General features: G+C 36.1%; 12 pseudogenes; 1 reads left to right on the top strand and 11 right to left on the bottom strand.

Annotated features, from left to right (window-relative positions):
• Window positions 1-860, bottom strand: part of LOC149771742 (MAP kinase-interacting serine/threonine-protein kinase 1 pseudogene) — a 1,353-nt pseudogene extending 493 nt beyond the window's left edge.
• A 6,332-nt stretch (window positions 861-7,192) lies between these two features.
• On the bottom strand, window positions 7,193-8,701 carry LOC149771743 (MAP kinase-interacting serine/threonine-protein kinase 1 pseudogene; annotated as a pseudogene).
• Window positions 8,702-14,877: 6,176 nt separating this feature from the next.
• LOC149771744 (MAP kinase-interacting serine/threonine-protein kinase 1 pseudogene) lies at window positions 14,878-16,230 on the bottom strand (annotated as a pseudogene).
• A 6,332-nt stretch (window positions 16,231-22,562) lies between these two features.
• LOC149771745 (MAP kinase-interacting serine/threonine-protein kinase 1 pseudogene) lies at window positions 22,563-23,915 on the bottom strand (annotated as a pseudogene).
• A 6,330-nt stretch (window positions 23,916-30,245) lies between these two features.
• On the bottom strand, window positions 30,246-31,754 carry LOC149771746 (MAP kinase-interacting serine/threonine-protein kinase 1 pseudogene; annotated as a pseudogene).
• Window positions 31,755-37,930: 6,176 nt separating this feature from the next.
• LOC149771747 (MAP kinase-interacting serine/threonine-protein kinase 1 pseudogene) lies at window positions 37,931-39,439 on the bottom strand (annotated as a pseudogene).
• A 6,167-nt stretch (window positions 39,440-45,606) lies between these two features.
• On the bottom strand, window positions 45,607-47,114 carry LOC149771748 (MAP kinase-interacting serine/threonine-protein kinase 1 pseudogene; annotated as a pseudogene).
• A 6,174-nt stretch (window positions 47,115-53,288) lies between these two features.
• On the bottom strand, window positions 53,289-54,804 carry LOC149771749 (MAP kinase-interacting serine/threonine-protein kinase 1 pseudogene; annotated as a pseudogene).
• A 6,150-nt stretch (window positions 54,805-60,954) lies between these two features.
• Window positions 60,955-61,923, bottom strand: LOC149771750 (MAP kinase-interacting serine/threonine-protein kinase 1 pseudogene; annotated as a pseudogene).
• A 6,693-nt stretch (window positions 61,924-68,616) lies between these two features.
• On the bottom strand, window positions 68,617-69,585 carry LOC149771751 (MAP kinase-interacting serine/threonine-protein kinase 1 pseudogene; annotated as a pseudogene).
• Window positions 69,586-76,343: 6,758 nt separating this feature from the next.
• LOC149771752 (MAP kinase-interacting serine/threonine-protein kinase 1 pseudogene) lies at window positions 76,344-77,312 on the bottom strand (annotated as a pseudogene).
• A 39,913-nt stretch (window positions 77,313-117,225) lies between these two features.
• Window positions 117,226-118,587, top strand: LOC149771753 (MAP kinase-interacting serine/threonine-protein kinase 1 pseudogene; annotated as a pseudogene).
• Window positions 118,588-144,179: the final 25,592 nt, after the last annotated feature.

Genomic DNA, 144,179 nt, shown 5'->3' on the forward strand with positions numbered 1-144,179 from the left:
CTGCTGAAAAGCATGTCCTGGCAGTCCCGACACATCACATCACTGTTCCACCCACAACCACCTCCACAGTCGCCATAAAATGGATGGTAACCGCACAGCGTGATGTACATGATTATTCCCAGGCTCCAGAGATCACATTTCTTGTCATAGGATAAGGATTCACCAAGCCAAACTTCAACAACTTCAGGAGCCATATAATCTGCTGTGCCGACTGGCGTCAGGAGATCTGGCGTGGTACACATATCCTTCTGGCTTTCAACAGGCACACCACTTGCCAAGTCAAAATCACATATTCGTATCGGGAATATTTCTTTCTTTTCACACAATATGTTTTCTAGCTTTAGATCCCTGTGGACTATTCCTTTATTGTGGAGGAAATCCAAGGCTCGTGTGATGCATTTCACTATTAAACTGGCTTCTGTCTCAGTCAGATGACCCCTTCTCTCAATATTGTCAAACAAGGTTCCTCCCAACATCTTGTCAAAGACCAAATAAAATCGACCTTCTTCTTCAAAGTATTCATAAAGCTGTAAGATGTTCTCCTGACCTTGACATAAGTTGTATATTTCTATTTCTTTGAAGACTTTGCTGCTGGATCGGATCGTGTTGTTTTTAATGATCTTTACAGCATATTCTTTGCTGTTGGAAATATTTATAAATGTCTGCACTGAATCAATAGCACCATTTCCTAAGATTTCTCCTGTTGGTCTGTACAAATCATGAAATTTTGTAACAGGAATATCAGCTGCCCTTTTTGTCTTCTTTCGGAGTCTTGGTGTATTACGATTTAAACTTGCGTTTTTTTCTGCATCCCGTAAATTATGGCTTTCCATGTCCCTAAAATCGTTATCCATCTCCATATTCAGTCTGTTTAAAGTACCGTAATGTCAGCACCTTTTATATATGTGATCGGTTGGTGACAATTAGCTTCCTGATTGGTTCGTGTCATCCTGTCGATGCGACTAAAATTCAACAGTATTCAGATAAATCCCCTACTGACACTGAGTAAGCACTTAATTAGGCACTCACGGAAGTTCCTCTGGCCTCGCTGTGATGATTGATTCACACCTTGGAATGGAAGAATACATATCACAGTTATAAAGTGGAAACAATTACTAGAACAAACGAAAACAAGAAATTTGTTTAACAAGCTTTTAGTTGATATTTATTTCTTTACAGTGCTATCACGAATAGTCATTTGCCAAAAACATAATTGATCGATGTTTTCTTATTTTATGAGAAAATATTTTCATAAAGAAATTCTTTTAAATCTTATATTTCTGTTAGTAACATGTACCATCTATCATTGATTCAACATAGATGATCGCCTGGCTAGTCTATGCAATGAAATAATGTTTCTGTCTAATATTCAATTTCAAAAATACTTCTAAAATCTCTTTCTTTCTCTCTCTTTGTCAAATTCAAAACAACTTTTAACAAGCTTTTTGGTTGTACAAAATCCGAAAACATCGCAGTCTTTAAGTTATATATGAAGATGTTTATTTTCCTTCAATAAATATTATTGAAAGTAGACTATAGTTATTTTCAAATGGCATCGTTAATGGTAACCGATGTGGTATCTAAAATGCATTTCTGCAAACAACTTGAAAAATGGTTCAAGATAATTGATATGCACGGGCTTCCATAAATTTATAACGTCCTTTTTTTCTTCTTGTAACCATTGCAAATTCAAGGCTTTCATACTTAAGTATTGTCGGGACTCCAGCAGCGTCCATGGGTTGTCTTTCACTGAATAATACTATGTATCTAGCTTATAGTCATACGATTTTTATTTTAATAATAAACAAAAACTTATTCAAGATAAATTAAAACTTTTTATACAAGTATATGAGAACAAACAATTTCACATGCGCTTGATATAATTTCGATGATCGTATGAATTAGAGGTCTTTCTTTTTTATTTAACGCTCCCATTAACCCTGTTTCGTCAGACAAAGCACGCGGTCCAAAGATGATCAATTTGTTTCATGGTATGAGAAAAACTATATAAATGAAGTACTCTTGTGCACCTTAAAACATATCTAATCGTTTGGCTTTCATCATTGATGTTACATAATCAACTAAAACTTTATTTATATATATTGCTGTCATTAATCTCATTTGTAATTTAGAGGTTATTTTGCGTCAATGCCCAAAAATGTATCCCTTATTGCACCAGTAATTCTATAACGGTCAGTTGCTGTTTGCGGACAACGCAGTATTGTGTGGATTTAGAATCAGTGTATTGACCATACAAATGGCAAGGCGGAATCATACGTATACTATGTTTTTTAAAGGCCATCTCGCCAGTGATCCAAACGTCATGTAGGTGAATAAACATCACGCTTTGTTAAAAGCAGACGAGATAGCTTCCCATCTCTTCCGTATTCCATCCCAATATAGATTCCGATTACTAGTCTCCGATTGTGCTTACATAGGTATCGGTACAAATAAATGTATACGGCCTCCCAGGTATACTGGGTATTATCTGTAAAGTGCCTTATTCTAAAGGGGTTCGTTACAGTGAAAATTAGGAGTATTCGTCCATGAATCAAAGGATGACGCTTCTAACCTGTAACAATATAACACAAGGGAAGACACGAGTCCCCACCGCTCGGTAGGTCCGACTCTGTTAGTTTATCCTAATAGCGTCTGCTAATCTCCAACGTAAGCCATTCGTAATCAAGAAGAGTTCATTTTTCACGATTGACCGAAAGGTAAGATCCGAAAAACTGCGCACTCGATGTTGTTCGGATCTTACCTTTCGTTCACTGGTGAAATCCAAGACTATTCGAATGCAAACGGCACTGCCTGCCATTAGTTGTCCAAACGTCAAAATCGGCGAACAATTATTGAATTTTCTCCAAGATGTCTCATACTGAACGAAGTGTGCCGAGCAGTTTTGAAAATTGAACTATTCTTGATTACCACTGGCTGAAGGTGGAAATTAGCAGACGCAATTAAGATAAACTAGCATGGTTGGAACTACCGATAGGTGCGAACTCGTGTCTTTTTCTTGTATTATATTGTTACAGGATTGAACATTCATACCCTGATTCAATGACGGATACTCCTAAGTTTTCTTCGTAACGAACAACTGTGCCTTATTCTACTTAAAATATATATTGTGTGTTTGTGATGCAAATAGCATAGTCCCAGTCCCACTTCATTTTGCGGTTTATATAAGAAGATCCCGTTGGATATAACGTATTCTACGGATCCATATAAACAGAATAATTTATATTTCAATCTCAATTCATAAAATAATCCTGGTCTCAGTTTTGGTTAAGACCCTACAAAAATATTATATCAACGACAACTACAAAGTCACCTTCTTGAACCCAAAATAACCAAATTATATGACTTAAACTCCCCCAATATTTCAACAACAAGAAACACCTGCAAAATAAATTCCTATACACCATCACTAGATATGTGTGTTTTAAAATCATACACGACATTTTACCTGTAAAACACATTTTTTAAAAATATTCCCTAATTCAAGTTATGCACTTTTTTTTGCGGTGGGACTGAAATCACTGACCATTTAATTTTCGAATGCAATTTAATACTCGCTTTACAACAGCTCATAATTAAATGGCTGAAAAAAACTCTCGAAACTCCTTCGGTACTTTTTACATTCCTTAAATTTGGTCTTATCCTAAGTTTCTTCTATGGGGCCTTGTTTCCGGAACCTGAAATCGCGGACTTGTGGCTTTTATTATGCGCTGGATACAAATATGCTATATGGATTAAATGTATCCATGCATATTATCATAAAGAAGTGGTAACCAGTAACACCTTGCTATTCTTCTTTCTCTCTTGCCTAAAATGTAGAATCAGAGCTGACATTTCCAGACTTAACCTTCTTCACTTTATTGACAAATGGTGTCTAGCTGGGTTATTATGTTCTCTTTAAATTTGTTAAATAGTAAGTGGCATAAGTCTAGAATAATACTCACTACTTACCTTTTTCTTTAAATATATCCAATTATGTATCCTTTTCTAATCTCCTGATTCTTTAGTACACCGTCTTTTTGCCTGCATGTTTCAACCCACGTTTACCGGTCAACACGTTAATTCAAGAATACCCCAAGCCGCACGTGTTAACACTATCTTTCTTTTCGCACGAGCTTTTTCTGTACTTTACCTTGTCTATCCTTTTAACATGACCTTTCACGCTTATACAATTTTGTATACACTTTGTATTTCAATCAATACTATATCTCTAAATTTAAAACTTGAATAGTAATTTCATTTGTTTTAAATTCTATGTAAAGTTATTATGTTAATTGATAAGTAGACGTAAAATAATTTATTATTATAAATTCCTCGCCTATACGTTAGCTAGAAACTTACGTATTATGTAAAATTAGTATAAGCGTTTTACAACGTATGTATGAGCAGTAAGTGTGTGTGTGTGTGTGTGTGTAAGTATGTGTGTGTATATGAGGGTACGGGTGAGCGGATATGTCTAATATGGGTGCATATAGGAGTATCTGTGTCACTTGCACATTTCAACATGTACATATTAAATAAGGATTTCATGAAAAGAAAAGAATGTTTATCATTGGTTCTATCAAATCTATTTTTGTGTTACATAATCAATTTGGCAATAAATGTAGGTCTTATAGGCTTGTAAGAATTCCATTAGGTTTAGAGAACCTATGACCAAATTTCTATCTGTTCCTCAACTTTCTTTAATATTTGGTTGTAATTAAGTTCGTCTAAATTCTTTCCATAAAATATTCCTAAAGCCTTCACTTGTTGTTTGATTCAATTTGGGGGAGCTCCTGGGTCATTTGCCCGCCAATTTCCAATTAATTGCTATTATTTTCAATATTCTTATATAATGTTTCAATTGCAATAACATATAGTAAAATTGACAGTGGAAAATTTGTGTGTTGAGGGCTCTCAACCTCCTCACTCTCGCTCACTATTATTTTAGACTCGATGAGCGGATTTGTTTTATGCTAGAAACTTGGTTCTTCCATAAATAAATATGGGGTGGTAGGTTTTTGTGTTTCGTTTGCTTTGTTGTTTTCCTTTTTTACCCTTTGCCCCCTTCTTCTCACGTGCACTCGTATTTGTATAACTAGTCCATTATGTGGACGTGGATTGAGAAGTTTTAGGACCGTTTGAGCTTCCAACCTCAATTTCGCACTGCATACCCAGTATGACCTGGTTCGATGTTGCGGCATTTCAGTGGGGTGGGTTTCCTGAGATCTGTTCCATCTCTCCCCCAGGATCTGGAACCCTCTGACGATCATAGGCCATTTCATCAATCATTACTGAGTTTTGAGGCATGTTTTCTTGTTGTTGTACCGGTTATGGACAATCCGTTGGTGGAAGGCCCGTGGTACCACACCTGCTACAGTTACGAAACTGATGGCATCATCTATACCATGATTTGATACCAAATCCCATAATGTATGTAAAAAGAGGCACCCTCCTGGCGTCCTCCGACATGTACAGCAGCCTAACTCATGTAAATACTGAAGGAAAGCCCCAGACGGTGGTCATTCCTTTCCTTCAAAACTTTTACTCCAAACTTTTGTTCTACTTTGAGCCTTAACTCTCAGTTTGGGACCCCTTTATGAAAAGTGTAATGTCCTTAAAGCAGCGGAGCTTGTGAGAATTACCAATTACAGGTGGTTTCTATATCTCACCCGTAGCACTGCATGCAAACATTGTTGTGTGGAAAGACAAACTATACTTAAATATATGTATGCAATGATAATTATCTGCCGAAAATCATTTGAGTGAATCTGATTTTTAGAAAACTTCTTTGTCGGTCTGCATCCTCAAAGCATCAAAAGCGATATCATGTCTGTTTAATAAAGCTCTGATAGTTTAGTTTTTAAAAGAACAAGTAAACAATATTCTGTTCATCATGTCTACAAAAGAATAGCATCAATCACAAGTAGATAATCAGCACATAAGCACGGTATTTAGTAAATGGCTCACCAATAAACATGTAATTATTTATTCAATGTAATTAGCCATAACAGTTAGTTCCTTTGAATCGTGCAAACATTTCAGATTATCCTATTGTCAGACTTAATCCATGTCGCCGCTTGTGTCAAGTGTTGTTTTAAGCACGTATGCCTTGGGGACATTTTCCGAATCCTTATTTCACAGCTCAAACCACAACACTACCAATTAAACGGAACAAATCTGTTTAAGCGTGAGTCAGAAATTTAGTAGCTACATATATTTCCCAAGTATCAAATGAGTTTCGATTTATTGGGTATGTTAAAACTAAAAATTGAAATTTGGGGTAGAAATTTGTACATGTGTACATAGCTGAGTTGTTTCGTTTCTTCTAATATAATTTTTCTGATAGATAGATAGACAGAGAGAGAGATTATTGAAAATTACAAATCACATCTAATACAAAATTTAATTTCACAAAGGAAAACAATATTTCATAGAAATGGGACTTTTTATTAAAAAATGCAATTTTCCAAATATCTATTTGTTATAACTTACAAGTGTCCGATAAATGAGAATGAAATATAATTGCGAAATACACTGAAGAAAAAATCAAGATGCTAGTATGAATTTAGTTAATGAAGAAATATTAGAAATCAAACTGAGTAAGATTTACATATTAACACCTGGTGATATACTGGCACTTTAGATATAAAATATCACTATTTTGACACGTCATTTTAAGCATCAGAGAACATTTTACATTCCACCAACCTCATTCATGAATAACAGCACAATTATAAAATCAAAGCACTCGTTGATTATTAACACAAATACTGAATAATCTCTCCTTTCAAAGACATTCAGAACCATGAATTGGTATTAACGATCATATAAAATTCAGTCGTATTTTATTACAACAATCAGCATTTTACAGAATAAAAGTCAATTACATTTTAGCAACAATTCAACGAAAGTGATATATGCACATATATACTCCGGACAATTTGTTTCATCTACATTATAAGAGATGAAAACTCTTTAGGTTGTATAATCCCACCCACCCACTCTTAAAATGTACTCTTCGAAACAAGACAATCTGGATTGATGAAAATCAGAACAAATCCTAAACTTTTCATCAAAGGCAGCATATTTTGAACAAACAGTCCTTATCGTAAACTTGATGTAGCAAAGTTAGTCACGTGTTTGTAATTATTTTCAAAATAAAAGTTATTCAGATGAAAATATCACTAAATAACTATTCGTCCTGTGAATGACTGATGCCCGGCAGTGTACAGCCACTATCGAATTCTGTTGAACGAACATTGGTTCCGGCCACCAAACTTGACCGATGTTTTGTCAAGCTGGAAGCAGATGGGGACAATTTCAATGGTGGTACTACAAATTCTTCAGAATTGATTTCATCGTTTTCTTTTCCCTCATTTTCGTCATTATAAGCATAACTTGGCGGCTTGTGAATAATTAGATGCTGCTGCAGCATGCGGTTGATTGAAATAGCAGTCTCAGCAAATGGCTCCAAATCCTTGGTACTGCTATTCCTAGAAAGCATTGTTGGTGCAGCAAGAGCAGTAGCAGCCGGTGGGCAAGATACCCAGGGGTGGTTCAAGACCTGCTCGGTAGAATAACGCTTGCGTGGATCTCGCACCAGCAAGTGACGAATGAGGTCTTTGGCACTGTCTGAGATTACACTCCAATCGTTTTCTGGAAACTCATAATCATCATTTTTGATGCTGCTGAAAAGCATGTCCTGGCAGTCCCGACACATCACATCACTGTTCCACCCACAACCACCTCCACAGTCGCCATAAAATGGATGGTAACCGCACAGCGTGATGTACATGATTATTCCCAGGCTCCAGAGATCACATTTCTTGTCATAGGATAAGGATTCACCAAGCCAAACTTCAACAACTTCAGGAGCCATATAATCTGCTGTGCCGACTGGCGTCAGGAGATCTGGCGTGGTACACATATCCTTCTGGCTTTCAACAGGCACACCACTTGCCAAGTCAAAATCACATATTCGTATCGGGAATATTTCTTTCTTTTCACACAATATGTTTTCTAGCTTTAGATCCCTGTGGACTATTCCTTTATTGTGGAGGAAATCCAAGGCTCGTGTGATGCATTTCACTATTAAACTGGCTTCTGTCTCAGTCAGATGACCCCTTCTCTCAATATTGTCAAACAAGGTTCCTCCCAACATCTTGTCAAAGACCAAATAAAATCGACCTTCTTCTTCAAAGTATTCATAAAGCTGTAAGATGTTCTCCTGACCTTGACATAAGTTGTATATTTCTATTTCTTTGAAGACTTTGCTGCTGGATCGGATCGTGTTGTTTTTAATGATCTTTACAGCATATTCTTTGCTGTTGGAAATATTTATAAATGTCTGCACTGAATCAATAGCACCATTTCCTAAGATTTCTCCTGTTGGTCTGTACAAATCATGAAATTTTGTAACAGGAATATCAGCTGCCCTTTTTGTCTTCTTTCGGAGTCTTGGTGTATTACGATTTAAACTTGCGTTTTTTTCTGCATCCCGTAAATTATGGCTTTCCATGTCCCTAAAATCGTTATCCATCTCCATATTCAGTCTGTTTAAAGTACCGTAATGTCAGCACCTTTTATATATGTGATCGGTTGGTGACAATTAGCTTCCTGATTGGCTCGTGTCATCCTGTCGATGCGACTAAAATTCAACAGTATTCAGATAAATCCCCTACTGACACTGAGTAAGCACTTAATTAGGCACTCACGGAAGTTCCTCTGGCCTCGCTGTGATGATTGATTCACACCTTGGAATGGAAGAGTACATATCACAGTTATAAAGTGGAAACAATTACTAGAACAAACGAAAACAAGAAATTTGTTTAACAAGCTTTTAGTTGATATTTATTTCTTTACAGTGCTATCACGAATAGTCATTTGCCAAAAACATAATTGATCGATGTTTTCTTATTTTATGAGAAAATATTTTCATAAAGAAATTCTTTTAAATCTTATATTTCTGTTAGTAACATGTACCATCTATCATTGATTCAACATAGATGATCGCCTGGCTAGTCTATGCAATGAAATAATGTTTCTGTCTAATATTCAATTTCAAAAATACTTCTAAAATCTCTTTCTTTCTCTCTCTTTGTCAAATTCAAAACAACTTTTAACAAGCCTTTTGGTTGTACAAAATCCGAACACATCGCAGTCTTTAAGTTATATATGAAGATGTTTATTTTCCTTCAATAAATAGTATTGAAAGTAGACTATAGTTATTTTCAAATGGCATCGCTAATGGTAACCGATGTGGTATCTAAAATGCATTTCTGCAAACAACTTGAAAAATGGTTCAAGATAATTGATATGCACGGGCTTCCATAAATTTATAACGTCCTTTTTTCTTCCTTGTAACCATTGCAAACTCAAGGCTTTCATACAAAAGTATTGTCGGGACTCCAGCAGCGTCCAGGGGTTGTCTTTCACTGAATAATACTATGTATCTAGCTTATAGTCATACGATTTTTATTTTAATAATAAACAAAAACTTATTCAAGATAAATTAAAACTTTTTATACAAGTATATGAGAACAAACAATTTCACATGCGCTTGATATAATTTCGATGATCGTATGAATTAGAGGTCTTTCTTTTTTATTTAACGCTCCCATTAACCCTGTTTCGTCAGACAAAGCACGCGGTCCAAAGATGATCAATTTGTTTCATGGTATGAGAAAAAATATATAAATGAAGTACTCTTGTGCACCTTAAAACATATCTAATCGTTTGGCTTTCATCATTGATGTTACATAATCAACTAAAACTTTATTTATATATATTGCTGTCATTAATCTCATTTGTAATTTAGAGGTTATTTTGCGTCAATGCCCAAAAATGTATCCCTTATTGCACCAGTAATTCTATAACGGTCAGTTGCTGTTTGCGGACAACGCAGTATTGTGTGGATTTAGAATCAGTGTATTGACCATACAAATGGCAAGGCGGAATAATACGTATACTATGTTTTTAAAGGCCATCTCGCCAGTGATCCAAACGTCATGTAGGTGAATAAACATCACGCTTTGTTAAAAGCAGACGAGATAGCTTCCCATCTCTTCCGTATTCCATCCCAATATAGATTCCGATTACTAGTCTCCGATTGTGCTTACATAGGTATCGGTACAAATAAATGTATACGGCCTCCCAGGTATACTGGGTATTATCTGTAAAGTGCCTTATTCTAAAGGGGTTCGTTACAGTGAAAATTAGGAGTATTCGTCCATGAATCAAAGGATGACGCTTCTAACCTGTAACAATATAACACAAGGGAAGACACGAGTCCCCACCGCTCGGTAGGTCCGACTCTGTTAGTTTATCCTAATAGCGTCTGCTAATCTCCAACGTAAGCCATTCGTAATCAAGAAGAGTTCATTTTTCACGATTGACCGAAAGGTAAGATCCGAAAAACTGCGCACTCGATGTTGTTCGGATCTTACCTTTCGTTCACTGGTGAAATCCAAGACTATTCGAATGCAAACGGCACTGCCTGCCATTAGTTGTCCAAACGTCAAAATCGGCGAACAATTATTGAATTTTCTCCAAGATGTCTCATACTGAACGAAGTGTGCCGAGCAGTTTTGAAAATTGAACTATTCTTGATTACCACTGGCTGAAGGTGGAAATTAGCAGACGCAATTAAGATAAACTAGCATGGTTGGAACTACCGATAGGTGCGAACTCGTGTCTTTTTCTTGTATTATATTGCTACAGGATTGAACATTCATACCCTGATTCAATGACGGATACTCCTAAGTTTTCTTCGTAACGAACAACTGTGCCTTATTCTACTTAAAATATATATTGTGTGTTTGTGATGCAAATAGCATAGTCCCAGTCCCACTTCATTTTGCGGTTTATATAAGAAGATCCCGTTGGATATAACGTATTCTACGGATCCATATAAACAGAATAATTTATATTTCAATCTCAATTCATAAAATAATCCTGGTCTCAGTTTTGGTTAAGACCCTACAAAAATATTATATCAACGACAACTACAAAGTCACCTTCTTGAACCCAAAATAACCAAATTATATGACTTAAACTCCCCCAATATTTCAACAACAAGAAACACCTGCAAAATAAATTCCTATACACCATCACTAGATATGTGTGTTTTAAAATCATACACGACATTTTACCTGTAAAACACATTTTTTTAAAATATTCCCTAATTCAAGTTATGCACTTTTTTTTGCGGTGGGACTGAAATCACTGACCATTTAATTTTCGAATGCAATTTAATACTCACTTTACAACAGCTCATAATTAAATGGCTGAAAAAAACTCTCGAAACTCCTTCGGTACTTTTTACATTCCTTAAATTTGGTCTTATCCTAAGTTTCTTCTATGGGGCCTTGTTTCCGGAACCTGAAATCGCGGACTTGTGGCTTTTATTATGCGCTGGATACAAATATGCTATATGGATTAAATGTATCCATGCATATTATCATAAAGAAGTGGTAACCAGTAACACCTTGCTATTCTTCTTTCTCTCTTGCCTAAAATGTAGAATCAGAGCTGACATTTCCAGACTTAACCTTCTTCACTTTATTGACAAATGGTGTCTAGCTGGGTTATTATGTTCTCTTTAAATTTGTTAAATAGTAAGTGGCATAAGTCTAGAATAATACTCACTACTTACCTTTTTCTTTAAATATATCCAATTATGTATCCTTTTCTAATCTCCTGATTCTTTAGTACACCGTCTTTTTGCCTGCATGTTTCAACCCACGTTTACCGGTCAACACGTTAATTCAAGAATACCCCAAGCCGCACGTGTTAACACTATCTCTTCTTTTCGCACGAGCTTTTTCTGTACTTTACCTTGTCTATCCTTTTAACATGACCTTTCACGCTTATACAATTTTGTATACACTTTGTATTTCAATCAATACTATATCTCTAAATTTAAAACTTGAATAGTAATTTCATTTGTTTTAAATTCTATGTAAAGTTATTATGTTAATTGATAAGTAGACGTAAAATAATTTATTATTATAAATTCCTCGCCTATACGTTAGCTAGAAACTTACGTATTATGTAAAATTAGTATAAGCGTTTTACAACGTATGTATGAGCAGTAAGTGTGTGTGTGTGTGTGTGTGTAAGTATGTGTGTGTATATGAGGGTACGGGTGAGCGGATATGTCTAATATGGGTGCATATAGGAGTATCTGTGTCACTTGCACATTTCAACATGTACATATTAAATAAGGATTTCATGAAAAGAAAAGAATGTTTATCATTGGTTCTATCAAATCTATTTTTGTGTTACATAATCAATTTGGCAATAAATGTAGGTCTTATAGGCTTGTAAGAATTCCATTAGGTTTAGAGAACCTATGACCAAATTTCTATCTGTTCCTCAACTTTCTTTAATATTTGGTTGTAATTAAGTTCGTCTAAATTCTTTCCATAAAATATTCCTAAAGCTTTCACTTGTTGTTTGATTCAATTTGGGGGAGCTCCTGGGTCATTTGCCCGCCAATTTCCAATTAATTGCTATTATTTTCAATATTCTTATATAATGTTTCAATTGCAATAACATATAGTAAAATTGACAGAGGAAAATTTGTGTGTTGAGGGCTCTCAACCTCCTCACTCTCGCTCACTATCATTTTAGACTCGATGAGCGGATTTGTTTTATGCTAGAAACTTGGTTCTTCCATAAATAAATATGGGGTGGTAGGTTTTTGTGTTTCGTTTGCTTTGTTGTTTTCCTTTTTTACCCTTTGCCCCCTTCTTCTCACGTGCACTCGTATTTGTATAACTAGTCCATTATGTGGACGTGGATTGAGAAGTTTTAGGACCGTTTGAGCTTCCAACCTCAATTTCGCACTGCATACCCAGTATGACCTGGTTCGATGTTGCGGCATTTCAGTGGGGTGGGTTTCCTGAGATCTGTTCCATCTCTCCCCCAGGATCTGGAACCCTCTGACGATCATAGGCCATTTCATCAATCATTACTGAGTTTTGAGGCATGTTTTCTTGTTGTTGTACCGGTTATGGACAATCCGTTGGTGGAAGGCCCGTGGTACCACACCTGCTACAGTTACGAAACTGATGGCATCATCTATACCATGATTTGATACCAAATCCCATAATGTATGTAAAAAGAGGCACCCTCCTGGCGTCCTCCGACATGTACAGCAGCCTAACTCATGTAAATACTGAAGGAAAGCCCCAGACGGTGGTCATTCCTTTCCTTCAAAACTTTTACTCCAAACTTTTGTTCTACTTTGAGCCTTAACTCTCAGTTTGGGACCCCTTTATGAAAAGTGTAATGTCCTTAAAGCAGCGGAGCTTGTGAGAATTACCAATTACAGGTGGTTTCTATATCTCACCCGTAGCACTGCATGCAAACATTGTTGTGTGGAAAGACAAACTATACTTAAATATATGTATGCAATGATAATTATCTGCCGAAAATCATTTGAGTGAATCTGATTTTTAGAAAACTTCTTTGTCGGTCTGCATCCTCAAAGCATCAAAAGCGATATCATGTCTGTTTAATAAAGCTCTGATAGTTTAGTTTTTAAAAGAACAAGTAAACAATATTCTGTTCATCATGTCTACAAAAGAATAGCATCAATCACAAGTAGATAATCAGCACATAAGCACGGTATTTAGTAAATGGCTCACCAATAAACATGTAATTATTTATTCAATGTAATTAGCCATAACAGTTAGTTCCTTTGAATCGTGCAAACATTTCAGATTATCCTATTGTCAGACTTAATCCATGTCGCCGCTTGTGTCAAGTGTTGTTTTAAGCACGTATGCCTTGGGGACATTTTCCGAATCCTTATTTCACAGCTCAAACCACAACACTACCAATTAAACGGAACAAATCTGTTTAAGCGTGAGTCAGAAATTTAGTAGCTACATATATTTCCCAAGTATCAAATGAGTTTCGATTTATTGGGTATGTTAAAACTAAAAATTGAAATTTGGGGTAGAAATTTGTACATGTGTACATAGCTGAGTTGTTTCGTTTCTTCTAATATAATTTTTCTGATAGATAGATAGACAGAGAGAGAGATTATTGAAAATTACAAATCACATCTAATACAAAATTTAATTTCACAAAGGAAAACAATATTTCATAGAAATGGGACTTTTTATTAAAAAATGCAATTTTCCAAATATCTATTTGTTATAACTTACAAGTGTCCGATAAATGAGAATGAAATATAATTGCGAAATACACTGAAGAAAAAATCAAGATGCTAGTATGAATTTAGTTAATGAAGAAATATTAGAAATCAAACTGAGTAAGATTTACATATTAACACCTGGTGATATACTGGCACTTTAGATATAAAATATCACTATTTTGACACGTCATTTTAAGCATCAGAGAACATTTTACATTCCACCAACCTCATTCATGAATAACAGCACAATTATAAAATCAAAGCACTCGTTGATTATTAACACAAATACTGAATAATCTCTCCTTTCAAAGACATTCAGAACCATGAATTGGTATTAACGATCATATAAAATTCAGTCGTATTTTATTACAACAATCAGCATTTTACAGAATAAAAGTCAATTACATTTTAGCAACAATTCAACGAAAGTGATATATGCACATATATACTCCGGACAATTTGTTTCATCTACATTATAAGAGATGAAAACTCTTTAGGTTGTATAATCCCACCCACCCACTCTTAAAATGTACTCTTCGAAACAAGACAATCTGGATTGATGAAAATCAGAACAAATCCTAAACTTTTCATCAAAGGCAGCATATTTTGAACAAACAGTCCTTATCGTAAACTTGATGTAGCAAAGTTAGTCACGTGTTTGTAATTATTTTCAAAATAAAAGTTATTCAGATGAAAATATCACTAAATAACTATTCGTCCTGTGAATGACTGATGCCCGGCAGTGTACAGCCACTATCGAATTCTGTTGAACGAACATTGGTTCCGGCCACCAAACTTGACCGATGTTTTGTCAAGCTGGAAGCAGATGGGGACAATTTCAATGGTGGTACTACAATTTCTTCAGAATTGATTTCATCGTTTTCTTTTCCCTCATTTTCGTCATTATAAGCATAACTTGGCGGCTTGTGAATAATTAGATGCTGCTGCAGCATGCGGTTGATTGAAATAGCAGTCTCAGCAAATGGCTCCAAATCCTTGGTACTGCTATTCCTAGAAAGCATTGTTGGTGCAGCAAGAGCAGTAGCAGCCGGTGGGCAAGATACCCAGGGGTGGTTCAAGACCTGCTCGGTAGAATAACGCTTGCGTGGATCTCGCACCAGCAAGTGACGAATGAGGTCTTTGGCACTGTCTGAGATTACACTCCAATCGTTTTCTGGAAACTCATAATCATCATTTTTGATGCTGCTGAAAAGCATGTCCTGGCAGTCCCGACACATCACATCACTGTTCCACCCACAACCACCTCCACAGTCGCCATAAAATGGATGGTAACCGCACAGCGTGATGTACATGATTATTCCCAGGCTCCAGAGATCACATTTCTTGTCATAGGATAAGGATTCACCAAGCCAAACTTCAACAACTTCAGGAGCCATATAATCTGCTGTGCCGACTGGCGTCAGGAGATCTGGCGTGGTACACATATCCTTCTGGCTTTCAACAGGCACACCACTTGCCAAGTCAAAATCACATATTCGTATTGGGAATATTTCTTTCTTTTCACACAATATGTTTTCTAGCTTTAGATCCCTGTGGACTATTCCTTTATTGTGGAGGAAATCCAAGGCTCGTGTGATGCATTTCACTATTAAACTGGCTTCTGTCTCAGTCAGATGACCCCTTCTCTCAATATTGTCAAACAAGGTTCCTCCCAACATCTTGTCAAAGACCAAATAAAATCGACCTTCTTCTTCAAAGTATTCATAAAGCTGTAAGATGTTCTCCTGACCTTGACATAAGTTGTATATTTCTATTTCTTTGAAGACTTTGCTGCTGGATCGGATCGTGTTGTTTTTAATGATCTTTACAGCATATTCTTTGCTGTTGGAAATATTTATAAATGTCTGCACTGAATCAATAGCACCATTTCCTAAGATTTCTCCTGTTGGTCTGTACAAATCATGAAATTTTGTAACAGGAATATCAGCTGCCCTTTTTGTCTTCTTTCGGAGTCTTGGTGTATTACGATTTAAACTTGCGTTTTTTTCTGCATCCCGTAAATTATGGCTTTCCATGTCCCTAAAATCGTTATCCATCTCCATATTCAGTCTGTTTAAAGTACCGTAATGTCAGCACCTTTTATATATGTGATCGGTTGGTGACAATTAGCTTCCTGATTGGTTCGTGTCATCCTGTCGATGCGACTAAAATTCAACAGTATTCAGATAAATCCCCTACTGACACTGAGTAAGCACTTAATTAGGCACTCACGGAAGTTCCTCTGGCCTCGCTGTGATGATTGATTCACACCTTGGAATGGAAGAATACATATCACAGTTATAAAGTGGAAACAATTACTAGAACAAACGAAAACAAGAAATTTGTTTAACAAGCTTTTAGTTGATATTTATTTCTTTACAGTGCTATCACGAATAGTCATTTGCCAAAAACATAATTGATCGATGTTTTCTTATTTTATGAGAAAATATTTTCATAAAGAAATTCTTTTAAATCTTATATTTCTGTTAGTAACATGTACCATCTATCATTGATTCAACATAGATGATCGCCTGGCTAGTCTATGCAATGAAATAATGTTTCTGTCTAATATTCAATTTCAAAAATACTTCTAAAATCTCTTTCTTTCTCTCTCTTTGTCAAATTCAAAACAACTTTTAACAAGCTTTTTGGTTGTACAAAATCCGAAAACATCGCAGTCTTTAAGTTATATATGAAGATGTTTATTTTCCTTCAATAAATATTATTGAAAGTAGACTATAGTTATTTTCAAATGGCATCGTTAATGGTAACCGATGTGGTATCTAAAATGCATTTCTGCAAACAACTTGAAAAATGGTTCAAGATAATTGATATGCACGGGCTTCCATAAATTTATAACGTCCTTTTTTTCTTCTTGTAACCATTGCAAATTCAAGGCTTTCATACTTAAGTATTGTCGGGACTCCAGCAGCGTCCATGGGTTGTCTTTCACTGAATAATACTATGTATCTAGCTTATAGTCATACGATTTTTATTTTAATAATAAACAAAAACTTATTCAAGATAAATTAAAACTTTTTATACAAGTATATGAGAACAAACAATTTCACATGCGCTTGATATAATTTCGATGATCGTATGAATTAGAGGTCTTTCTTTTTTATTTAACGCTCCCATTAACCCTGTTTCGTCAGACAAAGCACGCGGTCCAAAGATGATCAATTTGTTTCATGGTATGAGAAAAACTATATAAATGAAGTACTCTTGTGCACCTTAAAACATATCTAATCGTTTGGCTTTCATCATTGATGTTACATAATCAACTAAAACTTTATTTATATATATTGCTGTCATTAATCTCATTTGTAATTTAGAGGTTATTTTGCGTCAATGCCCAAAAATGTATCCCTTATTGCACCAGTAATTCTATAACGGTCAGTTGCTGTTTGCGGACAACGCAGTATTGTGTGGATTTAGAATCAGTGTATTGACCATACAAATGGCAAGGCGGAATCATACGTATACTATGTTTTTTAAAGGCCATCTCGCCAGTGATCCAAACGTCATGTAGGTGAATAAACATCACGCTTTGTTAAAAGCAGACGAGATAGCTTCCCATCTCTTCCGTATTCCATCCCAATATAGATTCCGATTACTAGTCTCCGATTGTGCTTACATAGGTATCGGTACAAATAAATGTATACGGCCTCCCAGGTATACTGGGTATTATCTGTAAAGTGCCTTATTCTAAAGGGGTTCGTTACAGTGAAAATTAGGAGTATTCGTCCATGAATCAAAGGATGACGCTTCTAACCTGTAACAATATAACACAAGGGAAGACACGAGTCCCCACCGCTCGGTAGGTCCGACTCTGTTAGTTTATCCTAATAGCGTCTGCTAATCTCCAACGTAAGCCATTCGTAATCAAGAAGAGTTCATTTTTCACGATTGACCGAAAGGTAAGATCCGAAAAACTGCGCACTCGATGTTGTTCGGATCTTACCTTTCGTTCACTGGTGAAATCCAAGACTATTCGAATGCAAACGGCACTGCCTGCCATTAGTTGTCCAAACGTCAAAATCGGCGAACAATTATTGAATTTTCTCCAAGATGTCTCATACTGAACGAAGTGTGCCGAGCAGTTTTGAAAATTGAACTATTCTTGATTACCACTGGCTGAAGGTGGAAATTAGCAGACGCAATTAAGATAAACTAGCATGGTTGGAACTACCGATAGGTGCGAACTCGTGTCTTTTTCTTGTATTATATTGTTACAGGATTGAACATTCATACCCTGATTCAATGACGGATACTCCTAAGTTTTCTTCGTAACGAACAACTGTGCCTTATTCTACTTAAAATATATATTGTGTGTTTGTGATGCAAATAGCATAGTCCCAGTCCCACTTCATTTTGCGGTTTATATAAGAAGATCCCGTTGGATATAACGTATTCTACGGATCCATATAAACAGAATAATTTATATTTCAATCTCAATTCATAAAATAATCCTGGTCTCAGTTTTGGTTAAGACCCTACAAAAATATTATATCAACGACAACTACAAAGTCACCTTCTTGAACCCAAAATAACCAAATTATATGACTTAAACTCCCCCAATATTTCAACAACAAGAAACACCTGCAAAATAAATTCCTATACACCATCACTAGATATGTGTGTTTTAAAATCATACACGACATTTTACCTGTAAAACACATTTTTTAAAAATATTCCCTAATTCAAGTTATGCACTTTTTTTTGCGGTGGGACTGAAATCACTGACCATTTAATTTTCGAATGCAATTTAATACTCGCTTTACAACAGCTCATAATTAAATGGCTGAAAAAAACTCTCGAAACTCCTTCGGTACTTTTTACATTCCTTAAATTTGGTCTTATCCTAAGTTTCTTCTATGGGGCCTTGTTTCCGGAACCTGAAATCGCGGACTTGTGGCTTTTATTATGCGCTGGATACAAATATGCTATATGGATTAAATGTATCCATGCATATTATCATAAAGAAGTGGTAACCAGTAACACCTTGCTATTCTTCTTTCTCTCTTGCCTAAAATGTAGAATCAGAGCTGACATTTCCAGACTTAACCTTCTTCACTTTATTGACAAATGGTGTCTAGCTGGGTTATTATGTTCTCTTTAAATTTGTTAAATAGTAAGTGGCATAAGTCTAGAATAATACTCACTACTTACCTTTTTCTTTAAATATATCCAATTATGTATCCTTTTCTAATCTCCTGATTCTTTAGTACACCGTCTTTTTGCCTGCATGTTTCAACCCACGTTTACCGGTCAACACGTTAATTCAAGAATACCCCAAGCCGCACGTGTTAACACTATCTTTCTTTTCGCACGAGCTTTTTCTGTACTTTACCTTGTCTATCCTTTTAACATGACCTTTCACGCTTATACAATTTTGTATACACTTTGTATTTCAATCAATACTATATCTCTAAATTTAAAACTTGAATAGTAATTTCATTTGTTTTAAATTCTATGTAAAGTTATTATGTTAATTGATAAGTAGACGTAAAATAATTTATTATTATAAATTCCTCGCCTATACGTTAGCTAGAAACTTACGTATTATGTAAAATTAGTATAAGCGTTTTACAACGTATGTATGAGCAGTAAGTGTGTGTGTGTGTGTGTGTGTAAGTATGTGTGTGTATATGAGGGTACGGGTGAGCGGATATGTCTAATATGGGTGCATATAGGAGTATCTGTGTCACTTGCACATTTCAACATGTACATATTAAATAAGGATTTCATGAAAAGAAAAGAATGTTTATCATTGGTTCTATCAAATCTATTTTTGTGTTACATAATCAATTTGGCAATAAATGTAGGTCTTATAGGCTTGTAAGAATTCCATTAGGTTTAGAGAACCTATGACCAAATTTCTATCTGTTCCTCAACTTTCTTTAATATTTGGTTGTAATTAAGTTCGTCTAAATTCTTTCCATAAAATATTCCTAAAGCCTTCACTTGTTGTTTGATTCAATTTGGGGGAGCTCCTGGGTCATTTGCCCGCCAATTTCCAATTAATTGCTATTATTTTCAATATTCTTATATAATGTTTCAATTGCAATAACATATAGTAAAATTGACAGTGGAAAATTTGTGTGTTGAGGGCTCTCAACCTCCTCACTCTCGCTCACTATTATTTTAGACTCGATGAGCGGATTTGTTTTATGCTAGAAACTTGGTTCTTCCATAAATAAATATGGGGTGGTAGGTTTTTGTGTTTCGTTTGCTTTGTTGTTTTCCTTTTTTACCCTTTGCCCCCTTCTTCTCACGTGCACTCGTATTTGTATAACTAGTCCATTATGTGGACGTGGATTGAGAAGTTTTAGGACCGTTTGAGCTTCCAACCTCAATTTCGCACTGCATACCCAGTATGACCTGGTTCGATGTTGCGGCATTTCAGTGGGGTGGGTTTCCTGAGATCTGTTCCATCTCTCCCCCAGGATCTGGAACCCTCTGACGATCATAGGCCATTTCATCAATCATTACTGAGTTTTGAGGCATGTTTTCTTGTTGTTGTACCGGTTATGGACAATCCGTTGGTGGAAGGCCCGTGGTACCACACCTGCTACAGTTACGAAACTGATGGCATCATCTATACCATGATTTGATACCAAATCCCATAATGTATGTAAAAAGAGGCACCCTCCTGGCGTCCTCCGACATGTACAGCAGCCTAACTCATGTAAATACTGAAGGAAAGCCCCAGACGGTGGTCATTCCTTTCCTTCAAAACTTTTACTCCAAACTTTTGTTCTACTTTGAGCCTTAACTCTCAGTTTGGGACCCCTTTATGAAAAGTGTAATGTCCTTAAAGCAGCGGAGCTTGTGAGAATTACCAATTACAGGTGGTTTCTATATCTCACCCGTAGCACTGCATGCAAACATTGTTGTGTGGAAAGACAAACTATACTTAAATATATGTATGCAATGATAATTATCTGCCGAAAATCATTTGAGTGAATCTGATTTTTAGAAAACTTCTTTGTCGGTCTGCATCCTCAAAGCATCAAAAGCGATATCATGTCTGTTTAATAAAGCTCTGATAGTTTAGTTTTTAAAAGAACAAGTAAACAATATTCTGTTCATCATGTCTACAAAAGAATAGCATCAATCACAAGTAGATAATCAGCACATAAGCACGGTATTTAGTAAATGGCTCACCAATAAACATGTAATTATTTATTCAATGTAATTAGCCATAACAGTTAGTTCCTTTGAATCGTGCAAACATTTCAGATTATCCTATTGTCAGACTTAATCCATGTCGCCGCTTGTGTCAAGTGTTGTTTTAAGCACGTATGCCTTGGGGACATTTTCCGAATCCTTATTTCACAGCTCAAACCACAACACTACCAATTAAACGGAACAAATCTGTTTAAGCGTGAGTCAGAAATTTAGTAGCTACATATATTTCCCAAGTATCAAATGAGTTTCGATTTATTGGGTATGTTAAAACTAAAAATTGAAATTTGGGGTAGAAATTTGTACATGTGTACATAGCTGAGTTGTTTCGTTTCTTCTAATATAATTTTTCTGATAGATAGATAGACAGAGAGAGAGATTATTGAAAATTACAAATCACATCTAATACAAAATTTAATTTCACAAAGGAAAACAATATTTCATAGAAATGGGACTTTTTATTAAAAAATGCAATTTTCCAAATATCTATTTGTTATAACTTACAAGTGTCCGATAAATGAGAATGAAATATAATTGCGAAATACACTGAAGAAAAAATCAAGATGCTAGTATGAATTTAGTTAATGAAGAAATATTAGAAATCAAACTGAGTAAGATTTACATATTAACACCTGGTGATATACTGGCACTTTAGATATAAAATATCACTATTTTGACACGTCATTTTAAGCATCAGAGAACATTTTACATTCCACCAACCTCATTCATGAATAACAGCACAATTATAAAATCAAAGCACTCGTTGATTATTAACACAAATACTGAATAATCTCTCCTTTCAAAGACATTCAGAACCATGAATTGGTATTAACGATCATATAAAATTCAGTCGTATTTTATTACAACAATCAGCATTTTACAGAATAAAAGTCAATTACATTTTAGCAACAATTCAACGAAAGTGATATATGCACATATATACTCCGGACAATTTGTTTCATCTACATTATAAGAGATGAAAACTCTTTAGGTTGTATAATCCCACCCACCCACTCTTAAAATGTACTCTTCGAAACAAGACAATCTGGATTGATGAAAATCAGAACAAATCCTAAACTTTTCATCAAAGGCAGCATATTTTGAACAAACAGTCCTTATCGTAAACTTGATGTAGCAAAGTTAGTCACGTGTTTGTAATTATTTTCAAAATAAAAGTTATTCAGATGAAAATATCACTAAATAACTATTCGTCCTGTGAATGACTGATGCCCGGCAGTGTACAGCCACTATCGAATTCTGTTGAACGAACATTGGTTCCGGCCACCAAACTTGACCGATGTTTTGTCAAGCTGGAAGCAGATGGGGACAATTTCAATGGTGGTACTACAATTTCTTCAGAATTGATTTCATCGTTTTCTTTTCCCTCATTTTCGTCATTATAAGCATAACTTGGCGGCTTGTGAATAATTAGATGCTGCTGCAGCATGCGGTTGATTGAAATAGCAGTCTCAGCAAATGGCTCCAAATCCTTGGTACTGCTATTCCTAGAAAGCATTGTTGGTGCAGCAAGAGCAGTAGCAGCCGGTGGGCAAGATACCCAGGGGTGGTTCAAGACCTGCTCGGTAGAATAACGCTTGCGTGGATCTCGCACCAGCAAGTGACGAATGAGGTCTTTGGCACTGTCTGAGATTACACTCCAATCGTTTTCTGGAAACTCATAATCATCATTTTTGATGCTGCTGAAAAGCATGTCCTGGCAGTCCCGACACATCACATCACTGTTCCACCCACAACCACCTCCACAGTCGCCATAAAATGGATGGTAACCGCACAGCGTGATGTACATGATTATTCCCAGGCTCCAGAGATCACATTTCTTGTCATAGGATAAGGATTCACCAAGCCAAACTTCAACAACTTCAGGAGCCATATAATCTGCTGTGCCGACTGGCGTCAGGAGATCTGGCGTGGTACACATATCCTTCTGGCTTTCAACAGGCACACCACTTGCCAAGTCAAAATCACATATTCGTATTGGGAATATTTCTTTCTTTTCACACAATATGTTTTCTAGCTTTAGATCCCTGTGGACTATTCCTTTATTGTGGAGGAAATCCAAGGCTCGTGTGATGCATTTCACTATTAAACTGGCTTCTGTCTCAGTCAGATGACCCCTTCTCTCAATATTGTCAAACAAGGTTCCTCCCAACATCTTGTCAAAGACCAAATAAAATCGACCTTCTTCTTCAAAGTATTCATAAAGCTGTAAGATGTTCTCCTGACCTTGACATAAGTTGTATATTTCTATTTCTTTGAAGACTTTGCTGCTGGATCGGATCGTGTTGTTTTTAATGATCTTTACAGCATATTCTTTGCTGTTGGAAATATTTATAAATGTCTGCACTGAATCAATAGCACCATTTCCTAAGATTTCTCCTGTTGGTCTGTACAAATCATGAAATTTTGTAACAGGAATATCAGCTGCCCTTTTTGTCTTCTTTCGGAGTCTTGGTGTATTACGATTTAAACTTGCGTTTTTTTCTGCATCCCGTAAATTATGGCTTTCCATGTCCCTAAAATCGTTATCCATCTCCATATTCAGTCTGTTTAAAGTACCGTAATGTCAGCACCTTTTATATATGTGATCGGTTGGTGACAATTAGCTTCCTGATTGGTTCGTGTCATCCTGTCGATGCGACTAAAATTCAACAGTATTCAGATAAATCCCCTACTGACACTGAGTAAGCACTTAATTAGGCACTCACGGAAGTTCCTCTGGCCTCGCTGTGATGATTGATTCACACCTTGGAATGGAAGAATACATATCACAGTTATAAAGTGGAAACAATTACTAGAACAAACGAAAACAAGAAATTTGTTTAACAAGCTTTTAGTTGATATTTATTTCTTTACAGTGCTATCACGAATAGTCATTTGCCAAAAACATAATTGATCGATGTTTTCTTATTTTATGAGAAAATATTTTCATAAAGAAATTCTTTTAAATCTTATATTTCTGTTAGTAACATGTACCATCTATCATTGATTCAACATAGATGATCGCCTGGCTAGTCTATGCAATGAAATAATGTTTCTGTCTAATATTCAATTTCAAAAATACTTCTAAAATCTCTTTCTTTCTCTCTCTTTGTCAAATTCAAAACAACTTTTAACAAGCTTTTTGGTTGTACAAAATCCGAAAACATCGCAGTCTTTAAGTTATATATGAAGATGTTTATTTTCCTTCAATAAATATTATTGAAAGTAGACTATAGTTATTTTCAAATGGCATCGTTAATGGTAACCGATGTGGTATCTAAAATGCATTTCTGCAAACAACTTGAAAAATGGTTCAAGATAATTGATATGCACGGGCTTCCATAAATTTATAACGTCCTTTTTTTCTTCTTGTAACCATTGCAAATTCAAGGCTTTCATACTTAAGTATTGTCGGGACTCCAGCAGCGTCCATGGGTTGTCTTTCACTGAATAATACTATGTATCTAGCTTATAGTCATACGATTTTTATTTTAATAATAAACAAAAACTTATTCAAGATAAATTAAAACTTTTTATACAAGTATATGAGAACAAACAATTTCACATGCGCTTGATATAATTTCGATGATCGTATGAATTAGAGGTCTTTCTTTTTTATTTAACGCTCCCATTAACCCTGTTTCGTCAGACAAAGCACGCGGTCCAAAGATGATCAATTTGTTTCATGGTATGAGAAAAACTATATAAATGAAGTACTCTTGTGCACCTTAAAACATATCTAATCGTTTGGCTTTCATCATTGATGTTACATAATCAACTAAAACTTTATTTATATATATTGCTGTCATTAATCTCATTTGTAATTTAGAGGTTATTTTGCGTCAATGCCCAAAAATGTATCCCTTATTGCACCAGTAATTCTATAACGGTCAGTTGCTGTTTGCGGACAACGCAGTATTGTGTGGATTTAGAATCAGTGTATTGACCATACAAATGGCAAGGCGGAATCATACGTATACTATGTTTTTTAAAGGCCATCTCGCCAGTGATCCAAACGTCATGTAGGTGAATAAACATCACGCTTTGTTAAAAGCAGACGAGATAGCTTCCCATCTCTTCCGTATTCCATCCCAATATAGATTCCGATTACTAGTCTCCGATTGTGCTTACATAGGTATCGGTACAAATAAATGTATACGGCCTCCCAGGTATACTGGGTATTATCTGTAAAGTGCCTTATTCTAAAGGGGTTCGTTACAGTGAAAATTAGGAGTATTCGTCCATGAATCAAAGGATGACGCTTCTAACCTGTAACAATATAACACAAGGGAAGACACGAGTCCCCACCGCTCGGTAGGTCCGACTCTGTTAGTTTATCCTAATAGCGTCTGCTAATCTCCAACGTAAGCCATTCGTAATCAAGAAGAGTTCATTTTTCACGATTGACCGAAAGGTAAGATCCGAAAAACTGCGCACTCGATGTTGTTCGGATCTTACCTTTCGTTCACTGGTGAAATCCAAGACTATTCGAATGCAAACGGCACTGCCTGCCATTAGTTGTCCAAACGTCAAAATCGGCGAACAATTATTGAATTTTCTCCAAGATGTCTCATACTGAACGAAGTGTGCCGAGCAGTTTTGAAAATTGAACTATTCTTGATTACCACTGGCTGAAGGTGGAAATTAGCAGACGCAATTAAGATAAACTAGCATGGTTGGAACTACCGATAGGTGCGAACTCGTGTCTTTTTCTTGTATTATATTGTTACAGGATTGAACATTCATACCCTGATTCAATGACGGATACTCCTAAGTTTTCTTCGTAACGAACAACTGTGCCTTATTCTACTTAAAATATATATTGTGTGTTTGTGATGCAAATAGCATAGTCCCAGTCCCACTTCATTTTGCGGTTTATATAAGAAGATCCCGTTGGATATAACGTATTCTACGGATCCATATAAACAGAATAATTTATATTTCAATCTCAATTCATAAAATAATCCTGGTCTCAGTTTTGGTTAAGACCCTACAAAAATATTATATCAACGACAACTACAAAGTCACCTTCTTGAACCCAAAATAACCAAATTATATGACTTAAACTCCCCCAATATTTCAACAACAAGAAACACCTGCAAAATAAATTCCTATACACCATCACTAGATATGTGTGTTTTAAAATCATACACGACATTTTACCTGTAAAACACATTTTTTAAAAATATTCCCTAATTCAAGTTATGCACTTTTTTTTGCGGTGGGACTGAAATCACTGACCATTTAATTTTCGAATGCAATTTAATACTCGCTTTACAACAGCTCATAATTAAATGGCTGAAAAAAACTCTCGAAACTCCTTCGGTACTTTTTACATTCCTTAAATTTGGTCTTATCCTAAGTTTCTTCTATGGGGCCTTGTTTCCGGAACCTGAAATCGCGGACTTGTGGCTTTTATTATGCGCTGGATACAAATATGCTATATGGATTAAATGTATCCATGCATATTATCATAAAGAAGTGGTAACCAGTAACACCTTGCTATTCTTCTTTCTCTCTTGCCTAAAATGTAGAATCAGAGCTGACATTTCCAGACTTAACCTTCTTCACTTTATTGACAAATGGTGTCTAGCTGGGTTATTATGTTCTCTTTAAATTTGTTAAATAGTAAGTGGCATAAGTCTAGAATAATACTCACTACTTACCTTTTTCTTTAAATATATCCAATTATGTATCCTTTTCTAATCTCCTGATTCTTTAGTACACCGTCTTTTTGCCTGCATGTTTCAACCCACGTTTACCGGTCAACACGTTAATTCAAGAATACCCCAAGCCGCACGTGTTAACACTATCTTTCTTTTCGCACGAGCTTTTTCTGTACTTTACCTTGTCTATCCTTTTAACATGACCTTTCACGCTTATACAATTTTGTATACACTTTGTATTTCAATCAATACTATATCTCTAAATTTAAAACTTGAATAGTAATTTCATTTGTTTTAAATTCTATGTAAAGTTATTATGTTAATTGATAAGTAGACGTAAAATAATTTATTATTATAAATTCCTCGCCTATACGTTAGCTAGAAACTTACGTATTATGTAAAATTAGTATAAGCGTTTTACAACGTATGTATGAGCAGTAAGTGTGTGTGTGTGTGTGTGTAAGTATGTGTGTGTATATGAGGGTACGGGTGAGCGGATATGTCTAATATGGGTGCATATAGGAGTATCTGTGTCACTTGCACATTTCAACATGTACATATTAAATAAGGATTTCATGAAAAGAAAAGAATGTTTATCATTGGTTCTATCAAATCTATTTTTGTGTTACATAATCAATTTGGCAATAAATGTAGGTCTTATAGGCTTGTAAGAATTCCATTAGGTTTAGAGAACCTATGACCAAATTTCTATCTGTTCCTCAACTTTCTTTAATATTTGGTTGTAATTAAGTTCGTCTAAATTCTTTCCATAAAATATTCCTAAAGCCTTCACTTGTTGTTTGATTCAATTTGGGGGAGCTCCTGGGTCATTTGCCCGCCAATTTCCAATTAATTGCTATTATTTTCAATATTCTTATATAATGTTTCAATTGCAATAACATATAGTAAAATTGACAGTGGAAAATTTGTGTGTTGAGGGCTCTCAACCTCCTCACTCTCGCTCACTATTATTTTAGACTCGATGAGCGGATTTGTTTTATGCTAGAAACTTGGTTCTTCCATAAATAAATATGGGGTGGTAGGTTTTTGTGTTTCGTTTGCTTTGTTGTTTTCCTTTTTTACCCTTTGCCCCCTTCTTCTCACGTGCACTCGTATTTGTATAACTAGTCCATTATGTGGACGTGGATTGAGAAGTTTTAGGACCGTTTGAGCTTCCAACCTCAATTTCGCACTGCATACCCAGTATGACCTGGTTCGATGTTGCGGCATTTCAGTGGGGTGGGTTTCCTGAGATCTGTTCCATCTCTCCCCCAGGATCTGGAACCCTCTGACGATCATAGGCCATTTCATCAATCATTACTGAGTTTTGAGGCATGTTTTCTTGTTGTTGTACCGGTTATGGACAATCCGTTGGTGGAAGGCCCGTGGTACCACACCTGCTACAGTTACGAAACTGATGGCATCATCTATACCATGATTTGATACCAAATCCCATAATGTATGTAAAAAGAGGCACCCTCCTGGCGTCCTCCGACATGTACAGCAGCCTAACTCATGTAAATACTGAAGGAAAGCCCCAGACGGTGGTCATTCCTTTCCTTCAAAACTTTTACTCCAAACTTTTGTTCTACTTTGAGCCTTAACTCTCAGTTTGGGACCCCTTTATGAAAAGTGTAATGTCCTTAAAGCAGCGGAGCTTGTGAGAATTACCAATTACAGGTGGTTTCTATATCTCACCCGTAGCACTGCATGCAAACATTGTTGTGTGGAAAGACAAACTATACTTAAATATATGTATGCAATGATAATTATCTGCCGAAAATCATTTGAGTGAATCTGATTTTTAGAAAACTTCTTTGTCGGTCTGCATCCTCAAAGCATCAAAAGCGATATCATGTCTGTTTAATAAAGCTCTGATAGTTTAGTTTTTAAAAGAACAAGTAAACAATATTCTGTTCATCATGTCTACAAAAGAATAGCATCAATCACAAGTAGATAATCAGCACATAAGCACGGTATTTAGTAAATGGCTCACCAATAAACATGTAATTATTTATTCAATGTAATTAGCCATAACAGTTAGTTCCTTTGAATCGTGCAAACATTTCAGATTATCCTATTGTCAGACTTAATCCATGTCGCCGCTTGTGTCAAGTGTTGTTTTAAGCACGTATGCCTTGGGGACATTTTCCGAATCCTTATTTCACAGCTCAAACCACAACACTACCAATTAAACGGAACAAATCTGTTTAAGCGTGAGTCAGAAATTTAGTAGCTACATATATTTCCCAAGTATCAAATGAGTTTCGATTTATTGGGTATGTTAAAACTAAAAATTGAAATTTGGGGTAGAAATTTGTACATGTGTACATAGCTGAGTTGTTTCGTTTCTTCTAATATAATTTTTCTGATAGATAGATAGACAGAGAGAGAGATTATTGAAAATTACAAATCACATCTAATACAAAATTTAATTTCACAAAGGAAAACAATATTTCATAGAAATGGGACTTTTTATTAAAAAATGCAATTTTCCAAATATCTATTTGTTATAACTTACAAGTGTCCGATAAATGAGAATGAAATATAATTGCGAAATACACTGAAGAAAAAATCAAGATGCTAGTATGAATTTAGTTAATGAAGAAATATTAGAAATCAAACTGAGTAAGATTTACATATTAACACCTGGTGATATACTGGCACTTTAGATATAAAATATCACTATTTTGACACGTCATTTTAAGCATCAGAGAACATTTTACATTCCACCAACCTCATTCATGAATAACAGCACAATTATAAAATCAAAGCACTCGTTGATTATTAACACAAATACTGAATAATCTCTCCTTTCAAAGACATTCAGAACCATGAATTGGTATTAACGATCATATAAAATTCAGTCGTATTTTATTACAACAATCAGCATTTTACAGAATAAAAGTCAATTACATTTTAGCAACAATTCAACGAAAGTGATATATGCACATATATACTCCGGACAATTTGTTTCATCTACATTATAAGAGATGAAAACTCTTTAGGTTGTATAATCCCACCCACCCACTCTTAAAATGTACTCTTTGAAACAAGACAATCTGGATTGATGAAAATCAGAACAAATCCTAAACTTTTCATCAAAGGCAGCATATTTTGAACAAACAGTCCTTATCGTAAACTTGATGTAGCAAAGTTAGTCACGTGTTTGTAATTATTTTCAAAATAAAAGTTATTCAGATGAAAATATCACTAAATAACTATTCGTCCTGTGAATGACTGATGCCCGGCAGTGTACAGCCACTATCGAATTCTGTTGAACGAACATTGGTTCCGGCCACCAAACTTGACCGATGTTTTGTCAAGCTGGAAGCAGATGGGGACAATTTCAATGGTGGTACTACAATTTCTTCAGAATTGATTTCATCGTTTTCTTTTCCCTCATTTTCGTCATTATAAGCATAACTTGGCGGCTTGTGAATAATTAGATGCTGCTGCAGCATGCGGTTGATTGAAATAGCAGTCTCAGCAAATGGCTCCAAATCCTTGGTACTGCTATTCCTAGAAAGCATTGTTGGTGCAGCAAGAGCAGTAGCAGCCGGTGGGCAAGATACCCAGGGGTGGTTCAAGACCTGCTCGGTAGAATAACGCTTGCGTGGATCTCGCACCAGCAAGTGACGAATGAGGTCTTTGGCACTGTCTGAGATTACACTCCAATCGTTTTCTGGAAACTCATAATCATCATTTTTGATGCTGCTGAAAAGCATGTCCTGGCAGTCCCGACACATCACATCACTGTTCCACCCACAACCACCTCCACAGTCGCCATAAAATGGATGGTAACCGCACAGCGTGATGTACATGATTATTCCCAGGCTCCAGAGATCACATTTCTTGTCATAGGATAAGGATTCACCAAGCCAAACTTCAACAACTTCAGGAGCCATATAATCTGCTGTGCCGACTGGCGTCAGGAGATCTGGCGTGGTACACATATCCTTCTGGCTTTCAACAGGCACACCACTTGCCAAGTCAAAATCACATATTCGTATCGGGAATATTTCTTTCTTTTCACACAATATGTTTTCTAGCTTTAGATCCCTGTGGACTATTCCTTTATTGTGGAGGAAATCCAAGGCTCGTGTGATGCATTTCACTATTAAACTGGCTTCTGTCTCAGTCAGATGACCCCTTCTCTCAATATTGTCAAACAAGGTTCCTCCCAACATCTTGTCAAAGACCAAATAAAATCGACCTTCTTCTTCAAAGTATTCATAAAGCTGTAAGATGTTCTCCTGACCTTGACATAAGTTGTATATTTCTATTTCTTTGAAGACTTTGCTGCTGGATCGGATCGTGTTGTTTTTAATGATCTTTACAGCATATTCTTTGCTGTTGGAAATATTTATAAATGTCTGCACTGAATCAATAGCACCATTTCCTAAGATTTCTCCTGTTGGTCTGTACAAATCATGAAATTTTGTAACAGGAATATCAGCTGCCCTTTTTGTCTTCTTTCGGAGTCTTGGTGTATTACGATTTAAACTTGCGTTTTTTTCTGCATCCCGTAAATTATGGCTTTCCATGTCCCTAAAATCGTTATCCATCTCCATATTCAGTCTGTTTAAAGTACCGTAATGTCAGCACCTTTTATATATGTGATCGGTTGGTGACAATTAGCTTCCTGATTGGCTCGTGTCATCCTGTCGATGCGACTAAAATTCAACAGTATTCAGATAAATCCCCTACTGACACTGAGTAAGCACTTAATTAGGCACTCACGGAAGTTCCTCTGGCCTCGCTGTGATGATTGATTCACACCTTGGAATGGAAGAGTACATATCACAGTTATAAAGTGGAAACAATTACTAGAACAAACGAAAACAAGAAATTTGTTTAACAAGCTTTTAGTTGATATTTATTTCTTTACAGTGCTATCACGAATAGTCATTTGCCAAAAACATAATTGATCGATGTTTTCTTATTTTATGAGAAAATATTTTCATAAAGAAATTCTTTTAAATCTTATATTTCTGTTAGTAACATGTACCATCTATCATTGATTCAACATAGATGATCGCCTGGCTAGTCTATGCAATGAAATAATGTTTCTGTCTAATATTCAATTTCAAAAATACTTCTAAAATCTCTTTCTTTCTCTCTCTTTGTCAAATTCAAAACAACTTTTAACAAGCCTTTTGGTTGTACAAAATCCGAACACATCGCAGTCTTTAAGTTATATATGAAGATGTTTATTTTCCTTCAATAAATAGTATTGAAAGTAGACTATAGTTATTTTCAAATGGCATCGCTAATGGTAACCGATGTGGTATCTAAAATGCATTTCTGCAAACAACTTGAAAAATGGTTCAAGATAATTGATATGCACGGGCTTCCATAAATTTATAACGTCCTTTTTTCTTCCTTGTAACCATTGCAAACTCAAGGCTTTCATACAAAAGTATTGTCGGGACTCCAGCAGCGTCCAGGGGTTGTCTTTCACTGAATAATACTATGTATCTAGCTTATAGTCATACGATTTTTATTTTAATAATAAACAAAAACTTATTCAAGATAAATTAAAACTTTTTATACAAGTATATGAGAACAAACAATTTCACATGCGCTTGATATAATTTCGATGATCGTATGAATTAGAGGTCTTTCTTTTTTATTTAACGCTCCCATTAACCCTGTTTCGTCAGACAAAGCACGCGGTCCAAAGATGATCAATTTGTTTCATGGTATGAGAAAAAATATATAAATGAAGTACTCTTGTGCACCTTAAAACATATCTAATCGTTTGGCTTTCATCATTGATGTTACATAATCAACTAAAACTTTATTTATATATATTGCTGTCATTAATCTCATTTGTAATTTAGAGGTTATTTTGCGTCAATGCCCAAAAATGTATCCCTTATTGCACCAGTAATTCTATAACGGTCAGTTGCTGTTTGCGGACAACGCAGTATTGTGTGGATTTAGAATCAGTGTATTGACCATACAAATGGCAAGGCGGAATAATACGTATACTATGTTTTTAAAGGCCATCTCGCCAGTGATCCAAACGTCATGTAGGTGAATAAACATCACGCTTTGTTAAAAGCAGACGAGATAGCTTCCCATCTCTTCCGTATTCCATCCCAATATAGATTCCGATTACTAGTCTCCGATTGTGCTTACATAGGTATCGGTACAAATAAATGTATACGGCCTCCCAGGTATACTGGGTATTATCTGTAAAGTGCCTTATTCTAAAGGGGTTCGTTACAGTGAAAATTAGGAGTGTTCGTCCATGAATCAAAGGATGACGCTTCTAACCTGTAACAATATAACACAAGGGAAGACACGAGTCCCCACCGCTCGGTAGGTCCGACTCTGTTAGTTTATCCTAATAGCGTCTGCTAATCTCCAACGTAAGCCAGTCGTAATCAAGAAGAGTTCATTTTTCACGATTGACCGAAAGGTAAGATCCGAAAAACTGCGCACTCGATGTTGTTCGGATCTTACCTTTCGTTCACTGGTGAAATCCAAGACTATTCGAATGCAAACGGCACTGCCTGCCATTAGTTGTCCAAACGTCAAAATCGGCGAACAATTATTGAATTTTCTCCAAGATGTCTCATACTGAACGAAGTGTGCCGAGCAGTTTTGAAAATTGAACTATTCTTGATTACCACTGGCTGAAGGTGGAAATTAGCAGACGCAATTAAGATAAACTAGCATGGTTGGAACTACCGATAGGTGCGAACTCGTGTCTTTTTCTTGTATTATATTGCTACAGGATTGAACATTCATACCCTGATTCAATGACGGATACTCCTAAGTTTTCTTCGTAACGAACAACTGTGCCTTATTCTACTTAAAATATATATTGTGTGTTTGTGATGCAAATAGCATAGTCCCAGTCCCACTTCATTTTGCGGTTTATATAAGAAGATCCCGTTGGATATAACGTATTCTACGGATCCATATAAACAGAATAATTTATATTTCAATCTCAATTCATAAAATAATCCTGGTCTCAGTTTTGGTTAAGACCCTACAAAAATATTATATCAACGACAACTACAAAGTCACCTTCTTGAACCCAAAATAACCAAATTATATGACTTAAACTCCCCCAATATTTCAACAACAAGAAACACCTGCAAAATAAATTCCTATACACCATCACTAGATATGTGTGTTTTAAAATCATACACGACATTTTACCTGTAAAACACATTTTTTAAAAATATTCCCTAATTCAAGTTATGCACTTTTTTTTGCGGTGGGACTGAAATCACTGACCATTTAATTTTCGAATGCAATTTAATACTCACTTTACAACAGCTCATAATTAAATGGCTGAAAAAAACTCTCGAAACTCCTTCGGTACTTTTTACATTCCTTAAATTTGGTCTTATCCTAAGTTTCTTCTATGGGGCCTTGTTTCCGGAACCTGAAATCGCGGACTTGTGGCTTTTATTATGCGCTGGATACAAATATGCTATATGGATTAAATGTATCCATGCATATTATCATAAAGAAGTGGTAACCAGTAACACCTTGCTATTCTTCTTTCTCTCTTGCCTAAAATGTAGAATCAGAGCTGACATTTCCAGACTTAACCTTCTTCACTTTATTGACAAATGGTGTCTAGCTGGGTTATTATGTTCTCTTTAAATTTGTTAAATAGTAAGTGGCATAAGTCTAGAATAATACTCACTACTTACCTTTTTCTTTAAATATATCCAATTATGTATCCTTTTCTAATCTCCTGATTCTTTAGTACACCGTCTTTTTGCCTGCATGTTTCAACCCACGTTTACCGGTCAACACGTTAATTCAAGAATACCCCAAGCCGCACGTGTTAACACTATCTCTTCTTTTCGCACGAGCTTTTTCTGTACTTTACCTTGTCTATCCTTTTAACATGACCTTTCACGCTTATACAATTTTGTATACACTTTGTATTTCAATCAATACTATATCTCTAAATTTAAAACTTGAATAGTAATTTCATTTGTTTTAAATTCTATGTAAAGTTATTATGTTAATTGATAAGTAGACGTAAAATAATTTATTATTATAAATTCCTCGCCTATACGTTAGCTAGAAACTTACGTATTATGTAAAATTAGTATAAGCGTTTTACAACGTATGTATGAGCAGTAAGTGTGTGTGTGTGTGTGTGTGTAAGTATGTGTGTGTATATGAGGGTACGGGTGAGCGGATATGTCTAATATGGGTGCATATAGGAGTATCTGTGTCACTTGCACATTTCAACATGTACATATTAAATAAGGATTTCATGAAAAGAAAAGAATGTTTATCATTGGTTCTATCAAATCTATTTTTGTGTTACATAATCAATTTGGCAATAAATGTAGGTCTTATAGGCTTGTAAGAATTCCATTAGGTTTAGAGAACCTATGACCAAATTTCTATCTGTTCCTCAACTTTCTTTAATATTTGGTTGTAATTAAGTTCGTCTAAATTCTTTCCATAAAATATTCCTAAAGCTTTCACTTGTTGTTTGATTCAATTTGGGGGAGCTCCTGGGTCATTTGCCCGCCAATTTCCAATTAATTGCTATTATTTTCAATATTCTTATATAATGTTTCAATTGCAATAACATATAGTAAAATTGACAGAGGAAAATTTGTGTGTTGAGGGCTCTCAACCTCCTCACTCTCGCTCACTATCATTTTAGACTCGATGAGCGGATTTGTTTTATGCTAGAAACTTGGTTCTTCCATAAATAAATATGGGGTGGTAGGTTTTTGTGTTTCGTTTGCTTTGTTGTTTTCCTTTTTTACCCTTTGCCCCCTTCTTCTCACGTGCACTCGTATTTGTATAACTAGTCCATTATGTGGACGTGGATTGAGAAGTTTTAGGACCGTTTGAGCTTCCAACCTCAATTTCGCACTGCATACCCAGTATGACCTGGTTCGATGTTGCGGCATTTCAGTGGGGTGGGTTTCCTGAGATCTGTTCCATCTCTCCCCCAGGATCTGGAACCCTCTGACGATCATAGGCCATTTCATCAATCATTACTGAGTTTTGAGGCATGTTTTCTTGTTGTTGTACCGGTTATGGACAATCCGTTGGTGGAAGGCCCGTGGTACCACACCTGCTACAGTTACGAAACTGATGGCATCATCTATACCATGATTTGATACCAAATCCCATAATGTATGTAAAAAGAGGCACCCTCCTGGCGTCCTCCGACATGTACAGCAGCCTAACTCATGTAAATACTGAAGGAAAGCCCCAGACGGTGGTCATTCCTTTCCTTCAAAACTTTTACTCCAAACTTTTGTTCTACTTTGAGCCTTAACTCTCAGTTTGGGACCCCTTTATGAAAAGTGTAATGTCCTTAAAGCAGCGGAGCTTGTGAGAATTACCAATTACAGGTGGTTTCTATATCTCACCCGTAGCACTGCATGCAAACATTGTTGTGTGGAAAGACAAACTATACTTAAATATATGTATGCAATGATAATTATCTGCCGAAAATCATTTGAGTGAATCTGATTTTTAGAAAACTTCTTTGTCGGTCTGCATCCTCAAAGCATCAAAAGCGATATCATGTCTGTTTAATAAAGCTCTGATAGTTTAGTTTTTAAAAGAACAAGTAAACAATATTCTGTTCATCATGTCTACAAAAGAATAGCATCAATCACAAGTAGATAATCAGCACATAAGCACGGTATTTAGTAAATGGCTCACCAATAAACATGTAATTATTTATTCAATGTAATTAGCCATAACAGTTAGTTCCTTTGAATCGTGCAAACATTTCAGATTATCCTATTGTCAGACTTAATCCATGTCGCCGCTTGTGTCAAGTGTTGTTTTAAGCACGTATGCCTTGGGGACATTTTCCGAATCCTTATTTCACAGCTCAAACCACAACACTACCAATTAAACGGAACAAATCTGTTTAAGCGTGAGTCAGAAATTTAGTAGCTACATATATTTCCCAAGTATCAAATGAGTTTCGATTTATTGGGTATGTTAAAACTAAAAATTGAAATTTGGGGTAGAAATTTGTACATGTGTACATAGCTGAGTTGTTTCGTTTCTTCTAATATAATTTTTCTGATAGATAGATAGACAGAGAGAGAGATTATTGAAAATTACAAATCACATCTAATACAAAATTTAATTTCACAAAGGAAAACAATATTTCATAGAAATGGGACTTTTTATTAAAAAATGCAATTTTCCAAATATCTATTTGTTATAACTTACAAGTGTCCGATAAATGAGAATGAAATATAATTGCGAAATACACTGAAGAAAAAATCAAGATGCTAGTATGAATTTAGTTAATGAAGAAATATTAGAAATCAAACTGAGTAAGATTTACATATTAACACCTGGTGATATACTGGCACTTTAGATATAAAATATCACTATTTTGACACGTCATTTTAAGCATCAGAGAACATTTTACATTCCACCAACCTCATTCATGAATAACAGCACAATTATAAAATCAAAGCACTCGTTGATTATTAACACAAATACTGAATAATCTCTCCTTTCAAAGACATTCAGAACCATGAATTGGTATTAACGATCATATAAAATTCAGTCGTATTTTATTACAACAATCAGCATTTTACAGAATAAAAGTCAATTACATTTTAGCAACAATTCAACGAAAGTGATATATGCACATATATACTCCGGACAATTTGTTTCATCTACATTATAAGAGATGAAAACTCTTTAGGTTGTATAATCCCACCCACCCACTCTTAAAATGTACTCTTCGAAACAAGACAATCTGGATTGATGAAAATCAGAACAAATCCTAAACTTTTCATCAAAGGCAGCATATTTTGAACAAACAGTCCTTATCGTAAACTTGATGTAGCAAAGTTAGTCACGTGTTTGTAATTATTTTCAAAATAAAAGTTATTCAGATGAAAATATCACTAAATAACTATTCGTCCTGTGAATGACTGATGCCCGGCAGTGTACAGCCACTATCGAATTCTGTTGAACGAACATTGGTTCCGGCCACCAAACTTGACCGATGTTTTGTCAAGCTGGAAGCAGATGGGGACAATTTCAATGGTGGTACTACAATTTCTTCAGAATTGATTTCATCGTTTTCTTTTCCCTCATTTTCGTCATTATAAGCATAACTTGGCGGCTTGTGAATAATTAGATGCTGCTGCAGCATGCGGTTGATTGAAATAGCAGTCTCAGCAAATGGCTCCAAATCCTTGGTACTGCTATTCCTAGAAAGCATTGTTGGTGCAGCAAGAGCAGTAGCAGCCGGTGGGCAAGATACCCAGGGGTGGTTCAAGACCTGCTCGGTAGAATAACGCTTGCGTGGATCTCGCACCAGCAAGTGACGAATGAGGTCTTTGGCACTGTCTGAGATTACACTCCAATCGTTTTCTGGAAACTCATAATCATCATTTTTGATGCTGCTGAAAAGCATGTCCTGGCAGTCCCGACACATCACATCACTGTTCCACCCACAACCACCTCCACAGTCGCCATAAAATGGATGGTAACCGCACAGCGTGATGTACATGATTATTCCCAGGCTCCAGAGATCACATTTCTTGTCATAGGATAAGGATTCACCAAGCCAAACTTCAACAACTTCAGGAGCCATATAATCTGCTGTGCCGACTGGCGTCAGGAGATCTGGCGTGGTACACATATCCTTCTGGCTTTCAACAGGCACACCACTTGCCAAGTCAAAATCACATATTCGTATTGGGAATATTTCTTTCTTTTCACACAATATGTTTTCTAGCTTTAGATCCCTGTGGACTATTCCTTTATTGTGGAGGAAATCCAAGGCTCGTGTGATGCATTTCACTATTAAACTGGCTTCTGTCTCAGTCAGATGACCCCTTCTCTCAATATTGTCAAACAAGGTTCCTCCCAACATCTTGTCAAAGACCAAATAAAATCGACCTTCTTCTTCAAAGTATTCATAAAGCTGTAAGATGTTCTCCTGACCTTGACATAAGTTGTATATTTCTATTTCTTTGAAGACTTTGCTGCTGGATCGGATCGTGTTGTTTTTAATGATCTTTACAGCATATTCTTTGCTGTTGGAAATATTTATAAATGTCTGCACTGAATCAATAGCACCATTTCCTAAGATTTCTCCTGTTGGTCTGTACAAATCATGAAATTTTGTAACAGGAATATCAGCTGCCCTTTTTGTCTTCTTTCGGAGTCTTGGTGTATTACGATTTAAACTTGCGTTTTTTTCTGCATCCCGTAAATTATGGCTTTCCATGTCCCTAAAATCGTTATCCATCTCCATATTCAGTCTGTTTAAAGTACCGTAATGTCAGCACCTTTTATATATGTGATCGGTTGGTGACAATTAGCTTCCTGATTGGCTCGTGTCATCCTGTCGATGCGACTAAAATTCAACAGTATTCAGATAAATCCCCTACTGACACTGAGTAAGCACTTAATTAGGCACTCACGGAAGTTCCTCTGGCCTCGCTGTGATGATTGATTCACACCTTGGAATGGAAGAGTACATATCACAGTTATAAAGTGGAAACAATTACTAGAACAAACGAAAACAAGAAATTTGTTTAACAAGCTTTTAGTTGATATTTATTTCTTTACAGTGCTATCACGAATAGTCATTTGCCAAAAACATAATTGATCGATGTTTTCTTATTTTATGAGAAAATATTTTCATAAAGAAATTCTTTTAAATCTTATATTTCTGTTAGTAACATGTACCATCTATCATTGATTCAACATAGATGATCGCCTGGCTAGTCTATGCAATGAAATAATGTTTCTGTCTAATATTCAATTTCAAAAATACTTCTAAAATCTCTTTCTTTCTCTCTCTTTGTCAAATTCAAAACAACTTTTAACAAGCCTTTTGGTTGTACAAAATCCGAAAACATCGCAGTCTTTAAGTTATATATGAAGATGTTTATTTTCCTTCAATAAATAGTATTGAAAGTAGACTATAGTTATTTTCAAATGGCATCGCTAATGGTAACCGATGTGGTATCTAAAATGCATTTCTGCAAACAACTTGAAAAATGGTTCAAGATAATTGATATGCACGGGCTTCCATAAATTTATAACGTCCTTTTTTCTTCCTTGTAACCATTGCAAACTCAAGGCTTTCATACAAAAGTATTGTCGGGACTCCAGCAGCGTCCAGGGGTTGTCTTTCACTGAATAATACTATGTATCTAGCTTATAGTCATACGATTTTTATTTTAATAATAAACAAAAACTTATTCAAGATAAATTAAAACTTTTTATACAAGTATATGAGAACAAACAATTTCACATGCGCTTGATATAATTTCGATGATCGTATGAATTAGAGGTCTTTCTTTTTTATTTAACGCTCCCATTAACCCTGTTTCGTCAGACAAAGCACGCGGTCCAAAGATGATCAATTTGTTTCATGGTATGAGAAAAAATATATAAATGAAGTACTCTTGTGCACCTTAAAACATATCTAATCGTTTGGCTTTCATCATTGATGTTACATAATCAACTAAAACTTTATTTATATATATTGCTGTCATTAATCTCATTTGTAATTTAGAGGTTATTTTGCGTCAATGCCCAAAAATGTATCCCTTATTGCACCAGTAATTCTATAACGGTCAGTTGCTGTTTGCGGACAACGCAGTATTGTGTGGATTTAGAATCAGTGTATTGACCATACAAATGGCAAGGCGGAATAATACGTATACTATGTTTTTAAAGGCCATCTCGCCAGTGATCCAAACGTCATGTAGGTGAATAAACATCACGCTTTGTTAAAAGCAGACGAGATAGCTTCCCATCTCTTCCGTATTCCATCCCAATATAGATTCCGATTACTAGTCTCCGATTGTGCTTACATAGGTATCGGTACAAATAAATGTATACGGCCTCCCAGGTATACTGGGTATTATCTGTAAAGTGCCTTATTCTAAAGGGGTTCGTTACAGTGAAAATTAGGAGTATTCGTCCATGAATCAAAGGATGACGCTTCTAACCTGTAACAATATAACACAAGGGAAGACACGAGTCCCCACCGCTCGGTAGGTCCGACTCTGTTAGTTTATCCTAATAGCGTCTGCTAATCTCCAACGTAAGCCAGTCGTAATCAAGAAGAGTTCATTTTTCACGATTGACCGAAAGGTAAGATCCGAAAAACTGCGCACTCGATGTTGTTCGGATCTTACCTTTCGTTCACTGGTGAAATCCAAGACTATTCGAATGCAAACGGCACTGCCTGCCATTAGTTGTCCAAACGTCAAAATCGGCGAACAATTATTGAATTTTCTCCAAGATGTCTCATACTGAACGAAGTGTGCCGAGCAGTTTTGAAAATTGAACTATTCTTGATTACCACTGGCTGAAGGTGGAAATTAGCAGACGCAATTAAGATAAACTAGCATGGTTGGAACTACCGATAGGTGCGAACTCGTGTCTTTTTCTTGTATTATATTGTTACAGGATTGAACATTCATACCCTGATTCAATGACGGATACTCCTAAGTTTTCTTCGTAACGAACAACTGTGCCTTATTCTACTTAAAATATATATTGTGTGTTTGTGATGCAAATAGCATAGTCCCAGTCCCACTTCATTTTGCGGTTTATATAAGAAGATCCCGTTGGATATAACGTATTCTACGGATCCATATAAACATTATAATTTATATTTCAATCTCAATTCATAAAATAATCCTGGTCTCAGTTTTGGTTAAGACCCTACAAAAATATTATATCAACGACAACTACAAAGTCACCTTCTTGAACCCAAAATAACCAAATTATATGACTTAAACTCCCCCAATATTTCAACAACAAAAAACACCTGCAAAATAAATTCCTATACACCATCACTAGATATGTGTGTTTTAAAATCATACACGACATTTTACCTGTAAAACACATATTTTTTAAAAATATTCCCTAATTCAAGTTATGCACTTTTTTTTGCGGTGGGACTGAAATCACTGACCATTTAATTTTCGAATGCAATTTAATACTCGCTTTACAACAGCTCATAATTAAATGGCTGAAAAAAACTCTCGAAACTCCTTCGGTACTTTTTACATTCCTTAAATTTGGTCTTATCCTAAGTTTCTTCTATGGGGCCTTGTTTCCGGAACCTGAAATCGCGGACTTGTGGCTTTTATTATGCGCTGGATACAAATATGCTATATGGATTAAATGTATCCATGCATATTATCATAAAGAAGTGGTAACCAGTAACACCTTGCTATTCTTCTTTCTCTCTTGCCTAAAATGTAGAATCAGAGCTGACATTTCCAGACTTAACCTTCTTCACTTTATTGACAAATGGTGTCTAGCTGGGTTATTATGTTCTCTTTAAATTTGTTAAATAGTAAGTGGCATAAGTCTAGAATAATACTCACTACTTACCTTTTTCTTTAAATATATCCAATTATGTATCCTTTTCTAATCTCCTGATTCTTTAGTACACCGTCTTTTTGCCTGCATGTTTCAACCCACGTTTACCGGTCAACACGTTAATTCAAGAATACCCCAAGCCGCACGTGTTAACACTATCTCTTCTTTTCGCACGAGCTTTTTCTGTACTTTACCTTGTCTATCCTTTTAACATGACCTTTCACGCTTATACAATTTTGTATACACTTTGTATTTCAATCAATACTATATCTCTAAATTTAAAACTTGAATAGTAATTTCATTTGTTTTAAATTCTATGTAAAGTTATTATGTTAATTGATAAGTAGACGTAAAATAATTTATTATTATAAATTCCTCGCCTATACGTTAGCTAGAAACTTACGTATTATGTAAAATTAGTATCAGCGTTTTACAACGTATGTATGAGCAGTAAGTGTGTGTGTGTGTGTGTAAGTATGTGTGTGTATATGAGGGTACGGGTGAGCGGATATGTCTAATATGGGTGCATATAGGAGTATCTGTGTCACTTGCACATTTCAACATGTACATATTAAATAAGGATTTCATGAAAAGAAAAGAATGTTTATCATTGGTTCTATCAAATCTATTTTTGTGTTACATAATCAATTTGGCAATAAATGTAGGTCTTATAGGCTTGTAAGAATTCCATTAGGTTTAGAGAACCTATGACCAAATTTCTATCTGTTCCTCAACTTTCTTTAATATTTGGTTGTAATTAAGTTCGTCTAAATTCTTTCCATAAAATATTCCTAAAGCCTTCACTTGTTGTTTGATTCAATTTGGGGGAGCTCCTGGGTCATTTGCCCGCCAATTTCCAATTAATTGCTATTATTTTCAATATTCTTATATAATGTTTCAATTGCAATAACATATAGTAAAATTGACAGTGGAAAATTTGTGTGTTGAGGGCTCTCAACCTCCTCACTCTCGCTCACTATCATTTTAGACTCGATGAGCGGATTTGTTTTATGCTAGAAACTTGGTTCTTCCATAAATAAATATGGGGTGGTAGGTTTTTGTGTTTCGTTTGCTTTGTTGTTTTCCTTTTTTACCCTTTGCCCCCTTCTTCTCACGTGCACTCGTATTTGTATAACTAGTCCATTATGTGGACGTGGATTGAGAAGTTTTAGGGCCGTTTGAGCTTCCAACCTCAATTTCGCACTGCATACCCAGTATGCCCTGGTTCGATGTTGCGGCATTTCAGTGGGGTGGGTTTCCTGAGATCTGTTCCATCTCTCCCCCAGGATCTGGAACCCTCTGACGATCATAGGCCATTTCATCAATCATTACTGAGTTTTGAGGCATGTTTTCTTGTTGTTGTACCGGTTATGGACAATCCGTTGGTGGAAGGCCCGTGGTACCACACCTGCTACAGTTACGAAACTGATGGCATCATCTATACCATGATTTGATACCAAATCCCATAATGTATGTAAAAAGAGGCACCCTCCTGGCGTCCTCGGACATGTACAGCAGCCTAACTCATGTAAATACTGAAGGAAAGCCCCAGACGGTGGTCATTCCTTTCCTGCAAAACTTTTACTCCAAACTTTTGTTCTACTTTGAACCTTAACTCTCAGTTTGGGACCCCTTTATGAAAAGTGTAATGTCCTTAAAGCAGCGGAGCTTGTGAGAATTACCAATTACAGGTGGTTTCTATATCTCACCCGTAGCACTGCATGCAAACATTGTTGTGTGGAAAGACAAACTATACTTAAATATATGTATGCAATGATAATTATCTGCCGAAGATCATTTGAGTGAATCTGATTTTTAGAAAACTTCTTTGTCGGTCTGCATCCTCAAAGCATCAAAAGCGATATCATGTCTGTTTAATAAAGCTCTGATAGTTTAGTTTTTAAAAGAACAAGTAAACAATATTCTGTTCATCATGTCTACAAAAGAATAGCATCAATCACAAATAGATAATCAGCACATAAGCAAATGGCTCACCAATAAACATGTAATTATTTATTCAATGTAATTAGCCATAACAGTTAGTTCCTTTGAATCGTGCAAACATTTCAGATTATCCTATTGTCAGACTTAATCCATGTCGCCGCTTGTGTCAAGTGTTGTTTTAAGCACGTATGCCTTGGGGACATTTTCCGAATCCTTATTTCACAGCTCAAACCACAACACTACCAATTAAACGGAACAAATCTGTTTAAGCGTGAGTCAGAAATTTAGTAGCTACATATATTTCCCAAGTATCAAATGAGTTTTGATTTATTGGGTATGTTAAAACTAAAAATTGAAATTTGGGGTAGAAATTTGTACATGTGTACATAGCTGAGTTGTTTCGTTTCTTCTAATATAATTTTTCTGATAGATAGATAGACAGAGAGAGAGAGAGATTATTGAAAATTACAAATCACATCTAATACAAAATTTAATTTCACAAAGGAAAACAATATTTCATAGAAATGGGACTTTTTATTAAAAAATGCAATTCTCCAATATATCTATTTGTTATAACTTACAAGTGTCCGATAAATGAGAATGAAATATAATTGCGAAATACACTGAAGAAAAAATCAAGATGCTAGTATGAATTTAGTTAATGAAGAAATATTAGAAATCAAACTGAGTAAGATTTACATATTAACACCTGGTGATATACTGGCACTTTAGATATAAAATATCACTATTTTGACACGTCATTTTAAGCATCAGAGAACATTTTACATTCCACCAACCTCATTCATGAATAACAGCACAATTATAAAATCAAAGCACTCGTTGATTATTAACACAAATACTGAATAATCTCTCCTTTCAAAGACATTCAGAACCATGAATTGGTATTAACGATCATATAAAATTCAGTCGTATTTTATTACAACAATCAGCATTTTACAGAATAAAAGTCAATTACATTTTAGCAACAATTCAACGAAAGTGATATATGCACATATATACTCCGGACAATTTGCTTTATCTACATTATAAGAGATGAAAACTCTTTAGGTTGTTTAATCCCACCCACCCACTCTTAAAATGTACTCTTCGAAACAAGACAATCTGGATTGATGAAAATCAGAACAAATCCTAAACTTTGCATCAAAGGCAGCATATTTTGAACAATCAATCCTTATAGCAAACTTGATGTAGCAAAGTTAGTCACGTGTTTGTAATTATTTTCAAAATAAAAGTTATTCAGATGAAAATATCACTAAATAACTATTCGTCCTGTGAATGACTGATGCCCGACAGTGTACAGCCACTATCGAATTCTGTTGAACGAACATTGGTTCCGGCCACCAAACTTGACCGATGTTTTGTCAAGCTGGAAGCAGATGGGGACAATTTCAATGGTGGTACTACAATTTCTTCAGAATTGATTTCATCGTTTTCTTTTCCCTCATTTTCGTCATTATAAGCATAACTTGGCAGCTTGTGAATAATTAGATGCTGCTGCAGCATGCGGTTGATTGAAATAGCAGTCTCAGCAAATGGCTCCAAATCCTTGGTACTGCTATTCCTAGAAAGCATTGTTGGTGCAGCAAGAGCAGTAGCAGCCGGTGGGCAAGATACCCAGGGGTGGTTCAAGACCTGCTCGGTAGAATAACGCTTGCGTGGATCTCGCACCAGCAAGTGACGAATGAGGTCTTTGGCACTGTCTGAGATTACACTCCAATCGTTTTCTGGAAACTCATAATCATCATTTTTGATGCTGCTGAAAACATGTCCTGGCAGTCCCGACACATCACATCACTGTTCCACCCACAACCACCTCCACAGTCGCCATAAAATGGATGGTAACCGCACAGCGTGATGTACATGATTATTCCCAGGCTCCAGAGATCACATTTCTTGTCATAGGATAAGGATTCACCAAGCCAAACTTCAACAACTTCAGGAGCCATATAATCTGCTGTGCCGACTGGCGTCAGGAGATCTGGCGTGGTACACATATCCTTCTGGCTTTCAACAGGCACACCACTTGCCAAGTCAAAATCACATATTCGTATTGGGAATATTTCTTTCTTTTCACACAATATGTTTTCTAGCTTTAGATCCCTGTGGACTATTCCTTTATTGTGGAGGAAATCCAAGGCTCGTGTGATGCATTTCACTATTAAACTGGCTTCTGTCTCAGTCAGATGACCCCTTCTCTCAATATTGTCAAACAAGGTTCCTCCCAACATCTTGTCAAAGACCAAATAAAATCGACCTTCTTCTTCAAAGTATTCATAAAGCTGTAAGATGTTCTCCTGACCTTGACATAAGTTGTATATTTCTATTTCTTTGAAGACTTTGCTGCTGGATCGGATCGTGTTGTTTTTAATGATCTTTACAGCATATTCTTTGCTGTTGGAAATATTTATAAATGTCTGCACTGAATCAATAGCACCATTTCCTAAGATTTCTCCTGTTGGTCTGTACAAATCATGAAATTTTGTAACAGGAATATCAGCTGCCCTTTTTGTCTTCTTTCGGAGTCTTGGTGTATTACGATTTAAACTTGCGTTTTTTTCTGCATCCCGTAAATTATGGCTTTCCATGTCCCTAAAATCGTTATCCATCTCCATATTCAGTCTGTTTAAAGTACCGTAATGTCAGCACCTTTTATATATGTGATCGGTTGGTGACAATTAGCTTCCTGATTGGCTCGTGTCATCCTGTCGATGCGACTAAAATTCAACAGTATTCAGATAAATCCCCTACTGACACTGAGTAAGCACTTAATTAGGCACTCACGGAAGTTCCTCTGGCCTCGCTGTGATGATTGATTCACACCTTGGAATGGAAGAGTACATATCACAGTTATAAAGTGGAAACAATTACTAGAACAAACGAAAACAAGAAATTTGTTTAACAAGCTTTTAGTTGATATTTATTTCTTTACAGTGCTATCACGAATAGTCATTTGCCAAAAACATAATTGATCGATGTTTTCTTATTTTATGAGAAAATATTTTCATAAAGAAATTCTTTTAAATCTTATATTTCTGTTAGTAACATGTACCATCTATCATTGATTCAACATAGATGATCGCCTGGCTAGTCTATGCAATGAAATAATGTTTCTGTCTAATATTCAATTTCAAAAATACTTCTAAAATCTCTTTCTTTCTCTCTCTTTGTCAAATTCAAAACAACTTTTAACAAGCTTTTTGGTTGTACAAAATCCGAAAACATCGCAGTCTTTAAGTTATATATGAAGATGTTTATTTTCCTTCAATAAATAGTATTGAAAGTAGACTATAGTTATTTTCAAATGGCATCGCTAATGGTAACCGATGTGGTATCTAAAATGCATTTCTGCAAACAACTTCAAAAATGGTTCAAGGTAATTCATATGCACGGGCTTCCATAAATTTATAACGTCCTTTTTCTTTCCTTGTAACCATTGCAAACTCAAGGCTTTCATACTAAAGTATTGTCGGGACTCCAGCAGCGTCCAGGGGTTGTCTTTCACTGAATAATACTATGTATCTAGCTTATAGTCATACGATTTTTATTTTAATAATAAACAAAAACTTATTCAAGATAAATTAAAACTTTTTATACAAGTATATGAGAACAAACAATTTCACATGCGCTTGATATAATTTCGATGATCGTATGAATTAGAGGTCTTTCTTTTTTATTTAACGCTCCCATTAACCCTGTTTCGTCAGACAAAGCACGCGGTCCAAAGATGATCAATTTGTTTCATGGTATGAGAAAAACTATATAAATGAAGTACTCTTGTGCACCTTAAAACATATCTAATCGTTTGGCTTTCATCATTGATGTTACATAATCAACTAAAACTTTATTTATATATATTGCTGTCATTAATCTCATTTGTAATTTAGAGGTTATTTTGCGTCAATGCCCAAAAATGTATCCCTTATTGCACCAGTAATTCTATAACGGTCAGTTGCTGTTTGCGGACAACGCAGTATTGTGTGGATTTAGAATCAGTGTATTGACCATACAAATGGCAAGGCGGAATCATACGTATACTATGTTTTTTAAAGGCCATCTCGCCAGTGATCCAAACGTCATGTAGGTGAATAAACATCACGCTTTGTTAAAAGCAGACGAGATAGCTTCCCATCTCTTCCGTATTCCATCCCAATATAGATTCCGATTACTAGTCTCCGATTGTGCTTACATAGGTATCGGTACAAATAAATGTATACGGCCTCCCAGGTATACTGGGTATTATCTGTAAAGTGCCTTATTCTAAAGGGGTTCGTTACAGTGAAAATTAGGAGTATTCGTCCATGAATCAAAGGATGACGCTTCTAACCTGTAACAATATAACACAAGGGAAGACACGAGTCCCCACCGCTCGGTAGGTCCGACTCTGTTAGTTTATCCTAATAGCGTCTGCTAATCTCCAACGTAAGCCAGTCGTAATCAAGAAGAGTTCATTTTTCACGATTGACCGAAAGGTAAGATCCGAAAAACTGCGCACTCGATGTTGTTCGGATCTTACCTTTCGTTCACTGGTGAAATCCAAGACTATTCGAATGCAAACGGTACTGCCTGCCATTAGTTGTCCAAACGTCAAAATCGGCGAACAATTATTGAATTTTCTCCAAGATGTCTCATACTGAACGAAGTGTGCCGAGCAGTTTTGAAAATTGAACTATTCTTGATTACCACTGGCTGAAGGTGGAAATTAGCAGACGCAATTAAGATAAACTAGCATGGTTGGAACTACCGATAGGTGCGAACTCGTGTCTTTTTCTTGTATTATATTGTTCCAGGATTGAACATTCATACCCTGATTCAATGACGGATACTCCTAAGTTTTCTTCGTAACGAACAACTGTGCCTTATTCTACTTAAAATATATATTGTGTGTTTGTGATGCAAATAGCATAGTCCCAGTCCCACTTCATTTTGCGGTTTATATAAGAAGATCCCGTTGGATATAACGTATTCTACGGATCCATATAAACAGAATAATTTATATTTCAATCTCAATTCATAAAATAATCCTGGTCTCAGTTTTGGTTAAGACCCTACAAAAATATTATATCAACGACAACTACAAAGTCACCTTCTTGAACCCAAAATAACCAAATTATATGACTTAAACTCCCCCAATATTTCAACAACAAAAAACACCTGCAAAATAAATTCCTATACACCATCACTAGATATGTGTGTTTTAAAATCATACACGACATTTTACCTGTAAAACACATATTTTTTAAAAATATTCCCTAATTCAAGTTATGCACTTTTTTTTGCGGTGGGACTGAAATCACTGACCATTTAATTTTCGAATGCAATTTAATACTCGCTTTACAACAGCTCATAATTAAATGGCTGAAAAAAACTCTCGAAACTCCTTCGGTACTTTTTACATTCCTTAAATTTGGTCTTATCCTAAGTTTCTTCTATGGGGCCTTGTTTCCGGAACCTGAAATCGCGGACTTGTGGCTTTTATTATGCGCTGGATACAAATATGCTATATGGATTAAATGTATCCATGCATATTATCATAAAGAAGTGGTAACCAGTAACACCTTGCTATTCTTCTTTCTCTCTTGCCTAAAATGTAGAATCAGAGCTGACATTTCCAGACTTAACCTTCTTCACTTTATTGACAAATGGTGTCTAGCTGGGTTATTATGTTCTCTTTAAATTTGTTAAATAGTAAGTGGCATAAGTCTAGAATAATACTCACTACTTACCTTTTTCTTTAAATATATCCAATTATGTATCCTTTTCTAATCTCCTGATTCTTTAGTACACCGTCTTTTTGCCTGCATGTTTCAACCCACGTTTACCGGTCAACACGTTAATTCAAGAATACCCCAAGCCGCACGTGTTAACACTATCTCTTCTTTTCGCACGAGCTTTTTCTGTACTTTACCTTGTCTATCCTTTTAACATGACCTTTCACGCTTATACAATTTTGTATACACTTTGTATTTCAATCAATACTATATCTCTAAATTTAAAACTTGAATAGTAATTTCATTTGTTTTAAATTCTATGTAAAGTTATTATGTTAATTGATAAGTAGACGTAAAATAATTTATTATTTATAAATTCCTCGCCTATACGTTAGCTAGAAACTTACGTATTATGTAAAATTAGTATCAGCGTTTTACAACGTATGTATGAGCAGTAAGTGTGTGTGTGTGTGTAAGTATGTGTGTGTATATGAGGGTACGGGTGAGCGGATATGTCTAATATGGGTGCATATAGGAGTATCTGTGTCACTTGCACATTTCAACATGTACATATTAAATAAGGATTTCATGAAAAGAAAAGAATGTTTATCATTGGTTCTATCAAATCTATTTTTGTGTTACATAATCAATTTGGCAATAAATGTAGGTCTTATAGGCTTGTAAGAATTCCATTAGGTTTAGAGAACCTATGACCAAATTTCTATCTGTTCCTCAACTTTCTTTAATATTTGGTTGTAATTAAGTTCGTCTAAATTCTTTCCATAAAATATTCCTAAAGCCTTCACTTGTTGTTTGATTCAATTTGGGGGAGCTCCTGGGTCATTTGCCCGCCAATTTCCAATTAATTGCTATTATTTTCAATATTCTTATATAATGTTTCAATTGCAATAACATATAGTAAAATTGACAGTGGAAAATTTGTGTGTTGAGGGCTCTCAACCTCCTCACTCTCGCTCACTATCATTTTAGACTCGATGAGCGGATTTGTTTTATGCTAGAAACTTGGTTCTTCCATAAATAAATATGGGGTGGTAGGTTTTTGTGTTTCGTTTGCTTTGTTGTTTTCCTTTTTTACCCTTTGCCCCCTTCTTCTCACGTGCACTCGTATTTGTATAACTAGTCCATTATGTGGACGTGGATTGAGAAGTTTTAGGACCGTTTGAGCTTCCAACCTCAATTTCGCACTGCATACCCAGTATGACCTGGTTCGATGTTGCGGCATTTCAGTGGGGTGGGTTTCCTGAGATCTGTTCCATCTCTCCCCCAGGATCTGGAACCCTCTGACGATCATAGGCCATTTCATCAATCATTACTGAGTTTTGAGGCATGTTTTCTTGTTGTTGTACCGGTTATGGACAATCCGTTGGTGGAAGGCCCGTGGTACCACACCTGCTACAGTTACGAAACTGATGGCATCATCTATACCATGATTTGATACCAAATCCCATAATGTATGTAAAAAGAGGCACCCTCCTGGCGTCCTCCGACATGTACAGCAGCCTAACTCATGTAAATACTGAAGGAAAGCCCCAGACGGTGGTCATTCCTTTCCTTCAAAACTTTTACTCCAAACTTTTGTTCTACTTTGAGCCTTAACTCTCAGTTTGGGACCCCTTTATGAAAAGTGTAATGTCCTTAAAGCAGCGGAGCTTGTGAGAATTACCAATTACAGGTGGTTTCTATATCTCACCCGTAGCACTGCATGCAAACATTGTTGTGTGGAAAGACAAACTATACTTAAATATATGTATGCAATGATAATTATCTGCCGAAAATCATTTGAGTGAATCTGATTTTTAGAAAACTTCTTTGTCGGTCTGCATCCTCAAAGCATCAAAAGCGATATCATGTCTGTTTAATAAAGCTCTGATAGTTTAGTTTTTAAAAGAACAAGTAAACAATATTCTGTTCATCATGTCTACAAAAGAATAGCATCAATCACAAGTAGATAATCAGCACATAAGCACGGTATTTAGTAAATGGCTCACCAATAAACATGTAATTATTTATTCAATGTAATTAGCCATAACAGTTAGTTCCTTTGAATCGTGCAAACATTTCAGATTATCCTATTGTCAGACTTAATCCATGTCGCCGCTTGTGTCAAGTGTTGTTTTAAGCACGTATGCCTTGGGGACATTTTCCGAATCCTTATTTCACAGCTCAAACCACAACACTACCAATTAAACGGAACAAATCTGTTTAAGCGTGAGTCAGAAATTTAGTAGCTACATATATTTCCCAAGTATCAAATGAGTTTCGATTTATTGGGTATGTTAAAACTAAAAATTGAAATTTGGGGTAGAAATTTGTACATGTGTACATAGCTGAGTTGTTTCGTTTCTTCTAATATAATTTTTCTGATAGATAGATAGACAGAGAGAGAGATTATTGAAAATTACAAATCACATCTAATACAAAATTTAATTTCACAAAGGAAAACAATATTTCATAGAAATGGGACTTTTTATTAAAAAATGCAATTTTCCAAATATCTATTTGTTATAACTTACAAGTGTCCGATAAATGAGAATGAAATATAATTGCGAAATACACTGAAGAAAAAATCAAGATGCTAGTATGAATTTAGTTAATGAAGAAATATTAGAAATCAAACTGAGTAAGATTTACATATTAACACCTGGTGATATACTGGCACTTTAGATATAAAATATCACTATTTTGACACGTCATTTTAAGCATCAGAGAACATTTTACATTCCACCAACCTCATTCATGAATAACAGCACAATTATAAAATCAAAGCACTCGTTGATTATTAACACAAATACTGAATAATCTCTCCTTTCAAAGACATTCAGAACCATGAATTGGTATTAACGATCATATAAAATTCAGTCGTATTTTATTACAACAATCAGCATTTTACAGAATAAAAGTCAATTACATTTTAGCAACAATTCAACGAAAGTGATATATGCACATATATACTCCGGACAATTTGTTTCATCTACATTATAAGAGATGAAAACTCTTTAGGTTGTATAATCCCACCCACCCACTCTTAAAATGTACTCTTCGAAACAAGACAATCTGGATTGATGAAAATCAGAACAAATCCTAAACTTTTCATCAAAGGCAGCATATTTTGAACAAACAGTCCTTATCGTAAACTTGATGTAGCAAAGTTAGTCACGTGTTTGTAATTATTTTCAAAATAAAAGTTATTCAGATGAAAATATCACTAAATAACTATTCGTCCTGTGAATGACTGATGCCCGGCAGTGTACAGCCACTATCGAATTCTGTTGAACGAACATTGGTTCCGGCCACCAAACTTGACCGATGTTTTGTCAAGCTGGAAGCAGATGGGGACAATTTCAATGGTGGTACTACAATTTCTTCAGAATTGATTTCATCGTTTTCTTTTCCCTCATTTTCGTCATTATAAGCATAACTTGGCGGCTTGTGAATAATTAGATGCTGCTGCAGCATGCGGTTGATTGAAATAGCAGTCTCAGCAAATGGCTCCAAATCCTTGGTACTGCTATTCCTAGAAAGCATTGTTGGTGCAGCAAGAGCAGTAGCAGCCGGTGGGCAAGATACCCAGGGGTGGTTCAAGACCTGCTCGGTAGAATAACGCTTGCGTGGATCTCGCACCAGCAAGTGACGAATGAGGTCTTTGGCACTGTCTGAGATTACACTCCAATCGTTTTCTGGAAACTCATAATCATCATTTTTGATGCTGCTGAAAAGCATGTCCTGGCAGTCCCGACACATCACATCACTGTTCCACCCACAACCACCTCCACAGTCGCCATAAAATGGATGGTAACCGCACAGCGTGATGTACATGATTATTCCCAGGCTCCAGAGATCACATTTCTTGTCATAGGATAAGGATTCACCAAGCCAAACTTCAACAACTTCAGGAGCCATATAATCTGCTGTGCCGACTGGCGTCAGGAGATCTGGCGTGGTACACATATCCTTCTGGCTTTCAACAGGCACACCACTTGCCAAGTCAAAATCACATATTCGTATTGGGAATATTTCTTTCTTTTCACACAATATGTTTTCTAGCTTTAGATCCCTGTGGACTATTCCTTTATTGTGGAGGAAATCCAAGGCTCGTGTGATGCATTTCACTATTAAACTGGCTTCTGTCTCAGTCAGATGACCCCTTCTCTCAATATTGTCAAACAAGGTTCCTCCCAACATCTTGTCAAAGACCAAATAAAATCGACCTTCTTCTTCAAAGTATTCATAAAGCTGTAAGATGTTCTCCTGACCTTGACATAAGTTGTATATTTCTATTTCTTTGAAGACTTTGCTGCTGGATCGGATCGTGTTGTTTTTAATGATCTTTACAGCATATTCTTTGCTGTTGGAAATATTTATAAATGTCTGCACTGATTCAATAGCACCATTTCCTAAGATTTCTCCTGTTGGTCTGTACAAATCATGAAATTTTGTAACAGGAATATCAGCTGCCCTTTTTGTCTTCTTTCGGAGTCTTGGTGTATTACGATTTAAACTTGCGTTTTTTTCTGCATCCCGTAAATTATGGCTTTCCATGTCCCTAAAATCGTTATCCATCTCCATATTCAGTCTGTTTAAAGTACCGTAATGTCAGCACCTTTTATATATGTGATCGGTTGGTGACAATTAGCTTCCTGATTGGCTCGTGTCATCCTGTCGATGCGACTAAAATTCAACAGTATTCAGATAAATCCCCTACTGACACTGAGTAAGCACTTAATTAGGCACTCACGGAAGTTCCTCTGGCCTCGCTGTGATGATTGATTCACACCTTGGAATGGAAGAGTACATATCACAGTTATAAAGTGGAAACAATTACTAGAACAAACGAAAACAAGAAATTTGTTTAACAAGCTTTTAGTTGATATTTATTTCTTTACAGTGCTATCACGAATAGTCATTTGCCAAAAACATAATTGATCGATGTTTTCTTATTTTATGAGAAAATATTTTCATAAAGAAATTCTTTTAAATCTTATATTTCTGTTAGTAACATGTACCATCTATCATTGATTCAACATAGATGATCGCCTGGCTAGTCTATGCAATGAAATAATGTTTCTGTCTAATATTCAATTTCAAAAATACTTCTAAAATCTCTTTCTTTCTCTCTCTTTGTCAAATTCAAAACAACTTTTAACAAGCTTTTTGGTTGTACAAAATCCGAAAACATCGCAGTCTTTAAGTTATATATGAAGATGTTTATTTTCCTTCAATAAATAGTATTGAAAGTAGACTATAGTTATTTTCAAATGGCATCGCTAATGGTAACCGATGTGGTATCTAAAATGCATTTCTGCAAACAACTTGAAAAATGGTTCAAGATAATTGATATGCACGGGCTTCCATAAATTTATAACGTCCTTTTTTCTTCCTTGTAACCATTGCAAACTCAAGGCTTTCATACTAAAGTATTGTCGGGACTCCAGCAGCGTCCAGGAGTTGTCTTTCACTGAATAATACTATGTATCTAGCTTATAGTCATACGATTTTTATTTTAATAATAAACAAAAACTTATTCAAGATAAATTAAAACTTTTTATACAAGTATATGAGAACAAACAATTTCACATGCGCTTGATATAATTTCGATGATCGTATGAATTAGAGGTCTTTCTTTTTTATTTAACGCTCCCATTAACCCTGTTTCGTCAGACAAAGCACGCGGTCCAAAGATGATCAATTTGTTTCATGGTATGAGAAAAACTATATAAATGAAGTACTCTTGTGCACCTTAAAACATATCTAATCGTTTGGCTTTCATCATTGATGTTACATAATCAACTAAAACTTTATTTATATATATTGCTGTCATTAATCTCATTTGTAATTTAGAGGTTATTTTGCGTCAATGCCCAAAAATGTATCCCTTATTGCACCAGTAATTCTATAACGGTCAGTTGCTGTTTGCGGACAACGCAGTATTGTGTGGATTTAGAATCAGTGTATTGACCATACAAATGGCAAGGCGGAATCATACGTATACTATGTTTTTTAAAGGCCATCTCGCCAGTGATCCAAACGTCATGTAGGTGAATAAACATCACGCTTTGTTAAAAGCAGACGAGATAGCTTCCCATCTCTTCCGTATTCCATCCCAATATAGATTCCGATTACTAGTCTCCGATTGTGCTTACATAGGTATCGGTACAAATAAATGTATACGGCCTCCCAGGTATACTGGGTATTATCTGTAAAGTGCCTTATTCTAAAGGGGTTCGTTACAGTGAAAATTAGGAGTATTCGTCCATGAATCAAAGGATGACGCTTCTAACCTGTAACAATATAACACAAGGGAAGACACGAGTCCCCACCGCTCGGTAGGTCCGACTCTGTTAGTTTATCCTAATAGCGTCTGCTAATCTCCAACGTAAGCCAGTCGTAATCAAGAAGAGTTCATTTTTCACGATTGACCGAAAGGTAAGATCCGAAAAACTGCGCACTCGATGTTGTTCGGATCTTACCTTTCGTTCACTGGTGAAATCCAAGACTATTCGAATGCAAACGGTACTGCCTGCCATTAGTTGTCCAAACGTCAAAATCGGCGAACAATTATTGAATTTTCTCCAAGATGTCTCATACTGAACGAAGTGTGCCGAGCAGTTTTGAAAATTGAACTATTCTTGATTACCACTGGCTGAAGGTGGAAATTAGCAGACGCAATTAAGATAAACTAGCATGGTTGGAACTACCGATAGGTGCGAACTCGTGTCTTTTTCTTGTATTATATTGTTCCAGGATTGAACATTCATACCCTGATTCAATGACGGATACTCCTAAGTTTTCTTCGTAACGAACAACTGTGCCTTATTCTACTTAAAATATATATTGTGTGTTTGTGATGCAAATAGCATAGTCCCAGTCCCACTTCATTTTGCGGTTTATATAAGAAGATCCCGTTGGATATAACGTATTCTACGGATCCATATAAACAGAATAATTTATATTTCAATCTCAATTCATAAAATAATCCTGGTCTCAGTTTTGGTTAAGACCCTACAAAAATATTATATCAACGACAACTACAAAGTCACCTTCTTGAACCCAAAATAACCAAATTATATGACTTAAACTCCCCCAATATTTCAACAACAAAAAACACCTGCAAAATAAATTCCTATACACCATCACTAGATATGTGTGTTTTAAAATCATACACGACATTTTACCTGTAAAACACATATTTTTTAAAAATATTCCCTAATTCAAGTTATGCACTTTTTTTTGCGGTGGGACTGAAATCACTGACCATTTAATTTTCGAATGCAATTTAATACTCGCTTTACAACAGCTCATAATTAAATGGCTGAAAAACACTCTCGAAACTCCTTCGGTACTTTTTACATTCCTTAAATTTGGTCTTATCCTAAGTTTTTTCTATGGGGCCTTGTTTCCGGAACCTGAAATCGCGGACTTGTGGCTTTTATTATGCGCTGGATACAAATATGCTATATGGATTAAATGTATCCATGCATATTATCATAAAGAAGTGGTAACCAGTAACACCTTGCTATTCTTCTTTCTCTCTTGCCTAAAATGTAGAATCAGAGCTGACATTTCCAGACTTAACCTTCTTCACTTTATTGACAAATGGTGTCTAGCTGGGTTATTATGTTCTCTTTAAATTTGTTAAATAGTAAGTGGCATAAGTCTAGAATAATACTCACTACTTACCTTTTTCTTTAAATATATCCAATTATGTATCCTTCTCTAATCTCCTGATTCTTTAGTACACCGTCTTTTTGCCTGCATGTTTCAACCCACGTTTACCGGTCAACACGTTAATTCAAGAATACCCCAAGCCGCACGTGTTAACACTATCTCTTCTTTTCGCACGAGCTTTTTCTGTACTTTACCTTGTCTATCCTTTTAACATGACCTTTGTATACACTTTGTATTTCAATCAATACTATATCTCTAAATTTAAAACTTGAATAGTAATTTCATTTGTTTTAAATTCTATGTAAAGTTATTATGTTAATTGATAAGTAGACGTAAAATAATTTATTATTATAAATTCCTCGCCTATACGTTAGCTAGAAACTTACGTATTATGTAAAATTAGTATCAGCGTTTTACAACGTATGTGTGAGCAGTAAGTGTGTGTGTGTGTGTAAGTATGTGTGTGTATATGAGGGTACGCGTGAGCGGATATGTCTAATATGGATGCATATAAGGGTATCTGTGTCACTTTCACATTTCAACATGTACATATTAAATAAGGATTTCATGAAAAGAAAAGAATGTTTATCATTGGTTCTATCAAATCTATTTTTGTGTTACATAATCAATTTGGCAATAAATGTAGGTCTTATAGGCTTGTAAGAATTCCATTAGGTTTAGAGAACCTATGACCAAATTTCTATCTGTTCCTCAACTTTCTTTAATATTTGGTTGTAATTAAGTTCGTCTAAATTCTTTCCATAAAATATTCCTAAAGCCTTCACTTGTTGTTTGATTCAATTTGGGGGAGCTCCTGGGTCATTTGCCCGCCAATTTCCAATTAATTGCTATTATTTTCAATATTCTTATATAATGTTTCAATTGCAATAACATATAGTAAAATTGACAGTGGAAAATTTGTGTGTTGAGGGCTCTCAACCTCCTCACTCTCGCTCACTATTATTTTAGACACGATGAGCGGATTTGTTTTATGCTAGAAACTTGGTTCTTCCATAAATAAATATGGGGTGGTAGGTTTTTGTGTTTCGTTTGCTTTGTTGTTTTCCTTTTTTACCCTTTGCCCCCTTCTTCTCACGTGCACTCGTATTTGTATAACTAGTCCATTATGTGGACGTGGATTGAGAAGTTTTAGGACCGTTTGAGCTTCCAACCTCAATTTCGCACTGCATACCCAGTATGACCTGGTTCGATGTTGCGGCATTTCAGTGGGGTGGGTTTCCTGAGATCTGTTCCATCTCTCCCCCAGGATCTGGAACCCTCTGACGATCATAGGCCATTTCATCAATCATTACTGAGTTTTGAGGCATGTTTTCTTGTTGTTGTACCGGTTATGGACAATCCGTTGGTGGGAGGCCCGTGGTACCACACCTGCTACAGTTACGAAACTGATGGCATCATCTATACCATAATTTGATACCAAATCCCATAATGTATGTAAAAAGAGGCACCCTCCTGGCCTCCTCCGACATGTACAGCAGCCTAACTCATGTAAATACTGAAGGAAAGCCCCAGACGGTGGTCATTCCTTTCCTTCAAAACTTTTACTCCAAACTTTTGTTCTACTTTGAGCCTTAACTCTCAGTTTGGGACCCCTTTATGAAAAGTGTAATGTCCTTAAAGCAGCGGAGCTTGTGAGAATTACCAATTACAGGTGGTTTCTATATCTCACCCGTAGCACTGCATGCAAACATTGTTGTGTGGAAAGACAAACTATACTTAAATATATGTATGCAATGATAATTATCTGCCGAAAATCATTTGAGTGAATCTGATTTTTAGAAAACTTCTTTGTCGGTCTGCATCCTCAAAGCATCAAAAGCGATATCATGTCTGTTTAATAAAGCTCTGATAGTTTAGTTTTTAAAAGAACAAGTAAACAATATTCTGTTCATCATGTCTACAAAAGAATAGCATCAATCACAAGTAGATAATCAGCACATAAGCACGGTATTTAGTAAATGGCTCACCAATAAACATGTAATTATTTATTCAATGTAATTAGCCATAACAGTTAGTTCCTTTGAATCGTGCAAACATTTCAGATTATCCTATTGTCAGACTTAATCCATGTCGCCGCTTGTGTCAAGTGTTGTTTTAAGCACGTATGCCTTGGGGACATTTTCCGAATCCTTATTTCACAGCTCAAACCACAACACTACCAATTAAACGGAACAAATCTGTTTAAGCGTGAGTCAGAAATTTAGTAGCTACATATATTTCCCAAGTATCAAATGAGTTTCGATTTATTGGGTATGTTAAAACTAAAAATTGAAATTTGGGGTAGAAATTTGTACATGTGTACATAGCTGAGTTGTTTCGTTTCTTCTAATATAATTTTTCTGATAGATAGATAGACAGAGAGAGAGATTATTGAAAATTACAAATCACATCTAATACAAAATTTAATTTCACAAAGGAAAACAATATTTCATAGAAATGGGACTTTTTATTAAAAAATGCAATTCTCCAATATATCTATTTGTTATAACTTACAAGTGTCCGATAAATGAGAATGAAATATAATTGCGAAATACACTGAAGAAAAAATCAAGATGCTAGTATGAATTTAGTTAATGAAGAAATATTAGAAATCAAACTGAGTAAGATTTACATATTAACACCTGGTGATATACTGGCACTTTAGATATAAAATATCACTATTTTGACACGTCATTTTAAGCATCAGAGAACATTTTACATTCCACCAACCTCATTCATGAATAACAGCACAATTATAAAATCAAAGCACTCGTTGATTATTAACACAAATACTGAATAATCTCTCCTTTCAAAGACATTCAGAACCATGAATTGGTATTAACGATCATATAAAATTCAGTCGTATTTTATTACAACAATCAGCATTTTACAGAATAAAAGTCAATTACATTTTAGCAACAATTCAACGAAAGTGATATATGCACATATATACTCCGGACAATTTGTTTCATCTACATTATAAGAGATGAAAACTCTTTAGGTTGTATAATCCCACCCACCCACTCTTAAAATGTACTCTTCGAAACAAGACAATCTGGATTGATGAAAATCAGAACAAATCCTAAACTTTTCATCAAAGGCAGCATATTTTGAACAAACAGTCCTTATCGTAAACTTGATGTAGCAAAGTTAGTCACGTGTTTGTAATTATTTTCAAAATAAAAGTTACTCAGATGAAAATATCACTAAATAACTATTCGTCCTGTGAATGACTGATGCCCGGCAGTGTACAGCCACTATCGAATTCTGTTGAACGAACATTGGTTCCGGCCACCAAACTTGACCGATGTTTTGTCAAGCTGGAAGCAGATGGGGACAATTTCAATGGTGGTACTACAATTTCTTCAGAATTGATTTCATCGTTTTCTTTTCCCTCATTTTCGTCATTATAAGCATAACTTGGCGGCTTGTGAATAATTAGATGCTGCTGCAGCATGCGGTTGATTGAAATAGCAGTCTCAGCAAATGGCTCCAAATCCTTGGTACTGCTATTCCTAGAAAGCATTGTTGGTGCAGCAAGAGAAGTAGCAGCCGGTGGGCAAGATACCCAGGGGTGGTTCAAGACCTGCTCGGTAGAATAACGCTTGCGTGGATCTCGCACCAGCAAGTGACGAATGAGGTCTTTGGCACTGTCTGAGATTACACTCCAATCGTTTTCTGGAAACTCATAATCATCATTTTTGATGCTGCTGAAAAGCATGTCCTGGCAGTCCCGACACATCACATCACTGTTCCACCCACAACCACCTCCACAGTCGCCATAAAATGGATGGTAACCGCACAGCGTGATGTACATGATTATTCCCAGGCTCCAGAGATCACATTTCTTGTCATAGGATAAGGATTCACCAAGCCAAACTTCAACAACTTCAGGAGCCATATAATCTGCTGTGCCGACTGGCGTCAGGAGATCTGGCGTGGTACACATATCCTTCTGGCTTTCAACAGGCACACCACTTGCCAAGTCAAAATCACATATTCGTATTGGGAATATTTCTTTCTTTTCACACAATATGTTTTCTAGCTTTAGATCCCTGTGGACTATTCCTTTATTGTGGAGGAAATCCAAGGCTCGTGTGATGCATTTCACTATTAAACTGGCTTCTGTCTCAGTCAGATGACCCCTTCTCTCAATATTGTCAAACAAGGTTCCTCCCAACATCTTGTCAAAGACCAAATAAAATCGACCTTCTTCTTCAAAGTATTCATAAAGCTGTAAGATGTTCTCCTGACCTTGACATAAGTTGTATATTTCTATTTCTTTGAAGACTTTGCTGCTGGATCGGATCGTGTTGTTTTTAATGATCTTTACAGCATATTCTTTGCTGTTGGAAATATTTATAAATGTCTGCACTGAATCAATAGCACCATTTCCTAAGATTTCTCCTGTTGGTCTGTACAAATCATGAAATTTTGTAACAGGAATATCAGCTGCCCTTTTTTCTTTCGGAGTCTTGGTGTATTACGATATAAACTTGCGTTTTTTTCTGCATCCCGTAAATTATGGCTTTCCATGTCCCTAAAATCGTTATCCATCTCCATATTCAGTCTGTTTAAAGTACCGTAATGTCAGCACCTTTTATATATGTGATCGGTTGGTGACAATTAGCTTCCTGATTGGCTCGTGTCATCCTGTCGATGCGACTAAAATTCAACAGTATTCAGATAAATCCCCTACTGACACTGAGTAAGCACTTAATTAGGCACTCACGGAAGTTCCTCTGGCCTCGCTGTGATGATTGATTCACACTTTGGAATGGAAGAGTACATATCACAGTTATAAAGTGGAAACAATTACTAGAACAAACGAAAACAAGAAATTTGTTTAACAAGCTTTTAGTTGATATTTATTTCTTTACAGTGCTATCACGAATAGTCATTTGCCAAAAACATAATTGATCGATGTTTTCTTATTTTATGAGAAAATATTTTCATAAAGAAATTCTTTTAAATCTTATATTTCTGTTAGTAACATGTACCATCTATCATTGATTCAATATAGATGATCGCCTGGCTAGTCTATGCAATGAAATAATGTTTCTGTCTAATATTCAATTTCAAAAATACTTCTAAAATCTCTTTCTTTCTCTCTCTTTGTCAAATTCAAAACAACTTTTAACAAGCTTTTTGGTTGTACAAAATCCGAAAACATCGCAGTCTTTAAGTTATATATGAAGATGTTTATTTTCCTTCAATAAATAGTATTGAAAGTAGACTATAGTTATTTTCAAATGGCATCGCTAATGGTAACCGATGTGGTATCTAAAATGCATTTCTGCAAACAACTTGAAAAATGGTTCAAGATAATTGATATGCACGGGCTTCCATAAATTTATAACGTCCTTTTTTCTTCCTTGTAACCATTGCAAACTCAAGGCTTTCATACTAAAGTATTGTCGGGACTCCAGCAGCGTCCAGGAGTTGTCTTTCACTGAATAATACTATGTATCTAGCTTATAGTCATACGATTTTTATTTTAATAATAAACAAAAACTTATTCAAGATAAATTAAAACTTTTTATACAAGTATATGAGAACAAACAATTTCACATGCGCTTGATATAATTTCGATGATCGTATGAATTAGAGGTCTTTCTTTTTTATTTAACGCTCCCATTAACCCTGTTTCGTCAGACAAAGCACGCGGTCCAAAGATGATCAATTTGTTTCATGGTATGAGAAAAACTATATAAATGAAGTACTCTTGTGCACCTTAAAACATATCTAATCGTTTGGCTTTCATCATTGATGTTACATAATCAACTAAAACTTTATTTATATATATTGCTGTCATTAATCTCATTTGTAATTTAGAGGTTATTTTGCGTCAATGCCCAAAAATGTATCCCTTATTGCACCAGTAATTCTATAACGGTCAGTTGCTGTTTGCGGACAACGCAGTATTGTGTGGATTTAGAATCAGTGTATTGACCATACAAATGGCAAGGCGGAATCATACGTATACTATGTTTTTTAAAGGCCATCTCGCCAGTGATCCAAACGTCATGTAGGTGAATAAACATCACGCTTTGTTAAAAGCAGACGAGATAGCTTCCCATCTCTTCCGTATTCCATCCCAATATAGATTCCGATTACTAGTCTCCGATTGTGCTTACATAGGTATCGGTACAAATAAATGTATACGGCCTCCCAGGTATACTGGGTATTATCTGTAAAGTGCCTTATTCTAAAGGGGTTCGTTACAGTGAAAATTAGGAGTATTCGTCCATGAATCAAAGGATGACGCTTCTAACCTGTAACAATATAACACAAGGGAAGACACGAGTCCCCACCGCTCGGTAGGTCCGACTCTGTTAGTTTATCCTAATAGCGTCTGCTAATCTCCAACGTAAGCCAGTCGTAATCAAGAAGAGTTCATTTTTCACGATTGACCGAAAGGTAAGATCCGAAAAACTGCGCACTCGATGTTGTTCGGATCTTACCTTTCGTTCACTGGTGAAATCCAAGACTATTCGAATGCAAACGGTACTGCCTGCCATTAGTTGTCCAAACGTCAAAATCGGCGAACAATTATTGAATTTTCTCCAAGATGTCTCATACTGAACGAAGTGTGCCGAGCAGTTTTGAAAATTGAACTATTCTTGATTACCACTGGCTGAAGGTGGAAATTAGCAGACGCAATTAAGATAAACTAGCATGGTTGGAACTACCGATAGGTGCGAACTCGTGTCTTTTTCTTGTATTATATTGTTCCAGGATTGAACATTCATACCCTGATTCAATGACGGATACTCCTAAGTTTTCTTCGTAACGAACAACTGTGCCTTATTCTACTTAAAATATATATTGTGTGTTTGTGATGCAAATAGCATAGTCCCAGTCCCACTTCATTTTGCGGTTTATATAAGAAGATCCCGTTGGATATAACGTATTCTACGGATCCATATAAACAGAATAATTTATATTTCAATCTCAATTCATAAAATAATCCTGGTCTCAGTTTTGGTTAAGACCCTACAAAAATATTATATCAACGACAACTACAAAGTCACCTTCTTGAACCCAAAATAACCAAATTATATGACTTAAACTCCCCCAATATTTCAACAACAAAAAACACCTGCAAAATAAATTCCTATACACCATCACTAGATATGTGTGTTTTAAAATCATACACGACATTTTACCTGTAAAACACATATTTTTTAAAAATATTCCCTAATTCAAGTTATGCACTTTTTTTTGCGGTGGGACTGAAATCACTGACCATTTAATTTTCGAATGCAATTTAATACTCGCTTTACAACAGCTCATAATTAAATGGCTGAAAAACACTCTCGAAACTCCTTCGGTACTTTTTACATTCCTTAAATTTGGTCTTATCCTAAGTTTTTTCTATGGGGCCTTGTTTCCGGAACCTGAAATCGCGGACTTGTGGCTTTTATTATGCGCTGGATACAAATATGCTATATGGATTAAATGTATCCATGCATATTATCATAAAGAAGTGGTAACCAGTAACACCTTGCTATTCTTCTTTCTCTCTTGCCTAAAATGTAGAATCAGAGCTGACATTTCCAGACTTAACCTTCTTCACTTTATTGACAAATGGTGTCTAGCTGGGTTATTATGTTCTCTTTAAATTTGTTAAATAGTAAGTGGCATAAGTCTAGAATAATACTCACTACTTACCTTTTTCTTTAAATATATCCAATTATGTATCCTTCTCTAATCTCCTGATTCTTTAGTACACCGTCTTTTTGCCTGCATGTTTCAACCCACGTTTACCGGTCAACACGTTAATTCAAGAATACCCCAAGCCGCACGTGTTAACACTATCTCTTCTTTTCGCACGAGCTTTTTCTGTACTTTACCTTGTCTATCCTTTTAACATGACCTTTGTATACACTTTGTATTTCAATCAATACTATATCTCTAAATTTAAAACTTGAATAGTAATTTCATTTGTTTTAAATTCTATGTAAAGTTATTATGTTAATTGATAAGTAGACGTAAAATAATTTATTATTATAAATTCCTCGCCTATACGTTAGCTAGAAACTTACGTATTATGTAAAATTAGTATCAGCGTTTTACAACGTATGTGTGAGCAGTAAGTGTGTGTGTGTGTGTAAGTATGTGTGTGTATATGAGGGTACGCGTGAGCGGATATGTCTAATATGGATGCATATAAGGGTATCTGTGTCACTTTCACATTTCAACATGTACATATTAAATAAGGATTTCATGAAAAGAAAAGAATGTTTATCATTGGTTCTATCAAATCTATTTTTGTGTTACATAATCAATTTGGCAATAAATGTAGGTCTTATAGGCTTGTAAGAATTCCATTAGGTTTAGAGAACCTATGACCAAATTTCTATCTGTTCCTCAACTTTCTTTAATATTTGGTTGTAATTAAGTTCGTCTAAATTCTTTCCATAAAATATTCCTAAAGCCTTCACTTGTTGTTTGATTCAATTTGGGGGAGCTCCTGGGTCATTTGCCCGCCAATTTCCAATTAATTGCTATTATTTTCAATATTCTTATATAATGTTTCAATTGCAATAACATATAGTAAAATTGACAGTGGAAAATTTGTGTGTTGAGGGCTCTCAACCTCCTCACTCTCGCTCACTATTATTTTAGACACGATGAGCGGATTTGTTTTATGCTAGAAACTTGGTTCTTCCATAAATAAATATGGGGTGGTAGGTTTTTGTGTTTCGTTTGCTTTGTTGTTTTCCTTTTTTACCCTTTGCCCCCTTCTTCTCACGTGCACTCGTATTTGTATAACTAGTCCATTATGTGGACGTGGATTGAGAAGTTTTAGGACCGTTTGAGCTTCCAACCTCAATTTCGCACTGCATACCCAGTATGACCTGGTTCGATGTTGCGGCATTTCAGTGGGGTGGGTTTCCTGAGATCTGTTCCATCTCTCCCCCAGGATCTGGAACCCTCTGACGATCATAGGCCATTTCATCAATCATTACTGAGTTTTGAGGCATGTTTTCTTGTTGTTGTACCGGTTATGGACAATCCGTTGGTGGGAGGCCCGTGGTACCACACCTGCTACAGTTACGAAACTGATGGCATCATCTATACCATAATTTGATACCAAATCCCATAATGTATGTAAAAAGAGGCACCCTCCTGGCCTCCTCCGACATGTACAGCAGCCTAACTCATGTAAATACTGAAGGAAAGCCCCAGACGGTGGTCATTCCTTTCCTTCAAAACTTTTACTCCAAACTTTTGTTCTACTTTGAGCCTTAACTCTCAGTTTGGGACCCCTTTATGAAAAGTGTAATGTCCTTAAAGCAGCGGAGCTTGTGAGAATTACCAATTACAGGTGGTTTCTATATCTCACCCGTAGCACTGCATGCAAACATTGTTGTGTGGAAAGACAAACTATACTTAAATATATGTATGCAATGATAATTATCTGCCGAAAATCATTTGAGTGAATCTGATTTTTAGAAAACTTCTTTGTCGGTCTGCATCCTCAAAGCATCAAAAGCGATATCATGTCTGTTTAATAAAGCTCTGATAGTTTAGTTTTTAAAAGAACAAGTAAACAATATTCTGTTCATCATGTCTACAAAAGAATAGCATCAATCACAAGTAGATAATCAGCACATAAGCACGGTATTTAGTAAATGGCTCACCAATAAACATGTAATTATTTATTCAATGTAATTAGCCATAACAGTTAGTTCCTTTGAATCGTGCAAACATTTCAGATTATCCTATTGTCAGACTTAATCCATGTCGCCGCTTGTGTCAAGTGTTGTTTTAAGCACGTATGCCTTGGGGACATTTTCCGAATCCTTATTTCACAGCTCAAACCACAACACTACCAATTAAACGGAACAAATCTGTTTAAGCGTGAGTCAGAAATTTAGTAGCTACATATATTTCCCAAGTATCAAATGAGTTTCGATTTATTGGGTATGTTAAAACTAAAAATTGAAATTTGGGGTAGAAATTTGTACATGTGTACATAGCTGAGTTGTTTCGTTTCTTCTAATATAATTTTTCTGATAGATAGATAGACAGAGAGAGAGATTATTGAAAATTACAAATCACATCTAATACAAAATTTAATTTCACAAAGGAAAACAATATTTCATAGAAATGGGACTTTTTATTAAAAAATGCAATTCTCCAATATATCTATTTGTTATAACTTACAAGTGTCCGATAAATGAGAATGAAATATAATTGCGAAATACACTGAAGAAAAAATCAAGATGCTAGTATGAATTTAGTTAATGAAGAAATATTAGAAATCAAACTGAGTAAGATTTACATATTAACACCTGGTGATATACTGGCACTTTAGATATAAAATATCACTATTTTGACACGTCATTTTAAGCATCAGAGAACATTTTACATTCCACCAACCTCATTCATGAATAACAGCACAATTATAAAATCAAAGCACTCGTTGATTATTAACACAAATACTGAATAATCTCTCCTTTCAAAGACATTCAGAACCATGAATTGGTATTAACGATCATATAAAATTCAGTCGTATTTTATTACAACAATCAGCATTTTACAGAATAAAAGTCAATTACATTTTAGCAACAATTCAACGAAAGTGATATATGCACATATATACTCCGGACAATTTGTTTCATCTACATTATAAGAGATGAAAACTCTTTAGGTTGTATAATCCCACCCACCCACTCTTAAAATGTACTCTTCGAAACAAGACAATCTGGATTGATGAAAATCAGAACAAATCCTAAACTTTTCATCAAAGGCAGCATATTTTGAACAAACAGTCCTTATCGTAAACTTGATGTAGCAAAGTTAGTCACGTGTTTGTAATTATTTTCAAAATAAAAGTTACTCAGATGAAAATATCACTAAATAACTATTCGTCCTGTGAATGACTGATGCCCGGCAGTGTACAGCCACTATCGAATTCTGTTGAACGAACATTGGTTCCGGCCACCAAACTTGACCGATGTTTTGTCAAGCTGGAAGCAGATGGGGACAATTTCAATGGTGGTACTACAATTTCTTCAGAATTGATTTCATCGTTTTCTTTTCCCTCATTTTCGTCATTATAAGCATAACTTGGCGGCTTGTGAATAATTAGATGCTGCTGCAGCATGCGGTTGATTGAAATAGCAGTCTCAGCAAATGGCTCCAAATCCTTGGTACTGCTATTCCTAGAAAGCATTGTTGGTGCAGCAAGAGAAGTAGCAGCCGGTGGGCAAGATACCCAGGGGTGGTTCAAGACCTGCTCGGTAGAATAACGCTTGCGTGGATCTCGCACCAGCAAGTGACGAATGAGGTCTTTGGCACTGTCTGAGATTACACTCCAATCGTTTTCTGGAAACTCATAATCATCATTTTTGATGCTGCTGAAAAGCATGTCCTGGCAGTCCCGACACATCACATCACTGTTCCACCCACAACCACCTCCACAGTCGCCATAAAATGGATGGTAACCGCACAGCGTGATGTACATGATTATTCCCAGGCTCCAGAGATCACATTTCTTGTCATAGGATAAGGATTCACCAAGCCAAACTTCAACAACTTCAGGAGCCATATAATCTGCTGTGCCGACTGGCGTCAGGAGATCTGGCGTGGTACACATATCCTTCTGGCTTTCAACAGGCACACCACTTGCCAAGTCAAAATCACATATTCGTATTGGGAATATTTCTTTCTTTTCACACAATATGTTTTCTAGCTTTAGATCCCTGTGGACTATTCCTTTATTGTGGAGGAAATCCAAGGCTCGTGTGATGCATTTCACTATTAAACTGGCTTCTGTCTCAGTCAGATGACCCCTTCTCTCAATATTGTCAAACAAGGTTCCTCCCAACATCTTGTCAAAGACCAAATAAAATCGACCTTCTTCTTCAAAGTATTCATAAAGCTGTAAGATGTTCTCCTGACCTTGACATAAGTTGTATATTTCTATTTCTTTGAAGACTTTGCTGCTGGATCGGATCGTGTTGTTTTTAATGATCTTTACAGCATATTCTTTGCTGTTGGAAATATTTATAAATGTCTGCACTGAATCAATAGCACCATTTCCTAAGATTTCTCCTGTTGGTCTGTACAAATCATGAAATTTTGTAACAGGAATATCAGCTGCCCTTTTTTCTTTCGGAGTCTTGGTGTATTACGATATAAACTTGCGTTTTTTTCTGCATCCCGTAAATTATGGCTTTCCATGTCCCTAAAATCGTTATCCATCTCCATATTCAGTCTGTTTAAAGTACCGTAATGTCAGCACCTTTTATATATGTGATCGGTTGGTGACAATTAGCTTCCTGATTGGCTCGTGTCATCCTGTCGATGCGACTAAAATTCAACAGTATTCAGATAAATCCCCTACTGACACTGAGTAAGCACTTAATTAGGCACTCACGGAAGTTCCTCTGGCCTCGCTGTGATGATTGATTCACACTTTGGAATGGAAGAGTACATATCACAGTTATAAAGTGGAAACAATTACTAGAACAAACGAAAACAAGAAATTTGTTTAACAAGCTTTTAGTTGATATTTATTTCTTTACAGTGCTATCACGAATAGTCATTTGCCAAAAACATAATTGATCGATGTTTTCTTATTTTATGAGAAAATATTTTCATAAAGAAATTCTTTTAAATCTTATATTTCTGTTAGTAACATGTACCATCTATCATTGATTCAATATAGATGATCGCCTGGCTAGTCTATGCAATGAAATAATGTTTCTGTCTAATATTCAATTTCAAAAATACTTCTAAAATCTCTTTCTTTCTCTCTCTTTGTCAAATTCAAAACAACTTTTAACAAGCTTTTTGGTTGTACAAAATCCGAAAACATCGCAGTCTTTAAGTTATATATGAAGATGTTTATTTTCCTTCAATAAATAGTATTGAAAGTAGACTATAGTTATTTTCAAATGGCATCGCTAATGGTAACCGATGTGGTATCTAAAATGCATTTCTGCAAACAACTTGAAAAATGGTTCAAGATAATTGATATGCACGGGCTTCCATAAATTTATAACGTCCTTTTTTCTTCCTTGTAACCATTGCAAACTCAAGGCTTTCATACTAAAGTATTGTCGGGACTCCAGCAGCGTCCAGGAGTTGTCTTTCACTGAATAATACTATGTATCTAGCTTATAGTCATACGATTTTTATTTTAATAATAAACAAAAACTTATTCAAGATAAATTAAAACTTTTTATACAAGTATATGAGAACAAACAATTTCACATGCGCTTGATATAATTTCGATGATCGTATGAATTAGAGGTCTTTCTTTTTTATTTAACGCTCCCATTAACCCTGTTTCGTCAGACAAAGCACGCGGTCCAAAGATGATCAATTTGTTTCATGGTATGAGAAAAAATATATAAATGAAGTACTCTTGTGCACCTTAAAACATATCTAATCGTTTGGCTTTCATCATTGATGTTACATAATCAACTAAAACTTTATTTATATATATTGATGTCATTAATCTCATTTGTAATTTAGAGGTTATTTTGCGTCAATGCCCAAAAATGTATCCCTTATTGCACCAGTAATTCTATAACGGTCAGTTGCTGTTTGCGGACAACGCAGTATTGTGTGGATTTAGAATCAGTGTATTGACCATACAAATGGCAAGGCGGAATCATACGTATACTATGTTTTTTAAAGGCCATCTCGCCAGTGATCCAAACGTCATGTAGGTGAATAAACATCACGCTTTGTTAAAAGCAGACGAGATAGCTTCCCATCTCTTCCGTATTCCATCCCAATATAGATTCCGATTACTAGTCTCCGATTGTGCTTACATAGGTATCGGTACAAATAAATGTATACGGCCTCCCAGGTATACTGGGTATTATCTGTAAAGTGCCTTATTCTAAAGGGATTGGTTACAGTGAAAATTAGGAGTATTCGTCCATGAATCAAAGGATGACACTTCTAACCTGTAACAATATAACACAAGGGAAGACACGAGTCCCCACCGCTCGGTAGGTCCGACTCTGTTAGTTTATCCTAATAGCGTCTGCTAATCTCCAACGTAAGCCATTCGTAATCAAGAAGAGTTCATTTTTCACGATTGACCGAAAGGTAAGATCCGAAAAACTGCGCACTCGATGTTGTTCGGATCTTACCTTTCGTTCACTGGTGAAATCCAAGACTATTCGAATGCAAACGGCACTGCCTGCCATTAGTTGTCCAAACGTCAAAATCGGCGAACAATTATTGAATTTTCTCCAAGATGTCTCATACTGAACGAAGTGTGCCGAGCAGTTTTGAAAATTGAACTATTCTTGATTACCACTGGCTGAAGGTGGAAATTAGCAGACGCAATTAAGATAAACTAGCATGGTTGGAACTACCGATAGGTGCGAACTCGTGTCTTTTTCTTGTATTATATTGTTCCAGGATTGAACATTCATACCCTGATTCAATGACGGATACTCCTAAGTTTTCTTCGTAACGAACAACTGTGCCTTATTCTACTTAAAATATATATTGTGTGTTTGTGATGCAAATAGCATAGTCCCAGTCCCACTTCATTTTGCGGTTTATATAAGAAGATCCCGTTGGATATAACGTATTCTACGGATCCATATAAACAGAATAATTTATATTTCAATCTCAATTCATAAAATAATCCTGGTCTCAGTTTTGGTTAAGACCCTACAAAAATATTATATCAACGACAACTACAAAGTCACCTTCTTGAACCCAAAATAACCAAATTATATGACTTAAACTCCCCCAATATTTCAACAACAAAAAACACCTGCAAAATAAATTCCTATACACCATCACTAGATATGTGTGTTTTAAAATCATACACGACATTTTACCTGTAAAACACATATTTTTTACAAATATTCCCTAGTTCAAGTTAAGCACTTTTTTGCGGTGGGACTGAAATTACTGACCATTTAATTTTCGAATGCAAATTAATACTCGCGTTACAACAGCTCATAATTAAATGGCTGAAAAAAACTCTCGAAACTCCTTCGGTACTTTTTGCATTCCTTAAATTTGGTCTTATCCTAAGTTTCTTCGTATGGGGCCTTGTTTCCGGAACCTGAAATCGCGGACTTGTGGCTTTTATTATGCGCTGGATACAAATATGCTAAATGGATTAAATGTATCCATGCATATGATCATAAAGAAGTGGTAACCAGTAACACCTTGCTATTCTTCTTTCTCTCTCGCCTAAAATGTAGAATCAGAGCTGACATTTCCAGACTTAACCTTCTTCACTTTATTGACAAATGGTGTCTAGCTGGGTTATTATGTTCTCTTTAAATTTGTTAAATAGTAAGTGGTATAAGTCTAGAATAATACTCACTACTTACCTTTTTCTTTAAATATATCCAATTATGTATCCTTCTCTAATCTCCTGATTCTTTAGTACACCGTCTTTTTGCCTGCATGTTTCAACCCACGTTTACCGGTCAACACGTTAATTCAAGAATACCCCAAGCCGCACGTGTTAACACTATCTCTTCTTTTCGCACGAGCTTTTTCTGTACTTTACCTTGTCTATCCTTTTAACATGACCTTTCACGCTTATACAATTTTGTATACACTTTGTATTTCAATCAATACTATATCTCTAAATTTAAAACTTGAATAGTAATTTCATTTGTTTTAAATTCTATGTAAAGTTATTATGTTAATTGATAAGTAGACGTAAAATAATTTATTATTATAAATTCCTCGCCTATACGTTAGCTAGAAACTTACGTATTATGTAAAATTAGTATCAGCGTTTTACAACGTATGTATGAGCAGTAAGTGTGTGTGTGTGTGTGTAAGCATGTGTGTGTATATGAGGGTACGGGTGAGCGGATATGTCTAATATGGGTGCATATAGGAGTATCTGTGTCACTTGCACATTTCAACATGTACATATTAAATAAGGATTTCATGAAAAGAAAAGAATGTTTATCATTGGTTCTATCAAATCTATTTTTGTGTTACATAATCAATTTGGCAATAAATGTAGGTCTTATAGGCTTGTAAGAATTCCATTAGGTTTAGAGAACCTATGACCAAATTTCTATCTGTTCCTCAACTTTCTTTAATATTTGGTTGTAATTAAGTTCGTCTAAATTCTTTCCATAAAATATTCCTAAAGCCTTCACTTGTTGTTTGATTCAATTTGGGGGAGCTCCTGGGTCATTTGCCCGCCAATTTCCAATTAATTGCTATTATTTTCAATATTCTTATATAATGTTTCAATTGCAATAACATATAGTAAAATTGACAGTGGAAAATTTGTGTGTTGAGGGCTCTCAACCTCCTCACTCTCGTTCACTATTATTTTAGACTCGATGAGCGGATTTGTTTTATGCTAGAAACTTGGTTCTTCCATAAATAAATATGGGGTGGTAGGTTTTTGTGTTTCGTTTGCTTTGTTGTTTTCCTTTTTTACCCTTTGCCCCCTTCTTCTCACGTGCACTCGTATTTGTATAACTAGTCCATTATGTGGACGTGGATTGAGAAGTTTTAGGACCGTTTGAGCTTCCAACCTCAATTTCGCACTGCATACCCAGTATGACCTGGTTCGATGTTGCGGCATTTCAGTGGGGTGGGTTTCCTGAGATCTGTTCCATCTCTCCCCCAGGATCTGGAACCCTCTGACGATCATAGGCCATTTCATCAATCATTACTGAGTTTTGAGGCATGTTTTCTTGTTGTTGTACCGGTTATGGACAATCCGTTGGTGGGAGGCCCGTGGTACCACACCTGCTACAGTTACGAAACTGATGGCATCATCTATACCATGATTTGATACCAAATCCCATAATGTATGTAAAAAGAGGCACCCTCCTGGCGTCCTCCGACATGTACAGCAGCCTAACTCATGTAAATACTGAAGGAAAGCCCCAGACGGTGGTCATCCTTTCCTTCAAAACTTTTGCTCCAAACTTTTGTTCTACTTTGAGCCTTAACTCTCAGTTTGGGATCTCTAAGGGAAGACCAGAAAAGTGAATTTCAGTTAGTTTTCCCCAAGACCCCTTTATGAAAAGTGTAATGTCCTCAAAGCAGCGGAGCTTGTGAGAATTACCAATTACAGGTGGTTTCTATATCTCACCCGTAGCACTGCATGCAAACATTGTTGTGTGGAAAGACAAACTATACTTAAATATATGTATGCAATGATAATTATCTGCCGAAAATCATTTGAGTGAATCTGAGTTTTAGAAAACTTCTTTGTCGTCTGCATCCTCAAAGCATCAAAAGCGATATCATGTCTGTTTAATAAAGCTCTGATAGTTTAGTTTTTAAAAGAACAAGTAAACAATATTCTGTTCATCATGTCTGCAAAAGAATAGCATCAATCACAAGTAGATAATCAGCACATAAGCACGGTATTTAGTAAATGGCTCACCAATAAACATGTAATTATTTATTCAATGTAATTAGCCATAACAGTTAGTTCCTTTGAATCGTGCAAACATTTCAGATTATCCTATTGTCAGACTTAATCCATGTCGCCGCTTGTGTCAAGTGTTGTTTTAAGCACGTATGCCTTGGGGACATTTTCCGAATCCTTATTTCACAGCTCAAACCACAACACTACCAATTAAACGGAACAAATCTGTTTAAGCGTGAGTCAGAAATTTAGTAGCTACATATATTTCCCAAGTATCAAATGAGTTTCGATTTATTGGGTATGTTAAAACTAAAAATTGAAATTTGGGGTAGAAATTTGTACATGTGTACATAGCTGAGTTGTTTCGTTTCTTCTAATATAATTTTTCTGATAGATAGATAGACAGAGAGAGAGATTATTGAAAATTACAAATCACATCTAATACAAAATTTAATTTCACAAAGGAAAACAATATTTCATAGAAATGGGACTTTTTATTAAAAAATGCAATTCTCCAATATATCTATTTGTTATAACTTACAAGTGTCCGATAAATGAGAATGAAATATAATTGCGAAATACACTGAAGAAAAAATCAAGATGCTAGTATGAATTTAGTTAATGAAGAAATATTAGAAATCAAACTGAGTAAGATTTACATATTAACACCTGGTGATATACTGGCACTTTAGATATAAAATATCACTATTTTGACACGTCATTTTAAGCATCAGAGAACATTTTACATTCCACCAACCTCATTCATGAATAACAGCACAATTATAAAATCAAAGCACTCGTTGATTATTAACACAAATACTGAATAATCTCTCCTTTCAAAGACATTCAGAACCATGAATTGGTATTAACGATCATATAAAATTCAGTCGTATTTTATTACAACAATCAGCATTTCACAGAATAAAAGTCAATTACAGTTTAGCAACAATTCAACGAAAGTGATATATGCACATATATACTCCGGACAATTTGTTTCATCTACATTATAAGAGATGAAAACTCTTTAGGTTGTATAATCCCACCCACCCACTCTTAAAATGTACTCTTCGAAACAAGACAATCTGGATTGATGAAAATCAGAACAAATCCTAAACTTTTCATCAAAGGCAGCATATTTTGAACAAACAGTCCTTATCGTAAACTTGATGTAGCAAAGTTAGTCACGTGTTTGTAATTATTTTCAAAATAAAAGTTATTCAGATGAAAATATCACTAAATAACTATTCGTCCTGTGAATGACTGATGCCCGGCAGTGTACAGCCACTATCGAATTCTGTTGAACGAACATTGGTTCCGGGCACCAAACTTGACTGATGTTTTGTCAAGCTGGAAGCAGATGGGGACAATTTCAATGGTGGTACTACAATTTCTTCAAAATTGATTTCATCGTTTTCATTTCCCTCATTTTCGTCATTATAAGGATAACTTGGCGGCTTGTGAATAATTAGATGCTGCTGCAGCATGCGGTTGATTGAAATAGCAGTCTCAGCAAATGGCTCCAAATCCTTGGTACTGCTATTCCTAGAAAGCATTGTTGGTGTAGCAAGAGAAGTAGCAGCCGGTGGGCAAGATACCCAGGGGTGGTTCAAGACCTGCTCGGTAGAATAACGCTTGCGTGGATCTCGCACCAGCAAGTGACGAATGAGGTCTTTGGCACTGTCTGAGATTACACTCCAATCGTTTTCTGGAAACTCATAATCATCATTTTTGATGCTGCTGAAAAGCATGTCCTGGCAGTCCCGACACATCACATCACTGTTCCACCCACAACCACCTCCACAGTCGCCATAAAATGGATGGTAACCGCACAGCATGATGTACATGATTATTCCCAGGCTCCAGAGATCACATTTCTTGTCATAGGATAAGGATTCACCAAGCCAAACTTCAACAACTTCAGGAGCCATATAATCTGCTGTGCCGACTGGCGTCAGGAGATCTGGCGTGGAACACATATCCTTCTGACTTTCAACAGGCACACCACTTGCCAAGTCAAAATCACATATTCGTATTGGGAATATTTCTTTCTTTTCACACAATATGTTTTCTAGCTTTAGATCCCTGTGGACTATTCCTTTATTGTGGAGGAAATCCAAGGCTCGTGTGATGCATTTCACTATTAAACTGGCTTCTGTCTCAGTCAGATGACCCCTTCTCTCAATATTGTCAAACAAGGTTCCTCCCAACATCTTGTCAAAGACCAAATAAAATCGACCTTCTTCTTCAAAGTATTCATAAAGCTGTAAGATGTTCTCCTGACCTTGACATAAGTTGTATATTTCTATTTCTTTGAAGACTTTGCTGCTGGATCGGATCGTGTTGTTTTTAATGATCTTTACAGCATATTCTTTGCTGTTGGAAATATTTATAAATGTCTGCACTGAATCAATAGTACCATTTCCTAAGATTTCTCCTGTTGGTCTGTACAAATCATGAAATTTTGTAACAGGAATATCAGCTGCCCTTTTTGTCTTCTTTAGGAGTCTTGGTGTATTACGATTTAAACTTGCGTTTTTCTCTGCATCCCGTAAATTATGGCTTTCCATGTCCCTAAAATCGTTATCCATCTCTATATTCAGTCCGTTTAAAGTACCGTAATGTCAGCACCTTTTATATATGTGATCGGTTGGTGACAATTAGCTTCCTGATTGGCTCGTGTCATCCTATCGATACGACTAAAATTCAACAGTATTCAAAATAAATCCCCTACTGACACTGAGTAAGCACTTAATTAGGCACTCACAGAAGTTCCTCTGGCCTCGCTGTGATGATTGATTCACACCTTGGAATGGAAGAGTACATATCACAGTTATAAAGTGGAAACAATTACTAGAACAAACGAAAACAAGAAATTTGTTTAACAAGCTTTTAGTTGATATTTATTTCTTTACAGTGCTATCACGAATAGTCATTTGCCAAAAACATAATTGATCGATGTTTTCTTATTTTATGAGAAAATATTTTCATAAAGAAATTCTTTTAAATCTTATATTTCTGTTAGTAACATGTACCATCTATCATTGATTCAACATAGATGATCGCCTGGCTAGTCTATGCAATGAAATAATGTTTCTGTCTAATATTCAATTTCAAAAATACTTCTAAAATCTCTTTCTTTCTCTCTCTTTGTCAAATTCAAAACAACTTTTAACAAGCTTTTTGGTTGTACAAAATCCGAAAACATCGCAGTCTTTAAGTTATATATGAAGATGTTTTTTTTACTTCAATAAATATTATTGAAAGTAGACTATAGTTATTTTCAAATGGCATCGTTAATGGTAACCGATGTGGTATCTAAAATGCATTTCTGCAAACAACTTGAAAAATGGTTCAAGATAATTGATATGCACGGGCTTCCATAAATTTATAACGTCCTTTTTTCTTCCTTGTAACCATTGCAAACTCAAGGCTTTCATACTTAAGTATTGTCGGGACTTCAGCAGTGTCCAGGAGTTGTCTTTCACTGAATAATACTATGTATCTAGCTTATAGACATACGATTTTTATTTTAATAATAAACAAAAACTTATTCAAGATAAATTAAAACCTTTTATACAAGTATATGAGAACAAACAATTTCACATGCGCTTGATATAATTTCGATGATCGTATGAATTAGAGGTCTTTCTTTTTTATTTAACGCTCCCATTAACCCTGTTTCGTCAGACAAAGCACGCTTCCAAAGATGATCAATTTGTTTTAGGGTATGATAAATCTATATAAATGAAGTACTCTTGTGCACCTTAAAACAAATCTAATTGTTTGGCTTTCATTATTGATGTTACATGATCAACTAAAACTTTATTTATATATATTGCTGTCATTAATCTCATTTGTAATTTAGAGGCTATTTTGCGTCAATGCCCAAAAATGTATCCCTTATTGCACCAGTAATTCTATAACGGTCAGTTGCTGTTTGCGGACAACGCAGTATTGTGAGGGTTTAGAATCAGTGTATTGACCATACAAATGGCAAGGCGGAATCATACGTATACTATGTTTTTTAAAGGCCATCTCGCCAGTGATCCAAACGTCATGTAGGTGAATAAACATCACGCTTTGATAAAAGCAGACGAGATAGCTTCCCTTCTCTTCCGTATTCCATCCCAATATAGATTCCGATTACTAGTCTCCGATTGTGCTTATATAGGTATCGGTACAAATAAATGTATACGGCCTCCCAGGTATACTGGGTATTATCTGTAAGGTGCCTTATTCTAAAGGGGTTCGTTACAGTGAAAATTAGGAGTATTCGTTCATGAATCAAAGGATGACGCTTCTAACCTGTAACAATATAATACAAGGGAAGACACGAGTCCCCACCGCTCGGTAGGTCCGACTCTGTTAGTTTATCCTAATAGCGTCTGCTAATCTCCAACGTAAGCCACTCGTAATCAAGAAGAGTTCATTTTTCACGATTGACCGAAAGGTAAGATCCGAAAAACTGCGCACTCGATGTTGTTCGGATCTTACCTTTCGTTCAATGGTGAAATCCAAGACTATTCGATTGCAAACGGCACTGCCTGCCATTAGTTGTCCAAACGTTAAAATCGGCGAACAATTATTGCATTTTCTCCAAGATGTCTCATACTGAACGAAGTGTGTCGAGCAGTTTTGAAAATTGAACTATTCTTGATTACCACTGGCTGAAGGTGGAAATTAGCAGACGCAATTAGGATAAACTAGCATGGTTGGAACTACCGATGGGTGCGAACTCGTGTCTTTTTCTTGTATTATATTGTTACAGGATTGAACATTCATACCCTGATTCAATGACGGATACTCCTAAGTTTTTTCGTAACGAACAACTGTGCCTTATTCTACTTAAAATATATATTGTGTGTTTGTTATGCAAATAGCATAGTCCCAGTCCCACTTCATTTTGCGTTTTATTTAAGAAGATCCCGTTGGATATAATGTATTCTACGGATCCATATAAACAGAATAATTTATATTTCAATCTCAATTCATAAAATAATCCTGGTCTCGGTTTTGGTTAAGACCCTACAAAAATATTATATCAACGACAACTACAAAGTCACCTTCTTGAACCCAAAATAACCAAATTAATTGACTTAAACTCCCCCAATATTTCAACAACAAGAAACACCTGCAAAATAAATTCCTATACACCATCACTAGATATGTGTGTTTTAAAATCATACACGTCATTTTACCTGTAAAACACATATTTTTTAAAAATATTCCCTAATTAAAGTTATGCACTTTTTTTTGCGGTGGGACTGAAATCACTGACCATTTAATTTTCGAATGCAAATTAATACTCGCTTTACAACAGCTCATAATTAAATGGCTGAAAAAACTCTCGAAACTCCTTCGGTACTTTTTACATTCCTTAAATTTGGTCTTATCCTAAGTTTCTTCTATGGGGAGCAGAAGGGGGGGCGAATCCGACATTTTGTCCAATCGTCATTTGGCTTAATTAGTACTTTCTGCACTCAGCGGATCCAGTATCGTCAGCGCCTGGGAAAAAAAAAACGACGTCGTCGTCGAGGGGATCGTCCGGACGTCATTTGGTTTAATTAATACCCTCTGCGCGCCGATCCCAGCGTCGTCAGCGTCCGGTAAGCACAGCGACGACCGCGTCGATGTCATCGCCCCCCCTGCTGCTAAGTGGTTATTTACAACTAACCGAATATTTGGTCAAGTCCGATACGATATCGTGTCCGAGGATCATGTAAATTTATCGTTACAAATCCATGTGGGGTCGACTGAGCATGACTAAAAAAGTTTCGAAAACCATTAAAGTCCATGTCACCGCCGCACTATGTTTGCCAAATATTTCGTAGCGTGTGTGTATCAACGCCGTTGAATACAGCAAGAATATTACAGTTGTCTCTGATTACTTTTGGAATCTGAGTATACCGTTGAGTGACATATATCACGTCAGTGTTTTTATGCCTGCCTCTGGAAAATATCCTAGCTGGGTTTTTTTGATTGTCTAACATAACATCATCGTACACGACTAGATTGTTAACGTCGCCATCAATATCATCAATACCTGGTGCATCATTGATATCTGTAATAAACTCGATGACATTTTTTTTAGCGATCGCTGATGCATTCTCGTTGAAATCTTTCAACACCTCGTAGCATCGTTGATCATCTACGCTAGGAGCAACCAAATACAACTTATCCCACTTCATCCATCTCATTATTAAATTGAGTAACAATTGCGTCTTGCCGGATCCAGATGGTCCGATGATAATCATCCGGATCGAGTTTGGTAACGCTGCAACATGCTTAACTGGTTCTCTTGTTTTAGTCGCTGAAAAGTCAATTATATTCATGTCTCTATACATAAATTATGGATCTATATTGTGTAAAGTGTAGAGTACGTACTGGCACAAATGATATGACAACCGCTACAACAAAAAATAACAGATCGGCGCTTACTGGCAAGTGTGCACAATGCGGTACAAAGAAATTTAGATTTATTTCTATTAAACATGGGGATGTTTTAAAAAAAAGCGAGGAGGTGATATTGCAGCCAAGTTATCAAAACTCCCCGGAACCCCGTGGGCAAAGTATCCAGGAGAAAAACACCTCCCAGGATATAGCTACTGTGGCCCCGGAACGCGATTAGATATCAGACTCGATGATCAAAATCAGCCCAAACCCGGTGAGTATCCAATAAACGCTATCGATAAGGCGTGTCATGCTCATGATGTTGCTTACTACAAAAGTAGCGATCTGCAACAGCGTCATATCGCGGACGTAAAATTAATTCACGCGTTAAATGCTATTCCTGATAAATCCGTCAAAGAAAAATTGGCCTCATGGTTGGTAAAATCGGCTATGAAAGGTAAATTAATGATTGGAAGCGGAGCTTCTCGCGCTGGTAATTGAAAACGCTAGCGTTTATAATAACAACATGGAATCCATCTATTATTCTCCGAGAGGATACTGGAAGGGGAAGGCCGCAATTGGTAAGCTTGCATGCGCTGCAAAAGTAACGAGGGCCACTGCGGCTAATTGGTTATCCAAACAGGCTATATGGCAAATCTATCTACCACCGCCTAAACAAATCAACTTCTCGCGCTTTGATGTCAGCGTACCTAATGAAGTTCATCAGGCTGATATACTATTTCTGCCGCATGACAACGGTTACAAATACGCGCTAACCGTAGTTGATGTTGCGAGTCGATACAAACAAGCGGAGCCGTTGAAAACAAAGTCAGCAACTGAAGTAGCCGCTGCGTTTGAAAGAATTTATCGAAAAGGTCCTCTGCGCTGGCCAAATCTATTACAAGTTGATCCCGGTAGTGAATTTCGCGGCGCTGTTCTATCAACGCTGAAACATCATAGCGTCGCGATACGACGAGGTCATACTGCGCTACATCGTGATCAGGCAATTGTTGAACGATTCAATCGGACTGTCGCTGAACGGTTATTTGGATATCAATACGCGAAGGAATTTATCCAAGAAAAACGATTTCGTGAATGGGTCAAAAGGTTGCCAGGCGTAATTGCAGCGTTAAATAACGAGATTACCCGAGCAATCAACATGAAGCCCAGCGACGCGATTAAATACGAGTATATACCCGGAAGATCAAAAATAGATAGCGTTTCCAAGCCGATTCTCGGCGATGTCACCGTGAGATATCTGTATGAACCAGGAGAGCTTGAAGGCGGTAAAAAAAGAGCTACTGATCCTATTTGGAGTGTTACCACACATAACATATCAACGATAACACGATCAACTGGTAGACCACCGATCTATAGACTGGATTCAACTGCTCCTCAGCGCGGGTTTACACGCGAGCAACTACAAGTGATACCTGACGATACTCAATTACCCCCGCGTGGTCTTAACTAGCGCCGTTGCGTCTATTGCACTCAAGACATGTCAACCTCACATTGTTTTTGACATGACCGAGACTGTTATCAATCCTGTCCACGGTAAATTGGCGAGTGTCTTTATCCGAATAACGCCAACTCATTATACAATTGCAACTCGCGCAGTGATTGTTCTGTTGTTGTCGTAACGCAATTATTAATTCGGCATCAATATCAAAACGCCGCTGTTTTTTTTTTATCCTGTTGGCGGTAACCCGAGAGTTTTCTATCAATGACGCTTGCATCGATGGTGACTCCGTCACTGACTCCGTCACTGACTGCGTCAACAACAATTCTTCGAAGCTGATTTATCCTCCGTACTCGGGACACCGCAAGATAGACTAGATTCGACCATTCGATGCGATTATCAACCATCCAAACAATTGTGTCCGTGATGGTTAGTCCCTGCGAGGAATGTATTGTTGTTGCGTATCCTAGCGTCCACGGGGATTTATCAGCACGTAGCGCGTCCTCGACGACGCTGATATCGACGAGCACGATATCATTCAGCACGAGAATTTGTTTTTTTGTCCCCGACGCTGTCGGGCCCGGGATTTCAACTTCAATGTTCTGCCGCCGTGTATCCGCGGGTCTATAACATAACGGCACTGGACGCGTTGGAAACCTTTCCTTATGCAACGTAAACAACCTCCGCTGAAGTGTGTCCCTGACTATCTTTCTACTCGCTACAATCAAATCGTTTGGTCCCCATGTTTCCCAGAATTCATTTAACGGCGTTTCCGGAATCACCTCGCGGATTATTTCACATTGAATTCTATCCGGCTGTAATCTGATTAATTTTTTAACCCCGCGCAGTTGTTCATCAAGTGCCCGGTAATCAGTATCGGTTTCTTCATAATAGTCCACGAACCCGCTCAACCAATCATGTGGACCCTCGCCGACAAATGGTGGTGGTTGGCCATGGTCGCCACACATGATCACCGCTGTATTCGCGAGCAGCAACCAATCAAGAAACATTTGTAAAGTATCTAACGAAACAGTACATATTTCGTCCCAGATGATAACTTCAGGAATAAATTTTTCACCCATTCGATCAGGAGTCCACTCACCGCCGCTGTATCGAAAAAAGCTGTGATAAGTAACGGCGTCAACATTTCGTTGTTTTATCTCTCGCGATAGTCTATGGGTCGGTGTAAGCACGATTATACTTGCCCGCGTTCGAAATAATTCAATTGCCCGAGTCGTCTTTCCCGACCCGCCACAGCCGCTTAAATAAACCGTCTTGTGTCTACAAATTGGATCAGAACACGGTGGTGCATCAGACCATTCTGACAATTTATCGCCGCGTAGGTAATTGTTCTCAACGGCGACATCTGCTGACGGGGAATAATCGCGTCGTATTTCATTTTTAATTCTCCATGTACCCCAACTCTCGTCTGGACTAGTAAACTCGGCTACGTTTTCCTTATACGCTACGTCAACATAAAACGAATCAACGGCTACTCTAAACGCGGTGTCGGGGAATCTATTTATCATCGAGAATAAATTGATAGCGGCGTAACCCAGCATAGACGCCCTCAAATGCGGGTATGCCGGGCTGTCTCCTTCGCTGTAGGTAACAACTGTACCCAACCTTGTTCCATTGGACAAGAAAGCTGTTTCGCAGTTCACGTATCTATTTTTCGCCACTGCGTCCTTGATTACGAAATCATATTCTGCGTCATCTATAATCAGCCGTGAGCAATATCGTTTGTAGTCGCAGTTTTTTCCACCTTGTGTGAACTTACCAATTATTCTTCTACCGAGATCTTTTGCCTCGTGGTTTCGTTGGTTAAATATTCTCCTGGACCATTCGACGATATATTCCTCGTCGGCATCAATGTTTTTTCTGGACTCGTCAATTATGCTATCTAGACGCTCCGGTTCTGGTAACCAGACTTCAGTCTGCGCCCGGTATGATATAATCGCGTCACTGACAATCAACGAAATTAGCATTTTACAATCAATCATATACCGTAGCAGCGCTATTGGCAACCACTTCTTTTCAGCCATGTGTCTACCGATCCAAATATAGCAACAGCGATGAAGTCCTGCCGCGAACTCAAATGATACTATGCGAGCGAATCCGGTTAAATCAAAATCAGGCAGTGGTCCATTAATAGCAACACGAGTCATTTCATGTCTGGGGTGTCCAAATCGTCTAAAGTACTCAGCGGCGGATCCATACCCGAGAAAACTCGCTGGATAACAGGCAACCATATCAACGGAAATCATAGCGTCGCGGCTGTATTCAGTGTTCCATAGTCCACCGTGATAGTATTCCAAACAACTGGATTGTACATCCGGTAGAAATTCCTTGCGCGTTGGACTCCACGCATTTTTCCTCGCTGCAACATGAGCCGCAACCGATGGAATCGTAAAACAATTTGTTAGCAGTTGTTCATCATGCTCTTCAAATTCCATGGCGGTTTTTTTCATCCTGTTGTGAAATGCTTCAGTGCGATATAATTCACCGTTTGGTCTTACAAACTGATCAAAAGTATCAGCGCTGCGAAGTAACCACACTGATACAGGGTCGTTTTCACACAAACAAGCAATAGCATCAAATAGTTTCCTCTCCGCGAGAAAACTATCCTGTATAAATTCTTCGGGTATATACTTTACTGTTCTATCCCGTGGAAATATTGTGATCGCGGGCGTCCATGCGTGTTCGTTATGATCAATAATTTTGATTGGGGCTCCATTTGATTTGTACTTTGATTCGTATAATACTTCACCGGTTATCGTTGTAACGGTTATTGGAAATCTCAGCGATGTTTGTAATCTCGCTATGTCGCTGATGGTTGCTCCACGCTCTTTTACGGTTAGTTCCCACTGGTTGATTTTGCTACGTCGTAAATCAGTCAATTTGTTTCCTCGACATCCATTTGTAAAATGCTCTATTACTCGTTCTGCTACACAATTTATCCCCGTTGACTGTTTCATTGGTTTCAGTTTTCGGATATCAGGTTTCTTATTTAACGGGTATATTCCATAAACAACTGCTGTTTCAGGATACGCTCGTTCATAGTATGGTCTGTCAATTCCGGTTAACAGCCCCGGCTTGGAGTCGCGGCTAACAATGACTGTTTTCTTGTCGCTGAGAACTGGTTCAAATTTATCACGTATGATCCAATCACCTGATTCCACCCGGACAATGAATTTTACTCTAAAGAAATACTTGCTGGAGCCAAGTTGTGATATTATCGTTGCTGCGCGGTTGTCGTTCATGGTAGCATCAACAACGCCATCAATTCGAAATGTTGACCAACTATGAGATGCGCCATCACGCTTGAATTCATTGATACAATCGCGTATTTTACTCAACAGGGTTCTATCGTTTATTAATGCTTTTGGTGCGTCCTTGAGGACTCTATCGAGATTGAACTTAATATTTTTCCGGGGCTTAATTGCTGCTAATCTCTCGAACTCATCCATATAATTAAAACAAGTATTTAAATGAAAGAATATAGTATAATGAATCACTGCAAATGGTTGATGATTGGGTCGACAACCCCGTGCAATAAATCATGTAGAGGTGAATTCTGCGGGTACCATTTACAAAGCGTTCGTAATGGTTCTCTTGGCCCCCTCCCGTGCTTGGTTTGTCACGTCGGTGTAAGAGGAAAATCACAGTTGTGTATTAATTGTGGCGGAAAGCGATACAGGGAACTAAAACGCTATTATGACAAGCGAATTAAAAACGCCGTCATTGACCCTACCGCCGACTTCGTCATCAAAACCCCCCAAGACTACGTTGAAAGATTCATAATTAAACCAAATAATAAATTAGACAAATAGTATTATTATATAAATGGACCAAGAATTTCAGCCGCATCCTGTGCTCGTCAATTACGAGGCGTCTCGCGACGGCATTGTTAGAAATCGTAGACTGAAGAAGCCGGTTGGTACCGTAAATAATCACGGGTATTTGATATTTGGTGCCGGGGGGAAAATTTATCTTGTTCACAGGGTGGTATTTGAAGCATTTAACGGACTGATCAACGACGGTCTCGTTATTGATCATATTAATAATAATAAGACTGATAATTCTCTTATAAACTTGCAAGCTGTCTCGCAGAGTCAAAATACCAAAAAAGGCCAAACCGGTAAATACCCAAAGAAAGCAAAACCCGTAAAGTCATTTGATACAACAACTCACGAGGAAAAAATATTTCAGTCGATGAATGAAGCCAGTAGATACTTTGACATTTGTATCGCCTCAATACGAAAAGTAGCAGAACGAGTATATCAAACAGCAATCTCAAAAAAGACCGGGCATAGAATTCGATTTTCATATATAGATACGAAGTCACCGGCGCCCATGGCGCTGACGAAGTCGCCATGACAATAAATTGTCCATTCCGGAAGAAAACAAAGTATTCAGTATTGTTGAACACCTCGGGATCGATACACGGGGTTTCATTTTTTTTTATTTAAAAACAAGATGTTCTATAAGAATAATGAATATCGAAGACATCAATAATATATTAGCCGAGATTTCAAAATTAAAAAATCAAGGAATTGAATTATCTGATGGTCTCGACAGTGAAAAAATATTATCCGATTATGAGATTATTAACGAACAATCGAAACGGGGGCGTTTTACCCTGGCCCGCGAGTACTTTTTTGTAAAACGATTACAACATACGATCAATGAAAACTTGTACCACAATGACGCAAATGCATTCAGTGGACTATTCACTGCCGTTGAAATAATACGAAAAAAACTCGGACGTGTTTATGAACGACGCCGGGAGATTTCTAGCAAGATCAAAAACATTAGAAGGATTATAGACGAAAACTTCGGCGAGAAATTAGAAATTGCTTCGCAATTGCAATAATGGTAGGCGAATCACTTACTACTCGGCTAGCCAGAGAGCGGCTAGCAGCGCTTAGAAAGTTCATACTGTTACGAGACAGGGTCCGAGAGCAACTTCAAACGCGGCAACAACTACAAACCGATTATACTGTTGGAAGCGAACAACTCTTTGCCCCGGTAACTATAGCGACCAAAGATGTTACGGCGGCAACTGTACCCGTCCTCGATGCGCTTGAAAAGATAGCGGCAGAGACAAAACAAACAAAAGGGTCTTTAGAAACACTAGCGGCTGCTACAACACGGAGGCCACCACCACTCGCTATAATGGACCCACAAGAACCCTATGTTACAATGGCCGACGAAGAAGAACTAGGTGCTACCGCAAGAGAACCAGAAGAAGAAATACCGGAAGAAACACCGGAAGAAACACCGGAAGAAAAAGAGAAAAGGGGGAATATACCCAGTAATATACTCAAAAAGGACACAATAGATCAAATCAGGGCCTTCAGCGATGAAGAATTAATTGATTTTGCCGCCAACAATTTTGCTAAGAATTTACGAGATAGGCATATCAATAGCGGCTACGAGAAAAATATAAAGTCGTTAAGGGATTGGACAAGAATGGTGTATTTAGCGAGTAAATACAAGGATGCATTACTACGTGGTGATGGCCCCGATTACGACGCATTCCACAATAAAGTAAAAAGTAGAATACCAAAAAAAGGAAAAGGATACTCTGTTGGTAAAGAATCCTACGGCGTTACCTGTCCTAACAGTGTTCTCAGTGATATATCACGGCTAGAGGTACTAATCGGAGGAAAACGAGCCGCAAATAACTCTCCGGAAATAATCAATGAGGCCGCTGATATTTGCAAGCGGTTATTTACGGGCGGTATCATGGACGTTAGTGCGTATCGAACGCTCATAGACGAACTCGTGGATGATTAAAAAAATTATCGTTTTGTTAATTTTGACCGTTTTTGGTCGTTTTTTGACCGTTTTTGGTCGTTTTTTGACAATTTTTGACCGTTTTTCGAGGGCAAAAACCCCAGGAAATCATTTAGAGAAAATCGATGTTTTTGCTGAAAAATCGAAAAAAAACGACTATAGGCAACAAAAAATGACCAAAAATGACTAAAAATCAAGAAAAAACCGGAAAAAAACCGGATTTTTATCGAGGGCAAAAACCCCAGGAAATTTTGATAGAATTTATTCCGGTTTTCCACACGGCGGTGGGGAGGGGTGATGATCACAATCACTAATTGAAAAACCGGTGTTTTTATAATAAAGATGATTATACACTACAACCACGATAAACCAGTACTCGTCTACGTGGTAAACTCGCGATTGCCTGTTTACCGCGCGTACTATGGAGATGGTCTCGGTAGCACCATTGCGGGGTTATTTACAAGAATGGCTCCAAAAGTAGCGCCGTTAGCCAAACAATTAGGAATGAAGGCTATTGATGTTATTCGTGATAGGGGTATTAGTGCTATTGGAGACGTTGCCGGAAAGGCGCTTTCAACCGCGCGGGACAAACTAATGTCGTTGGTGAAATCCAGGGGATTTTCAAGAGAAAAACAGAAACCACCGGTGATGCCATCAACGACGGTGATGCTTGCAAATGTCAGTAAAGTAATAAATAACGCCGTGGAAGAAAAACTAGAGTCGTTGGCGGCTCAGTCATCCACCAACGCGCCCATGAACACAATAGCGGGAGAGTGGTCTTAAACAGAATTCAAAGAAAATCGCAATTGAAAACATCAACATGATAAATAATAAAATGTTTGCGCGAACCGCTGATCCCGCGTTTGATATGGATGCCCCAGTGCGCAGGGATGATTCTGTCCGCGATTATCAATATTATTCTTATTATGCAGCGCAACCTGACCTACGATCGCGAATTGAACTTCAAGTCCAAGATACCAGTAGATACTTTCTGCCATGTGAAGCGTTTATCGAAATTGAGGGAGAACTCGTGACAAATGCTGCCGATAATGCACCATACGCAGATGACGATCATGTTCGAGTTGGCTTCGTTAACAACGGTATCATGGCGTTATTTGAGAGTGCCAGATATCTTATTGACGGGCGAGAAATTGAATCAATAGAACGCGAGGTTGATGTTGCAACGACGATAATTGGGTTAGCGAGATACTCGGACGATTATACGAGATCGGCGGGCCCATCTATGATGTTTGCGAAGGACACCACTAATAACGCTGATCATTTTCAGTACGTTAACGTGCTGACGAAAAAAGATATCGCAGGTGATCAGGCTGAAGCAGCCAATCCAGACCGCAGAGTAAAACCGGACGCTGATTTCACTGTTATAAAAAGTCTTAACGATAATTACAATATGGGATTCGCAGCACGAATGTCGATGCTAAAAAAACCACGCCGACAGTTTTCATGCGCGATTCCACTCCATCACATATTTGGATTCTGCAGAAATGTCAGGAGGGTTATCTATGGGGCCAAGCATACAATCGCGCTGACGCGAAGGGGCGATGATAACAATGCAATATGGCATGCTGCTGGCGTCGCTGCCGGTAAGGTTGTTTTAACTAAAATGGCATTGTGGATGCCGGTGCTGACTCCATCAGTTACCACGGATGCACGATTGTTAGCATTTATGGAACAGGGAGGAAAATCGTTGTTGAGTTGGCTAGCGGTAACAACTGATGCTAAAGAGGATAACGTCGCCGATGCGTTTACATGGCACCTGGCATCAAAACAGGGTGTTTCAGCCCCGCGTCATATATTCATAGCGCTACAGAATAGGGAACGATTGGGCAGTCAAGAACGCAGCCATATGATATTTGATCAATTAGGAGTCAGGGATGTTTCGCTGAGAATAAACGGACAACAGGAATCATCCGAGGATATACAGCTTAATTACGACGACAACCATGTCGCACGTGTGTACCATCGATTGCTGTCATATATGGGTCGTGATCAAAACGTCGACACTGGTTTGCAAATATCACAACTTGATTTTAAAAAGCTGTATCCGATTTATTATTTTTCGTTGGAACATCTTGATTTAACGAGACAATCCGTCGTTGATATACACTTCCGAGCTCGTATAGCCCCGGCTGGTGTTAATTATAGAGCGGTTGCTGTCATTCTCAGCGATAAATCAATGCTGCTAGAAGGTGTTGGCGGACGAATGAGAATCGTTGATGCGCCAGTGGAAAACATGTAATTGAAAGCACAAACACGTTTACAATAAAATGTCGTATAGTGTCGTCAGTGTAGAGTTGACTGATGGTCAAGTCAAGAAATTACGATCAAAGTCGGCTAAACAATGCGGGACCACAATAACGCTGAAGCCGTCGCAGATGGCGGGTGGTAATCATAAGATATCGTTGACGGCGCGTCAAATAAAACATTTCAATAATGCGATGAAGAACAGAAAGGGTGTTCAGGTAGATTTCTCGGCCGCAGCGATTAAAAACATGGAAAAGACCGGTGGGATATTTCCGCTGTTAGCCGCGATTCCAGCGTTGATTGCCGCGGCCGCACCAGCAGTGGCTAAGGCGGCTGCGTTAGGGGCCGTTGGTACCGCGGCGGGAATGGCACTGAAGAAGGCAACCGGGAAAGGCTATAAAAAAAAACGACCCGTAGCCGGAAAGGGTCTAAGACTACCGGGAACCCCGTATTCATGGTACTCGGGAAAGGGTCTAAGACTACCGGGAACCGTTTAATGACTCCCATGTCTAATTTTGATTTAATAGACGCCGCAAACGCGTTAGCGATAAAAAACTTCAGAGGTGTTTTTATGAGGGATCAATTACCGGCGGCACCAAGGAATATTGAAACCGGCATAATTAACCTCGATGGGTCCTCCGGAGCGGGAACTCATTGGGTTGCATACGCGATTGATCCGCGTGCGATCGTCTATTTTGATTCATACGGGTTAGCCCCGCCGAACGAGTTTATGCGGTATATCCGGACGTGTTCAGCCCGGGTTTTTTATTCCACGCTGCCAACACAGCAGTTAAGCGACCCGCCGATATGCGGCCGTGAAGTATTGAACGTACTCGCGGCGATTTCATCATCGCGAAAACCACCTCATGTGGTTGTAAACGAATACACTAGTGGGGTCGTAGAGGCCCGGCGGGTTAATTAGAAACGCTGTTTTTTTTTTACAATAACGATGATTGATATTTGGGGACGACCTATTTCGGCGCTGAAAGGATCCACGGAAACGCCCGCCACCGATGACATAAAAAAACTAATCGAGGATGAAATCGCTGATACGTTGAATTTAACAAGTGTTGACCCAGGTGAAATAGTTGTATTTCAAGACCGCCAGGGTAAATTGAAATCCAGTAATGTGTCGCTGGATGACGTTTTAACACGACGGCGTGATGCCGCCGAGGACGCTATCGCGTTGTATACCGGCGACGGACGACTCAAACCGGGTGAACATCTATCGACGATAACATTAATCCGAAACGGTTTTACAAGGTTGGATAAATCGGTGACCGAACTTGACGCGCAGGTGAAAAAATCTATCACCGATATACAGCTCACTACCGCTAGTTTTTTCGGGACCCCGACGGTGACCGAACCAAATCTTGCAACAATAAAAAATACTATTTTGGAGTTTACGACGCTGTCGGGCCAATTTTACACGTTACGAAAAAATGTTAACAGGATCGATGACAAATTTGATAAATTTTTTGGTAAAAAAAATACCAAGCTGGATGAGATTACAATAACTATAAATGATATCACTGCGTATGGACAGGAAATAAAAATAATCAAAGCTGATGTTGCAACGAACAGAAATAATGTAGACGCGCATGTAAGGGAAATAGGAACGCTCAAAACCGAGGTTGATGCGAACAAAGGGAATATAGACGATCATGCAGGGGAAATAGTAACGCTCAATGCCATGGTTAGAGAGAACACGGGGCATATAGACTCACAGATAAGGAAAATAAATACACTCGCTGTTAATACTGCAGTGAGCAAACAAAATATCGACGGGCACACACAGGAAATAAATACACTCATTACTAAGGTTACAGCGAACAAAAAAAGTATAGACGGGCATACACAGGAAATAGGAACAATCAGAACTGATGTTGAAGCGATTAAAGACAGACTACCGAGAGTAGCAGAGCAATTCGAAAAAATAAAAATCCCTCATGAGAACATCATCAACATAGTATACACAATTCGGCATGGATCATTCGATTGGACTCCTGCACAGAATACAGTAGATATCACCGCAACTGTTAAGGGCATTTATCGATTGACATTGATTTCGGCGATGCAGTTTAGTATATCATCGTCGAGTTCATCCGGGTTTAACAATACAGTGTCAACAATCATTGACAAGAATACAATTGAACGGTTTGTAATTAAGGCCGTTGATAGCAGTCTATTTAGGACAAACATCACATGGTATGTGGAATTTGTAGCGAATCTAATTAATTAAAAACACTAGCTCTTTTAAAATAAAAATGACCACCAGGGTAATTGAATCAGAGGTATCACCGACGTCACATCAATATCGATTCTATACCGCAAAAGAATTCTCCACGAATTTGAAAACGCTTTCCGAACAATACCGCGCAAAAATAAAAAAATACCGCAGAAAAATAACCACCATCGACGCGGTCGTGTACTCGGTGTCGGGTATAGTAGCCGGTACCGGTGTTATTTTATCCACGGTAACCACGATAGCCCCGATTGCTGTTCCAATCGCTATCTCCGCGATGACAACAATTGCTGGAGTCGCCAACGCAATCACTAAAAAGATATCATCGTGTTTTCAGAAAAAACTCGACGAGTATACAGTAAAACATCAAATAGTATCCGACGCGTACTCGAAATTATCCGGGTTGATCTCGTTATCGATTGATAATTTGTTCATATCCGATGTTGAATTCTCCACGATGGTCCAGTTGTATAGCTCCGCGATGTCAAAAATCGAGGATTTTCAACTGGAAGCCGGAACCACCTGGTTGTTGAAATTAGACACTAAAAACAACGAATAATAATAATGTCGCTGAACCCCGAAGGGTCTCAATTACTTCAGCGGATCGCGGAGAACACCACTCCGGTACAAACAAATATGATATCGATAACGTCAACGAAACCCGAATTCAGTGTGAACTTCCCATCGCCGGTTCCAGTAAAGGAAATAGCGCTGGCAAAATTGCGAATATATCACAGTTGGCCTAATATCCGAGCGGACGCATTTAACGGACAACAACCTAATAACTCGCTGGTTTTTGCGTGGACAAATAAGCCCGATGGGACCCCAGACTGGAATGAGGTTACAATACCAACTGGGTCATACCAAATAGAACAAATCAATGGAGAATTTCAGCGCAGGATAAAATCGATCACAGGAAAAGAATCAAAAATCGCTATTACGGTTCATGAACCGACGTTATCGTCGACGATTGAAATAAGCACACCGGGGTATATGGTTGATATTTATAACAGTTCAATAAGAACCATACTAGGATGGCCTAAGAATTCACCCGAGGACTTGCACACGAATGCGAAATCGTATCATGAAATTACCCCCCGGTATCTAGGTAATTTATCTACTATAAAAAGCACGTTATCACCCAGTTGGTTTTTATTTCAAGACAGGAATATCATGCAGTGGTATTTTCAGCATAAGAAAACTACTGAATCGGTCGCCATATTAACATTTATTTTAAGTGATATCACTGATATGTTTGCCGAGATTGATTATTATTACCAATTACAACTAGAACAGCTACGGGAAACAAAAGAACGAAAACACGTTGAGGTGTTAAATCAACTTATATCAGACATGGAATATATCAATGAACGAGTCGTTAAAATAATATCCGATAACAGCGATGGTAGTAAACAAAAATTCCTAACCGAGTATAATATCACAGAAGCCGATTTACCCGATTTCAAGTTTCCAGGATACAACGCGCCAGAACTAAGAAAGTCTCTTAATGATTTTCTCGATTCATCAACGTATATCCTCAAACACGATAACGGAGATGGTGGTAGGCATATTGCCCCGTGCAACGTAAATATCGCATCGGTGATAGCGATTAATCTAGTGTGCGATGTTATCGAAGGGAGTTACCAGGTGGATACCAAGCAATCAAATCAAGCTCAACAGGGATATATCCTTTATTCATTTTCACCAACAGCCCCTCCGGGATTTTTGATCATTGAGAGTCCGATTAATCCGGTCTATATGCGATGCCATAATCGGTTTTTAACGAGAATTAATTTTAGAATTACCGATCAGTCAAATAACCTAATTGATTTACAAGAGGAGGAGTTAGTGATCACTCTGTTTGTAAGATCATAGCAGCAGGGGGGGCGATGACATCGACGCGGTCGTCGCTGTGCTTACCGGACGCTGACGACGCTGGGATCGGCGCGCAGAGGGTATTAATTAAACCAAATGACGTCCGGACGATCCCCTCGACGACGACGTCGTTTTTTTTTTTACCAGGCGCTGACGACACCGGATCCGCTGAGTGCAGAAAGTACTAATTAAGCCAAATGACGATTGGACAAAATGTCGGATTCGCCCCCCCCCCCCTGCTGCTTGGGGCCTTGTTTCCGGAACCTGAAATCGCGGACTTGTGGCTTTTATTATGCGCTGGATACAAATGCGCTACATGGATTAAATGTATCCATGCATATTATCATAAAGAAGTGGTAACCAGTAACACCTTGCTATTCTTCTTTCTCTCTCGCCTAAAATGTATAATCAGAGCTGACATTTCCAGACTTAACCTTCTTCACTTTATTGACAAATGGTGTCTAGCTGGGTTATTATGTTCTCTTTAAATTTGTTAAATAGTAAGTGGTATAAGTCTAGAATAATACTCACTACTTACCTTTTGCTTTAAATATATCCAATTATGTATCCTTTTCTAATCTCCTGATCCTTTAGTACACCGTCTTTTTGCCGGCATGTTTCAACCCACGTTTACCGGTCAACACGTTAATTCAAGAATACCCCAAGCCGCACGTGTTAACACTATCTCTTCTTTTCGCACGAGCTTTTTCTGTACTTTACCTTGTCTATCCTTTTAACATGACCTTTCACGCTTATACAATTTTGTATACATTCTGTATTTGAATCAATACTATATCTCTAAATTTAAAACTTGAATAGCAATTTCATTTGTTTTAAATTCTATGTAAAGTTATTATGTTAATTGATAACTGGACTTAAAATAATTTATTATTATAAATTCCTCGCCTATACGTTAGCTAGAAACTTACGTATTATGTAAAATTAGTATAAGCGTTTTACAACGTATGTGTGAGCAGTAAGTGTGTGTGTGTAAGTATGTGTGTGTATATATATACGTTTTAGGACAGTTTGAGCTTCCCACCTCAATTTCGCATTGCCTACCAAGTATGACCTGGTTCGATGTTGCGGCATTTCAGTGGGGTGGGTTTCCTGAGATCTGCTACATCTCTTCCCTGGGATCTGGAACCCCCTGAAATCTTAGACCATTGCATCAATCATTTTACTGAGTTTTGAGGCATGTTTTTTTTTGTTGTTGTACCGGTTATGGACAATCCGTTGGTGGGAGGCCCGTGGTACCACACCTGCTACAGTTACGAAACTGATGTCATCCTCAATACCATTATTTTGATGCCAAACCCCATAATGTATGTAAAAGGATGGACCCTCCTGGCGTCCTCCTCCGACATGTACATCAGCCTAACTTTTAAGAAGCTTTTTGGTTGTACAAGATCTGAAAATATCGCAGTGTTTTAATTATTTACGAAGATGTTTATTTAAATAAATAGTGTTGAAAGTAGACTATAGTTGTTTTCAAATGGCATCGCTAATGATAACATTTGTGGCATCTTAAAATGTATTTCTGCAATCAGCTTGAAAAATGGTTAACGACAACTGATATGCACGGGCTTCCGTAAATTTATACTGTCTTTTTTTTCTTTTAACCTTTGCAAACTCGACCCTTTTATACTTAAGTATTATCGGGACTCCAGCAGTGTCCAGGAGTTGTCTTCCACCGAATTAAAATCTTTGTGTAATTTATAGCCATACTATTTTTCTTTTAATAATACAAAAAATAATTCAAGATCAATTTTAACTTTTATACAACTAGATGAGGATAAAAGAAATTGCACATGTGCTTGGTATAATTTGGATGATGGTATGAATCAGAGGTCTTTGGTATATTTTACCCTTGGCGACTGTGTCAAAACTGAATATTTTTTGATATGTCGTTGAGCCGATATGATTAAATTAATTATCTTTCTAACTTTGAGTAGACCTTTTTTGATTTTTCGTTAACAAATATTCGCTAATAGACCTCAGGTCACAATTGTCATTTTTTACACTAATGCAGTCCTATTTTATTTGTATAGCGTTTTTCTTTTCTTTCTTAATGGTGATCCAAGGTTTACGTGGAGGGATTCTTGGCATTTATTTAATGGAAATTATTTGGTTTTCTTATATGGTAGCAATTTAGTGCGATTGTCAAGATGCATTTTGACAATAGTGCACAGCGAGTAAGCTAACATTTATTCGCGATTGAAGTGAAATCTGTTACTCACAGCGTCTTGTTTTGTTTAAATGTCAGCTCTTAGAAAAAATGCCGACTATCCTATGGCAAGAAATTCACAGTGAATTCAATATTTAAGATACTTTATATTAAGATGATTTGTTAGGAATCACACACAGCGAACACTTCAGTACTGATAACAAATGTTGGATTAGGACACCATGGAAAATTCAGTACTGACAAACAATTGTAGGAATTAGATATAATGGAAACTTCAGGACTGACAAACAAGTGTGCAATATGGACACAATGGAAAATTCACTACTGACAAACAAATGAATGCTTTTGACACAATGTAAATTAAGTACTGACAAACAAATGTAAGATTTGGACACAATGGAAAGTTCAAGACCGACCAGCAAATGTAAGATTTGGACACAATGGAAAATTCAGGACTGACTAACAAGTGTGTGATTTGGACACAATAGAAATTTAGTACTGACAAATGTATGATTTGGACGCAATGGAAACTTCAGGACTGACAAGCAAGTGTGGGATTTTGACACAATGGAAAATTCAGTACTGACAGACAAATGAAAGATTTGGACACAATGGAAATTTAGTACTGACAAACAAATGAAAGGTTTGGACACAATGGAAAATTCAGGACCGTCAAACAAATTAAGATTTGGACACAATGGAAAATTCAGTACTGACTAAGAAATGTAGGAATAGTATGAGGAAAATAAACGTGATGAGATCATTATAGGCTTGACACAATTATTGTGATCGTAAAAGGACTAGATACTATCAAATGATGTCGGGATTACTAAGGTATTACTTTTATTATAGACGATTCTTCTTATTCCATATATTGGCATATGATTGAGATCGCTAGCCTTAAGAGGACCTCCTTGTACCGAAAGATTTAACCGCTTTAATGTGTTTGTGTATTCCCCCATAATCTGATGTTGCGTGTTTTATAGAAAAGGACTAAAAATGAATTTGAACAAATATTTATATCGTTTGGAATTAGGGTTCTGTCAGCACCTAACCATAGTGTATCATAAGGCTTGTTATGCCGGGCTGGTTCCCGAGGGTTTTACTTTAATCAGTGATCCTTGTCATGCATCTGTGTTGTCCAGCGTATGCTACATGTGTATTGCAATATTGTGTTGTATGTCTTCCCATGTATTTCTGTATGGATTAGCTTGCAGAGTCAAATCATACTAATAGGTTGTCTTTGTTTATATAAAATCCTTTCGAACACAAATAAAGATACATTGGGCTTGGAAGCCCGTGACTCACATGTGACGATGACTGCTGGCTCCTTTCTCCATCCACTTCCACCACGGAGGATAAACTCTTCATACTCATGCCGGGGCCCAGAGAGTTTGTGGTGTTTGTGTTTTTGTTTAATTTTAAACGTAGCTTTAACAATTTGTCAGTCAGATCGCTACGATGTCTGCAATGTGGCAGTTTATTGTGACGTCTAGCACTGGGGCATCATGCCGCAAACATTTAGCATGATATCCCACCCAGTCATATTATCCTGACACCAGGACGACCAGTCCTAACACTGACCTCTTATTGCTGAGCGCCAAGCGAAGCACCTGTAAGTACCATGTTTGTAAGTCTTTGGTCTGACTCTGCCATGGATCGAACCCAAAACCTAATGCATCCGAGACGGATGCTCTAACTACTAAGCCACCGGAGCGGCAGAGTGGTATAAAGCGCTCTCCGTAACGGATCATTGCCTTCTCATCTCTGTCTGCGAGGGTTCGAATCTCAGATTCGGACGATGTGGGTATGTGACAAAGTTTGCTACTAGTTTCTCGTGGGTTGGTGGTTCTTTCTGGGGTTTTCCCGGGTTCTTCCTCCACCACTAATACTGGCCGCCATGTTTAGCTAAATAGATAATTGAAAATGAAAACAAAAAACAAACAGAAGTATTGAACGATAATTTTGTTGTGGTTGCGTATAGTTTCACAACCTCGTAGTTTTTAGTATTGTATTGTGTTTCCCCGTGTTCTTGTTTTCGAAATGTTCTTGTATTTCGGCCTTTCCATATGCGGTGTCATCTGTACTACCTCGTGTGAGCCACATATCATAGGTGTCACACCATCATTTATTTCTCAGTTAGTTGGGCCAAAATCCCTGTTAATATGTATTTGCGTTTTGTGCCTAATATGGTTAGTGTTATGTTAATATCTTCGAGGTAGTAGGTTAGTGTGTTATACGGTTAATTCTGCTTATAAGGTTGGACTGCCTCACCCTTCTGTAAAAAAACAACAAAAAAAAAAAGAAAGAAACGGATGTGTAGGGTGGAGAGAAGTCCTAAGGGCTCCCGATGTGTTATCCTCTCACACGTACCACCTGTACCTCTAGTATCCTACCACCCTATACACAGGAAGGGGAAGACGTCCATCTAGTACTTAGCTCAATTAGATCCTCTGTGCGTTCAAAACAGATTTCCTCTCTTGAATTTCACCTTTATCTTTATAAATTCTATTGTTCGTTATATGCCTGTTCGATACGGGTTGTTACCGCCCCTGACAATAGTCTCCTTGAAGAGCTCTTCGGTACATTGAAATCATAAACATTGTGCTTGAATTTACAATCCCTATTTCCGGCGAGCATTACTACCGTTATGGATGCATAAACTAGTTATTTGCTAACCTTAAGCGATACTGATTAAAAATGCCAACTTTTTTTTATTTTGCAGTTTTAGACATTTCTATTTCCATAGATCAAGCTAGAGTGATAAGAAGCATATAAAGTGATATTAAATTTGTCACGATTGGTATGACGGAAAACGTTTGTCTAGGAATGCGTTAGTCGTACGGACAGACAACTGAAGACGTACTTAATAAGATACATACACACATTATATACTGTTGGATAGCTTTAATTCTATGCTTGAAATCTCTGGTATTAGTTTTACAAGAATGATTGTCTCGTAAGCCCTTAGTCAAACTTTTTCCATGACCCGAGAGAGCGAGAGAGAGAGGGAGAGTGAGAGAGAAAGGAAGAAGAAGTTCAAGCTCGCTTCAAAGAGGTGTCACTTTGACAACGAAAATATAGCTACATATGGGGAATTTGGCAAGCGGAGGTACTTCGGGATGCTGTAACGAAACAAGCCTCTTTTGAGTTTCTGACGAGTAAACTCTTTATTGAAATACTCAACATATAAAATTACATCCCAATATGAATTTACATATGCGTAAATTACGGATATAAGAGATACATATAAAACTACAACGTTCCTTCACTTACCAACATCATACATTGTATGATTTCTGCCTTTTAAAATATAATACAGATAATTAAATATCGAATAAATTCACGATAGCTAAAGAATCTAAAATTGAGTATTTCAGACTAATACCGCAATCATTTAGTATAAATATATTTTACTGAATTTAATCTAAAATGTCAACATATTAAACTCTATTATTTAAAGAGTATTTTATTTCTAAATTAACTATTACTGAGTATGATGTTGGTAAAGAAAGTAGCTTTTTACCATAATCAATAATATAATTACGAGTAAATATAAGTTCTTCAAACAATTAAACTATCCAATACATTATATTAAAGAATAGTAAAGAAATATTTAAATAATCTAATGTTGCAACGTACTGATGTTAGGTTAACATCTTTACACTTAAACTCCTTATACTATATAAAAAATGTACATAGACGATAATCTTACCTGTAACGACACAAGCCTCCTTGAGTTTCTAATTAGTAAACAGGCCTGTCCGCGGATTGACGCTTTTTACACCAGTTTCTTAGGACATGGCCAAATATTGAACTAGGTCTAGTTCTTGTGTTACGTCAGAATCTCAAAGTGAGGCTCCATCGTTCACTACAAACTATCGTCTGTGTCTATGTACGTCATTAGGTAGACAATTCTGCTAGATGAGCTCATTTATCCTTCTAGAAGGATTCCTTGGTATTTGTCTAGTTCGTCTATCTCACAATTTACAGAGTGTAATTATTTTTTGCCGACTTATGATACAAGGGAAATGTACAGAGAGTTTTGCCTTTAGCTCATAGGGCGCAATCTTTATTAAATAGTATATAATTGTAATACCGAAAAACTGGATTTAATCTTAATATATTTCGATAGAAAATTACTTTTATGATAATTTAGTCAAAAATTGCTTTTAATACAATTTAGAGAAAATCTTAATCATGTTACCTTTACTAAAAAATTCTGTCCTAATATTAGCATCGAAAAATGAGGCACCATTGCCAAAAAGGCAAGGGTAGATGCACATAGCATGGATAGTAGATCGGTAAGGTCGCTAGACCTACGCGATACTGAGTAAAAAAAAATACCAACATTTTATTTTGCATTTTTACACATTTCAATTGGCATAGATCGATTTGGAGTGACGAGAACCATATAAATTGATATAAGATTTGTCAAAATCGGTAATTGTATACGGTTAGTATGTCTTATTTGCCTATACGCAAAACGTTTGAATGGGTTGACATTAGGCGCACGGACAGATAAATGATGACGTACTTAAAAAGATAAATACATATATTATATACTGTTGTATAGCATTAATTTTGTGCTTCACGTCTATAGTATTAGCATCGAGATATGTGGCACCATCCTAAAACGGCATGGGTAGACGCATGTATTAAGGATATAAAGATCGGTAGCGTTTGTATGGGAAAGCGTTAGGCGCACGGACAGACAAATAAAGACGTACTTAATAAGATGCCTACACATAACATAGACTGTTGTATAGATTGGATTATATACTTCACATCTATAGTATTAGCATAGAAATATGTGGTACCATCACAAAATTGCATAGTTAGATGCACGTAGCCTGGATATGAAAATTGATAATTTGCAGGCGATACTGAATAAAAATACAAACATTTTTTGCATTTGTACAAATTTACAGTGGCACAGATGGCTTTAGAGTGATGAGAAACTTATAAATTGATATCAAATTTATCCAAATCGGTGTTTTGTTACGATTGGTATGACTTTTCTGCCTAGACAAATAACCTTCGTGTATGAATGCATTAGGCGCACGGACAAACAAATGATGACGTGCTTAATAAGATACATACACCTAGTATATACTGTTGTATAGCTTAGACTCTTTGCTTCACACTTATATTATTAGCATCCAAGTATGTGGCACCATCGCAAAACAGCATGGGTAGAGGCATGTTGCACGAATATGAAGAGTGGTAACGTTCGTATAGGAAAGCATTAGGCGAACGGACAGACAAATGAAGAATTAATAACATATCTACATATATTATATACTGCTGTATAGCTTGAAGTCTATGCTTCACATCTATTGTATTAGCATCGAAATATGTGGCACCAACGCAAAACAGCATGGGTAGAGGCACGTTACAGCGATATGAAGATCGGTAAATTCGCATGCGATACTGATTTAAATTTTTTGGGAAAAACTTTGCATTTTAACACATTTTTATTTGCATAGATCGATTTAGACTGATGAGAACATTATCAATTGATATCAAGTGAAGACGTGTTTAATATAAGACATACACATGTTATATACTGTTGGATAGCTTTCATTTCATGCTGTATTGGTCTCTATCACATCACATAGATTTCCTCGCCTGAAGAGCGTTGCATCATAGGTAAATTAGGGGAATTAATAAGTCAAGGGACGCAACAACCGTTAACGATTAGGCATATATATATATATATATATATATATATATATATATATATATATATATATATATATATATATATATATATATATATGTGTGTGTGTGTGTGTGTGTGTGTGTGTGTGTCCTGTTTCATGTGTGTAAAAAATGTTCTTTGCGTGTTTCCCCCATATTTATCCCGTAATTTATTTATTAACCTGTACCTGTCTGTTGCGATCTTAGGACATCTTCATATAATTTGATTTTTAAGAGTCCGTAAATTCCTCACATAAATGACATTGTGGGATTAAGTGTATTATGTGATTCTCGAAAGCAATTTTAACCGTGATCCAAACATCAAAGAGATACAGCAACATGTTACTTTGTTGGATGTTGAGCCTATATATACTGCTTCCAAGGTATCCGGTTATATTTCTTATCCTACTTATAATATGTTTTCTGCTTATTGAATAAATGAATCACCCTAACCATCCTTTATCTTCTGGCATATATATGTATTTCTTCCGGATATAAAGTATCTGCTTATTTCATATCCATATTCGATTTGATGCGTCTCTTCATTTCTTGGTGGATTGCTCTTTAAAATTTGACTGTCCATATTCATTGACATATAGGTGACTCTACACGTGGATATTCCTGCAATGTATGCACCTTGTTTCGATGTATTGCCAATTGGCTCATGTCATCCTGTCGACAGGAGTAAAATTCAACAGTATTAAAAATAAATCCCTCTATTGACAAAGAGTAAGCACTTATTTAGATACTATCGGAAGTTCCTATCTCCTAGTTTGTGACAAATGATTTACTTATTACACCTTAGAATGAAAGAGTACATATCAGTTATAATGTTGAAACAATAATTGGATCTGACAAGCTTTTAATTGATACCTATTTCTTATCAGTGCTGCCACAATTACTCGACCTCTTCTCTTTTTTCTTTTTCTATAAACAAAATTTTCTTTGTTTTGCGCGTATTCTTCTTCTTCTTCTTCTTCTTCTTCCTCGTCATTGTAGTCACCGTATTTCCGATGTTTTTTTTAATAAATATGAAGGATGGGGGAATGTCTTTCTATGAGGTCGAGATTTTAACTGTTGTCATTGACAACGATTTTGGCATGTGTAAAAGCGGGGTTTTGCCGGAGATGATATCCAACGTTCAGTATTTTCCGCCATAACTGCTCAGCCAAGATATGATGTCAGAATTACAGTCAAAGTTAATTATACAGGATTCTAATTTAACTATTGTATACTTGCAAAATACGAGTTCATTAAAGTATTTAAATTCTGCAAACTGCACATGGATAATTGAGAAATGTTAAACAAAAACTTGTTTTCACATTGATTCCTTTACCGTGGGATATACTGATCTTGGTGTGACCAAAATACCATGGTCAAACATGAATAAATGAAAATATCTTTCACGCAAACAATTTTATCCACAAATTTAGGAAATAAGTTTCCTATGTAGTATTCATGTAGGTTAAATATGTTATGATGACGGCGTGCTCGCTACCCCCGCACCCACCCCCGTTCCCCTCTGACTGCAATATCAGAAAAAAATTTTTTTGAATTTGAAATAAATGTTTAAGGCATTTCATAAACACATAATTATTACAGTAGAAACAGTTGTAAATCCTGAAGATTCCATTGCAAAATGTTGATATATACAGGTTATCAGTATAGTAATTGATATGCGTGACTGCAGTGGCGTAGCTTCAAAATTTAAGGCCCCCTGCCTATTATACAAGGCAACATTCTATATTGCAGTGTTCAATTTCTAAGTCTCCTCGTTGCATTCCGACAGTTTATTTGCTTACATGGTAATCACCATAAGGGTAAAAATACATAACCTCGTAAAAGTTAAAATGTTACACAGTGAAAACTACAACTAAGATGCTATGTTTGAACGATGTAAAAAGCACCATCTAGCTATTTTGGCAAAATGGCATAACCATTTTTAAATACTTTTTATTTATTTATTTATTTATTTATTTATTTATTTATTTATTTATTTATTTATTTCATGTAATAGACTGACGGAGAATTGATCAATGCAATCTCACTCAAATCAGATAGTCTTCCGATATAGATATTCGTGTATAACATGATGTAGAACACGAGTCATTATCATGGGATTTAATGATTCCCTCCTTCTGTTCGTCCATTCGTTTTGCCTGTAAATATAGCTCATACTAAATTACTGCTTGAAGTTCACCAAACGTATTTTATACGTTGTTGGTATTGTAAATACATTATAAAAAAGGCATAGAATTTTCGCTTTCCATACATAATGAAGAACGTTGGTTATTTTTAAACCACTTTACCCCCCCCCCCCCCATAAAAAACATTTGTCGATTTGTTAGAGAGTCTCCACTGTGATCACTGATTTGGGCTCAACAAATCCTAAAATGTCCGGTGGAATACTGCAGGATCCTCAAAAAATATGTAGCTACAGGCAACACCGAGTTTATGTCATTCGTTATTTCAGTCCGCAATGGGGGATGGATGTTGCCGACAAAACTATTTCTTTAGTAAATGGAAAATCTAAGTGAATGTTTACTCGTACTTCATCGCTCATCTAAGTGAATTATTAGTCAATTAGATCTCTTTTTTACTTCCTGTATAATCGAAGTGAATTATTACTCAATTAGATCTTACAGACTTCCTGACTAATCATAAGTGAATTATTAGTCGATTGGGGTTTTGGGGACTTCCTGTATAATCTAAATTAATTATGACTCTGTTAGGTCTTTCGGACAAGATTGTACACATTCTGTTTGCATTAATTTGAAAATGGAGACCCTACTTTCTTAAAATCTTAGAGATGACACAGTTGTAAAGATTCCATAGACAACGCATTCGTGTTTCGGGTAACGTCTAGCCCGTCTTTTCCTATAACAAATTTCTGATTCAAACATGTAAACATAATTGAAGAATGGAATAAATTCAAATATGACATTAAAGAAAACACAATTGCCTTTTCAAGAATAAGGAAAGAATTAATCAATATGGAAAAACAGATATATAAATCACAATTAGAACAAACTAATACAGAGGAAAGAACAGAAATAATGAAGAAAAGTTTAAAAGAAATAGAAGAAGAGGAAAATAAAGGAAGGAGCATTAGAGCAGGAAAATTCACACAATTATATATAAAAGCTGAAGGATTATACCAAAGGGAGGAAATAAGGAAATGGGGGGGGGGGAACTGGAAAAGATAACAATAAAGAACTAACAGAAAAGAATGACATTATGGAGTGTATCTTACAGTATTAGAAAGACATATACACTACGCAACAAACTGATAACAATACCATAGATAGTTACCTAGAGGAAGTACAGTCCGAGATAATATCAACAAAACATAGGGACAAATGTGGCGATCTCGTCTCGACAGAAGAAATTAATACAACAATTAAACAATCAGCTAAAGGAAAAGCGCCAGGTGGAGATGGATTCACCGCGGAATTCTATCAAATATTCCACGGTGAGTTATCGCCGATCCTAGAAATACTATACAACAATATTTTCTTAAAAAATGATACAATCACAAAAACTATGAGGGAGGGTATTACAACTATTATGTACAAAGGGAAGAGAGACAAAGAAGATCTTAAAAATTGGAGGCCCATCTCCCTCCTAAATCTGGATTACAAAATTTTAAGGAGGATCTTAGCGAATAGAGTAAAAAAGGGGAATAGGGAAAATCTTAAACATAAATCAAACTTGTGGTCGAAAGGGTAGAAATATTTAAAACAACATTCTAAATATAAGAGAAGTAATTGATTACATAAATGAAACAGGTCAGAAAGGTGCTATGGTACTTTTCGACCAAGAAAAAGCTTTCGATAGTTTAGAACAAAACTATACACAAAAGTTTTAGAAAAATTTTGTTTTGGAAAAAAATTCAAAGATGGACCGAAATCCTGTACAAAAAGATAACCTCAAAAGTAAAGGTAAATGGCGCTATCACGAAAGAATTTGACATACAAAGATTGGTGAGGAAAGGCTGTCCACTGTCTATGCTCTTATATGTAATAGCGATTGAAATCTTAAGTCATAATTTAAGAAACAAGAAAGAAATTGAAGGGATAAAAATCCCCAACTTACGGCATGAGTTCAAACTGCTCCAGCATGCAGATGAATGCACCAGCTTTGTAAGAGATACCAGATCCTACCAATACCTAGTAGAAGAATTTGAAAAATTTGAAAAATTCTTTGGATCTAAGATAAACCATGATAAAACAGATATATTAAAAAAAAGGCAAATGGTGGGGTAACCACCCGGTTCCCCAACCACACCGAGTGAAAAAAAAAAGGTAAAAGCACTAGGAGTTTACTTTGGGAAAAATGCTGGTGAAGTAAACTATAAGAGTATGCTGAGGAAAATAAAGGAAAATATAAACATCTAGGCACAAACGCCATTATGCATAATGGAGCGGGCTCAAGTGGCCAAAAACATACTTCTACTCGAATATGAACTACATCATGAAATCAGCAGATATAGAAAATAAAGTATTGAATAAAATAGATAATGAAATAATAAACTTTAAATGGGGCTTTAAAACACACTATATAATAAAGAACATTCTGTATAGATCAGACAGCAGAGGGAGGTTAGCACTAAAAAGCCCACTACTACTAAAATGAGCAAAACTGAACAGATTTAAAACGATAAATGTAGAACCAAAGACTCCATGGAAAGCCCTATATATACATATATATATATATATATATATATATATATATATATATATATATATATATATACTGGTTTGGTTTTAGCCTTAAAAAAAGACCAGATATATACAAAAACAATCAATTAATGAAAAAACTGTAGGTACCCAGAAAATTTAGGACTATTAAAGATCTCATAATTAAATTTAGAGAAAAAAAATGATTTGTGGAATAAAAAGAACGAGGAAACAAAACTGGATAAAGGAGGAAATCAATAAAAACATTAGAAGTAAAACCGAACAAGAAAACTGGGGGGTTAATTGGCCAAGAGTGTGAGGGCACTGGTCCCAAATCAAATCACTAAAATTACAAAGCCTAATTTTTAAATACCTTCATAATAATGCATGGCTAACTGGGGATGTTGCATTAAGGAGACATATGATAAAATCAATACCTAAATGCCCTTTGTGCAAAAGAGCTTATTTTACTGAAAACCATGTAATCACACAATGCGAAACAAGGAAAGACCAAACTATACAATTAATTATAGAGATCTGCAAAAGAGAACGGTACCAAAGGAATAACATATTCTTCCTAGATGGAGATTTTGACAAAAGCACAATTTTTAAGGTTATTGAATACATAATTGAGATCATGGTGGCATGCGGACAAATAATACACATAAACAAGTAGGCTTAATAAATCTATGTATAACTTATATGGAGAGGGTGTGAGACACCATGTGGTGGGTGGGAGGGAACTTTGGTTTGCTACCCATTAGGAGTGTGTTACTGCCAGTGTGCGGGCCAGAGCCCCAATCTCATCCCTCAACTCAGACAGGTGTTCTCGCTCTCTTTAAGCATCCAAATGATCAAATTAAGAGCCAATTTAAATCCCGTGGGTACTTTCTCAAATTGTAAAATTAATGAAATAAAGAAAAGGAATGGTAGTGGGGATGGGATGGGAGCTTCGGTTTGCTACCCATTAGGGGTGTGCCACCGCCAGTGTGCGGACTGGAGCCCTCACCCCATCCCTTAACCCGGACCTAAATTAAAATGTACTTTCGTTTTATTAGGGTTAAGAAAAAGAAACCAATGGATGGGACAGGGAATCTAAGTGGGGGAAAGAACGAGGCAATTACGTCATGGGGCTATGTCACATGGTGCTACGCGAAGTGAACAGGACCATGAAATAGTCTGTGAAAAACACCCCACGTAGAAAACTAGCAGACCATACAGAAAAACAGGGGAATAGGCTAGTTGACAACTAATAATCGTCTATACCTTTCATATCTAACTATACAGCTCCCTTACTGTATAGTTCTTTTCCCTCCTATGGAAATTTCTTTAAACACTTTTGGATCTTTTGGTTAATAGGTTAAATAATAAAGAGGCGGCCCGAAATACAATTAAATAAAGAAAGTGTGGACCCCCACTCGAGCACAGCCGGCCTCATTCTAGAATTTAACTAATGCGAGGAACGACACATACCAACACGCATATAAAACAATAGGTTTATTTTTTTTAATGACAAACCTGCAGTACACCGTTCACTCGCCGGAATTCAAAAATATTAATTAAAATTTTAAATATCTAAATTTTATCAAAATTATCAAATGGATGTATGATATCTAAATACAAATATATATTAAACAACTGGGGTAAATTAAAAAAAGTCATGCTGTCCCTACACGAAAACTATATAGCACACACACAATATAGCATATATACACATAGCACACACACAATATAGCATATATACACATAGTACACACACAATATAGCATATATACACATAGCACACACGGGACGTAGGAGACCTGTAGCCAAGGTCAACTAAGAATTCAGGGGAGGGATTTCGAGTAAGGTGACAGAAACCGAACTCGGATGAACAACCCTTTAGATAACACTAGAGCATAAATACCCTTTAAAAAAAACACACAAAAACCCAACATACCTGGTGGAAACAACAACACATAAAACACCTTTTCTTTTTTTGGGATAAGTGGGGGGGGATCTGTCTGGTGCCCCCCACTCCCAAAGTCTTTTCCTATAAATGTATTTAGGAGAGAGAGAGAGAGAGGATCCCAGACCTAAAAGAGAGGAAACTTACTCCACAGTAATATACAGTTTTGACGTATCTAAGATCTGATTAAACTGACACTGATAAAAAAAAAATATTCATTAATATTTCATGGTTGTGCTCAAAAGTAGCTGTAGCTTTTAAGATAAGTTTCTGTCGCTGTCTTTAAAATAATAACACATCAGATAAGCGAATGATATTTCTGTAAAAATTTCATTGTAGGCGTGTGTGTATGTGCATTTGTGCGTGTTTTAGAGTTTTAAAGTAGCTTTAACAACGTTTTAGTCACATCGCTACGATGTCTGCAGTGTGGCAGTTTATAGCGATGTCTAACACTGGGACATCATGCCTCAGACATGTAACAGACATGTAACATGATGACAAACCAGTTACTATCCTGACACCAGTCCGACCAGTCCTAACACTAACCTCTTAATGCTGAGCGCCTAGCGAGGCAGTTGCTAGTGCCATTTTTATAAGTCTTTGGTATGACTCGGACGGGGTTCGAAACCGCGACCTACCGCACATGAGGCGAGTAATTCCATTTTAAAAAGATGCTACAATATTGTCTGCACGTGTATGAATACTCCTGAATGAATACTCCTGTATGGATATAGTTGTATCAATACATCTGCACGAATATACCTGGATGAATACCCTTGAAAGTAAAAAGTAAGATGACGAAACAATGTATTATGCTTGATGTAGACAAATATACAACTTTGTGTACGGTTAAATACAGTATACGTTGAAGAGGATTCCCTAAAAAGACGAACAAATATTAAGTTTCAGTTATTACAGGGTCTAATTTTCTATTCTAGAAAGGTATGATTTGGGGACAAAATATATTTTAATTCAAGTCTTCCTTAACAAATTGCCTCCAAACGCACACGAGAATGAGAAAGAGGATACTAACGTCAACATTAACAATGTTTATTTTAAACTTTAAAATTTAAATTTTTATTCCAATTTATTTCTTTAAAGACTTGACGAGCCCATGAGCCAAACTTCTTTATCCAAGAATATTCAATGTCTATATATTTCAAGTCTTTTGGAGTTTTACTGTTACAATACACATCTTTTTCTTAACTAGAAGTATCTATACTAAAATATATTACCTTAAATGTATTGTTCCAACAGAGATATTTCAATTGCAAGTGTAGATATCATTACTGTAACAGAGAAATCTATTCAAATCAGAGATAGTTTTCGTTACAAAATAGCGATATATAAATATTAAACATATATATTTCTACTTTATATAGAGATATTTTTTAAACCAATACATTTCAAATGACATAGTCGATGGTGTAATTCATTAGTTAAAACAATAGTTAATCCCGTCCAGTCAGACTTTTGAAAGAAATTGCTTCAAGCGTCTGAACGAATACGATTCATTCAGCCCTACATTCAGACCTTAAGAATATAAACTCATCATCAACAAATTGCATGTGGGCCATAATTAAACGCCTTAATCGTGTAGGACACACGGTACTAATGGTATGGAAAAATGGGAACTAGTCTGGAAATGGGTGAAGATAAAATAGAGCATATATGGGTTAGGCTGACCAGGATTGGTTAATAATGTAAGTTATGTTGTTGGAAAAAGCATCTTTTGAGAGCTTATCCTAGTTGTAAGTGAGAAAAAAAATGGACACGTTGTTTTACTGATGGAATTTCAGTTCTTTAACAGTCTTGAGTTTGGAACACTCATTACTAAAAATAGCACCTGACTCTTTGGTGCGGAATTTAAAGCACATGTTTCAAACACATGCAGGTCCAGAAAATGCCGCGTCTCATATCCTTTCCTCTACACAGAAGCTGACATCCAGTTTTCATCTATACTGATAAATATAGATTTGATCATGAGTACTCACAAAATTTAAGTTATTGAATTTTTAATTTCGTGGTGTTTGCAGAGGTTTACTAAGGGAACTGAATTAGTACCGTGAGTCCTATATCATTCATGTAGTTATAATCAGTTGTATAAGTGTAAACAAAAGTCTGAAAACTTAATTCGGTTTAAGTCCAAGGCACGCGCAAATAAGTAAATAATCAAATCTATAAAACAAATGTAAGAAAACAAATTCAAACGAATAATCCCAGCATGCAAATATCTCTATTTTTAATGACACAGTTTTAATAGCAACAGCGTTATTTTCATGCAAATTGATGTGTATATTTTGAAAAATATCAATGTTTCCATTTAAAAATAAAAATATGTCAATTAATAAAACAAATATATCTATTTCAAAAAGAGATATCTTGGTAAAACAGATATATCTGTCAGAAGGGAATTAATACATTAACTAAAGTAGTATAATAGTGTATTTAATCATCATCCCATACATGTTTCGCCATGAATTTTTATTGTGAACATTTTCCATTGAAACTTTCTGGAATAATCATTTTTATGATGACTTTGTTTATCGAGTGCTCAGTGCTTCTATATCATAATATCATAATTGATACATCTATTACTTAACATCTGGACCAAACAAAATGAGCAAACGGTACATTGATGTGAAAGATACGTGGTTTGGATGGTGACATTCATTCTTTCTTTTGACTGTCACCGTGTTTAGAGTATATTTGAAGCTATTTTAATGTATCTCTGTCTGGTTCTATTTCGTCTGCAATTCGATTCTTGAAGTTCCGTCATTAATAGCGTATTGGTTCCCACTCTCTTCAGGAATGGCCCATCTATTGTATAGCATGTTGAGCAACCAGTCTGAATGTCATCACATACTTCTTCAAATATGCTCGTAGAAAATATAAACACTGCCTAATCAGTGCAATTAGGTGTAGTTTCAGCCGTGCTCCACAACAAAATTTAAAGTTGGAAAAGATGACCCCTTGAATTAGTTTACTCACAGATTGGTGTAATCGGTATTATTTACACAAGTTATTGTATACAATGCAAGTGAAACTAGAGATATAGAAGACTGAGCATCAAACGTTTATTCGGGCCCTCTCTTCATTAACAATAATACTGGAATTTTTAATGTGGCTGATATCTTTAATAAATGCATAATATCGCAAACGATGAAAAGTGCTAATAAGAAATTAAAAGAATTATGTATGCAATATCATTACAATGTCAGAGGGCAACTAATAATTGCTTACAATTGTAACATTTTACTCTTATCAACAGCTGTGAGAAGACAAAAGGAATAAAGATGTGTGTGTGTGTGTGTGTGTGTGTGTGTGTGTGTTAGATAAAAGACTTTCAACTTTATCAAGGGGTGTATATTTATAGTAAACAAATACGTACCCGAGATATAACAAGCAAATCTATTAGTTGTAATTTTGTCCTTATGTACCGCCTTGAAGATCTTGTAAACCTCAGCCAATTGCAAGGGGTTGCTTACTAATAACCTCAGCCAATTGCAAGGGGTTTCTTACTAATAACCTCAGCCAATTGCAAGGGGTTGCTTACTAATAACCAAGTTATGCTTTTAATATGGGGCAATATTTCCATTGTCCGGTTTCTGAGAGCAACATTTTTGTACGGCCTAAGAGAAAATGTTAGCAGTTTCTGTTTAAACGTATCTTCTAGATGTCTGTGTGTTTTTTTTCAAAGATCGTCATTTAATAAACTACAACCAGCTCGAAGTCTCTTGTGCATAGTTTCTGCCGTTCTTCTCCATGATAAAAATATATTGTCACTTTTTCCAAGATTCATATTTAGGTGTAATATAAGAGAACAACGAAGTTCTTGTAAATTTCAAGTCTTTCCGATTTTGTTTCCTCCAAACATTTAGCATTTCGTGTAGATTTAGCTGCCCTACAAATGTATCTACCTTTTCAGCTTGTCAAGCTGTTGATTCTTTCCCGTAATCAAATCAATGTTCTAACATTATTGAGCATCCAGTTAGGATCTCATGAAATAATCATTATCATTTTATAGGAATAGGAGAAGGGGCTGCCGCTAATATATTGCGAGAGATCATGCACACCTGTTCATCAAACGATGGATTAGAAAACTTCCAATCAACTGTGTACATCAAGACTCTGTACAATTCATAATTAGCTGCTCGATCGTCCCATATATTCAGTCTAAAGCGATATTACTGAGTATTCATAAAGTTTTTGGGGTTATGATCTCTACAAAAAGGATCTAAGACCCCTTTTTCAACGCAATTTAGTGTCACTCAAATCTTTCCATGTGAAGCTATTAGTAATTCATGTAGGTTTCTCTAACGTCTGATACAAATAAAATTTATTCATGGTAAGTGTAATATATCTACATCTACTGAATACCATGAGGTCTTCGTTGAAGTTCCCTACCATTACTATTTTTTTTACAATACATGCATTGCTGTGCTTGTTCACTTGAAAGTTCCATCAAAAGTCCGGTCATCGAATCATGCGTGTACACAAAAAGTTTCAATTAAGTTTTCTTTTTGTTAAGGCTTACTTCAAACCATAGGGCGTCAAGGTTTGGTATTAGTAAAAAAAAAATTTCTTTCATTTAGGAGAAATTCTGTTTTGAAACACATACTGTAACTATAGTAAATGTCGTACAGCTAAACATCGATTAATGAGTGTCACTTTTCTGCATTTCATTCTACATATCTTTAAATGGCAATTATTCCTTTTTTCTGATCCTCGTACAGCCATATTGCTTTGGAAGTTCATTACTGACACAGCCCGAGAAGTAGCAACGGCAAACTGAAATGTTAAATTACATGGACATTGTTGGACAAGATGATACCTACAGGTGTGATCCAGTACAATCCGGACTGAAAGTCGCGCACTGTTATCACAATGAAAGCTATATAATTTTATATAAAAATTTGTACAATCTTCTTTTGTGACGATTAGACTCAACGTGCTCTTTTCTTAACCCGGTTTAGCACCTGGCCACCATAGTAAAACTCCATAGCAATCGATTGTTTTCGTCTGGATTATTTCTTGATGACAGTTAAGGTGTAGATCATTCAATAATCGTGATTGAATGGACTTTGGTTAAACAAATTTAGTATTACATTTTTAAACAAAATACATATTAATTTAAGACGAGTAAATGCCGATACATGACTGCTAGTGTACGCCAACTCAGTTTTTATTTCTTTGGAGACGGATTGGTGCTTGAAAATTCTGTGTTAAGATATTTTATTCTAAAATTGATCTACGTTATCACAGTTTACTGATATTAATAATATCGAGCATGTTTAACAATATGCTAACATGGTCAGTCTTGTAGTACATACTTTAGCTATAAATGTGTCAAAATGAGAGCCGTCTGTCCGAGTTACGCATTAGTGTCATAAGCAGGTAGAACAACAGACGGACAAAAGGGTATATTCCCCTTAATTCTCTTTGTTTTATATACCGACAGTAAGACCTTGCTGCATGTGGCAATATATCGGAATGCTATGAATCATCTATGCTAAAAGTAATATATTAGTAATATCCACACCATTTGATAGTATCCAGTCATCTTACGGTAACATTAATTATATCAAGCCCATAAGGATTCTCGTAACTTTTTTGTATGCTTATATTATTCCTACCTTTGTTTGTCATTACTGAATTTCCCATTTTGACCAAATGCTACATTTATTTGTCATTACTGAATTTCCCATTTTGACCAAATGCTACATTTATTTGTCGGTACTGAATTTCCCATTTTGACCAAATGCTACATTTATTTGTCGGTACTGAATTTTCCACTGCGTCCAAATCCCACATTTCTTTTTCATTACTGAATTTTGCACTGTGTCCAAAATCCCACATTTTTTGTCAGTACTGAATTTTCCATTGTGTCCAAATCCGACATTTGTTTGTCAATCCGGATTTTTTCATTGCGCCCAAATGCTACATTTGTTTGTCAATACTGAATTTTCCATTATGTCCAAATCCTAACAAATCATTGTAATATAAAGTTTCTTAAATAATGAACTCACTCTCAATTCTTGCCACTTGGATAGCCGGCATTTTTTTTTCTTCTAAGAGGCTGATGTTTACGCAAAACAAGATGCTATGGATAGCAGATTTCACGTCCGTCACGCATAAATGCCAGATTATTCGCTGTGCATTGAAGGCAAAATACATGTAGACAGTCTGCTAAGATCATTTACAAAAACATAAACAATTTCCTTTAAATCAATGCCAAAAATAAGTACATCTAAGCCAGTGATTACCATTACGAAGGAGAAGAAAAATGCTCTACAAATAAATTGGGACTGCATTCGAGTATATCGACCCCAAGGTAACAATTGTGATATGAGTTCTGTCAGCGAATATTTTCTTAGCGAAAATAAAAAAGATATATTCAAGCTAGAAAGATAATTAATGTAATCATATCTACTCACCGGAATATCCAGTGCTAGTCAGCTTACATACTGCTGCGAACAGTCACAAGAAACAAAGACCTCCGAATCTTACGATAATATAAATTATATCCAGCACATAAGATATCGTTTTTGTGAGACAGACAGGAAAAGGTGTAATTTTGTATCCTCATCTAGTTGTATAAAAAATATAAATTAGACACAGTAGACAGTAACGCATGATTATTAGGTGGATGAAAGCACCTGGACACTTTTTGAGCTCTAAAAATTTGAACGTGAAAGCCTAGAGTTGGCATGGGTTAAAAGAAAAAAGATGGTATAAATTTATGAAAGCATGTGCATGTCAGTCATCTTTAAACATTTTCAAGTTGTTTGCACAAATACATTTTTAGATGACACAACGGTTATCATTAGCGATGCTATTTGAAGAAGAAAAAAACTATCGTCTACTTTGAACAATATTTATTGAAAATACGTCTTCTCATATAATTTAAACATGGAAATATTTTCGGATATTGTACAACTCAAAAGCTTATTACATGTTGCTTCTAATTTGACAAACGATTTCCAGCAACCAATATTTGTAGAAATAAATAAACGAGAGAGAGAGAGAGAGAGAGAGAGAGAGAGAATTGACATAAACATTATTTCATTACATAAAGTGGCAAGGCGATCATATATGTTGAATCAATGCTAGATGGCACATGCTAATAACAGAAATATAAAATGTACAAGATTTTCTTAACGCAAATATTTTCTACAAAAAAAATATCGATCAATTAAGCTCTTGGCAAATGATTATTTGTGATAGCACTGTTAAGAAATAAATATCAATTAAAAGCTTGTCAGATTAATTTCTTGTTTTCCTTTGTTCTGTTAATTGTTAACACCTTATAACTGTGATATGTACTCTTCCAATCCAAGGTGTGAATAAATGAATCAAGCGAATCAATCAGTCGTCACAGCTAGGCCAAAAGAACTTCCTTGAGTACCTAATTAAGTGCTTACTCAGTGTCAATGTGCGATTTATTTGAATACTGTTGAATTTTAGTCGTGTCGACAGGATGACACGAGCCAATCAACAAGCTGATTGTCTCCAACCGATCACATATATAAAAGGTGCTGACATTACGGTATGTTAAACGGACTGAATATGGAGATAGATAACGATTTTAGGGATATGGAATGCCATGATTTACGTGATGCAGAAAACAAACAAATTTTAAATCGCAAAACACGAAGATACCGAATAAAGAAAAAAAGAGCAACTGATATTCCTGTTAAAAGCTTTAATGATTTGTATAGACCAACAGGAGAAATGTTAGGTAATGGTGCAATTGCTTCCGTGCAGACCTTTAAAAATATTTCCAATAACACAGAATATGCTGTAAAGATCATTCAGAAAGACAGGATCCGATCCAGGAGCAAAGTCTTAAAGGAAATAGAAATCTTTCACTTGTGCCAAGGTCAGGAAAACATCCTGCAGCTTTACGAATATTTTGAAGAAGAAGATCGATTTTATTTGGTCTTTGACAAGATGTTGGGTGGAACCTTGTTTGACAATATTGAAAGAAGGGGTAACCTGACTGAGACAGAAGCCAGTTTAATAGTGAAATGTATCACACGAGCTTTGGATTTCCTTCATAATAAAGGTATAGCCCACAGAGACTTAAAGCTAGAAAACATATTATGTGAAAAGAAAGAAATATTCCCGATACGAATATGTGATTTTGATTTGGCAAGTGGTGTGCTTGTTGGAATTCAGAAGGATATGTGTACCACGCCAGATCTCCTTACGCCTGTCGGCACAGTTGATTATATGGCTCCTGAAGTTGTTGAAGCTTGGTTAGGTGATTGCTTCTCATACGACAAGAAATGCGATCTCTGGAGCCTGGGAATAATCATGTACATCACGCTGTGCGGTTACCCTCCATTTTATGGCGACTGCGGAGGTGGTTGTGGATGGAACCGTGATGTGACATGTCATGACTGCCAGGACTTGCTTTTCAACAGCATCAAAAGTGGTGTTTATGAGTTTCCAGTAGACGAGTGGAGTGTAATCTCAGACAGTGCCAAAGACCTCATTCGTCACTTGCTGGTGCGAGATCCACGCAAGCGTTATTCTACCAAGCAGGTCTTGAACCACCCCTGGGTATCTTGCCCACCGGCTGCTACTCCTCTTGCTACACCAACAATGCTTTCTAGGAATAGCAGTACCAAGGATTTAGAGTCATTTGCTGAGACGGCTATTTCAATCAACCGCCTGTTGCAGCAGCATCTAATTATTCACGAGTCCCCCATACTTCTTTATAATGAAGAAGATGAAGGAAATGAAAGTGATGAAATCCATTCTGAAGAAATTGTAGTACCACCATTTAAATTGTCCCCACCCGCTTCCAACTTGGCTAAACTACGATCACATGTGGAAGTCGGGACCAGTGTTCGTTCAAGAGAATTCAGTAGTTGCTGTTCACTGCGGGGGTATCAGTCATCCACAGAGAAAATCATTATTTAGTGATATTTTCATCTTTATTGCCAACACACGGATTACCTTGCTCTGTAAACTTTCCGATAAGGATTGATATTCAAAATCGTCTGCATGTTGGATTGGAAATATGAGGAACTTTCCGATTGCAACAAGGACTGCAACAGCTGCAACTTTTGAAAGAGCTAGTCGATTGATTTCTGGTTTGTTTTAAACCTTGCCTTTGTTATATGTTTTTGATAAGATGCATTAAAAAAAAAAAAAAAAAAAAAAAAAAAAAAAAAAAACGTGTATTGAAAAATATTATGAATTTACCTTTTTATTTAGAGTGTTCATACATACTAAATCTCTCAATAATTTCTTAAAAATTGCACTGTTCTTATAAGTTATTGCAACGTATTGACAGACAATCGCTGGTATCTTCATCTGGCTTTGATCTCATCAAAATCACCAACTGCGGCATGTCTGATTATGTATTTGGTTGGGGGAAAGAAAAGAAAATACTGTACAAATAAAAAATAATTGCATGTATCAAAATTTATATTAATAGATAGAACATGTATTTTTTGACCTCTTAACACACTCATCGGAATTGTGAATTTAATATGCGTTTCCGTTTGTGTGTATGTCTTGACAATTTGTCCCTAAGGAATGCATTGTTTGTTCATTGACGCAATCTTCAATTATAATTCTCGGTTTCAAATTAATTGCATCATGTCTTAATGGTGCATTCATTATTTTCTTTAAGAAAATTTAAATCTGCTAAAACCAAAGGAAATCAATGTACAATTGCTCTAAAACTCTTATGAGGACCAGATTGAGAATCTTCAGGTTTATGCATGGAATTTTTCTGATTTTCATAAAACCAGACGTGTGTCGTTTTGATGAGTACAACATTTTGAGAGTTGGTGGGTGGGAGTATCTAACCTAACGTTTTCATATCTAACGATGTAGAGAAACCAAATTGTCTGAAGTGTAAATGTGCATGCGTCACTTTTTCTTGAATGTTGACATAATATAAATGACTTTTGTTCTGTAGAATGATATTTTATTTAAATCCAGTTGAAAACAGCAAATGATGTCTAAGGCAAAATGGTGCTTGTTGTAATAAAATGCGACTTAATCTTGTATGATCGTTATTTCCAATACCCAATACATGTCTAAAAGGAGAGATTATTAAGAAGCGCTTTGGTTTTATAATTGTGCTATTATTCATGATAAAGGTTTTTTGAATGTAAAACTTTAGAATTTAAAAGTTCTCTGATGCTTAAAATGACAAAGGATGTAAAAAGAGATATTGTTATATCTAAAGTGCTTGTACATCATCATCAGGTGAAAATATAGACCTAACTGTTTAATTTCACAATTCAGTTTGGTTAATAATATTTCTTCATTAACCATTTTGATTTTTATGCCATATTGTATTTTGCTATTCTGTTTCATTCTCTTTGACCGGACACTTGTGAATAGTGTTTTTCTGATAAAAAGTTCCACTTCTATGAATTATTGTTTTCCATTGTGAAATGTAAATTTTTTATTATCTATCTATCTATCTATCTATCTATCTATCTATCTATCTATCTATCAGAAAACCAAATTACCTCAACTCTGTACTCGTAAACAAATTTCTTTTTTTGGGAGGGGGTATTCCTTTAGATATTTTTCCCCCTAGAAATCTACAGGGATGTCACCACCCCACCTAATTGTATGAGTACCTAGAGACGTGTTATGTATTGGTATATGCTTATATTGGATCCCAAATTTCAATTATACGTTTTAAAATACCGAATAATTCGAAATTCAGTTGAACCTTGCACTGCGAAATTTCTGACAGACGCTGGAGCAGATTGGTTACGTTTAACAGGTACTGTAGTTGTTTGATGTGTGAAATAGATCTAAAAATTGTCCATAAGGCATGAGTGCTGCAAATAACACTTGACACGAGCGCCGACACGGATTAGGTCTGACAGTAGGTTAAACGGAAGTCAAAATAATCAGCTTTTAAGGCTAATTACATGAATCAATGACTATATTTTTTATAGGTAAGCCATTTAATAAAGACTGTGATTATCTAATTGTGATTGATGCTGTTCTTTTGTACACGTGATGAATTGATTGCTGCTTACTTGTTTCTTCAATTAACTATCAGGGTTTTATTAACCAGGCCTCGCTTTGATTATTTGCCAACGCAGTATTCTAAAAGTTAGATTCACTCAAATGATTTTCAACAGACAAATCATTACATACATGTATCCATAACTATCGTTTTTCTTTCCTCACAACGATGTGTTGCATGCAGCGCTACTGGCGAGAAGTTGAAACCACTTGTAATTGTCAATTCTCAGAAACTCCGCTGCTTTAAGGATATTACAAACTTCCCAGTGACATACGTGGCTAACAGGAAATCGTGCATGACTACAATGATATTTTTTAAATGGATAAACCAACAGATCGGTCGCCAGGAGAGACAAATCATCATGTTCTTGGACAAAAGATTCGGGCTTTCTTAATTGTGTGTACTTTTATACGCAAGGGCACTGAAGCTTTCGTAACTGCCCCCCCCTCCCTCCCCCCCCCCATCTCTCTCTCTCTCTCTCTCTCTCTCTCTCTCTCTCTCTCTCTCTCTCTCTCTCGTCACATGTTCACTCAAGGACTTAATCACATCTGCAAAAGTGTCTGTAAACATGAAATAGCTCAAAACCGAGTAAAGGGTTCCAGGTGTGTTTCGGATCTGAAGAGTTTCACTGTATATGCTGAGACGGAAATAACTTAAAATTCGAATTATGTATTTGCTCCAACTCAAACTTTATCTTACCGTTAGTTCATGAGAAAAAGTATATTAGATTATTTGATGCATTAGTAAAGATATTTTGCAATAATCAAGTGGTCGTGGCATGGAGAAAATTTCACAAGGGGCTATACAGATTGGCAGATGATTTCATAAATCATGTGTTTTTCAATAAAACATTGTTTTCAAACAATTTAGACGTTTGAAAAGCCTATTTTAATTAATCGTGTGTGTGTGTGTGTGTGTGGAGGGGCATTCATAACTGAATGATTAATGTAACGTACAGATCTACTCAAGTCTAACATTTTTATGGTTTCTTTAAAACATCTAACTAACAGTCGTCTATATATATTTACCCCCATTTCTCGTCAATGGAAACAATTTTGCCTAAATGAATAAAATCCATTGACTGAACTTCTGGAATAACGTCCCTTATAAATATTCCGTCTAGAATAGTTTGCTAATGCAAGACAGGGCGAGAATACAGAACAGTGTTTGTTTCGACCTCCTGTAGAACAAGTTACCGAATAACGGGTAAACATTCTTTTATTTTCAAAGAAATAAGTACAAACAAATCGGTCTGAAATAAACCTAATATTTAATTGACATTTCTATTTCAGCCAAAACTTTAAATATATCTAAATATTCATTTAATTTTTATATAGACTCTACTCACTCTATGCATGGCATAAACATTAACTTCAAGCGGTGTTGGACTTAATTCATCCTGGCCAGCACTCAGCCTATTTAAGTATTGGCGTCACGATTTACCACAATCCACTACAATCGACTACAATCTACGACAAGCCACTACAACATATAACAACATACTAAGAAAATACACCAATCTCCCACAATCTTCTACAATCAAGCATCAAAAAATACAATCGACAAGTATATACCATAATCCAAAGCAATCTACCACGATACACATCCAATTCTACTACTATCAAGTGTGAAAAAGCAACTGTAGACCAGTATATATTTAATTATTTACCAGTAAGTATATTATTATTATTATTATTATTATTATTATCCACACAATCTACCACAATCCACTGCAACAATTCACACAATCTATCACAATCCAGCACAATCGGAAGCAAGTATAAACGTACCCCAACCTCAACGTACCCAAACGAAATCAAACCTTTCTCATGTCAAAAGGTAAACAAGTCACAAAGTACCCAAATTAAAGCAAAACCCAACACAATGTTCAGACATTTACTAAGTTACTATATAAGACCTTTACTAAGTTAGTAAAAGAAACACAAAAATTAACATCCTAAAATTTCATGTTAAAATCTATTCGAGTTGCTAGTTGTTCTTTGGAGAAAAAAATATTTTTGGAGGGGTAAGAAACTGGACAAAACCTTATGCATGTCTGTCTGTCTCTCTGTCTCTCTCTCTCTCTCTCTCTCTCTCTCTCAGAAAATCAGAAGCTTTAGCAAATTTCTACTCTTTTGAAACATATTTTCTTCCTGGTATTTCCTTAGTGTTTTTGTAAAGTCAGGGCTTCCGTTCAAGCAGATCCACAGGAATATTATGCAAGAAAATTGTCGGTCAGTGAGCTTTTTTATGATAATTAGCATCCTCACAAAAGTTACAAAATTGAACGTAGAGAAAGTAGTGATACTGACGACATCGTGTAATTGCTGCTAAGATTGACAAGTTTTTGAAAGTTAATTTGGATGTGGATGAATTGCAGGTGTGCAATCATATTTTTACAGTTCAGATGAGCTGCTTAATGTAAAAGTTTATAGGAATACATGAATTTTAATGCACCTAAATATTTTATATTACTCCTTAAAATCGCTTCTAATTATAAAAAAGAGACGCAGAACAAAATTCTCACTGATGACTCGAACGTATCAGCTGCAGCAGGTCAAAGCCTAATTGGCCCAAATTTTTGTGGTTTACTTTTGCTTGTGCTAATATAATTTTCGCCTCTATCAATTTGTTGGGTAGACTGCAAAAAACATATATCTTGTAATAAACTGCAGAAATCAGATGCATTTGAGGATGATAATGTTGTGACTAATGAGTACTTTGTGACTTGGGTACGTTTTGATGTTTATAGACACGTTTGACTTGGGTACGTTTTGACGTTTATGGATACGTTTAACTTGGGTACTTTCGACGTTATAGATACGTTTGACTTGAGTACTTTTTGGCGTTATAGATACGTTTTACTTTGGTACGTTTTGACGTTCATGGATACGTTTGACTTGGGTACATTTTGACGTTTATAGATATGTTTCACTCGGCTACGTTTAACTTCAGAACGTTTTGACTATAAACCACAATAATCGACTATTGAAATACTGCAACCTACCACAATCTTCTGCAACCAAGCGTGATAATACTACAGTTGAAAAGTGTATATATATCACAATCTGGGGACCAGAGTGGCCAAGTGGTCTAAAGCGCTAACCGTTACGGATTACTGTCATCTCACCTCTATCTGCGTGGGTTCTAGTCTCAGGCTCTGCCAATGTGAGTACGTGAGAAAGCTTTCCAGTAGCTTTTCAAGGGTCAGTAGTTCTTTCCGGGGTTATTCCTCCACCATTTATACTGGCCGCCATGTATAGCCTATCTTGTGCTGAAAAATGACGTTAAACCCTACAACAACAACCACAATCTATTGCAACCTTTTGCAATCAAATGAATAGGGCACAATCGACCCAATTCACGTTTGATTGTAAATTATTATTATTATTATTATTATTATTATTATTATTATTATTATTATTATTATTATAAATAACAGGTTTCCTAGCTCGTATAAATAGTTTTATTCAAGAGTACAATAGAATGATGCAAGCAAGTTTAAAAGTATTATGAATTTAAGTAATGTAATTATTCCTATTAGAATTTTTGTCAATGGCCGATTTCATCATTAAGTGGATAGGATAACATAATAATATTATTATATCAGAACTTAATTTGGCACATCATACTATAAGCATAATTGCTACATATGAATTTTCATGGACTTTTTTTTCATAAATATGTTTTGTTCCTTAGATGTGATAAAACATCCAAGGTAACATGCAGGTGTTAAATTCAGGATCCAAAATAATATAGTCACATGGGTTAGTAATGTCCAGTGAAATCGGAAGGCGAGAAAAACAGGTCCCAAATCACAACGTGTCACAGGTTGTGTTGTTTTTCCATGTGTCTGCGTGGCCATGTAGTTCAAAGCTCTCACTTTTACGGATCACTGCCATCTCACCTCCATGTGTGTAGGTTCGATTCTCGGGCTCGGCCAATGTGCGTACCTGAGAAAGCTTGCAAAATAGGTTCTCGTGGGTCGGTAGTTCTTTCCGGGGTTTACCCGGGTTCTTTCTCCACCATTTATACAGGCCTCCATGTATAATCTAGCTTGTGCTGAAAAATGGCGTTAAACCCTACAACAACAACAACAACAACAGCAACAACAACCATGTATGAGCAAGGTGCAATACTCGGTAATGTTGTTTTATCTTCTGCTTCTTTTTGGGGCACCAGACAGATGCCCCCCCCCCAAAAAAAAAAAAAAAGGAAAAAGTGTTTTATGTGTAGGTGTATCCCCCAGGTATGTTATTTATTTTATTTTTATAAAAAGAATTTTCAATCAAAAATTATTTTTTAAAAAATTTTTTAACGGGTATTTATTTTCCCTAGTGCCATTTATAGGGTGTTCATTCGAGCCAAGTTTCATACACCTAGCTCGAATTCGCTACCCTAGTTCGTGTTTGTGACATTTGCTAGAGGTCTCCTTAGTCTCGTGTTTGCTATCCGTGTATTGCTATGTGTGTGAATGCTATAATAGTTTTCATGTTGAGACAGCATATCAGTAAATTTTCCCGTTTTCCTTGGTACCTTTATTGTTGTTGTTATTATTAATTAATATTTTTTATTAATAATTTTTAAAGGGGCGACTGCGCGGTGTACTATTTTCAAGAGAAAAAAAAGCCTAGTGTTTTATATGCGTTCTTATATGTGTCGCTCATCGCATGATTTACTTCTTTAAAATGAGGCGGGCTGTACTCGAGTGAGGGTCCATACTTTATTTATTTGTTGTATTTCGCCCGACTCGAGTTTCGGCCCCCTCTGTTATTTATTATGGTCAAAATTCAGCTAGTATTAGTTAACTATACAGTACGGGAGCTGTATAGTTAAGAGAGAGTTAGAAATAGTTAGGAGTGTTCTATTTGTTTTTGTGTTTTGCATGTGCTAGTGTTCCATAGGGGGCGTTTTTCTTAGGCTCTTTTATGGGCCTTTTCACTTCGCGTGGCGCCATGTGATATAGCCCCATGACGTCATTACCTCTTACTTTCCCCATACAGATTCCCTGTCCCATCCCATTTTTTAAAATAAAAGGAAATAGTAAACCTTTTATACAGTTTGTGTGTGGGGATTTTATTTATTGATTCACACAATCAAAGGTTAAATGTATAACAATACATTAAGTTTGTGCTTTAGGGTTACCACCTTCCAGGGAAGCCGTGGTGGGACCGAGGTCTCAGCCCGCGTTTGCGTTAACGCCCTTGAGCGTTATACCAAGGCCCCTTCCCCACCCTTGCTCCCCGGTTGCTTGATTTTTCTTTTTATTATAAAAGGAAGACAATTTTATAGAATTGGTATGTTGAGATTTTATATATTGATTTACAGAGTCAAAACTGTTAAATGTATAACGATACATTAAGTTTGTGTCTTAGTATTACCTCTTCCAGGAAACCGGGGTTGAACCGAGGTCTCGGCCCACGCGTGTGTTAACGCCTTCTATGAGCGTTATACCAAGGCCCCTTCCCCGCCCTTGCTCCCCGGTTGGTAGTGTTTTCTTTTTATTATAAAAGGAAGACAATTTTATAGAATTGGTATGTTGCGATTTTATATATTGATTTACACAATCAAAACTGTAAAATGTATAACGATACATTAAGTTTGTGTTTTTAGGGTTACCTCTTCCAGGGAACCGGGGTGGGACCGAGGTCTCGGCCCGCGTGTGCGTTAACGCCTTCTATGAGCGTTATACCAAGGCCCCTTCCCCACCCCTGCTCCCCGGCTGGTAGATTATTCCATTGTTTAACGGTACATTTTAAATTGTTTGTTTATTCATGTTGGGAAGCATCAAAGGATTTAATACTGACTTTAAATGTTTTTAATTTTGGAATTTCAAATAAATTATTTATCTCTATGGTTTATGATGGCCCGTATTAGCTATTTCTTAATTGTTATAACTTGTCCACAGGCCATCATTGTTTTTATCACATAAACTGTTATCTTAATTACTGTATTTTTATCAAAGTTTCCGTCCAAATATAAAATGTGTTTCCTTTGATATTTCTCTCTTCTTTTTATACAGATTTCCATAATCAGTTTAATTCTATCAACTTTTCTTATTTCACAGTGCATGATTGCATGGTGTTTTGTGAAGTTCGCTGTTTTGCACGGTGGGCATTTTACTATCGTTCTTATCATTATTCTTCTTATAGCGACTTCACCCGTCAACCACGTATTGTGAAGGTATTTAAAAATCAAACTCTGGATTTTGGGGGATCTGATGTTGGCCCAATGCCTCCATACTCTGTCCCATCTAATATCAATATTTTCTTCTTCTACTTTATTTTTAATTTTCCTTGCTATTTCATCTCTAAGCCAATCATATGTTTGTTTGACCTCTATTTCCCATAACTTTTCTTGATCCCTATATTTTCCTATCAGTTCTTTTATAAATCTAAACTTCCTAGGTACTTCAAGTTTTTTTAGTTAATTTGTTATTTTTATATATGCCTTCTCTGTTTCTAACGGAGAAGCCAAACCAATATATATATATATATATATATATATATATATATATATATATATATATATATATATATATATATATATATATATATATATTTGGAAATTGGGAAATTTGTTCCAAAACCAAATTTTTCCAATGCTTTCTGTATGAAGTTGTGTTCCAAACTATCAAAGGCTTTTTCTTGGTCTAAAAGTACCATGGCACCTTTTTGACCTATATCATTTGGAAAGTCTATTATGGATCTTATATTTAGAATATTATTTTGTACATTTTTGCCCTTTTACCCGCATGTTTGATTGATATTAACGATTTCATTTATACATTTTTTCAATCTGTTTGCTAAGATTCTACTTAAAATTTTGTAATCGATATTTGGGAGTGAATGGGCCTCCAATTCTTCTCTATTTCCCTTCCCTTTATAAATTATGGTTATCAATCCCTCTCTCATGGAGTTTGACATTGATTCATTTTTTAAAAGTATATTATTATATAAACCTTCAAGAATCGGCGCTAACTCACTTTGGAATTTTTTGTAGAATTCCACAGTGAGTCCAAATCTACCTGGTGATTTGCCTTTCGCTAGTTGTTTTATCGTGTTTTGTATCTCTTCACTAGAGATGGGATCATCACACATGTCCCTGTGTATTGATGGCATCATCTCGCACTTTATTTCTTTTAAATATTCTGTGATGGTATTTTCTATTTTTTGTGAGGTGTATAAACTTTCATAGAAATTCCTTATAATTCTCATAATTTCTTTTTTGTCTGTTACTTCTTTTCCTTCATCTATTAGTTTTTATAGTCGTTCCCTCCCCTTTTTTAATTCTTCTCTTATATTTAAGCCAACTGCTTTATATATATATATATATATATATATATATATATATATATATATATATATATATATATATATATATATATATATATATATATATATATATATATATATAGTTGAATTTCCCTGCTCGTGTCACTCTTCCCTCATTCTCTTCCTCTATAATTCTATTTAATTTTTCTTTATATATTTTCTTAGTGTCTTCCGTTAGTTGTTTCTTTAATAATTTATTTAGTTCGTTTTTCTCCATTATTTTCAATTTTCCCCTTTCTTTTGAATAATACAGTGCTATTTCTTTTATTTTCTTTTTTAGTTTGTCCCAGTCTATTGTTATATTTGCAATTTCCCTTTCTCCTATATTTTTATTTTTTTTTAAATTCTGTATTGATTTCTTTTATAAATTTTTCTACTTCTTGTATTTTGTTATTTATTTTCCAAACCCCCTTTCCCCATCTCTTTGTGTTCTTCATTTCATTTCTTCATTTCATTTCTAAATTTAGAAGTTTATGGTCTGATATTTTGAAGTCTCTTATTTCTGCTTTTATGTGAATGTTATTTTCAAATTTAGTTACGTAAAATGTATCCAGTCTGCTTCCCCCCCCCCCCATTTTTATATTCATATGTATATTCAGTTTTGATTATATTTAATCTTCTGTATATATCTATTAGTTTGTGACTTTTTAGTAGTTTTTCTATTATCTCTTTGGAACTACGATCATTTGTTGACAAACCCCCGGTCCTATCTATGCTATCCCCTACCCAGTTAAAATCCCCTCCCATTACTAGTGGTTCCGTTGTATAATCATTTAGATGTTTGCTTAAATTTTGCACAAATTCATGCGTCTTTTACCTAGTTGCCGGGCAGTAAATATTTATTATATGCAAATTGTTTAATATTACGTGCATCATCCTCCCTTTAAAAATTCCATTTTCCTCTACTCTCTCCTAATTAAGACCTGTTTTATTTCTAATAATTGTTGCCACTCCCGTCTTATGTCATCATTTTTACAGTTGTTTAAAATTACGATTGCATTCATTTTTTCTTCAACAAAAGATATTAGTTTATTTGAAAATTTGTTGTGGGTTTCTTGTATTAAAATAATGTCAAATTTTGTTAGTTTAATTAATTTATTTATTTACTCCTTATCTATACCATTTGTATTTATTGAGGCAATTCGGAAGTTTGTTCCTTCCATTTTTTTCCTTCAGGTGGCCGCATTCCTTATTAAAAGTACTTTTACATATTTTGTTTGTTCATTCCTGTTAAATTATTTAATTATTTCATTAGTTTAACGTGTTTATTTCCTCAGAGGCATCGTGCCCACGATCGGATCCGTTTCCATAGTTATCTGCTGTTTGTGTTGTGTTTTCTGTCCTTTTTTTGGTGGGGGGGGGGGGGCACCAGACAGATGCCCCCCCCCCACCTAGCCAAAGAATAAAAGTGTTTTTATGTTTCACTGAGTCCCCCAGATATGTTGCTTTGTTTTTTAAATTTAAACAGAATTTCGATCAAAACTTTTAAATGAATTTTTGACGGGGTATTTATTTCCTAGTGTATTCTGTAGGATTGTTCTTCCGAGTCGGTTTCGATCACCTGACTCGGAGTCCCTCTCCTAGTATCTTTGTTACCTTGGCTAAAGGTTGCCTACGTCCCGTGTTTGCTATGTGTGAATGTGCTATATGTTTGTTCGTGCTATGGTTGTGTTCGTGTTGGGACAGCCATCTATATCGAATTCTTCCCCAATTGTCCTGTGATCCTTATAACATGGATCTTCTAAATTTTGTACATATTTATATTTCCAAGCTTTTAGAATAAGAATTTTGAATTTTGGGCGAAGTAACGGTATAATAATATTTTTAGGGGAAAAAAAACTACTATTGTTTTAGTGTGTGCTATGTGTGTGTCGTTCTTCGCAAATCTATATTCTGCTGAGGTCAGCTGTGTTCGAGAGAGCTCCATATTTAATTTATTGTTTTTACTTCACTCTCTCGAACTTGGCTACCTTTATTTTTTTATTATGTCTCCGAAAAGGGTTGCCAAAGATTTTATTTCCTATACAGTTGAGTGACAGTATAGGTGTCAGTATAGATTGGTTTCTTTTGTGTTGTATGTTTACTTTTCCATGTCGCATGTCTGTTCCTTCCTTCCTAGCTCCATGTGAGTGTAGGTCTCTGTCCTATAATTCTCAAAGATAAAAGAAAGGTATTAGTATTCAATATACATTTGCTTAAGTAGAAATGGAGAGGTATACATTCTACTATTATCTATCAAGAGTAGGCAGGAGTAATGTCCCATTGGGGTAACTGCCGTTGGTAGTTATCATTACATATGCCTCTCACTTTAGTTTATTTTCCTATGACTATTATTTGGCCACAGGCCATCATTGTTGTAACGATATAGTCAGTAATTTTATACAGCGTATTTTTAGTAAAATTCCCATCAAGATATAAAATGCTTTGTTGTTTATATTTATCTGTTTTGTTTATTTCAGCTATTACCTTGTCCCTATTTATTTTTGTTTTTTCACATTGTATTATCACATGGAATTTAGAAAACGGGCCTCTTTTACACAGTGGACATTTTGGCGGTACTCTGACCATGCGCCGTCTCACTGCAGCCTCTCCTGTCAACCATGCATTGTGCATGTATTTAAAGCAGAGGCTTTGAATTTTAAGGGAGCCTAGTTTCATCCAGTGCCGCCATACTCGGTCCCAGTTAACGTATAAATTTTCTTTTTCTGCCGTGCTTTTAATATTTTTTGTTACGTCCTCCCTTATCCAGTTATATGTTAAAGTTTCCTCTTTATTCCATAGTTCTTTTTTATCTCTATATTTTATTAGTAAATCTTTAATGTTTTTGAATTTTCTTGGAATTTCTAATTGTTTTATTAACTTATTATTTTTGTAAATATCGTCCCTATTTCTTATGGAGAATCCATAACGGTATATGTAAATACCTTCCCATGGACTCTTTGGTTCTAGTCTTAGCCTCTTAAATCTATTTAAAATATTGCCGGCTTTAAGTAGTATAGGGCTGGGGAGTCCTACCCCTCCCCTTTCTTTAGCTTTATATAGTGTTTCTTTATTAATATAATGAAGTTTAAAATCCCAAATGTAGTCTATTATATTATTATCTATTGTGCTTAATGCTTTGTTACTAATATCTATAGATTTTAAGATATAATTAATATGGGCGTACATGTATGTTTTCGCTACTTGTAATCTCTCCATTAGGCATAGTGGCGTTAGTGCCCAGATTTTCACATTCTGTTCGATTGCTTCTCTTATTTGTCTGCAGTTTTCCTTCTCTTCATTTTCTCCAAAATTGACTCCCAAAACTTTGACCCTTTTCTTGATTAAATGTGGGGGCAAACCTGGGTGGTTACCTCTCCAGTTTCCTATTTTGAGTATTTCCGTTTTGTCGTGATTAATCTGTGATCCTGATGCTTTGCTAAATCTGTCAAATTCTTGGATCAGGTGTTTAAAGGAGTTATGATCCTTTATAAAGTTTGTACAATCGTCGGCGTGTTGTAACATTTTCACTTCTTCTTTTACATTCGGTATTTTAATACCTTCAATATCTTTATTTAGTTTAATGCTCATGCTTAGTATTTCAATCGCTATTACATATAATAGCATAGATAGTGGGCAGCCTTGCCTCACCGATCTTTTAATATCAAATTTACCCGTCTTTGCTCCATTCACCTGCACTCTTGAAGTTATTTTTTTGTACAGGATTTTGGTCCATATTTGAAATCTGTTTCCAAAGCCAAATTTCTCTAAAACCTTTTGTATATAGTTGTGTTCTAATCTGTCAAAGGCTTTTTCTTGGTCAAAAAGTACCATGGCAGCTTTTTGTCCACTATCATTTATATGTTCAATAATTGTTTTTATACTTAATATATCATTTTGTATATCTCTGCCTTTGGGACCACATGTTTGATTTATATTTATTATTTTCCCCATTTCCTTTTTTATCCTATTCGCTAAAATTTTGCTTAGTATTTTATAGTCCGTATTTAGGAGGGAGATGGGCCTCCAATTTTTAAGATCTTCCCTATCCCCCTTTCCTTTATACAGTAGTGTTATTATCCCTTCCCTCATACTCTCTGTCATGACATCATTTCTAAGTAAAATATTATTATACAACCATTCTAAGATGAGCGACAACTCACCACAGAATTTCGCATAGAAGTCCGTGGTGAGTCCATCTCCACCTGGGGATTTTCCTTTGATGAGGCTTCGAATACTTTCCACTATTTCTTTTTGCGAGATGAACTCATCACATAAGTCTTTATGTGCTGATGATATCCTCTCACACTGAATATTGTTTAGATAGTCATCAATTTTGTAGTCTTCAATTTTTTGAGATGTATATATTTGGGTGTAGTATTCCTCAACGTATTTGAGTATTTTATTTTTATCAGTAGTTTTTTCCCCATTAATTTTCAAGGTCTCCATAATTTTTTATCCCCCCCCCATCTCTTCTCGCTTATACAGTCCTTCCGCTTTTCTGTATATATGTGTGAATTTTCCCGCTCTAATTTCTTTACCCCTGATGTTTACTTCTATTATTTTGTTTAGTCTATCGTTTAGTTTTTTTTCCATATCTGCTGTGTTTTCCCTCTTTAACTGCCGTTCAATTTCCTCTTTCTCCATTTTAAGTTTTTTACTTCTGATATTTGAAGTTTCAATAGCTATACTTTTTATTTTTAATTTAAATTTATCCCATTCTCTAATAATATCCATGTTTCCTCTTTCAATAAACCTTCTTATTTCATTTTTAATTTCGTTTATAAAATTGGGATCCTCCAATAACTTATTGTTAAATTTCAAGCCCCCTTTTCCCCAGTTATTTTTAGCTTTAAAATTTACTGTCATGTATATAAGTTTGTGATCAGAGATCTTAAAATCAATAATTCCAGCCTCTTTGTGTGTTTCTTCCTTAAAGTTTGTACACAAGAATTTATCTATTCTACTCCCTTTGTTTATTTTATATTCATATGTATATTGTTTCCTAAGTATATTTAACCGTCGGTATACATCTTTAAATGTATGCCTATTTATGAAGTTTTCCATTTCTATCTTAAATCTTATATCATTGGTTGTTAGTTCTCCCTCCCTATCTATATTATCCCCTACCCAGTTATAGTCCCCTCCTAATATTACGTCTTCCATTGTATATCTTTCTAGATATTTTGATAGATTTCTAATAAATTCCTGTCTTGGATATTTGTTGGACGGCATATAGAGGTTAATAAAATGTATTTTCCCAATTTTGACATGTAGCAGTCTCCCTTTAAAATCTTTACCCTCTTCTATTCTCTCCCATTGGATTCCTGGTTTATTTTTAATTATTGTTGCCACACCCCCTTTCACATCATTCCCCTCAAAGTCATTTTTCAACAGAATTTCATTTAAGTGACTTTCACAAAAAGATATCACATCATTTTTAAAACCATTATGGATTTCTTGTAAAAAAAGAATATCAAAATTTAGGCTTTTATTGAATTTGGCAAGTTTTTCTATATTTATTCCATTTACATTTATTGAGTATACTTGGAAGTTCGTTCCTTCCATTTCTGGTTGCCTCCAGGTTGCCGCATTTATGGTTGCCACTTGATTTTATTTTGATTTTTATTCATAATAATTTTTTTGATTTTTATTCAACGGGCGCACTGGCTTCAGAGTCTCCCCCCACCCCCGTCAAAAGGGTGGGTGGGGTTTATTCTGTTGAATTTGTATTTCCTTTGCTTGCTTGTTCAGTCTTGTTCTCTGTCGTATTGTCTTCCATTACTTTTCTTTGCGTATCATCCGTCTCACTCTCGTATTCACGTCCTGTTTCATAATCATCATCATTTCCAGTTTCTTTGTCATTTTCCTGTTCAAATATAATTTCATTTTCTGTTTCTGTTTCCATTGTTTCTTCTTCGATTGTTTCCTCCCTTTTCTGTTTAGTTATGGTTTCCTTCCTCTCTGACACATTTTTCCTTTCTTCTATTGTATAATCTTCATTTCTTCCCGTTTCGCCCTCCTGGGGTGATTCCGGTCCTGTGGCTGCTTTTCTTTTTATTCTCAACTTTGGTATTGGCGTAGATGTTAGAGGTTGAATTCCTATTAAGTCATTCCCAGTATGGTTATCCTGTTCCTCTTCCTCTGATAAGCATCCGTACCTATTTCTCAACGTTAGTCCCTCTTTGTTGTTTGGGGTTTTTGAAAGTCCCGATTTGTTTGGGCTAAGTACTTTTTGCCACTCCAGTGTCGATTGTTCTTCTCCCCTTATTTCTGTTAAGTCCATATTCGGGAGTGAGCTTGCCGTTACTTCCTTATTTTGCTCTTTTTCAGTTCTGACTTCTTTTATGAGTTTTAGTATCGGATCGGGTTCTTGCATGTTACGATTTAGTGGTGCAGCTGCCACCCTACTTGCGTACGTATCCCTGTTGGTTGTGCCTTGCGCTGTTTGTTCTACGCCTGGGCAATCACGTGGTTCATGCCCCGTTTGAAAACATCTGTGGCATCTCCGATCTTGCTCTGCTCCTCTATACCAACTTCTGAGTTTGAACCCCATGACATAGAAAAATAGGGGTATTTTCTTTGCATCTTCTTTTTGCACATAAATAATTCTGTTTCCGGATTTGATCGGCGCAAAACCCCAAATTGTTGCCATCTTGTGGGTTACGACCTTCGCTCCGAATTTCTTTTCAACTTTTAGAACAAGTTGATCTGTATCCACTTCGACTGGAAGTCCCACTATATGAATCTCTGTTAACTTTGGCTCGATATTTCTTGTAAAGGGTTCTGTCTCCTTTGCTACTGCTCTCATCCCTTTTATTTCTATTTCCGTCATTTCTAATAACGGAGTTCGATCTTTTGTGTATATCACATACTTGTTCAGTCCTCCATTTTGAAGCGCGTCTATCTTCCCGATCTCCACACCCATGACATGCATTGCCATCAGTATTTCCGCTTGTCTTGGTGCTTGTGTGGCTCCTTCAAAATCCAAAGTCTGACATCTTGGTGGATGATGCACAAGTAGTCGTCTATCTTCTACACTAGTTCTGAAGTACTGGTTCAGTTTAGATCTTGTCATTACATTTCTTTCCTCCATGATTTCCATTGTAGTAAGACAAAGCCTAAATCTCTTGATTAAAGTTCATATAACAATTCCTTGAAAAAACAGGTACCACACCACTGTATAAAGATTCAATTTATATAAAGTTATTGTAATTTCAATACTAGGGCGGTCGTGTTACAGTAAGTCTCTTGAAATAGAGTAGCACTAATCTCCTTGAGCTGAGTTGAGTACTTCTCAAACCTACCTTTGGCTGACCGTCCAACAAAGTTAATATGAACAAAATAAACACAAATGGCAAAACTAACAATACAATACAATAGTGCAAAGTTTCCCAACTGGAAACGTGCACAACAAAACCACAGTTAATGAATTTACAGAAAAAATATATAATAATACCAAAAAAAACACTTGCCTTCTCACTAGACAGTTTGTTTTGCTCGCATCATTTCGATACGTGCCACGATAGCTAATGTAGTTCAGAGCACACACAAAACACGTCTGCTCTCCACGATCACATCACCCGTTTTCTGTCCCTTCCGATAATTCAGTTTCCTGTCCTGTTTCCTGTTCCGAGTCTGCTTCTTTTATGTCTATCACATGTATGTCGTCGTCTTCGTCTTTGTCGCTGTTTTCGCCGTGGTTGTTATTGTCATTTGAGTTCTCACTTTCCGTCATGTCACTCAGGTGTTTTTCTTTTTTCTTTTTGGGGGCGTCGTAGTTTTCTTTTGTTCCTATGGGCAGGTATCGGAGTGGAGGTTAGGGGTACCATACATATTAGGTCCGTTTGCTCCACCTCTGTTTCCTCCATCTCTTCATCCCCAATTGTTTGCCCCTCATCCTCCATTAGAATTTGGAACCTATTTGTTATCAGGGGGTGGTCTCTTGTTGGGGTTTTCCCTTTACTGTTTTATTTGGGGTCAAATTTTTTGCCCATTCCGAGGTTAATGATTCCGGTATTGCTGATAGTTCTGGGTCAGTTTTATCTTCTGCCAGCTGGATGCAATGCTCTGTACTGTGGTTTTAATTATTTTTTTTTTTTTTCTTTTTTTTTTCTTTTTTGGGGCACCAGACAGATGCCCCCCCCTTTCCTAATTACATAAATTGTTTATGTGTTTGGGTTTTCCTCCCAGATGTGTTGTAGTGTTTTATTCCATCCTTTTTGGAAAGTGAATTTAGGAATTCGGGTATTTGTTCGGTCCTTAGTGTGTCTATAGAGGGGTTTATCCGAGAGTGATTTAGATTATCCTCTCGGTTTAACTTCCTCTTTTCGTTTTCTCAGTGACCTTGCTAGGGTCTCCTACGTCCCATGTATGCTATATGTTTGTGCTATTTGTTATGTATGTTATAATATCTTTCTGTTGGGATAGCTGTTAATCAAATTCTTGTAGTGTATAAGTTTTCCTACTATATTCCGTGTTTAAATACCACGGAAGATCTTGTTTGTACTTTTTGAATTTGGAAGAAAGGTGATTTCCCCTTAATTTTGAATCTTAATGATTCTTATGTATATGCTGTATCACCTTTCTTAATAAGATTAGACTGAGCTCCAGGGAGGGTTCACATTTTTTTTATTTATTATGTTTCTCCCCCATGGAGCGGTCTATCTTGTAGTTATAATTGTATCTAAATATGTTCCAAAATAATATTTGAGAAATATGTGGAAAAAAAAAAAAAAAAAAAATTCTTTAAAAGGGTGTTAGTGATAGAATAGAAGAAATTTAATTTTTAAAATTTATTTTCCAAGAGGGGTTCTGTTCCAGATTCTGCCATGGGCCTTTTCACTTCGCGTAGCGCCATGTGACATAGCCCCATGGCCTCATCATCTGTACTTTCCCTCTTGAAATCTAATCTAATCTATTTTAAAATTTAATAGGTCCACATATTTTAATTGTATTTACTATGAAGCTAGAGATTTTGTATAATGTTTCTTTATTAAAATCGCCGTCTAAGTATAGTAAACTCTGCGGCTTAAAAGAGCTATTTTTATTTATTTCATTTATTATTAATGTTCTTTCATTTAATGTTTCTCTACAATGTAAAATAATATGTCTTTTGCTATAAAACCCTATTTTGCACAGCGGACATTTTGGCGGTACTCTGACCATACGCCGTCTCGCTGCCACCTCTCCTGTCAACCACGCATCATGCATGTATTTGAAGGCGAGGCTTTGTACTTTCAGGGACCCTAATCTAGACCAGTGCCCCCATGCTTTCTTCCAGTTCACATATAAGTTTTCTTTCTCTACTTTAGGTATTACATTTTTGGTCAAGTCATTTCTAATCCAATCGTATGAAAGTTTTTCGTCTAAGTCCCAAAATTCTTTTTTATCTCTATACTTCATTAATAAATCTTTTATACTTCTATATTTTCTTGGTGCTTCTAGTAATTTCATGACATTATTATTTTTGTATATCCCCTCCCTATTTCTTAATACAAACCCAAACCAATATATGTATATCCCTTCCCATGGTAGTTTTGGAGTGTCGCTCAGTCTTTTAAATCTATTTAGTATATTAGTTGTTTTTAGAATTAGTGGGCTTGGTAATCCTAATCCCCCCAATTCTCTAGTTTTATACAAAACTTCTTTTATTACATAGTGTAGTTTGAAATCCCAAATATAATTTATTATCGGTTTGTCTATATTATTCAATACTATATTATTTATGTTGGTTGATTTCATTATATAATTAAGGTTACTATACATATAGGTTCTGGCCACTTGTGCTCGTTCCATTAAGCATAACGGCGTAAGCGCCCAGATATCAATATTCCGTTTAATCTCCCTTTCCATTTTTTTACAGTTGTCTTTCTCTTCGTTTTTGCCAAAGCACACTCCGAGTGCTTTAACGGTATCTTTGAATATATGGGCAGGTATGCTTGAGTGCATGCCTCGCCAGTTACCTATCTCTAATATTTCTGTTTTGTCATGATTTATTTTTGATCCGGATGCTTGTCCAAATTTCTCATATTCCTTTATTAGAAGTTCAAAGGAATTTGGATCGTCTATAAAGTTTGTGCAATCATCTGCATGTTGCAGCATTTTCACTTCATCTGTAATATTTGGAACTTTTATACCTTTAATTTTTTTGTTTAGTTTTATACTAATGCTCAGCATTTCAATCGCTATTACGTATAATAGCATAGATAGTGGGCACCCTTGCCGCACTGATCGTTTTATGTCGAATTTATCTGTCATGGCTCCGTTATTTTGTACTCTAGACGTTATGTTATCATATAGTATTTTTGTCCAATTTCGGAAAGGCTCTCCGAATCCAAATTTTTCTAGGACTTTTTGTATGTAATTATGCTCTATTCTATCAAAGGCTTTTTCTTGGTCAAAAAGTACCATAGCAGCTTTTTGTTTCCTATTTTGTAGATAGTCTATTATTGTGCTTATGTTTAAGATATTATGTTGTATGTCTCTATTTTTTGGCCCACAGGTTTGATTTATGTTTATAATGTCCCCTATCCCCTTTTTTATTCTATTACCTAGTATTCTACTCAATATCTTGTAGTCTGTATTGAGGAGGGAGATGGGCCTCCAGTTTTTTAAATCTTCCCTATCCCCCTTCCCCTTATATATTAAAATAATGATCCCCTCCTTCATTGTTTCTGTCATTCCTTTTCTCCGTAAATAAATATTGTTATATAACCATTCAAGAATGGGCAACAACTCTCCGCAGAATGTCATGTAAAACTCTGCAGAGAGTCCATCTCCCCCTGGTGATTTCCCCTTGTTCATTAAGTTTATACTCTCTAAAATTTCCTCTTGCGAGATAAACTCATCACATAGTTTTTTAAATTCAGGTTTAATTTTATCACACGGTATTTGGCTTAAGTATTTATCTATTTCATCATCTGCTATTTGCTGGGATTCGTAGAGTTTAGTATAATAGTTTTTAATTTGTTCCATTACTTCTTCTTTCCCCGTAAATGTTGTTGTTGTTGTTGTTGTATTAATTTTAATTTTATTCATAGTTTTATCTCCCCCCATTCTTTTTTCCTCCCTTTTATATAATCCTTCCGCCTTTTTGTAAATTCCCGTGTATTTCCCTGCCCTAATTTCCCTACCCCTGTTTTCTAGTTTATTTATTTCTTCCAATCTGTTTTTTAGTCTAGTTTCGGTATCATAGCTGTTATTTAGGTTTTGCATTTGATATCTAATCGCTTCTCTTTCCATTTTTAGTTTCCTACTTTTTATGCTACAGTATTCAATCGCGATTTATTTAATTTTTCTTTTAAGTTTCTCCCACTCTATAATTATATCTGCATTTTCTATACTTTTAAGTTTATTTATTTCAATTTTTATAGTTTGTATAAATTCTTCATCTTTTAAAATTGAGTTATTTAACATCCATCTACCTTTCCCCCATGTTTCTCTAACTTTAATTATTATTGTCATATTAATGAGTTTATGATCTGATATTTTAAAGTCAATAATATTAGTTTCTTTATACATATCTTTATCATAGTTATTGCAATAAAATTTGTCTATGCGGCTCCCTTTGTTTGTTTTGTATTCATACGTGTATTGTTTTCTTAATAAATTTTGTATTCTGTACACATCTATCAATTTATATTTTTCAATAAAATAGTCCATATCCGGTTTTATTCTGATATCATTAGGTGCTAAGTTCCCTTCCCTATCTATATTATCACCTACCCAGTTAAAATCACCCCCTATAATCATGTTTTCTGTGGCAAATTTCGCTATATATGTATTCAAATGTTCTAAAAATATTTTCTTTTGATCCCTATTTGCTGGCATGTAAATATTAATTATATGTATTTCATCAATTACAACATGTATCATCCTTCCCTTGAAAAAATTCCCTACTTCCATTCTATCCCATACTAGTCCCTTTTTGTTTTTAAATAAGATTGCCACCCCCCCCCCCTTACATCAGTGTGTACATAATCACTAGTTATCAAGACTCCATTCAGCCTACCCTCTATTAGTGCTTTCATGTTACCTTTAAAACCGTTATGAGTTTCTTGTATAAATAACACATCATATTTAAGATCTTCTGGAAATTTTAATATTTTTTCTTTACTTATGCCATTTACATTTATTGACAGGAGCTGCAAGTTTTTTCCCTCCATTCCTGTCATATACCAGGGTGTTGCTTTCCATTTCTTGCTGATTATTTATCTATTATGATTTATTTATATTATTGAGAAAATTCACTGGAGGGGGCACTGGTTTCCCCACCCCCCTGTATTGAGACCATAGTGCTGCCACTCTCGGCCGTACTGTTGCTTGTATTTTGTATTGTGCTGTTCGTGGTAGTCATTTGAGTTGATTGAGTTGAATCTTGTTTTCCTGTATCCGTGTCCATGTCCGTGCCCGTTTCCATATCGTTTGTCTTCTCTCCATTATCCCCCGTCTCATTTCCTTCTGGTTTCATTGTCTCCTTTTCTTCATCTTCACTATCCAGGTCTGTTTTTTTCCTCCCCTGACTCCGTTTCTACCGTTTCCACCTGTTTTCTCTCTTCTTTGTTTTGTTTCCTCTTTGAGCTTGATCTTTCTTGCGGTGAAATTGTGTCCGTCTTCCTTTTTCGCCTCCCTCTCTTCGGCATCGGCGTTGAGGTTAGTTGCGGTGGGGTTTCTTCTTGCTGGGTATGCTCTACCTCCAGGGCTTCAAACCTGTTGCTTATAGGTATTCCTTCCTCGGCTTGCATTTCTGCTTTCCCGGTTTTGTTGGGGCTTAGGTATCCCTCCCAACCCAGGGTCTTATGAGCCTCAATTTTTGTGATGTCCAAATCAGGGAGTGTATGGATAGTTCCCTCCCTCTCTCTAACCGCTCTTATGAGATTCAATATCTCCTCTGGGTCTTGTTGTTGTTGTTGTTGTTTTGGTGGTTGTTGTTGTGGTTGCTTTCCTGCTGCTTCTCCTTGCGGTCTTCTTTCTTCCTGTGCCCCAGGGCAGTCTCTAGGGCCATGCCCTGTGTAGTGGCATAGGGGGCATGCTCTGTCGTGTTCGGACCCTTTGTACCAGGTTTTCACTCTAAACCCTAGTACATAAAAGAAGATTGGTATTTTTTTTGCGTCAGCTTTACTAACATATATTAGTCTGTTGCCCGACTTGATTGGGGCAAATCCCCAAATAGTAGCCATTTTATGGGTGATGACCTTGACTCTCATCTTCTTTTGTAGTTTTTCAATCAACTCGTCTGTACTAACTTCCAAAGGTAGTCCCATCACGTGAACCTCAGTCGCTCTTGGTTCGATATTTCTGATGAAGGGCACTGTTTTGTATATTCTCGCCTTCATTCCCTTTATGGTGATTTCATCTCCTTCCAGTAGTGGTTCGTTCTTTTTGGGGTATATCACAAATTTATTCAATCCCCCGTTTTGCAAGGCCTCTATTTTACCTATATCAATTCCAGCGGTGTGCAATGCCGTGAGTACTTCGCTTTGTCTAGGTGCGCTCTCCGCCCCATCGAAGTCAATAGTCTGGCACCCGGCCGGGTGATTGACTATCATTCTACTTTCCTCTATGACTGTCTGGAAGTATTTCTTAATTTTGGATCCGCCTGGTCCCTCCTGTCCCTCTCTATCCATTTCCATTTTGGTTGGTTTGTGTGCAGCCGAGAATGGGTCGCACTCTACTATTAATCCTATGTAGTTATTCCTAATGGGGTTTCAAAGTTTACGAGCTGGTCAATGCTCAAAACAAATTATACTAGTCTATTGGGTATCCTATTTAACAAAAATGTAAGCATATACAAGAGCAAAAACTTGCCACTATTTGTGTATATGTTGAGTATTACTCACTCCGTTCTGCTGCTCATAATCCCAGCCGGGATTTTTATGGGCAGCAATACAGAATAAGTTAAGATGTTATAGACAACTATTTAAACACAAATAATCTCAAAGTTGTTAGTGTGAACCTTTTACCTCTCTTTGCTACTCTCCACTATTGCTTTGTACGCGCCATTGCTATAACTTACTGTACTTCTCAACAAGGAGTGTAAGAATGGCGCGTTCTATGTGGTTTTAATTAGAGTCATACTTGTTATAAATTTACTCATCCTACCCCGCACTCATACTGACTTCAGATGTAAATGCGATCTAGTTATGTGTACGGTAACAGGAGATTCGTTCCATTACAGAGTCGGTCCATAGCGGAGCCGGCCGAGAACAAAGTCGGCCCATCACAGGTTCGGTCCAAACAAATTTAATTAAGAAATTTCCCCATAACATGCACGACCCATTACGGACTCGTCCTACAACAAAGTCGGCCGTACCCTTGATCTTGCATGCGTTTGTAATATATCAGTTTCGGACCCAGTTTTGTTTTGTTTGTGATGTTATATGGCTTCGTGAAATAGTATCAGTTTCGGACCAAGTTATGTAATGTTTGTGATCTTATATGGCTTTGTAACACATGCTGTTACTGAGCAAGAAATGTTTAAACAAAACATCAAAGTCTGCCGTACCCTTGATCTTGTATGACATCGTAATACTTGTAGCTATTGAACAATAAATAGCCAACAATGTCCGTTTCGGACAAAAGTTTGTAGTTTCGGCGATTTTGTACGGGTTTGTTACACCTACTGTTAATGAAAAAGAAATATTTCATCTAAACATGCTATTTACTAACTAATTAGTAATCATTAATTAGTGCGTAATACATGAATGTTACAATCAATTTGTGGTACGCATATTTCGTTCACAATGACGGTTCCAATATTAAAAAAAAAAACATATAACCTTTTAAAAAAAAACAGAAAAGAAAGAGAAAAAGAATGAAAGAATTCTTTAAATTAAATATTTTTATAATTGTATTTTTTATTTGTAATCTATTTTTATTTTTTTTTAATATATATTTTGTTATTTTCTGAGAAAATTCTAAAGACATATATAGTAAGGGATACAGGGAAACTATATGGGGAAGTAAAAGGCGATGACATCATCTGGCTAAGTCACATGGCGCTACGCGAAGTGGACAGGCTCATGAAAGAGTCTTTGAAAACACCCCAAGTAGAACATAAACAGACAAAACAAAGACACAAATACATATTGTATAACACTTAGTTTAAAACCCTACTAACTTCTTCTATATCTTAAAAACCATACAACAACCGCACTTTATGTTTGACCACTACACAGTAATGTGGTCTCATAAACAATTTTGGATCTTTCAATAAAGAATAATCAGATAAACTAAATAAAGGAGGCCTAACTCGACCCAGTTGAAACACATAGAGAATAAAAAAGTGTGGACCTTGGATCGAGTGTAACCTACGTATCAGCATCCTTAAAAACTATTACGAGGAAGGACACGCATTATCACTCGAATAATACAATAGGAATTTTTTTAAACAAAATCTAAATAGTACACCGTTCCATCGTCAAAATTCGAAAACCATAAAACAAATTAAAAGATAAAATATAACATATCATAACGGATCTTAAATCCAAATTAGGAAGAAATACAACTGGGAAAGATATTTGATCTATACTTGCTGTCTCAAACATACAGAAAATATAGCATACACACAATATAGCACCACTACATATAGCAAACACGGAGACCTAGGCGACCTCTAGCAAAGGTCACAAACATTTCAAGAGAAGGAACTTCGAGCAAGGTGAGGGAAACCAAGCTCGGACGAACAAACCTTTAGATAACTCTAAGGAAACATAAATACCCCATCAAAAATTCTAAAATCTAAATTTTTGGTATAACATTTTGTTTTAAATAAAACATACAACACATCTGAGGGGGAAACACAAACATAAAATACTTTTTATTTTTTTGGAAGGGGGGGGGCATCTGTCTGGTGCCCCCACCCCACCCCCCAAAAAAATGTGCAAAACAGCGAATTTTACGAAATATTATGTAACCACGCAGTGTGAAATAAGGAAAAACGACAGAATTAAATTAATTATGGAAATTTGCAAAACAGAGAAATATCAAAGGAAACAAATTTTATATTTGGTTGGAAATTTTGACAGAAATACAATAAATAAAATAACCGATTATATTATAAAAGCAATGATGGCCTGTGGACAGGTAATAGCAATTAAGAAATAGAAAACATAGGTCATCATAAACCATAGAGATAAATAATTTATTTGAAATTCAAAGATAAAAGTCAGTTTAAAAAATAAAACTTTGAT

This window comes from Sinohyriopsis cumingii, unplaced genomic scaffold, assembly GCF_028554795.1.
Source record: "Sinohyriopsis cumingii isolate HCF-2022 unplaced genomic scaffold, ASM2855479v2 utg001699l, whole genome shotgun sequence".
Lineage (NCBI taxonomy): Eukaryota > Metazoa > Mollusca > Bivalvia > Unionida > Unionidae > Sinohyriopsis > Sinohyriopsis cumingii.